Here is a 144,179-nt window from a genome sequence, read left to right as displayed (position 1 = left end):
GTAGCTAAGATCGGTGCTTGGAACATTGCCTCTTTAAGATGTTTGAAGGCCTATGTTGCTTCTGGAGTTCATGAAAATGCATCTTTCTTCAATAATGTTGTTAGAGGTGCTGCTATTTTCCCATAATTCTTAACAAACTTGCGATAATACCCTGTCAACCCGAGAAATCCTCGCAAATGCTTTATGGATGTGGGGATTTTCCATTCCTTAATGGCTTTAATTTTGTTAGGGTCTACCTTAACTCCTTCATGAAATACAATATGACCCAGATATTCCACCTCTTGTACTCCAAAGAAACATTTGCATCTTTTTGCATATAAGTGTTTCTCCTCCAATAGTTGTAGCACCCTATCAACATGTTCAACATGATCCTTCCAAGACTTGTTGTAGATTAGTATATCATCAAAAAATACTAACAAAAATTTTCTAAGGAAGGGTTTGAAAATGGAATTCATCAAATCTTGAAATGTAGAAGGTGCATTGGTAAGGACAAAAGGCATGAACAAAAATTCATAATGACCCTCATGAGTTCTAAATGTTGTTTTCCGAATGTCTTCAGTCTTCACTCTGATTTGATGATATCCTGAACGAAGATCCAACTTGGTGAAGTAAATTGATCCATGCAATTTATCTAGTAATTCATCAATGATAGGAATGGGAAACTTATCTTTAATAGTGAGCTTGTTGAGCTCCCTATAATCCGGACACATGCGTCATGATCCATCCTTCTTGTGCACCAATACTACTGGAGCAGAGAAAGAACTTTGACTAGGTTGAATTATACCAACCTCTAACATTTCTGCAACCATACGTTCAATTTCACTCTTTTGGGCATAGGGATATTTGTACAGCCTGATGTTTGGAGGAACACTTCCTAGAATCATATGAATAGCATGATCATGATCACAAATAGGTGGGAGACCTTTGGGAATCTCAAATACCTTAGAATGATTGTCCAAGACTTTTTGGAGATCTGGAGAAATAGATGATTCCGATGTGGAAACATCTAGCGAACATAATTATGCAATTACAACTCTTTGTTCCTTTTTTAGAATCTTTTTCATACCGTTAGAGCTTATTACCTTTCTCGGTTTCCCTGCAATACCCCTTAATTCAACTTCCTTTCCTTCCGAGTAAAATTTCATGAAAATTTCTTGAAAATTAAAAGCTATTGTACCCAAGGACTGTAGCCATTGGACTCCTAGTACAACATCAGGACCTCCCATTGGAATGGAAAGCATTGGGCTCGTCAATACATATTCTCCCATGGATAGCTTGATATTATGGCACTTTCCAGAGAAATTTATCATTCCTCCATTTGCAACCATCACTTGACACTCTAGTGCTGGATATAGGAAGCAATTCAATTCTTTTGCTACTTTACAATGAATAAAATTATGGGTACTTCCTGAATCAATCAACACTATTACCTTTTTCTTCTTGATTTGTCCTTCTATCTTAATGGTTTGAGGAGTGGTAATTCCAACCAATGCATTACAAGATATGGTCGGATTCATTTCTTCTTTATCTAGGCTTTGTTCCTAGAGTATATCCTATTCTTTTGACCTTTCTTGCTCCTTTTCTTCTTCCTCTTCACAATCTATGTAGAATAATTTCTTCTCAGCACACTTATGACCTTTAGTGTATTTGCTATCACAACTGTAACAAAGCCCTTTTTCTCTTTTTTCTTCCAATTGTTGTGGTGTCAACCTTATAGGTTGTGGAAGGCTAGGGGTAACAACACTTCCATCTTTATAGTTGTGACTGGTATGCTTCCTGGTTGCCATAATTTTGCTTTCCATTTTTCTTGCTACCTTGAATGCCTTCTCTAATGAATCAGGTTCCCAAAGGCGAACATCATGTTGGATATTATCCTTTAAAGTCCCTATGAACACATCAATCCTATTCTCCTCTTGAATATTTTTTACTCTTATGTTCAATTTTTGGAACTCCTCAATGTGCTCCATTATTGAACCCTTTTGTTTGAGACTTATCATTTGGATAAAAAAAGCGTTTCTTTTTGTGTCCTCATAATGTGCTGTCAATTCTTCCGTAAAAATTGCCCAAGTGATAATTTTTTTACAAGAGCAAAGCCATTGATACCATACAAACTGATTTGGTTCCAAATATAAAGTTGCAATATGTACCTTTTGTGTGTTTTGCACATTATTGAGATCAAAAAATTGCTCCATCTATAATATCCATGTTGCCGGGTCCTTGCCATCAAACTTACTCATATCGATTTTTGGAATATGGTGGGTCTTCATCCAACATTAGAGTCTATGGAATCATGATTAACATTTCTTTTATTCTCATCATGAGTTTCTTTTACTACCCTTTCATCATTAGTGACCATTTCTTGTAGCAATTTATTCATATTTATCTTCAATTCTTCCATGGCTATCTTCAAATCTGTCTTCAAATCATCCATCTCAGCTTCCATGCCATTCATCTTAGCTTCCACGCCCTTTATCTTAGATTCCAAGCCATTTATCTTAGCTTCTGTTAGCTTTTTTTAGAGTGACATTTGTTGCACTTGGTCTTGTAAATTTGATATATCATGTAGCATTTCTTCTTCTTCTTCATGAATCATGCTAGCACTTTCAGGTTGCTTACTAGGTGTTTGCATTTTCTTTCCTCGGGGCATCAGTTACCAATAATAATGCTCTACTATGCCTTTTGAATTCTTCAAAATAATTTTTCAAACCAAGCTTAAGAAAAAATTTAAAAAAATCTACACACCTTTTTTCACTTTAAAGGAGCTTGATATTGCCTCTGATGTATCTTTGTAATTTCGAATCATCTAATTCTAAAATTGTGATCTATAGTAGCCCTTTGTGTCCTCTTTCCAATGCAACCAGTCTGATCCAAATTGGATTCTCCAAGGAAGAGTTATGCCAAATCTCTCACAATGACCTGATTATAGACTACTTTAGTAGAGCAAACTTGTACGACATGCCATGTGTCCCTGTTTCAACCTTTGGCTCTGAAAAATATATACAAGAAAGGACAGTCCATCTTCTTTCTATAGCTTGTTGTGAAACTTCAATCCGATGCTCAGAGAGAAAGTTATGACGATTTTCCCTAGGTCACCTGTTTGGACTGTAATTCAGGAGTCTGCAAAAAGACCAAATTACGCAGATCATATCTTCACAAATATAGCGCGAAAAGCTCTGAAATTCGGACCCGAGGTTTAGTACGATTTCTTCTCAAATGGGTTTTTTTTGCTTTTGAAACGTCGCAGAAAAAAATTTATAGCGAAAATGCCACGATGACCTATTTGGAGCAACGAAATCCTAGAATCCAAAGCTCTAATACCAAATGTTATGAAACCAGCTCACAAAAGGATAGAAAAGATAGATCAATGCCTTAGAATTCAGCCTCTTCGAGGGGGAAACCTCCTTTACATTACACAAATGAATGATTCCTTGGATGATGTAAATGACAAAACCTCCTTTCTATATATAGGAGTCTAAGGAGTCACAATATAACCCAGCCGACCTAACAATAATAATATAAAGCCACAAAAATAACAATAGAGGGATTCTATGGGGCACAATAATAAAAATATGGGGACAATAGGGGCGCAAAAATATTAATAAGGGATACAACTACAACACTAATGGGGTAATCACTAGTATTATAGGGACCTAACAACAATTTTTACTTAAAGATGTTAGAAGAACAAGAATTCCATGTACACTGGTATGGGGGAGAAGGAACAAGCATGAAGGCAGAAGTTGTAGCTCTTTGGGGCTTATTATGGTTTATTAAGTTTTTGGATTTCCCATGAGTACACATTTTTGGGGACTCCAAATGTTTAATAGATCATGTAAATGGAAAGCACAATATCCAACAGGTCTCCCTGCAAGGCTGGTTGAGACGAATAAAAAACATAGGGAACTCATTCATCACATCAACATGACACATAACAAAATAGCAAATGATTTGAAGAAGATATGTATATGATGATCAAAATGGGAGAAGATGTGACAAAAGTAGAAAGGCTAAAGTTGCCAGGATAGGACTCCAAACACTGTATAAAAAAGGCAGATCTCCAACACAGATAAGTTCAAAATATGCCTGTTTCATTTTGTTGTTGTTTAAAATTTTGTACAAATTTTGTATCGGATACTCTAAAGAAAACACATGTGGAATGACTATTGTATGGCAGTGATTTTCAAAATATGTAAATGTCTTGAGAAGAAGATTATAGCATCTTTTGGAAATTTTGTGATAAATTTGCAATTATGACAAAGAGAACTTAGCTCCACTATTGTTGCAAATTGAAATTTACAATTCAGTTGTATGTTTGTAGAAAATTTTTCTACCCAAATTTGTCTACCCATGTAGTCATGTTGTGGAAACCACAGGGTTTATAAATACTATTTGTCCTTCATAATTATATATTGTTTTTAACATAATATAAAACAGACGATTTTTTCTTGCTGAAAAATAAGTAGCTCTTAACCCTCTTAAAGCTATTTTACTTGGATTTTTTAATTCAAATAATTTTTCCATACCATGATGTAGATGTATTTTTTTACATGAAATACTCAATTTTATTCAACTTCTCCACATTCTCTTATTAAGATGCAAAGATATAAGTAGCTCTTAACCTTCTCAGAGCTATTTTACTTGGATTTTTGAATTCAAGTAATTTTGCCTTACCATGATGAATTCAAGTAATTTTGATTTTGCCTTACCATGATGATGTGGATATATTTCTTTACATGAAATACTCAATATTACTCAACTTCTCGTTTTCACATGAAACCTCCAAATTACATGTGGCCTCAAGACAAGAAAGGTTATATGCCTTTGGGCGCTACTCCAAAATTATTGCATTTTGGTTTAGTCTCGAGGAATTGGGCATTTCCTCTTCATCAAACCAATTATTTACATTCAATTACAGTATGTTATTTCATGTTCTTTCTTGTGTGGGTTTTCTGAGTTTGGGTTAGTATGCTATTTCACGTTCCTTTGTGTGGTGTTTAGATTGTATAACTCATGAATCTTATCGTTATTTTGGTGTTCCCTTTTTTGAATAGTTTTTTGTGACTATTTTGAGTTAATTGTATTTTTATAATGAGTTTCGAGAGACTTACTTTTTCACTTAAGGTCTAACCATGTAGACAATTTAGAATATCTTAATTTTTCATGAGAATTAGTCATACATGAACATGAAATCCATTCTAACTCTCAATTATAATTTATTATCAAAACAATTGTGTAGTTTAAATGTTGGACCATTGTGTAACCAATCAAGTAGGATCTAGACTTAGTCAATTGAATTAGTATCTGAACTTTTGAGTCGCCATACCTTTTGCTAAATGTATATGTATTATAAATCCCTTAGGTTTTAATGTTAGTTTTGTAAAATCTACACCATTAAGATTTTTTGGAATTTTTGTACTTTTGAAAGCTAGCTCTATTTTAGCTTTTGTTTTAAAATTTTTGAGATAAAATGATGTGCTCTAATTGTGAGCTCAATTAAAGATTAATATTTTACTTAATATACAACATTCCAATTATGGTTTTAAAAATAAAAAAAGTGCATGATCCTTCTTTCATTTAATCATAAGGAAATGAATGTTTGATTATGATATGATTCAACAACTTTATTAGAGCAATATGAGTAGAAATCATACCTTTCCTTTCAATATGTATTGTATATTATTTACTTAACTTAGTATTAATCCTCTATATTAATAATATGTGCTCTAATTGTGAGCTCAATTGAAGAATATTTTACTTAATATACAACATTCCAATTATGGTTTTAAAAATAAAAAAAGTGCATGATCCTTCTTTCATTTAATCATAAGGAAATGAATGTTTGATTATGATATGATTCAACAACTTTATTAGAGCAATATGAGTAGAAATCATACCTTTCCTTTCAATATGTATTGTATATTATTTACTTAACTTAGTATTAATCCTCTATATTAATAATATGTTTTAGATTAAAGAAACATCCAAGTAATTATCAAATTCGATGGCATCAAAGGCTCTTCAAATTATTATTATAAAGTTGTATGAAAATGTCATTATAATTGATTTAAATTTGAATTTTATGATTTTTAATGTGATAATCTATGCAACCCTTTTAGGGTGGGCGCATTATGGGTTACATTGTTACGAGAGTGAATTTTAGGTGATCATACGAAATTATATTCAAGTGGTGTAGGAGCTACATGGATGATAGTACAATAATAGTTTGAGTCTAGCAAAGGGGTTCTTCATGTTTTTAATTCAATGATCTAGCACAAATGCATGAAATCATGTTAGAGGCTCTTAGATTTGTAAAAAATAACTTAATGGTAACAACCCCAATGAAATAATGTTTTTTACCTAATAGATTTTCCTAGCTAACTTGATTAGTTAGGGTGAATTTCCACAACCACCCATGTAAACCTAGCTAACTTGATTAGTTTGGGTGGATTTCCACAACCACCCATGTAAACCTAGATAACTTGATTAGTTTGGGTGGATTTCCACAACCACCCCATGTAAACCTAGCTAGCCTTAAAGAAAGTGGTATCCCCATAGGAAGAAATTATATTCAACAAACCTAAGATCCCTTTTCTCCTTTAGCATTATCATAAGTTTTGTATTAGGCTAGCCTTTCCATAGACCTCAATAAATTCATTCCCATAACCAAAAGCACTATTAGTTGGTATAATTCGCAAGTTTTATCAACACGTTCTTCTAGTAATATGATATCTATGATTCCCCACTTATGACCTGAATTAAGCTAAGGGTGGTCCCACCCACACATAATCCTCCTCCACCTAAAGTTTCCTAGATAATAATTGTGGATAAAGGTATCTAGAATGAATTTTATTGTGAAAACAATAGTGATGGTGCAATTGAGGATATTCCATCAAATATCCTAAATCCCAAGGTTCTGAACCACATGGTCATAAGAGAAATCAATCCTAGTTGGTCATTGGCTAAGACTATGAGTGAATCTCTTTATGAGGTCACATAGCAAGGAGGTGGGAACTAAAGAGCATCCTCCCCACCACTAATCCTACATTCACATGAGAATAACTAGTTTATGACATCAATTACCAAATGCAATAAATGAACCAAGCTACTATTGGTGACTTTTGGTCAAATTAGACTCTTATAACTAATTTCATACTCTTTGGAATCTCAAGGATAATGATGTAGAGATGGAATATGTTATATTTTTGTAATGAAATCATGGAATGTTAAGAGTATAAATGACCTTGTTAGAGAATCCATTTCCATAAACAATTGACTTATCTTAGTGGGACATACATTTTTTGTTTACAATATTTCAAACTTGTAGGGCTTACTCTTCACATCCCCCTACCAATAATTTGTTTAGAGGGTAATATTTCTACTCTTATCATTTTTTGGGGAAAGTTGGTGTTTTTGTATTATTCCTTCCATATTTTATTAGCATTGTTATTAATCAAGATTATTTTCTACTGCAAATAATTTCTTGGATTATTCTCCAATTTGATTAGTTAATTGTTGGTCTTTTCCAACATCTACACTTCCAATTAATTAGATCAAAGTGTAGCATTTGTCTTTCGAATTAGTTGCAAACTTGTTGACACTCTTTGTAATATCTATAGGGATCTCAACATGGTTGAGTATCAGGAAGATAAATAAAGCATGTTTCTAATACACCTACCTATTAGGGAGAAAGAGCTTTGGAGGCATGTGATGTGATATATGATCCTAACTAGTGTTGGTGGAATAATTATGCCAAATTTTTGCTTACATTGATGAATTTCATTAAACAACTCTAGTGAATTTATGAGAGTGTTGACAGGGGTCTTCATTCATAACATAATTTTTATTGACTTGGAATCTATAGACTATATAATCCATCTAATTGGTACAACCACTCCAGTGGACCACCATCTCCTTTCATTTATAATCCCATGAAGAGATGATGACATGTGGATTCCTAGAACTAGATATGTCATGAATGTTTTCATCTCTAGAAAATAGGTTATCTAGCCAATATCCTTAGCATGAGAAACTACATTACCTAGTTATTCTAGTATAGTGATTGGGTAGTATGTCAAAAAGATAATATATCTAGAATGATTTCCTTTCTACATGTGAGTGCAAGGAAAATACTAAGGTGTACCATGACACAACAATGTAAGTCTAAATGGGATAAAGAACTTAACAAAAGTGTCACAATAAGAGCTTAAGATTAGGAAAATAAAACTTGTGTGTCATCATTGTGTCATTTGATTTGGGTGGATATCTCTAGTAGATGGTAGGTGCTTGATAACAATAAAACCCACAATTGAACAATGTTGGGGTCTAACTTATGAAATACTTATTTAAATTCCTTTCGATGGAGGACACCACCAAGTATGCTTCTACAAAAAATACCTCTCTAATCAATATTTTAATATGGAGTATTTTGAAAGAGAGTTTTTGGAGAATTGTAGAATGGTTTTCCAAACTCATAGGATGTACATGATAAAGTGGAATAAAGCTACCAAAAAATGCCATGATATTATACCATTAAAAATTAGAAATGAATAGAGTCGAGTGTGTAAACCAACCTTATTCTCGACTGAGATTCCTTCATCCCTACAATAGATGGTTGATGATAAGACATGTTTCCTTGATGGCATCCCCTATTAATTTTACAAGGTGACCTAAGAATTTAGGGGGTGGAATATGTTTCTTACTTATCAGGAAGCCCTTTGTAAGGATTCACTCATTTAGATATTAATTTATGGATTATTAAATTAATTCGTAATGTAAGGAGCCAACGCTTGTTACCAATTGGAGGCCCAAAACTCTTCTTAACACATCATATAAAATTATAGAACAATTGATTTCTCTACATAGTATGGAATTTCTTCCCAAAATTGTCTATCCTAAGAAAATTTATTTCTTTGAGGGAGGTATATACATGATAAAGTGATAATAATTTAGGAAGGTGTGGAGTGGGCCAAATCAACCAAAATTGATGTAGTATTCATGAATAATAATTTTTGTGAGGTGTATTATTGCATGTAATGACCCTTTATTATTGCAATGCTTCAGGCATTAGATTGGTCTATCCTTTATCCATGGTTTTGAAAAGCTATTTACAAATTCGGCATCCTCGGCATCCTATAGTTTTCTTAACACATGAAAATCAAGGAGAGTAGTGTCTTTTGCTCCATTTGGTACAAATGTCCCTACCATCTTCACTTTATGTTTTGTAATTGAATCTCTTGGCTATCTTACCTAGTCTAAGGTGAATTTGGGGGTGGTTCAAAAGGATTCCTCTCCCAAAATTAGATATTGGGAAATTGGTTAATTGTCACTTAATTGAAAATTATTTATTAACAAGACTAGAGTTCTTGAGTTCATAATAGTTAATTTTAGGCACCTTCCATGTAGTCCCATGGTCAAGCATTCAATAGGATAAATGTATTGATGCAAACAAAGCCCATATTATATGCCTAATTGATTGGCCTCATAAATTGGAGGTGAAACTAGTTAGATTATATATTCAAATTTATGGAAATCCCCTTTTCCTTTCAGGTATATCCTATGGAACTTTGGGTGACGGTTTTACAATATATAGAGAAGAATATACAAAAATGGATTTCTAAGTCTTTATCCATAGTAGCTAGGATTGGATATGCACCAAAATCCCAACAATGGCATGTGTTTACTATTTCTCATGTGGGGTTACCTCAAAAGAAATATATTCAAAATTATAAAATACCTTGAGAAAATTTTATTCAGACAAAGATGACAAAGGGAAGAGGGTTGAAATAGCTAGCTCAAATCTCTACAACACCCCACCAAATTTTGGTGCCTTGGGTATTATTCAAACTAAGATTTAAGCACAAGTAATTTGTGCCAAATGTGAGGTTTAAGATATGACGATATAGTAACTTGGAAGGTTATTCAAGGAATTATATTTTGTAGGGTTCACCATTTGAAATGTGTGCATCAAAATGTATCTCTTTTCAAAACCTTTTCCTTCTTCCTCCCCCAGAAAATATCACTAGTAATATAGTTGTTTAAAGCATTTGTAATACACAGGTGTTGTTAAACCCTTTCTCTCTTCGAAGGGGTCTTCTCTCTAATAGGACTTATATTTCAATGAGGAAATATCTTGGTTGTTACCTATAAATATATTTAATGGGAATCCATTGGTTGAGTCCTCCTGATTCTTCAAATTATGACTATTTGAGCATGACATTCACTATGCTAATGATCTTTTGGAAAGTCCCCTGTAAATTCTAGTTCCCTGGCTCCATGATATAAAAAATAATGTTTCTCTATACATTTCTCATAAACTCATATAAAACAACATTGAAGGGATAATTCCATAACAAAGAGTGTTAGAAAATATCGTTTAGGTGACTTGGGGTTGATAGTGTGATTAGTGTTGGGATGAGGCCCTGAATTTATCCAAGTAGAAATAAACCATGGGATATATGTCAATCAACCCCAAGCCCTTCCTTGAAGGTTAGTTGAAAAAGTTCTAGCCACTAAAATGAAAAACATAAATATGGATATCAATACTTCACAACTTCTATTATCTAGTCTTGAAACCAATAAGATAATTTTGTCTAACATCTCGTTCTGTTACATCTGTCATTCAATAAGGTTGACTTACCTAAGTATGTGAAACTTGCATTATCCATAATGTGGGGAAGCTAGAACCCTTAAAAAAAATTCTTCTCTTATGTTACCAAAGCTAGATGGATCTATGTTGAGTTTTAGCTTAAGAATATAACCTTGATTCCCTTCCATGGCATGTTTCCTTATTAGCTGATTTTCATTCGTATGATATTGAATTATAGACTACATGGGTTCCTATAAAAGTTGATATCCTTGTATAGCTTTGGAATATGACAAATGATGTTTTTACTTCAAGTGTCATTTCACATAAATTTTGATGATATAATGTCATAATAATATTTTTGGACATGTCAATGCATATTAGAGTATAAATTCATAAGTTGTAGGCTAATATGGAATATTTACCATGGTTATTGGTGAATTGGCATGGAACGTCATGCACTAGGTGCATAATGTCACTCTACCATCTTTTCAAGCTATCCTAGTTCTTCCTCATGGCCAATTTGGCTTGTTGCAACAAAATCTAGCACATAGTATAAATCGTCATAATGTGCAACACACAACATAGTTAATGACTATAAAATATAATAATTACTCCCCTGTGTTTAGTGAAGGACACACTCCAACACAAGGGAGACTTCCCTAGTAGGGCCCAGGGATCTTGTAATCTAAGGATATTAAGCTAAGTTCCCCATAAGGATTGTACAATGTAAATTCACTTGATGAAGGTATACTAAATTATGGTTTGGAGTGGTTAAATGAGTAAATTATGTATTTGGGTTCAAGGGAGCAAATGGTCAGTCTTAAGACTATGGGTGGCCTAGAGAGTCTCAAATATGTTTTCTGAGCACATTAAACTAAGATATTATTCAAGCATTCTATAAAATAGGTTTTTAGACAGGAAAATTGTACCAAAACAATAATTGATAATAATGAAAAATTTTGCCATGAAAATAATGATTAACTTATGAGAAAAAAAAGGACAAGTTAGAAAGTAAACCAAGGAAAATGTTACAACATATTTTGATAGTTAATAAGGAATATAAAAACAAATAAAAAATTGATATTAGCCTTAGAAAATAGCTAGAAAAAATTCTTGAAAATGTCAACTTTTCGTCTTTAATTATGTTTTTTTAAACAATGTCTAACCCTAGGAAATGCAATAAAAATTCATTGAATACTTAAAATATAAGTTGTTTCTTTTATTTAACCATAATTTTCCATAAAATAATAAAAAAATATTATTTTAGTATTTTAAAATAATGCCACAACTGAGATAGAATAGTTTATTCTCAATCTAAGGCATATGGAGTCCAGGATACATAAAATTATAGGGATTATTTGGATTTATTCCAAATCCAAACATACTAGGAAAAATAAACCAAATTACCCCAGCGTTTGATATTTAGGTTCTTAATTCTATGAATGATTAAGGGAAATAAAAACCTAGCTCTATTCCTCAAATACTTGGGGGAAGGGTCTAGGTCAAAAAAGAACAATGAGGTAAATACCAAATTAACTAACTTAGTACCAGAACATTAATCCCATAAAATATAATGATAAGATAAACAAAATAAAATCACAAACCTCGATATGCAACATCCAAGATCCACCATAAGCATCCATGAAAAGAAATCACATTACATCACAAATCCACCCAAGAAATTTACTCCACTATGTCTCCATATTACACAAGAAATTGAAATCACTTATCAAGAGGCAGATCCAAGTGTGTCAATGATCCAAAAAGTAAGTCAAACCTCTTTTTATATGAGATAATCTAGCTTGATTTGTCATCAAATTAGGCAAAATCCCCTTAAAAAAATTAAATCCATGATACAAGGTGTATATCTCATCATGTTAACCCCCCTAGGTAGCCCAAAAAATGAAATAACATGAAATTAAACTTCAATTAACCCACATATGTGATTAGTAACCTACAATCATGATGTAATCTCCCAAAATGCATGTATCTCCATGAAATGTAAGGGATGACCCAAGGGGTTTGTGTAATCCCTAAAGTTATGTATTCCCATAAGAAATTGTACATCATGATCAATGAAAACCATAAAGATGAATATCAACCTCTATATATTCCATGTCACAATAAAATGAATTATAAGGGTTATATCATCATTCTAGGGAATGATGTCATTAGGGTGGAAGGTGTGAACACCGCTCGAAGGGATACCAAGTCATCATTATCATCAATCATCATGAAGAGGAGAAAAAACTATCAAGAAGTTACAATTCCAACCTATGGGTGTCCTACCATCTCCTATGCACACCTAAACTACATGCAATGTCCTATACTAGATAACCAATGTCCAAGGTCCTACAGTTATTCAACTATTACAAGTCATCATAAATCTTAGTATATCTCAAAAAGGTCTTGGCGTCCTCTACCAAGGTGCTCTATGTCATCATCAATTTCATTATACATCATCTATGAAGAATTGGAGAAGCATCATACCTTCCCTCATGAGATCCTGGTGCATGTGGATGGGAAACATATAATCGTAAATGGGGAACAAGTGGCCACTATAGAGTGTGTGATCAGTCTACTCAAATTAATATTACATGATAATCCCAACAATCCCTAGTGCTAAAAAAATATAACTTGCACAACTATAACATTTGTTATTTGCTATATTCTATAGATGAAACTATTAGTAGTAGGGTGACACCATCATCTTAGAATAGAAAATTTATCAAGACTAACTATCTATCTATCTATATCTATATATATATATATATATATATATATATATATATATATATATATATATATATATATATATATATATATATATATAATTGTTTGACCTAAATCATTGAAAAGTATACAACAAAATTAGTATGATAAAAGAAAGGAAGAATACAAAATCAATATTCATGAAATACAAACTACTCTAATCTAGTCTAACATAAAAGAATCAATCAAGTATATTCATACAATCATTGAAGTCAAGTTAACAGCATATCAAAACTAATAACTTTACACTTATTCCTAATTATGAAAGAAAACAGGGATATGTATAGTATAAGGTGATCACAAGCTAAATTCATACCCCATGAGGAAGATTGATTTACTTAATAAGATATCCTTCATGGCCATGATATTTAGTATAAAGAGTAACCTCGTCTCCCATAGGATCATGGTCTTCATTATGACTCTCATCAATACTTTCGTCTTTGAATGGATCAACCAAGGTTTATTTTTCTTTCTCTTGGTAACTTTCCTTATCAATTTATTCTTCTTAAAGGATGTATTCACCATCCTCAAAAGGACCCTCTTCATATTCTATAAATGCTTCATATTCTCAGGGAATATCTAGAAGAGCCTCATTTTTAAGAGATTTGGGTATTTCTTGAAGGGTATATTTGTAATTCTGAAATACTAGACCTAATTCTTAAAAAGTACTTCAATAAGTCATGCAATTAAAGATATTATGTTTGGAATGTAGGAACATCTAATGTAATCCAAATATTTTTTGTCCAAAAAACTAATGAACAATATCATATGTGCATCTTCACGTACCATATTAATTTTTAAAATGTAATTTCCAAACATCTAAACATGATTAATAACCAAAGAAGGATCACCATCAAATTTGGACAATTCATGTAGCAACTTGGATTATGGAAATTTAGGTATTGAGGAACATAAAAGGACATCAAAAACAAGGTATAACACATGCAATTCCTAAGAATCCATTTTTTATCCCATTCAATTTCTTGAATAAAATATCATGGAGCCACTAGGGTGATTCTTAAATCCCTTTTAAAGCATGCTTGTTTCACCCTACACACATATTATCTTCAAATTGTATGAGGGAAAGGGACTTTTTTCCTTCAATGAAGCAACTAGATAAGCACATCATAGAAATCTTTGATATGTAGGGTGAAAGCATGAAGATGTGTTACACTTTTGGGCCAAATGTGGCAATGAAATTTCAAGGTTTTCCTCTTTTATCAAATTGCATCCCTCAAATTCATATAAGAAATATGAATTTTGATTAGGATTAAAAGACAATATGTGAATAATTATGTTGTTGTCCTAATGATATTTTTTGCAAAAAAAAAAATAAGTGTCGTATAATCTCTCAATTTTCCATTAAATGCAATATATGTCCTTGCCAATTTTCACAAAACTTAAGTGGTATGTGTGTGTTCACATAGGATAAATTAGTCTAAAATGTGTAATTTAATATATATATATATATATATATATATATATATATATATATATATATATATATATATATATATATATATATATATGAACATGATTTACATGGAGAGAAATATGTTTTTCATATTAAAAAAAAATATTTTTTTATGAAAATTATATTTTTGTTATTTTTTGAAGTTGGAAAAGTAATATTTCAGTTGCATTTTAGAGACACATGTGTTCATGTAATATTTTTTCAAGTCTTTAAATAAATTGTAAAAACAAGAGTACCCTTTTGAAGAGGACTCGTAAATGAAGATAGTGGTAGTTTTTGAATTTTTTTCATTGTGTATATTTTACTTATGTTTTTTTAATTTAGCCTCCTTGGACTCTACCTGTTTAGTGATGGAAATATCCTCTAATGTAATTTTCTTATTTTTATACCAGAGCTTCAAGAATTTCTTCTACACATTAACATTGATAGTACCAACAGATTCCATCCAAGGGTATCCCAAAACAACATCCACATTAGCCATATCTGAAGCATAAAAATCAGAATGCAATACATACTTATCCATAGAAATCTTCAAATATTTATAAACATGAACATCCTCATTATCAACCTGTGTGTTTTCCATGTGGTTTGCTGGAACTTGCAATTTTTTTGCCAAATTAACATTTATATGATTTTGCTTGCAACTAGGATTTACAAACACAATGATCTTATCCTTCTAAATGCATCCATGAAACTGTAATAAGGAGACACCAATAGAAAATAACCCCAATTTTTTCTGATTATCTTGTTTTCTAGCATGAGATCATTTGTCTAACAATAATTTTTCAAATTCTTCATCAAGCAAGTTTAACCACTTCTTTCTGTTAAGTGGTTCCCACCATGTGGCCACCTCCTCTTTAAAATGAGCCACTATGAAAGATTTCAAACCTGTCAGCTATAATGACTTTTGTCTTTCTAGTAATTCTTCAATAGTAGGGCCATCATCTTTTCTTGTAAAAAAATTCTTGCTAAAAGTCGTGAAGACGGTTTTGAAAAAAAATTCACTTGGCGAAAATTTGAAATGGCCATGCAATTGTCCCGCCGTCACAAATATTTCTAAAAAAAAGAGTTGATTTTAAATCAGTGATATCTCCCTCATCCGGACTCTAATTCGACCAATTTGTTTTTTGAAATTGGGTAATTTTTCAAGAGGATCTCAAATCTGCAATTATTTTCTAAAAATTCCCTCACAAAAATGACAAAAATAAACTAGAGATCTGTCGTCCACGAATTTTTGTTAAAAATTTTCTGCAACACAGCTAATTTTTAAATCAACGATATCTCCCTCATCCAGACTCTGATTCGGCTGATTTTTTTTTGAAATTGGGTATTTTTTCATAAAGAATCCAGATATGCAATTTTTTCTTCAAAATTTGCACCATAAGTTACAAATCTGATCTGCAAACTCTTCGCCTCAAAACATTTCTTAAAAAAAAATATCTTCACTTTGCCCAAGAAAGTGCTTTGATACCACTTATAATCAATCTGACCTGAAAATATATGATAAAAAAATTATACCCAGAAATAATAAGAGAGAAATAGATAAACTTCAGATCTTTATTAATATCAAAACCCTTAAGGTAGCGCAACACCATTCAATCACTCCTTAAGGAAGGAGAACACTCCACAAGCTATATGTTTGTTCATACAATATTCCTTGACATCTCTCAATGGGGAGTCTCTAGCCTCTATATATGATTCATACATAAAATACCATGGGTCATTACCGTGGTTCTCTCAATACCATATATCTAATACCACGGGCTTACCTTATAACTATGGCCCATCCCATTATTACATTATTCCCTTGGGTACCTCCCTCTGTACCCCATACTATCCCCCCTAGGTATACTACAAGGTACAAAATGGGGTTGAAGAGAAATATGAAGAAGAGGTGTTGGAACTGTAATTTTTAGGACTTCAAGAGCTCGATCGAATGCTTTAAACACTCGATCGAGCACTTAAATTCAAAATACAAATTCCTCGATCGAGCATTAAATTAACCATCAATCAATTGGCACACATGGTTAACTAGTGGCTTGATCGAGCCACTAAAATCCTAACATGTTAGTGCCCTTACAACCTTTTCTTAATGGTATTAATGGTGAATCTTACAGCTCAAGGGCTCGATCGAGCCATAAATCTCGATTAAGCCATTAACCCTGGTTAGAAAATGGCTCGATCGAGAGTTTATTTAAACACTCAATCGAACAATTTTTAAGTGCCTCAACAGCACAATTGAGCACTTAAAAAATGATCAATTGAGAACTTAAAATTGCTTGATCGAGCATCTGGTTTTTTAGTAAAACACGCCCTCATTTCGCCAAAAAGTGTAACCCAGCTCCATGCTTTGACCCTGTATTAATAAAGGGAGAACATTGAATCATATACTTTGGATGTCAAGAAAAAGGATTGAACTCATGATCAGTAATGGTGCCAAATATGTTACAACAAAATCTAGCTCCTAGTGTAAATCTTCATAGGGTGACCTAGACAATGTGCAACACACAAGAGTGCTACTACAATCACCTCAATGACCACACACATCTCTTATGTGTAGGGAAAAATCAAACAAAAGTGAGGCTATCGTAGTAGGGATTAGGGATCAATTAGACCAAGGATCATAAGCTATATTCTCCCCAAAGGATGCTCTAATGTAAATCCACTAGATAAAGATATAACAAATTAGGGTTTGCAGTGGATGGAAGAGTAAATTTTATATTTGGGTTCAAGGGACTTGTAAATCAACTTAAAGTCTATTGTTGACGTAGATTGTGTCAAATAGGTTTCCCAAGCACATCAAATCAATAAAATACTCAAGATTACTATAAGCTAGGGTTTTAGACTAGTAAATTACAATGAAAAAATAATTTATAACAATAGAAAATTTAGCTTTGAAAATAGTGATTACCTTATGAGAAATAAAGGCCAAATTAAAGACAAAGTTACAACAAAGTTTTATAGTTCATAAGGTATATAACGATAAGTAAATCCTTGACATTAGCTCTAGAAATTGGTTAATTAATACATGAAAATTTTCGAATTTACTTCTTTAATGCACTATTAAAAAATCTCCACCCCTAGGAAATACATGAACAAGTCATTAAATGTTGAAAATATAAAAAAATTCTACATTTAACCCTAATTTACCATAAAATAAAAATAAAAATATTTTTTATATTTTAAAAGATTTTCACAAGTGAGATAGTCTAGTGACTTTTCAATCTAGGGCATATGGAGTCTATGATACAAACGGTTAGGGAATCTTTGGTTTTATACTAAATACAAGTAAATTAGGGTAATTAAACTAACTTACACTAGGGATTGAGATTTAGGATCTCAATTTTGTAGATGATTAACGGAAAGAAAAACTTATATGTATTCCTCAAATACTTGGAGGAAAGGTTTAACTCAACAAGAGATAATGAAACAAATATAAAATAAACTAAATTATCACAATAACATTAATATTGTGGAATATGAAACTAATATAAAGAAAATATACTAATTTAATTCACCATGCAACATCTAATATCCACCATAAGCATCCATGGAGAGAAATGGCATCACATCACAAATACACCCAAGAATTTCATTCAATTAGGCTTGGATACTATCTAAGAAAGAGAAATAAGTAATTAGGATAATTTATAGTCCAAGTGTGACAATTATCCAAGAGGTAAATCGATCCTCTACTTATAGCAGAGCATCTAGGTCAAGTTATCCTCAAACTAGCTTAAAATCTCTAAAAAAATGCTAATTCTATGATACAAGTTTGATATGTCATCAAGCAAACCCTAAAAGATAGCCAAAATAGTGAAATGACATTGAAATAAGCTTCAATTAACCCACATGTGTAAGTGTAAAAGCCTCTGAGGGAGATATCATCTCTCGAATGGCATGACTCACCATGAAAAGGTGCAAGGGATGACCCAAGGAGTTTTTTTTCCCGATAAGTCATGTCTCATAATCAACATGGTGCCTCATCATCAAAAAATACCCTATCAAGACAAATTTCATCTTCTACAAAGTCTACATCATCATGACATGTATCATAAATTTGATGTCATCATGAGCAAACATTATGTTTGTAGGATGAAAGCTATGAAATCCCCTTTAGTAGGATACCAAGTCATCAACATCATGATCATCACCAATAGAATATCAACATCCATTAACAAGGTAGAATGTCAACTTTGGTGCATATAATCATCTCCCAATCATAGCTAACCTCCAAACAATGTCCTAGGCTAGACCACCAATGTCCAAGGTCCTCATGCTAAGGGAATGTCTCATCAATTCTACCAAATAATCCTCAAGGTCAGTGTCCCTCAAAATGTGCCCAATCTCCTCTATGATTATATGTATCATCATAAAACTAGTTTGACTTCATCTATGAATAATTGGAGAAGTATCATATCATCCATTAAGGGATCCTTACTACACTTGGAAAAATGATATAATCCATACTCAAAGAATAAAGTGTGATTAACATCATGGGTAGAAATACCATAGGAGTATCAAGGTGGAACATATTTAATTTCAAAACCATTAATGCATTTGACATAACTTTCATCTTCAGATGTCTAAGTAACTTACAACTGTGCACAGGTTACCATACTTAGGTATGGGATTGTTTTCCCTAAAGGAAAGAAAAATTCTTAGGCCAAACCTTTCAAATAATAGGCGGATGTGATAAGTGTTACGTATTGTGGTTTACTTCATGAAATGTGTCACAATATATTACTTGGTTATGTAAAATTATTTTCCATGAGTTCCTTTGTACCAGGATTGCTTAACTACTTGATTTACCTTCCCCTACCTTTGTTTTCCTAAGCCCCCATATTTACCTTTTTCTTTCCTGATATGGCTTATTTAACACGCTTTATTTATTTATGGTTTAATAATGATAACATAATCCCCTTTTAATGATGAAAAGTTTATCGCTTCATCAAGGTCAACATGTTCTTTGACAATTCCCTTTACTTTGATAGGCATGATATGAATTGATACTCTTAGGGACAAGTGGCTACATAAGAGGGGGAGAGATCATGTTATAAATGGCTTTTGACTACTTTGCACCCCTTGGAAAAGCATTTGCTTTATAATTTTACTATTCTTATAGCTAGATCAACCTTAGGTATTTCCAATCACTTGTTCTCATAATACAAGGCCAATAAGGAACCAATCTTATGAATGGCAACAAAAAATAAAAATGTGGGATAACAAAATGAAGGGAATGACGATAAATGTTAAGTATGGAGAACATGCAATGCTACCATCATCAAAGGAACCTACATGTTCCCCCCATTGATAGTAAAGAAACACCTTAAGGAATGTCACATTGGACTAAAGCCATAAGATAACCACCAAGGTGAAATAAGGGAACAAGTACACAAGTGATAATGATCCATAATCCAATCTCAACATGTAATCCATACTAGATAAATGCATCAGACATAAAACGAAAGCACTTGAATGCAAGAAAGATTAGTGTACCTCAAAATATATGGACCACATTTGTTTGATAAGTAGGCTGGAAAAAATATTGTAGTGACTTGAGAATGGGGGAAATGAATCTAAGTCTAAGTATATGTTGATCATGGTAGTGGCTGTTGGCTAGAAATCTAGATCATAGGAGAAACATTTTCTCGTAAGGTCACCTATGCAAGTGGATGGGTAACATATCCAACTAGGAAGCTAATTCTCACCCTAATGAACCCACCCCACTGAGTGTGTTGATCAATACAAGAGTTGTGAGAGTGCAATGGTAGTTTGCCATCATGCACATTATGTAATCACAAGAATTCCCCAACTCTGGTTCTCACAATTTCAAAGTGGGTGAAGAATTATAATCTGCTTATTAATCACGATCTGATTAATAGCTTCAGCCCACAACATAATTTGGATTTTCTACAACGCACAACTAATTTCTACACATTTCAAATTTAGCCTTTCCAAGAGGCTTGGTGAATATGTTAGCCACATTTTCATTTGTATTACAATATGATAAGTCAATTTCTTTTGATTGCAATTTTTCTCTTACAAAATGATGTTGTGTGTCAATGTGTTTTGTCCTTGCATGATATATAGGATTGTTTGCCAATTTGATAGTTCTTTGATTGTCACATCTCATTACTGTAAGTGCTTGTTGTGTTTCTCCAACATCTTCAAGTATCCTTCTAAGCCATATTGCTTCACAGGTAGCACTGCACAATGGTTTATACTCAGCTTCAATGGATGACAAGGAAACAGTTGGTTGTTTCTTACTGCTCCATGATATTGGTCCTGAGCCGATATTGAGCACCTATTTAGTAGTAGATTTCCTATCATATAGATTTCCAGCCCAGTGAGAATCAAAATAACCTGCCAACTCAACATGAAATTCATCAGTATATATAATACCAAAATTAAGTGTTCCTTTCAGATATCGAAGGACTTTCTTTGCTTCTTTCCAATCGCTTAGACATGAATTGAGTAAGTATGCTGACAGAATATGCTATATCTGGGCTGGTAGTGGTGAGATAGTTCAAACTTCCCATGAGTTGGTGATACAAACTTCCATTCACCTCTTTGGTTCCATCATCACTGCACAATTTGACATTCTGTTCTAAAGGAGTAGATGTTGCCTTGCATTCAATCATATTGAACCTTTTAAGGACTTCCCTTGTATATTTTCTTTGTGTGATTAGTGTCTTACTAGATTCCTTCCAAACTTCAAGACCTAAACAATAATGCAATTCACCAGGATCCTTCATCTCAAATACATGTGACAACTGAATTTTAATTTCTTCAATCAACTTGCATGCATTTCCTGTTATGATAAGATCATCAACATATACATATATTAAAGCAACATTCCCACCTTCATCTTCCTTGATGTACAAGTTAGGATCATTTTTGCTTCTCATAAAAGAAAGAATCAATTTTCACATACCAAGATCTTGGTGCTTGTTTCAAACCATATAAATCTTTCTTTAACCTGCAAACTAGATGCTCCTGTCCCTGTTTTACAAACCCTTTAGGCTGAACCAAATAAACTTCTTCTTTTAACTCACCATTCAAAAATGCATATTTGACATCTAACTGATGCATTTTCCAATTATATTTTGTAGCTAATGCAATCATGATTCTAATTGTGTTCAACTTAGCTACAGGTGCAAAAGTATCTTCATAATCAATTCCCTCCTTTTGTGAATATCATTTTGCAACCAATCTAGCTTTATGCTTATGAATACTTCCATCAACATTAAACTTGGATTTATAAAGCTATTTGCATCCTATAGGAACTTTGTTTTTATGCAATTTTGTTAATCTCCATGTGTCATTCTTCATTATAGAGTTATATTCTTCATTCATTGCATCTCTCCATTCTTCATATTCTTTGGCTTCTTCATAGCTTGAAGGTTCTACAACATTCATAACAAGAGCAATTAATGCATAATCTTTATACCTTATAGGTCCCTGACTTTGATGTGATGACCTTCTTGGAGTTTTACTGCTTTGATCTTTCTTTCTGCTTTGCAGAGTCTCCTCTCCTCTTCTTGGAGTGTCATGACTACTTGATGATCCTTGTTCTTGAACTTGTACCTATTCCTATTCTTGTTCAACACTTGTACCTATTCCTGTTCTTTCATCTTTTGGAATATGAGCAAATGCCTTGCAACCAAAAACTCTTAAATGACTCACTTTTGGTTTGTACCTATAAAATGCTTCAAAAGGTGTTTTAAGCTCTAAACTTTTGGTTGGACTCCTATTTTATAAATAAATAGCAGTATTAATAGCTTCAGCCCAAAAACCATTAGAAATATTTTTACCTTGAAGCATACTACGTGCACATTCAACTAGTGTTCTATTTTTCCTCTCATCAACTCCATTTTGTTGAGGTGTATGTGGCACTATAAATTGTTGCAGAATCCCATTGCTTTTACAATATTGATTAAATTATCTTGATTTGTATTCTCCCCTTTGATCAGATCTCAAAATTTTGATGTTATTACTAGTTTGTTTTTCCACCATACTCTTAAACTCTTTAAAGTACTCAAAAACATCACTCTTCTTTCTTATGAAATAAACCCATGTATACCTATAAGATATATCATCCACAAAAATAAGAAAATACCATGCTCCACCAATAGATATAGTTTACATAGGTCCACATACATCAGTATGAATTAATTCAAGTATTTCCCTTTTCTTTCTTTCTTTATGTATAGGAAATTTCTCCCTATGTTGCTTTCCAAGTACACATGCTTCACATTCAACATGATAATTCTTCAAGACAGGAAGACCTTCAACCATTGTGTTCTTTTGAAGTACCATTAAATCTTTGTGATTTAAATGTCCATACCTTTGATGCCATAACTCTACTATTGATATTGTTGTAGATGCCAATGCTTGATGACTTTTCCTAGTCACATCCAACTTATACAAGCCTCCAACTTTGGTACCTGTGGCAATAACCTTGTACTGATCTTGAATGTCTTTCACTACACACTGTGATTTAACAAATTCCACCTTCAAATCTTGGTCAGCAATAGTAGAAACAAAAATTAAATTCTTTTTGATACCAAGAACATACATCACATTATGGATCTGTCTCTCTTGTCCATTAGGAAAATTCACACCTATTACTCCATAACCTTGAACTTTAAGTGATCTGTTATCTCCTAGATAAACATATGTTCCATCAATGTTTTCATAATATTCATCAAACCACTCCTTATTACAAGACATATGGAGTGATGCACCAAAATCAATGAACCAAGCATTAACATCATCATTTTCCACAAACAATGCAGCATCAAAAACAAACAATTTAAGATTTTTAAATCCATCACTGATTGAGGTGTCTTTATCCACAAAATTTCCATTGTGCCTTCTGTTTCTTTACCTAGACTCATTATATTTCCTTTTATAGCAATCTTTAGAATGATGCCCAAGTTTCCCACAATAATAACAATCATCATTTCCCTTATCATGGATTGGAAATTTACACTGTGTCATACCTTTTTGTTTTGCTTGAAACTTTCCTCCTTTGTTTTTGTCCCATGGCTTGTCTCTATATGGATGATTTTCCTTGGCTACCAATGCCAAATATGAACTACTAGAGCCCAAATTAAAGCTCTTCATCCTCTCCTCCTCTTGTAGAAGAATTCCCATCAATTCATCAAATATAGGAGGCTTCTCTCTCGCTGAAAGACTTGAGACAAAAATTTGATAATCTTACACTAAGCCATTTAATGTGATGGTGACTAAGTCAGTACTAGACACCTTTTCACCAATATCTCCTAAATTATCACTTAAATCTTTAACACAAGATATGAAATTGCATATATTTTCATTTGCTTTTATTTTTAGAGATAAAAGCTTAGTCTTCAAAAACAAGATATGGTTTGTGTTTGTTGTTTCATACAAAACCTTCAGCATATCCCATGTTTCTTTTGATGTCTTGCAATCTCTGACGTGAGGAATAATGTTTTCCTTTACAAACATATGCAACACCACCTTTACTTTCATCTCCCTTCTCTCCCAATCTGGAATAGAAGTTGCAACAATGGGTTTGGGCTCATCCCTACTCACAATGGACCACAAATTATAACCTTCTAAAATAGTCAGCAACTTGAATTTCCAATTCATAATTTCCTCCATCAAGTTTGGTGGATTCATTCAAATAAGTATCACCCAACAAATTTCACATGATGGAAAAAAAAAACTTTCTCCTATAAACAAAATGCCACCAAATCTAAATCCAAGTGCACTCAAATTCACCACATCCAAAGTGATCTCAAAAAATCATCATAAATTTTTCACCATAAAAAAAATAAAACCTCCTTATATTAAACTTCACTTAAAAAACAAACAAAAAAAAATCATTTTTCTTTTTAATAATCTTCCACCACTTAAATTTTTTTTTTCCTTATGAAAACCTTATCACTCCTTAAATCACACAATAATTCTACTCTCCGCTTCCCAATGTCATTTCAAAGCAAGTTATAAAAGCACATATATTCCTTCTCACCCTTTATAAAAACCATGGCACAACACGCTTAATATTATTTTTTCTCATAAACCCACTCGCTCTCATTACATTTTATAACGTCAATCTAAAAAAATATCGTGCTCCATTTTAATAATAAAAAACATATAAAGGATGTTACCACATCAAAGGCTTTGAAATGCAGCGGCTGAACACACTGAAGATGAAAACAGCTACTCAATTTTACAGCGACCACAACTGACAGCCCACCATCACGATTTCACAAAACCATCGCACAACGCACTTAATATTAATCTATTTTTTCTCATAAACCCACTCGCTCTCATTACACTTTATAACATCAATTTAAAAAAATATCGTGCTCCATCTTAATAGTAAAAAACATATAAAGGATGTTACCACATCAAAGGCTTTGAAATGCAGCGGCTGAGCGCACTGAAGATGAAAACAGCTACTCAATTTTACAGCGACTACAACTGACAGCACACCATCACGATTTCACACTGACCAACTTATAACAACCTTACTCATCAGTATCTTTCACACAGCAACCGGCAGCGTCTTTCACACAAGAGCATGATACACTGATTCAGTGGTCTTCTAAAGGCATCTCTCTTCAACGCAGGCACACAACTATCATTGGACAAGCTCACTACTCCACAGAGCCTTCGCACCCTCGCTCTGATACCATGTTAGAGAACATAATCACACTCAAAACTTGTTTCTTTCACTACTAAACACTGCAATTTATAGGCGTCTTCAGCTACAGAGGAGCAATAACTGCGCCGAATGGCTTTATTAGGATCTTCAAAAACTACGTTCCTAGCATTGACTAGAGGAACAAGATCCATATTTCAAACATTTTCAGAGATATCAGTGACTTATAAATATCGTCGCAACAATCCCAGTTGTTGGATCGATGAAGACGTCTCAAATTGAATATTTCAATTATATGCTCTCGTTTGTAGGTAAAACTGGCAGTCTTCAATTACATACTGCCTCTTCTTCAACTAAGCGCTCTTCCATATATTCTTCACTCAACAAAATAAGTCAAAATCGAAAAATCAAAGAATGGATATGCCTTGGAGCTACCATGTAATTGTCATCGGGGTTGGACGAAATCCAAAAGAATCAGAGAACATGTTAATGCAATATTAAATCACAACATAGATCTTCGAGGGTATCTACGTCAGAGAATTTGTTGTCAATCCAGCGAGTTTGGGCCGAGGACATTCTTTTACCCAATCTGGTAGAGTGGGTGTTGTACAATTTTTTTATTTGGCCACATGGGAGGAATCGGAGCAGAGGTCGTAGGTCATGGTTCTGAGCCATAAAATTAGTTGAAAATTGAAAAGAGAATAAGAAGCATCTACAACCAAATTTATTTAGAGCCTCACGACTCCCGCTTCTCTTCCGACGGATCTAGTGCAAGGTCCATGCAACTTGATTGGTGCACCTAGGATCTTCAACAACAGGTCCAAGAAATTTTACAGAAAAAAGTAGAATGTAGAAGAAAACTCATCTCCTAAAAGCGCCAGAGGACCGTTGGTCAACATCTTTGCCGAAGACAAAAGGAAATCTCATTCTTTTTTCATATGAATAGGTGGTAGGGTGTCCCATTCAGGGTTCGAGACCATTGACGTAAAGTAATTTTATTTCTTGTATATGTAACACAGTGTTAGTGGTTGATTCGAATTTAAACAGAAACACAATAAATTACAAATATAACCATAAAAGTTACAATGAGGATCAAAAGTCTTTTTATTATTGAACAATAAGATAAAACCCTAACTTTAGGAGATGTAATACCAAGAGTTTATAGGTCTCGTTGGGGTTAGTTGGGCTGCCAACTTCCGAGGGTCGTAACTTGGTCATATTATCTCCGTTTGATAGAGATGATATCTCTTTGGAAAGATCTCTCCAAGGACTACAACTGAAAATGTGATTTCATTGAAAGCACCCAAATCAATATTGCCAAAAAAACGTCGCTTAGGGCCTACGGAAGTTCACGTTTCGAAAAAATGCCAAAATAGTAAACTCTGCTACAATTAAGGAAAATGAAGAAAAACTGATAGAAAAATGGTGGGGGCCAAGTGGAATAGGTGGATGGCCACCAATATCCACCTGGAATAACCGTCCAACTCGAAAATCAAATTCTCACACAACAAACATGCAGTCCCACTAAATAAAACTGGAATAGGTGGATGGCCACCAATATCCACCTGGAATAACTGTCCAACTCGAAAATCAAATTCTCACACAACAAACATGCAGTCCCACTAAATAAAACTCACACGGATTAATATCTAACATGTGCCTATTCTTTGTACACAAAATCAATCTTCATATGTTTTTTTCATCTCCATGGGCTCTCCCATGAGGGAGTAAAGCCCATATGGGCTTTGATACCAACAAATAAACGGGAAGAAGAGACACGGTGCACAAATTACTCACAAATAAATTTGTATTATTCATCTCAAAATAAAATTACCAACCACATAAATATAGTGCTCATGAAATCCAACACATTCCAAACAAAAGAGAATATTGTTGAGAAAATCTCTCAACAAAACTCCCAATCCTACCTATATACTAATCTAACCATTATTCCAAGTACTAAATCATGACCTTATTTTCAATTATTGTTATTTGTAAAAATAATTAATATATAAGTGAAACATATGTACATTTAAAAAAACATGAAGGTATTCTTAACTATGGAGATTTACCTCTAACTTTACCATGGAAATTCTTAATGTATAAATAAGGTTTGTTACAATACCATGGGTTATTAATACCACATGCCAAAAAAATTGCAAGTCACTTCATACAATGGCTTATCAATATCTCATGGCCAAAAAAACATAAGTCACTTCATTTCATGGTTTATCAATAGTGCATGGGCAAAAACCCATATGACACTTGTTCATATGACCTTTTTTTTCAATTAAACAATTTAATTAAAAAAATAAAAAGACATGACTAATTTGAAGATAAATAGAAAACATTGATTTTTATATACTAGAATATGATTAAATACCTACCATCCACGTAATAATTATTGATAAGTAAATTAAAATTCTAGAAGCCTTATTTCAAAATACACATCCAAAGTATAAGTTATCATAACCGAGTGGTCAAACCAGCAATGAACACACACAATCATCACTGGATGTTATCCAGTCATCACTATTATTCAATGAAAACCACTAGTTAAAAAGCATACTTTCTCTCTTAGCCAAACAATTTTTTTTTAAAGCATACTTCAAACCTAAAACTTATTCTCTATTGTTTTCGTGATAATGTCATTATTAATTTTAACGAGGTAAAATAAATAATCCATATTGAATGGAATTACACAGGCTCGTTACCATTATTAATTAGAATATATGAAACAATTTTGCCATCGCTGCCGAGTATTGGCCACTTTAGAGAGATTATTCATATCACTGCAAAAGACATGTTTAGAATAAAAGTAAGATTGATTATCATGTTTTATGTATTTATAAAGTTAGAAATTTACGTGAAATAATTAGTTTGCATTTATAAAGTTAGAAATCTCTTTTGAAATGTTTACGCACATTATTTTGAATGTAGTTTTATTAAATTTAATAATCAATGATATAAGCTCAACCAAGATCAAATTTCGATATCTCAGTTTCAGAAATATTTCAGACTCTGGAATAAACATGTCATTAACCCAAATGATTGGCATTTAAATAAAAAGGAAAGACTAAAGTTTAATCCTGGTAAACGTAACAGCAGTTTAGTCTTGGTAAAGTGGCGAAGGTTTAAAGCATCATATATAGAGACCAATCACAATAACATTCTAGAAAAATCTCTCCCTCCATAATATGTTCAATATATAAGGTGCAAAAAAAATACAAGGTAAAAGACAGATGCAGAGTAACAAACTTTATTAAGCCTCCTTGCTTGGTTAAATTAAAGCTGCAACTTGCTTTCCAACTTTTCCATTCAGGAAGCCTTCCTCCAATCTTCTTCAGGATACCACTTCTATATTCTAAGACTATTGAGCTTCAATATACTTGAAGCTTTGAAGCTTTTTTCTATGTAGATGGAAATCAACCCCCAAGTAGGACGTTTGGATCATCCCAGAGCTTTTCATCGCAACAGCGGTCACACACTGACGCAGAGTCTTGAAAGCACGAGCCGAGAAGCTGTAATGATGTAGACTTCCATATTCTGGAAGGCACCCACCAATTTCTGCGACACTCTTAACCAAATGAGACGGTCTGAACATTCTTCAAGAGTTTCCATGGCGAGATTCTTCCCCACTCCTCCCGTTCCAACAATCGCGAGATTCTTTCCCACTCCTCCCTTTGTTGGTGTTGGCAAAAGGGTTAATTGTTTGATCGTGTTGTTATTTATTAGATTTTGGAATATTTTTTGAATCTGCAATTGAAGTGAGTATAGTTATACATTCTTGAAATCAACATTACCTTACAAAATAAAATATTTAACCAATCTTCTCAACAACAATAACAAAAGATCAATTATTTGATCTTGTTGTTATCTATTATATTTTGGAATGTTTCTTAAATTTACAATTGAAATAAAAATCATTATTCATTCTTCAAATCAACATCATCTTACAAAATAAAATATTTAACCAATTACAACACTCAAAACCTCTCTTTTTTTGTCCATAGTCTTCTAAATATGCAGGAAATATTAGCTCAAGCAATCCTCATTGCTTTTATACCCCAAATTTCCCCTGATCCTCGGGAAAAATTGAGGTTGCCAGCCATTATTGTGGGGAGTTTTATCGGCTGCAAAGTAGCTTGGGATTGAGAGACTGCAGGTATATGGTGATGCCAAGAGCATAATTGATTAATTGATTGGGTGAAGGAGCATATTTTGTTTAACTTACTTATTTTATCTAATTAAATTAATCACATAAAAGAATTGGTAAGGTTTTTCCAGTTCATCCCATTTAAACATCTGTATGAGAACAGAATATAACCGCAGACCTTCTGTCCAAAAAAAATATAAAAATGGTACTCGAGATTTTTTATGTAATTTTTGATAATCATATCAAAATAAAAAATGCCAGTATGATTTTTATATAAAGAAAATCTGCATTTTTGTTATGAAATCATACTAAACCAAGGATAGCAGTGTCACTTTTTTGTTACAAAACTCCGAGTTTTCTTTTCAGATAAAAAAGGCAGTTGAATTCTGTTATTTTGAAGAATAGAGAAAAGCCCAAAAAGACAGTAATACAAGCTTTTCCAGAAGTGCATGGTTTTTATGAAATCATACTAAGCCAAGGATAGCAGTGTCACTTTTTTGTTACAGAACTCTGAGTTTTCTTTTTAGATAAATAAAGCGAGTTCAATTCTGTTTTTGGAAGAACAGAGAAAAGCCCAAAAAGACAGTAATAGAAGCTGTTGCAGAAGCGCATGGAGATCAGGCACACAGGGCTGTATAAATTAAGGACAATAGATAGGATATAAAAAGTCTGAGATTCTACCACGTAAGTGTCCTAAATAGGCATAAATACTTGCACACGGACCTGGGAAGAAGACGGAGGCAAGATACCTGAGATTCGAAATCAACGCTGCAGGCTGCTTCTCGATCCTTTAATCTTCAGCGAACAAGCATGAACCTAATATATATTTTGCAAAAGCTTCTACCATGTAAGTTCCTCTTTCATGTGTTCCTGCGTTTCCCACTCTTCACTAGAATGGAATGCCTGCTGCTCAGACACTCACAAGACTGTTATGCCGACAGATCATTGATCACTTTACCTGCTGCTGGGGCACTCACAAGCTTCTTACGCCCATAGATCATGAATCACTTTACCTTTCGCTTTAAATGGAAAAACAGAACCTTTCAACTTTATTCTGTAGAGGCCTTATCCTTTGAACGTAAATTGGATCCCAATTTCTTCACTTTGCTTTCCGAAAAATATTCGGAAGAAAAAGAAAAGAGAATATATTTTAAATGCATTAATTATAATTTTTATTTTTGAGCTCGGTTTTTTAATATTTATTAATATATATAATATTTATTTTTAAAGTTATGGATAAGCCAGACACCAAATTGGTGTATGACACTTCTTTGTTTGTGGGACAAGGGACTCACCTCCGCGCAGCGATTTTGATTGTTAAGTATACAAAGGCATACATACTCTACTCCCTTTGATTTTAAACTTGTGACCTCTTAAGAAAAAATACATGCTGTTAACCATTAAACTCACTCAAGCTGTAGATTTTACATTAAATTTTAGCATTTTCTAAAAATGAGTACATTGTTTTTTAAATGAAACAAAAACATTTTTCTATCACTGTTGATATTTCAACTCTATATTTTTTTGCTGATTTAAATAATGGGAGAACTCATCATGCTGTCTTACCCATAGCAGAAGAAGTTATTATAATACCACATCACAATATAGAGCAGAAATGACACACAAGTCAACTCTGTATTCTATATTTTTGCACATTTAAATAATGAGAAAACTCACCATGCTATTTACCAATAGCTCAAGAAGTTATAATAATACCACATCACAATTTAGAGGGGAAATGACACACAAGTCTAGTGTGATAATCAAATTCAACTAAAAATATCCTAAATATTTATATACGTTAAAATGAATATAATTTCAAAGAAGAAACAACCATGGTTATACACGTTAAAATGAATATAATTTCAAAGAAGAAACAACCATGGTTATACGATATTTTAGATCAACTACTTCAAGCAATCATGTTGAAATACATTTTTATGTATTATGCAATATTATAAATCAACTTCAAATAATTTTAGATATCTTGTTAATATATAGAGTGTAATTTAATCACGAAGAAAAATCACACACAATAATGATAAAATTTAACTTAAAATATTTTAAGTATTAATCATCAATTTTGACTAATTTTATGTAGATTAAAATCAATATAATTTCAAAGAAGAAAAATAAATAATCATATTTATTCATGATATTTTAGAGTAACTAATCATTCATGATATTTTAGATTAGTTATTAAAGACTAGCTCAGTGAATGACTTTGTAATATATAAATATTATAATAAATCAACTCAATTTTATATTCATATATTTATATATGATGATGTGGTGGTTAATGTCTACTAAAACTAAATTTTGGTTTATCTAACTTAAAAAAATTTATAACAATTATTAAAAATATATATATATATATATATATATTTACTTATTGCTGTGAACTTTTTTAAAAAAATTTCAAAATTCATATTATTTATAATAATAACAATTTTTTTATTATATATAGTTTTCTTAATAATAATTAAAGATTCATTCAAAATTTTTGTTGTTTAAATTTCTTAATTGATAAATTCAAATCTATATTACTACAGATCTTATATAATTTATAATGTTATTTGATGTCATTTGTAGGATTTTTAAAATTGAAATTTAATACAAAATTGTATTTTATAAAATGATTGAATACAATATTTTTAAGCGCTATAATTTTATATTATTATTTTATTAATAATAAATAATAGTGTTTAACAACAAATAGTTATTTAAATAACTTTTGTGTTTAAAATCAGGAATTCACGGGCTGGCTTCCTAACCACCTTCCCTTCATGAATCTATGGTTCTTAGGCACTAGCGCTCTTGTTCGGGACGAGCTGAATGAACCCGGCCATCCAGAGCGGTTGGACATTGCTATTACATAAGTATAAAATATATATTTTATTTTAGTAGGATTTTATAAAAAAGGGAATTGTCTTTAGTGTTATAAATTTATTAAAGTTCAATTTATCAAATGGTATTTGAGTATCTAAGTACTGGTTTAAATTTTCTTAATATATATTTTATTTAAATTTAAATTTATTTGGCTATATTCATTGTAAATTCAAAGTATTTTTTTTTTCTTTCTAAGATATTAATTTTATTGGAATGTTTTAATGAGATTTATTTTAATTTTCGAGGTGTCAAGTGACATCATATATTTTTCTTGTAAATTTTAATGTTTTGTATTAATTAAGGAATGTGAAATACATAGATAGATTGATGCTAGTAGAGAGAGTTCCAACTGAGGACCTTGACCCCTATGAGATATATCAACTTGAAACTAAGGGAATGCATAATGAAATTAATAAAATAATTTCCACTTAGGCTTACATACTTTCGGACTATGTATCATTGATAACCAAACAAAGGCTCCACACATAAGAAAATTATACATGTGGCATTTGTATTCATATTTAGTTACCCACCTACAAAACCACAGGAAAACAACCTCTAGGGTGAAACTAGAAGACTCCATGTTTTTTGAAGAGAACTTTGATGTCAACTCGCCAAAATCAAATATCATCCCCAAATTCCTATGCTGCAAGAGTCCAGGGAATGCACAAGACCCACCAAAATGATAATCACCACGAACTGGAAGAAACCACAACGACAACAAAATCCAGGACTGCGACTCTATATGTCATAGTAATCCCAAAGGAGAACTTCCCACACAGGGCTAGATTGGAACATGATATCAGATATTGAGGGAGTAGACCAAACCGTCTCCCCCTCCACCCACCTTCACTAGCAAAAATTAGATGAAGATACATTTGTAGGAGCATGTCGACTTGAGCTAGGTGGTTAACCAAGGTCTCCTTCATCTGATTCACAAGGAATATGGCTCTCTACATGCCTTATGCAGGCATCAATCCCATCAACGCAAAAGCATAGATTCATCAACATCCTTTTGACATCTTCAAAAGATTCAAATATGTTGTACTTTTCAATTTGTTTGTCTCTGAGAACTAAGCCCAACAATGTCTTCATTTTCCAATGAGGAGCTACTAAGTTTAGGTGTTTTTTCTTTCTTCCTCTTAAGTGTCAAGGATTTAGAACCCACCCATCTAGGTCTTCAAGAAATTCCAAATTAGAGAACAACTTCCTCTCTTCTCCCTCTTTTGTTTCTAACTCCCTTATCTCCGGACGCACTTCTGGTGGAACTGCGTTTAAATAAGGAACCACCAACTTGTGAGCAAACAACCACACTTCCATCTAACAAATCTGAGAAGCACACCCTCCACCTCTTCTTCTTCTTTACCTCTACCTCAATGGCATCTTGGAATCATTGGGGGGTTGATTTAATTCTCTTTGGGGATTATCCATTACTAAAAAAGCAGTACCCTTTCCCTCTCGACCAAATCAAGGCATCAACACACTAGTTCATCACAATAACCCCAGATAAAATGACTAAATTTAGATAGAAAGTCAACTCAGCAAGCAAGGGCCAACACAAATTCAACAATCGGTTTAAATTCCTCCACCATTTGACCAAAAAAAACCACCACATGACACATAAACAACTACAACCCAGCAACTAGAGACTCAAGACGCAATACCAAAGCCTGATGCAACAAGTCGAGAGCATAAACCACAACGAGACTCGCCTACAAACACCCATGACACAACTAAAACAACACAAACCCAAACACTTTAAGACCAAAGACAGAAGAAAAGGGAGACTCGCACTCCAGAATCACTTGACAATCCAGGGCTAAAAAATACATGGAATTAGAAGCAAAAGCCTAGAGAATTCTAGAAAAATAACTAACCCAACCTGAGAAAAAATCAAAACAAAGGGAGAGAACTTACATGCCCAATTCTTTAACCCACAAAGATAAGAAAACCACTCTGTCAACTGGCAGAAAACTTGAACCTAGAATGCCACACTTACATGCCAACAAGAGGCCAACCCCAAAGTACTACTTCTCCTTAAGTAAATCACTAGAAAATTCCGCACCAAGAAGGCTCCCTTACTCCTATGATTAGACAATATGCTCCACTAAACCTTGGCTCTCATATTCACCTCACAAGCTAAATCACCAACTCTACACGCCATGGCCCAAGACCCACTCCAAAGTTTTAACTGCGTGCTCATGCATGCGAGTCTAACGTGTGTATTACCCCATGGTAATGGGAACTACAACCCATATCCCGTCTTTTCTACATTAATACGCCCATGGAGGGAAGTGAGATCATATCTTTTAGTATAAAAAAATATTTCCTCAAATTTTATCAAAACAATATCCTCACTAATAAAATTACTCCCATCTCTTTACATATTGAAATGTTTTAACATATAAAAACCAAAATTGAAACTTTTTCCTTTATTAATATATATTTTTAATATCATATTTTTAGTTATGTGTAAATTTTTTTTAGGAATATTGCAATATTTTCTTTTAGTGAACATAGGATTTTTTTACATAATTTCAGCATTTCTAAATTTATATTGAATATGGAAGAAATTGCATATCCTCTTATATTAAAATGTAGAAATATACCTAATAGTTAAAAAATACTAATTACAAATATTAAATCATTATGAAAATGTAAATTTAAAAAATCCATCCATAATCAAAGTTATTAATCTTGTTCTATTAAATATATTGATTATATCTTCTATACGGTTAATTTCAAATTCTTATATATAGGGTCATTTCTTTTGAAGGGCTTCTAAGTCTACTTATAAGGTTTGCACTATGGTAATTGAATTGAAGTTGTATATGATAAAATTTGAAATGATATTAATGTTAATAGAGATGGATATTGTAATATTTTATTTTGGTTAATATTTTATATGTTCTTAAATTTTATATTTTAATTTAGTTTTGAATATAGAAAGAATTATACTATGGTATATTAATATCATTTGTTCAAAAAACTATAATTTATGTTGATATGATATTTTTAAAAATTAATCAATTTAGTTGAAAAATAAAAAAAAACATAAAATAAATCTTAATCTTTAATAAAAATTAAATCTCTACCATTATCTTAACCTTTAATGAAAATTAAATCTCTACCATAAATGATTAAATTAAAATCTTAAAAATTTAATTCCAAAATAAATATAAATAAACCTATAAACATAATTATATCTTTAATTAATATAAACCTTATTTATTTTTTACTTTCATTCAATTTTATTATGTATTTTCAATATAATGAAAATAAAACTTATTCACATTCGCATTGTCACTCTCCTCACACCATGTCAACGAAACTCTGCTCTTATAACAAAAATTCAGATTACATTTAATGAAACTTTCTCTTATAAAAAAATTTAGGTATTCACATCTAAACGAGCTAGAATTGAGGGGAAAACATCAATTGAATATTTACATCTCTTCTCATTACAATGTTCTTCACTTGTTAATGGTTTCCCCAATTATATAACTCACATTCTTTTTATTCCATAGGACGTCATTAAGGAGGTGACAATTGAAGTTGACGTCAAGTTTGTAAAGAATCTTTGGATGATAATATTTATTTTTGGCCAAAGAGATGTTGTACGTAGAGTTTTCGGTTTTTCACATTTTGGGTTGTTCATCCCTTCGTCCCTTGCTTCCATTCCACAGTTCTTTCCGGTTGAAGTTTATTTTTAGAATTTGCATGATAATAAATTTTGAAAATACTTAAATAACAATTTATTAATGAATTTTGATTTAAAAATAATGGTTAAAAACAAATTTAACCATGCAATATGTGAATTTTAAAACTATAACTAAACATAATTTATTAAATCTAATAAAAATGCAAAAATAATAATTTAAAATTTAATAAATAGAAAAACCACTATCATCACATCGAAATAATAATTTATTAAATCTAGAAAAATTATTAAAATAATAATTTAAAATTTCATAAATAGAAAAACCAAATTAATAATTTAGAAATCATTACCGGTATGGAATTTGCCCTAACACTGTTTTTGTTTGGTTAAGACCTTGTTTTCCTTGGACGTAAGGAAAAGGTTAACTGCCTATCTCGCAGGAGTGAAAGTCACCCAAGACCGAGAGGAGAGGATGTGGCAGGAGTGAAAGTTTACCTCCTTATAGACCACCAGCGGGTTATTCTAGGTGGCATGGTTTTCCTTGATTAACAGTGATGAGTCAGCGTGCATTCCCGGTTAATAGAGAAAAATAATTATCAACACAACTAGTTTGACAACTCAATTATAATAGATTTTCCCACATGTAAAAAAAATTAAAAATCATCAAATCATATGAAAAATTATATTAAAAAAGAGCCATCACATTGATATACACTTAAAAATACATACACACTAAAAATATACTAGTACTACTATTATTCTAAATTTCATTCAAAATTAATAGTTCTCTTACCTCACGTAAAATTTTGTGCTAACGTTCATAATTAGCACATCCCAACCATCGTTGCAAGTTCATTGCTTAAAAAACTACACCACCTATTCTAATTGATTTAATAAGCATGTAAATAATAAAACATAGGGTGGATTTTAGCTTTTTTCTCTTTTTTTTGCCTAACTATATTCCTTGAAATAATACATTTTGCTTGTAATTTTCTTTTTGGTTGTACCAGAGAATTCCTAACCGTTGGATTTGGTGAAGTGCATTGATCTTTATTTTGGATGCTCATGATAAAAGAGAGTTTTTGTTTCATTTTGTGGACTCTTGATCCTTTCAAAGAACCCTTAAAATCTCAAGTTTCCGGGTAGTCCATTAACATTACATATAGAAAAGAGATGGCTGATAATGATAGAGTCGTGTAATTCTAATGGGTGCCAAGTTTTCTTAAAAAATCATTGGATCCAATTTATAGAAAGCCACCTAATCCATATACAAGAAGCGAGTTGCATGGTTCTATAAGTCTAAACATTTTAAAATCAAAATTAAGGGATTAGTGCATCTAAAACCCGATAGAACCAATGCACCATATCTTAGAAGGTTAGGGACTGGAGCACTCTAAGGAGCTACATATATATAAAACTCAAAGAGGTAGAGAGATGAATACCAAAAAAGATTTATTGAGAAGTTATCAATAGATTGTAGAATAAATGATGTGGAGAGACAACATTATCTGGATTGCATAATTATAGTATTTTTCAACCATATGGATGCTTTTCGAGTGGAAAAAGTGGAGGAATGAACTCATAGGACCATCTGTACTTGAGGGTCCCACTTTGGGAAATCAAGGTCTAAAACCTTCCAGAAGTAATTTGAGGCATCAAAAGGAAATTTTTGGTGGTAATACTTTTCCACTTAGACAAACACCCCTAACACTATTCTACATAGATATATTTCCAAATATGCAAGAATTTCTTCAAATTTTGAAGTCTGTATGCAAAAGTTATGCCACTCAAAAGTTGACCCCCCTGTTTTGACCCCCATGATTTGAGAGGATGTCATGTTAGGCCCCATTATTCATGGAAAAAGGGCTAGTAACGTGATCATGATGAATAAGACTCTATAAGGGTTGAAATTGTAACTCTAGTTAAGAGTTGATGGAATCAAACTTAACCCCTAACAGGCTATCGAACTGTGTTATAACCAAAACACTAGGAGGAAAAAAGGGTTCCATTCTGTTCGAGTGCATTTTGTTGCATATATAAGAAAAGTAGCTGCGAGTGGATAGGGAGCGAGAGAAAATATAGGGTTTGGCACTATAGCAGTGCATAAGCCACATGCCTCACTTCTTTATACTTGCATCATTTCCATTCAATGAAAGTGAGAGTAGAGAAACCTCACCTTCCAATTTGGTTTTCTCCTAAATGAGTTTACTGGGTCATACATTTTGTTAGTATGGTTGTGAGTGATTATATTTTTGTTTTCTCTCCTATTTTCTGTATTTTCTAAATACGTGCATAAAAAAGTATTTTAATAAATCCAAAATTGTAACGAAAATAACTCTCATAATACATATTTCATATTTTCAATATAAATTTATCAAATCTATTGTGACTAATTGTTTAGTGGAATATCCACAAGAGTTTACGGATCATATTGAAATCAGAGGAGGTTTCCTTAGATATATTGTGGGAAGTTGCAAGCTCGGATCCAGGTAAGCTAAGCTAAAAGTCATAAAACCCCATCGATGGTCAACAAATTTGTTAATAATCCACAAGATCCCACAAAGCAAAGGTTTTCATCAATAAAAGCATAGGTCGCAAATATAGATCGTAATTTGAGCCTCCTTATGGAGGCGATGACCAAAAACTTATATTGTTTGAAGAAGATGGAGGTTTTAATGTGGAGGTCAAATCATAGGGGAAATCGAAAAATGAAGAAGAACTCGAGAGATAAACTAAGAAAGAACCCAAAAAGAAAAAACCTAGTTCTATTACCATGAATCATTCATAATCCCTATTCAAAATAGAAGCAATGGTCGACATCAAGACATATTAAGGTGAGATCATATTACTAATGATAAATCATTGGTTGCAACAATTCGAAGTCTATTTTAGTATTTATCATATAGAGGAAGCATTAGCGGAATTTTGAGGTCTAAAATGGGCCTCCTAAGGAAATTATGAAATAATAGTGGAAATTATAAAATAATAGTGGAAATAAGAAAATAATATTAGATTACATCATCAAATTTTAAAGGGAAAAAAGAAAAAACTGCTTTTTTCAACTTATCTCCCTATGGGTTTACTCAAATTTCGAGTGGAAACACTTGTTGGATGAAAAATTTGATTCCTCATCCAAGGAGTACCCATGTTGCATACTTTTGATGGAACCTACTACACGAAATATGATAAATACATGAAAAACTTTATTTCAATCACGTTTTTTCATGTATTTCTCATTTTTCATGTAGCAAGGTCCATCAAAAGTATGCAACATGGGTACTCCTCAGATGAGGGCTTAAATTTTGCATCCAATGAGTACTCCCACTTGAAATTTGAGTAAAACCTTAGGGGCGATAAGTTGAAAATACGAGTTGAAAAATTAGCTTTATTATTTTATTATTATTTTATCTTTTTACTTTTTTACTCCACCCCCCCATGATTGACATCATCATATTAAATCCTATTGGTCCTTATAAAGTTTGTTTTGGTTGTACATTCTTCTTAAGGGGCCATGATTATGAATATGATATTTCCCTAATGAATATGATATTTCATTTGCTTAATTGAAATTAAAGGGCCATGATTTGACTCACTGGAAAATCCACATGAAGAACCTATGGTTAGAGGGAGATCCTCCACTAACTAAGTGGAGGATTTCAAAACTTTCATACAGTCACAATTTTACCTTATTGGGTATGAGGAGGACCAATAGATCCAATGGCATCACTTCAAGGAGAAGAATATGTAGAGTGTATGGGGGTACACCATAAAATTTAAAAATATTGCCATAATGTTGGGTATTTCCCCAAAGAACCGAGAAATACTCCTCAAATGTTTGGGGGGTCTACATAGCCATCTCTAAAATCAAGTGATGTTTCTCAAATCTAGATATGTGGATGAGGTTTGCGTACAATAACAATACCTATATAACATAAGCCAGAAGAAATGGAAATCCAATCTATTGAAGTCGAAGGAGCACTAAGATACTTCTAAGGGGGGAAGAAGAAGCAGAAAGGGGGAAAAGATAAAAAAAGAAATAACCACAACACACTTGTGAAAATATCCCAACAACCATTATAGCATTCATGGTCATACATATGATAAGTGTTGGAAGTTGCATCTACAACTCAACTCAAAGAATAGAAAGAAATATGATAAGAAGAAAAATCTCGAGGCCATTGATTTGAGTAACCAAGTGGAAAGCATCTCATATGTGGATGAGAAGATTGTTTGCACATCAGTGCAAAAGGGGGTGAATCTAAAAAGCCTTCAACAATAGGAAGAGAACAAAATGTCTAGACTCTTTCATATGGAGATATAGGTCAAGAAGATAAAAATTGATGCTCTATTTGACTCTGGATCACAAGTGAATATCAATGTAGCATTGTTGGTCAAAAAAATATGATTGGATGTTCATAATCATTTAGACCCATATCCACTAAGATGGGTGAATAAGGATGCAAAAATAATGGTAACCAAATAATGCAAAATCATATTTACTATCAATGTTGATTTTATTAACAAAGTAGAACTAGATGTAGTTTTCCTTAATATATGTGGAGTGGTTTTTGGAAGTCCCGATCCAACCAATATCTCCTCATCAAAGTCAAAAAATCCTTCACCATAAACATGCACAAGGGATAGTCCAAAGTTTTTCTTGTAAGTTCCAACCAAGCCAAGAAACAGATTAGTTATAACAAGAAGTATGTTTTACTATCTTTAAGAGAAAATCAGTCTGTAGAAGTGAGAGAAAATTCATCCTTGGAGGGGTGTGCTAAGGAAAAAAAACAACAATTTAAAGAGTTGTTGCAGGTATATAAGGCTATGTTTTAGGATCCTAAAGGGTTATCTCCTAAGATGGAAGTAGAACACAAGATCTAATTATTTCTAGACTATTTGTTTCCAAGCATTGGGTTGTACAGGAAGTCTATCACTGAAACAAGTGAGATGAAGGAATAATGGAAACAAGTAAGAGAACAAGGTGTTATTCAAGCAAGTACCTCATTATGTGGGTCACCCATCATCATTGTGCCAAATAAGGATAATAATTGGCGGATGTGTATTTATTATAGGGCGTTAAAAAAATTATGCTCAAGAACATGTACCCCCTACCTAGGATAGATGATCTACTTAATTAGTTGCAAGAAGTGAATTACTTCACCAATCTAGAAATTAATTTATGATATCACTTGGTTTGGGTAAGAAAATAAGATACCTAGAACACCACCTTCAAAATCAGGCAAACTTTATATATGGGTGGTTAGTCATGCCATTTATCCTATGCAATGAACCTACTACATTTATGAGGTTAATGAATGATATATTGTGCCCTTTTATAGATTCATTTTTTATTATCTATTTATATCACATAATGGTATATAATGCTACCTAGGAGGAGCACATATCATATTTTATGTAAGTGCTAGATATGTTGTAGAAGCACCAATTTCTAGAAAATATCAATAAGTGTGAGATTGCATAGCAATGTTTGGTGTATCTGGGATATTTGATAGGCTAGGGATAGTTGAAGACAAATACTACTAAGTGGAGGTGTTATATGGAATTTGCATCTACGGATAAACACATTTTCCCTAGGTGGGTGACTACACCTAGAACAACAAAAGGAAAGTAGTTTAACCTTTTCTTATAGAGGTAGATGAGATGGAGGAGCTTACTTGTAGTATTTCGCTTCCTAGATCTCTTTTGAATCGCTCCCGTCGCTCCCACTTGAACTAAATCCGCAGAAAAGGTACCTGTATCAAGAGAAACATAAACAAGAAACGATCAAAGCATACATGATCTATATACTATAAAACAATGGAATCGAAGACATTGAAACATATAATCATCACAGATATGAACAATCATATGAGAAAAGGAATAAGCTCTTTATTAATGTAGAAGGAAGAGTATTTCGCAATACAATTCGATCCTGTGCCACTCCTCCATATGCATTCCTACCCTTGACACATCAAAAGCACACTACTCCAGCAACATAACGTTGCTCAACATGAACTCAATTCTCAAACCAACAAAATTTCCTTACAAACTTCAGATTCTAACCCCTTGATCACTATGATGAGTGCTAAATTTATAGGAAATGGAGGTGGTTTTTTCATAAATGAGGGTATTGAATGGCCTTCCAAACTTGGAGTTAGTTTCCATGGAGCAAGGGATGAGAGGATAGGAGGTTAATGGATCCTTAGCCTATCTAATTTCGAGCTCATAGGAGGAGATAAGAGATGGGATCCTTCTAGAATCATCTAGAATCAAGGAATATTCCCAAAACCCTCCACAAATTTCACTCAAACTCGGCCAGCACAGGTCAGAGAGGGGCTAGGTGCACTACAGTGTAGGCCATAGTGGGCCTGCCTCCTCTGCAACGCACTGTCTTAAGGCTTAGGCTACACTGGTGTTCCTAGGAGGCATTTCAAAAAGGCTTTAGGCTAGGAAAATTTCATAGAAGGAAGCATTCAATGAGTTGACTTGTCTAGGGCATGTAACAACTGAATTAGGGTTTGATAAGCGCTAAAAGTACTAATCTGAATGTCGAGAGTGATGTGCCCAAATAGACCTGTAACAGTTTCCCCCTAAATCATGAATTCGAAAATGATAATGTCGAGTGATATGCTTTATAATGTGACAGAGAGGAACTGAAGCGGACGGTGACCTGCATCGATTACAATACATTACATCATGATATTTGGATTTTTTCATTAATTGCTGAGGGAAGGCATACCCATACTCAACATATAAACTTTCATTACATGTACATAGATAGTCGTCTACAGATATAGACCCATGATGGGATGACCGTCAGCACAAAACCATTGTACAGATGATTTAGTACTCTCCTGAAATCGCAACCCAGATGGATGAAACTAGATCCGGGGTCTTCTATCTCATCCAATCGTTTGCTCAAGTACAAGTCTAACCATGTGAATAGGTGATCTGAAGTCGAACATGGGAAGGCACCGTCTGATTACCAACCAATGATGTAAGCCGTTAACATATGTGAGAGAGATCACCAATAATGATAATGATTCTCAAGGTACTGCAGTACATTCTGCATGGTGTGAATAAATGTTTTGATGTCGAACACCATACAAAGTCTTTCGGTCGAAGGCTAGTGATGTCAACCTATTGCCGGAAGCAAGAAACTTACCATTGATGTATGCAAGCCTCAAGGTACTAGAAGGGTGTTTCTAAGTCAACTTCTTGGATAATGTGTTAATGTCGACAAGAAGTGACTCGTCGTAGGAGGGCCTTGATGTATCCCCCATTAACAACACGAAACGAGTATAATGATTTTGGAGACGGAATGTGTCTGATGACACAAGGTTCAGGAATGGCGATCATGAAAATGAAGGTTTATGAGTATTGCAAAGGATGAGTTTTACTGAGTGACTTCTCTTGAACATGTCGACGACACTAAATGAATTGGTAGCATTAGCCCAAAACCAAAGTGATGGATGGTGTGATATACCATAGGTATGATAACTATCAAGTAGATAACCCAACCCTAATAGCCACAGTAATGAAGTGAAAGTGTCATGCTCAAGAGCGACTTGCTACCATAAAGTGATTTACCCCTTTTCCCATTTTCCCTAGTCATTGCTGACCAGTACCTCTTTATCTTTTAACAAGATTGAGAAGGATAACATATGCTTCTAGTATAATTCCACCCTTTGGGTGAATCCATCACTATGTGATGTTTTAACGAGCCTAGCGAAAGTGAAACTTGGTCTTGTCATGATGGAAGATTTTGTCACTATTTGATGTGAAATACGAAACTAGAGATTCTGTGTTCGATCCCCAGTGCAGTCACTAATTTGTTATATGGAATTTGCATCTACAGATAAACACATTTTCCCTAGGTGGGTGACTACACCTAAAACAACAAAAGAAAGTAGTTTGACCTTTTCTTATAGAAGATAAATGAGATGGGGGAACTTACTTGTAGTCTTTCACTTCCTAGATCTCTTTTCAATGGCTCTCATCTCTCCCACTTGAACTAAATCTGCTCAAAAGGTACCTGTATCAAGAAAAACAGAAACAAGAAACAATCAAAGCATACATGATCTATCTACTATAAAACAATGGAATCGAAGACATTGAAACACATAATCATTACAGATATGAACAATCATATGAGAAAAGGAATAAGCTCTTTATTAATGTAGAAGGAAGAGTATCCCCCAATATAGTTCGATCCTGTGCCACTCCTCCAGCTTCAGTCCAACCTTATCACATCAAAAGCACACTACTCCAACAGCATAACATTGCTCAACATGATTTCAATTCTCAAACCAATAGAATTTCATTACAAACTTTATATTCTAGCCCCTTGATCACTATGACGTGTGCTCAAATTATAGGAAATGGAGGTGGTTTTTTCATAAATGAGGGTATTGAATGGCCTTCCAAACTTGGAGTTAGTTTTGCATAGAGCAAGGGATGAGAGGATAGGAGGTTAATGGATCCTTAGCGTATCCAATTTTGAGCTCATAGGAGGAGATAAGAGATGGGATCCTTCTAGAATCATCTAGAATCAAGGAATATTCCCAGAAACCTATGAAAATTTCACTCAATCTTGCCCAGCGCAGGTCAAAGAGGGTCTAGGTGGACTGCAGTGTAGGCCACAATGGGCCTGCCTACTCTGCAATGCATTGTCTCAAGGCTTAGGCTGCGCTGGTGTCCCAAGGAGGCATTTCAAGAAGGCTTCACGCCAGCAAACCTTCATAGAAGGAAGAATTCAATGAGTTGACTTGTCTAGGGCATGTAACAACTGAATTAGGGTTTGATGAGCCCTAAAAGCACTGATCTGAATGTCAGGGGTGATGTGCCCAAATATACTTGTAACAGGAGGCCATCATGAAATAGTAGGTGCCTACTAACAATTTTGAGGTTACAAATTTCATTGGGGCCACATAGTACCTAAAGAAATTAGCCTTCTTTTCAGTAATAGCAACGCCACTCAATGCCATAACAAGTGGAAAGAGTTTCTAGTGGGAAAAGGGTCAGCAAAAGGCATTTAAGGAGTTAAAGAAGAATATCAATAAAAAATCAGTTCTTGTCATTACTAAACTTGCAACAACCATTCAAAGTGGATGCATATGCAAGTGGATATGTTATGGGAGCAGTATTGACATAGGGAGGAAGACTTGTATGCTAACATAATGAAGTATTTAATGAGGTAGTTCTCAAGTACCGTACATACAACAAGGATCTCTATGACCTGGTGCAAGCTATGAAAAGGTGCAAACATTATCTAATGGGAAATGAGATAATAATCCACAAAGATCACCAACCACTACAGTAGCTACATGCCTGAAGTAAGATATGACATACCAACAATTAAAAGTGAATGGGTTTTCTACAACATTTTCATTTAGTGATCAAGTACAAGAAATCCAACATAGAAATTGGGTCGCGTGATTTCAAAGTCACCCACATCAGAGATCACATGTTTGGAAACATTTTTGCAAATAAAGCCTTTCACCCCTAATACTAAATAATTTTCAGTTCTATAAAAACATTTTAAACTCATATCAGACTTTTTCACATTTTTGAGGAAAAAATATCATATATTCCATTACTATGGTAAAAACTACTTTGCTATGTTGTCCGTGGTAACAAGCTAAGGGTAGTAGAAAAAAACATTATATTTCATTTCTATTTTGTAATATAAAGCTATAAAACACATACCTCAAATGAATATTAACCCATCAAAACGGAGTTAGAAATTAGTATATTTGAATATCCGTTCTTCAGTTATGAAGATTTTATTATAATATTTATTTAAAAACAAATGTTATACGCATGCATACACTTTACCACGTGTTAGACTTTTAAGAAATAATTGAATATCAAAACAGGGCCACAACAATTATCGCATCAACTTCTAATGAAACTCGTAGTATTCTTTGTTTACATTAGCATGTCACAAATAACACATACAACACATTCAATATTCCAACACCAACACTAGATCCATTTCATAAGAGCACTACCATGATCAATAGAGAATTCACTATGCCACCTCAACGCAAAATTTAATCTTCAAGAAATTGAACTTTACATATGAACTAAAGATTATTGTTTATCCAAAATTATACGAGTATAATAATGATTTTAAAAATTAATTTTGAACATAGGAAGATTCAATTTCTATCGTTAAAAATTCAATAAAAATACAAAGCATTATTATTTTTATATTAGAGAAAATGAATCTTAATGAAATTGACTTTGGATGAAAAAGAAAAGAAAAAATTCCAAAATAATTATCAAAAATTAATTTTAATGTATAAACGTAATGAGTAATGAGTATGCGATGACTAGTTTAAATATAGTTAAATTAAAGTAAAATATTATGAAATTTCGGTAAACTAGGAATCTATATAAATTCATGTAAAAACTAGAAGAAAAAAATAATAAAATTAGAAAAAAAACGTACAATGACATGTTAATACAATATAAAATAAAATACCATAAATATAGAAAATCTTAAATAAAAAACATTAAACTAAATAATTTAATAATGAAATATAAAACTTAATATTATAAACATAATAAATATTAAATAAAGTAACATGAAGTTTGACATTTTAATTGTCTTAGGAGCTTCTTCATCAATCATATTATATTGACCTTGCATATATATAATTGTATTACTTTTTTTATCACATGGTGTAATTGTCAAAATTGGAGAAAATATTTTCCCCTAATTTGTGTCATCCTAACTTATTTTATCTGTTGAAATGAAAATATTCAATCCTAAATAGTAAAGTCCATGTGAATGGTCAATTATAACTAGTAAAGTCATTTATATTTTCTAATAAAGTCAACTTTTTGTTATATAAGATTTTGTTTTATTAAACCACTTTGTCTTGTCATGAAAGTATAGTTGTGTCGAAGAATAAATTTCTAAATGCGTAGTTGTTTATGGAATGTGTTTATATGTTAATAGATGGTTGAGATTTCTGTTTTTTGATTATAAAATTGTGTTGAGAATATATTCATGATGCATTTGATGACATGATGGTACCATCCCTGCAACTTTATGAATGTTATTTGTATTTTTTAGCATTTTTATTATCAAATAAAAATAGCACATTAAGATTTATTTCAAATAGAATGTAGTTTTTATTATTTTATTATGGTGAGTACACTTTATAATTTCATAGTGTATTGATTGTATTTTATATTGTAGTGAATTTACATAACAATAATAGTAAAAAATAAATAATATTTTATAAATTTAGGTAAAATGTAAATTTAAAAAAATAAATTTTTATCAAATTTTTGCTTCACAATGAATGTGAATTCGGAATTGGAATTTGAATTTAGAGACGTGCTTGGTATGTTAAGTCGTGCTTGGTCTGTGAATTTGAAATTCAGAAGTGTTTGAGGTGGTTTTGCTGGAAAATCATCATATTAATATTGACATTAATTTGATATTTGTATGTCACAGACAGAGTGATTTTGAAATTCAAGGGCTGGTTCACATGGAAAATTATGTTGCAAATAATGACACTTAGAGAAAAATTGTGGAAATTTGCAAAGCGGGAAAAGACAGAATGTATCACGTGTTAGTAGAATGCAAGAAAGATGTAGGCATATTCGTAGATTTAACGCGAGCTCCGTTAGAGATCTTGAATTCATATGTTTCTTGTTTCCATCAAGCCATTCACTGCACATTCTATGTATGTAACCACACACTTTTCATTTGGCTAGTTTTGAGATAAGAAAGATGCAAGCATATTCGTAGATATAACAGGAGCTCCATTGGAGATCTTGAATTCATATATTTGTTGTTTCCATCAAGCCATTCACTACACATTCTATGTATGTAACCACACACTTTTCATTTGGCTGGTTTTGAGATGTAACCACACAATTTTCATTTGGCCGATTTTGAGATAATAGTTTCCATGACAGATTCATCGCAAATGAAGTGATTCGATTAAAAATTAGATTAAAACACCACATCGTATTTTATTTTCTCTTTTTCGCATGTGTGGTCATTTGAAAATGTGGGGGTCGACGAATTGGAGGACATGATTTGTTAAACCATGACCGGTGATTGGAGTGCCTAAATTCATTTTGACATTAGTGTTGGTGAACTTTTTCCAATGCTTTCACTATGGTCACACTATGAGTGGTACTTAAAGTTAAGTGGGGAGATATTTTTATAGCGTAAATATCATTAAAGCGATTTTGACTAATTTTTATTGAGAGAATTTAGTATAATTAAAATAATAAAGTATTTGTTTTGTAAATAAATTAATAACACAAATTCTAAAACATTTGATAGATGTGAAAGTTATTTACTCTAATAACAATAATAATAATAATAAAATTTAACAACAACCACCACTTTTAAAAATATTAGCTAGCTATGTTTATACACACTGTCATGTCCATTAAAATACAATCATCACTAATAATTAACCACTAAATTACGTGAAAATAAAAACATATATAGAATTAACTGATTTTCCTATAACAAGTTTTTTTCAAATAATAATGTTATTGTAACACAAAAATATAAATAAAAACTAATTTTAATGATAAATATAAATATATTCTCAAAATTTATGAAAAATCCAAAGTGTCTGAATTAGAGGGTAAATACACAGAACTTTAATGCAGAGCTAGGTGACAGGGGTGTTGGGATTGAGTGTCGCAGTAAAAATATTCTTCCATCGAAATTCACGTGATACGGTAACATCTGATAAGGATGACTTGTCATGTGGATAAAGATTTCACAAATGGGCATTTGAAATATGCATGTAATATGTTCGACTATCACGATGTTGTCAAAAAGCCACGTCATCATTGAACCAAATTTTATAGTGAAGATAAATTAGTGGAGGTTATAGATTAGGTTGTACAATATAACTTTTTTGGTAAAAAGGGGATTGTATAGTAAAAATTGATGATGGGAGTACATCTTCCATAATTACAAAATAAGAGATGAACCAATAGTGTTTTAGATAAATCAATTTAAAATTTATTTAAAAATAATAAATTTTACTTGATAATGTTTAACTTTGCATAAGTTTCAATTTTTTTTGGTCAAAATGAAACTAATATATGGTCAATACAAAACTGAACACAATATATCATGCCTATGACAAGTATAATAAGGTAGTATAGCTAGTTTTTCCTGCCACCTAGTTTAATTATTGATTATTGAATGGTATGAATTAAGTCTGAGAGTTGAACAAGCTCAACATTATAGATGGAATAAAGTCTCAGTTTAATTAATATGGAAAAAAATGCTACATGTCAAAGCGTGTTAAACCATTCATAAATGCATGAGTTCATTTTAAAATTTACAAAGCATAATAAGAATTTTTATTTCAAGTGCTTGAAGGAGAGCATAATTTAACAAATTATAATACTTTGACTAAACAAAATTCAATGCTTAAAGCAAGAATCTATTTTTTTTTCATAAATTTCAAAGTATAGTAAAAATTTGCATTCGAGGTGTTTGAAAGAAAACTAGATAACATATGCAAATAAGCGGGAATGTAATATGTTGTAAAGACAATGAGAAACATAATTTAACAAATGAGAATACTTTGACAAAACATAATTTAGCATTATCCATTTAATCGATTTGATAAGTGACATTTATTGTGAATGGGTAGAGCAATTAATTTTCCAGATTAACAAAAAAGTGAAACTGCAACATAAGAGGAAATAAGAAAGACAACACAATATTAAAATATTTCTTTTCGATAAGGGGGAAACTGAATATGAAAAGATACTTCAAAAACATATTATATGAACAAGAAAATTGCACACGGCATTATAAGACATTTATAAAATTTAAATAATAAAAATATGGTATCACTATTAACAAAAAGAAGGGCACTTGTCCTCTAACCAGTGCATGCAAACATGAAGCACAACCAGAGGAGAACAACGATGGCCGTTGGTTCTAACCCAAACTTGTTTTAGGATAAAAATTAGTTCTAAGACCTGCATTAAGTCACAGAAATCACTGAGAAGATTTAATTAGTGAGTCGACACTGCTGATAATTAAATATGTTCTAGGTAGAGTCGGCATAGTCAGAAATGTTAAGAGTCGAGAGTGCATAGAGAAACCGTCAAGAGGGAAGTCTAATCGGCTTCTATTCGACATCTGTAGGAGTCGGGTGTGAGAAAATAAGAGGACCAGGGCCCAAGCCTGACCTCAAGTGAGGCTTGGCCTCTCGATTTCTCCATTGGAACTTACACTCCATTGGAATTTGCAATGTAGAAATTTACCACAACATGGAAATTTTTTTAATATAAAATATCAAAATGTATCAATAAATAGCAATTTATGATATCACTGCGCAACATATATATATAAGTTTTTGGTCAATCCAGACATGGTTGTTGTAACAATCATCCCTCAAATTTTTATTTTGCAATAATTGATTTGTAGGTAGAGCCAAGTGATGAGCAACAACTTGGATTGCCAAAACACACTATTGTTTAGACTATTTTGATGTGAATGCAGTTATTCTAATTTAGGATGAACTAACTAATATCATTCAATGTAATACATTGTTCGACATCCCATTATGATGTGAAATTGTAAATCTAAATTCATTCCCCATTTCTTGTTTCCTGTGCATTTCTAATTATGGGTGACACAAAAGTCCATAGTTAGTTTAAAACCTTGAATTTATTAATCTAAGTGATAAAAATACCTAGTTTTACAAATGAGTTGATCCAACAACTCAACATGACCTTATTATTTCCCTTAAGGAATGGAACTAGACTTGTCATGGTAGCAACAGTAGGGATGAAAAATCTTAGTAATTTAAATCGTTCGGGGCATTAATACAGTCCAACTAGACTTTCTCTAACTAGACATTGTAAAGCACCTACTGGTCTTTAGTTTTATTTATAATCTTACTTAATAACGTACTGCAATTGATTATGAAAAACCATGTCATTTTGCTAGTTACTAGAATTTATTGTGCATGAGATCATATAAATATTCATTAAACAAATATGTGATAAGGACTCATAAATGAATTTATTAAAGAGCCCCTTCAAGCAAGTTCAACTAGGACTTCATAATAAATATGCCTCCAAAAATCTATATCAGAAAGGTTCAGAGGAGGAGTTTATTTCACATGTTGAATCAAATAAACAAAGGATTATTTCCTCAACTAGTTAGTGACTAGGGTTGGTAGATTGATGCACGTATTTCATTGAATTCCCGCCATTTGTTTCATTAGTTCATACACTCAACCTAAAAATGGACTGGCAACTGTTTGACACACTTAGTCCTCAAAGATACTTAATAGAGACTTTTTGTTGATTTTGATTTTCACAGGCTTGTTAAAAGGTGCAAATCCTATGAAAGGAAACCCTTCACATATTTTGTTCTCAAAAGGAAATGTACATGTATTACGGATGCAAAATAAACCATGCCAATCATTTGACATCAAGAGTAAGTTCATTGTGTTATTTTCATTTATTATATAGAAATAAAAGCTCATCTACTTATTGCAGTTCTTAACGTAAATATGAAATACACAAGCAACTTCAAAATATGATACATGTTGTTGTATTATGAGTATTAACTGGTTATGAGGATAGGAATTTATTACTCAATCATCATACATTTATGATAATTCCATAACTGTAATTGGGAACTTGTTGTTAGCTCAATAGATTCTTCCTAACCATAGGACAAAAGTTGCAATCTACAACATGCCTTGTATTAAAATAAATGACTATGCCTAACACCATAACAACAACCCATTTTTACAGTTAAATGCATGTATCAACTTGTTGTTATGAAGATGTATTCTAATTATTATTGAAGCAAAGGCTACGATATTTAAGTGACATGACATAAAACTCAACGTGGAGCTAAATGGCTTCATCATGGCATCATCATCCTTAACAGTATACTCAAACCATGAATAATGATAACTCAAACAAAAGATTTCTCAGATAAGGGAATGAGTTCATGAATCCTTGTAGATAACAACCACTCAAGATGATTAGAAAAAATAATGAATAAAAGATTTTGATCAGTTTAGTTTTGAATTTGTGTTTTTGTAGCCTATTAGAGATAATACCATAGTTTGGAGACCCCAGTGACCAAGCTTCAGGTTTGTTAGGAAGAGCACTAATGAAAGAACGTTCTATAGAAAAGATAGCTTAAACAGTTTAAAACTTGGATATATATGTGGTATTTATGTCAAGGGTATGGCTTCAAGTAAATCCGATGAAACAACATAATACTACTACTTGGATTGTAACTACTACTTGGATGAGTGACTATCTTACATGAAATGCAGATCCCAAAACTAATGTGAGATACAAGAATCTTGGTTAATTTTAGTTAAATACCTATCTAAGTTTAAACCCTTCAATCCTTTCTATATTGATCCTAATTTCATAGTAATTGGCAGAGAGAAGATAAGTTGAAACACACTAAGGTGTAATTAACGATACCTCTCCTAAAAATATAACATACTTGGTGCCTTCGGCGCTGCAAAGAGTTGTGGCTCTGACAATTGCAAGGCCACCGTTTTAAGTACTATTAAAATCAGGCTTCTCAAGCAAATATGGATGGGTACTGATATGTCTATCGACCAAGCTTATGCTTGGAAGTAAATTTTAATTATGTAGAACTAACTTAATATGCAAATGCACGAGATGATTAGAATATGAGATGAAGTTAGATTCAAGGATTGGAAGTGTGTATGCTACAATCTATCAAAGCCCTTAATCACCAAAATGAAATGTTCACTTCACTAGACAAAGACTGAAAGATAAACCTCTTAAAATATCACAATTAAACCACAAGCTTACTTCAAATATTTTTAATACAATTAAAGGGAATAAAAGCTTCTTCACAATTTAATATCCATGGCAATTGTATAGACACTCAGTTTAGGAAACAAAATATATGCAATTTATCACAATTCCATGACAGAGTACTTTAATAATTACTCGAAATATTCGCAAAATATTTAACATGCAAAAAATATTAAATAATTCAAATAATTAGATCACGCTTAGAGATAATTCAACAACGAACAATCTCAATAGATGTCAAGCATAAGAAAATGCTCAAAAGCTTACCAATTAAATTTCAAAAATTTAAATATCATGCAGAACCATGAAATTCAAATGCTAGGATATTTAAACAATTCGAGAGTAAAAATGATTTTTCTTAAGTGACCCAAATCCATAAAAATTTATCGCTTTACTATAGTCAATCTTTAGAGAAAAAATTATTTAAACGTGTTTGACTATAGAGAAATTTAAAAATTTTAATACCACAAAATTTTCCCCTTTAAATTTTAAAGTCTCAAACCCCTAACAGAAAAAACCCCAAGAAGGAACTTTAGATTAAAAATTTAATTATTCCTTAGGCAAATTTAATGTTCTAACTTTGATGAAACAAATTCAATATGGAAAATGATTAATTAAGTTTTTTAATGTGCCAAAAGTAAAAAATCAAAAGGGTCAATAAATTAAATTTGTAATGGGCCAAAGGCCACATAAAAATTTAAACTTTTAATGCATAAAAATTCTCTTTTGATTTAATTTCTTTAGAAAAATAAAATTCACATTAATAAAAAGTGGAAATGAAGAATTTTTAAAATTTTTGTTTTTATCTCAAGCAAAGCCAAAAAGTAATTAAAAAAATTAAAATCTAGTTTTTTTAAGTTTTCCTATTTTGAAAAGCAACTCCTAAAAAAAAATATGAATTATGCTTTATGAACACCCAAACTTAACCAAAAAATTAAAACATAAAAACAAACAAGGGAAATTGAATGGAAAAATAAAAGAGAGAGAGTTTTTGCAGGGTTGGACGGACGGTGACAAGAAAGGAAGGAGAAGATGCAGGCTTTGACGACAGAGAGAGATGAAGCAACTATCCTGGATACAAAGGAATGGCGAGGAGAATGGTAACACATGGGTTTTCAAGTTGAAGAAAAGGGAGGAATAACAATGAAGGAGCTAGGAGGGTCGCAGATGAGCGAGTTTGTTTTGCATGCGGTAGAGGATGGATGTGCGTGTAGGCGGAGAGGGGATGAAGCTGCGGGGAATAGGAAAACAAGCAGCTTTGCAGGTCTTCCAGGAAGAAGAGAGGCGTTTGGCAGTGGAAAAAGAAGAAAGCAAAGGTCGAGGACGTAGCAATCGTGGAGAGGAATAGAAACCCATAACGCAGGCCAAAAAAAAATCGAAAATTTTTCTAGAGAGGACAAAACATAGCAACAGTAGGACAAAACAAAAGAAAAATTTCAAATTTTTCTAGAGAGGAGAAAAACACAATAGAAAAGGGTAGCCCAAAAATGTTTAAATTTTTTTCCATAAATTTATAATTTTAAAATGATATATTCCTACCTCAAATCCTCTTAGAAAAACTCATGAAATGCCCAAATCTAAATTTTGAAACCCTCGGATTGTAAAAAACTTTGAACAATGTCCTTGCGAAAATGGTATTAAGGCCAGATCTTACCCCCCACATTCTAGATCTGGCTTCAAATAAAACATTTCCTTCAGACCTGCACCTACAAAAACGAAATCCAAAACGCCTAGAACCCAAATATACAAAAAGAAATAAAACCCCAGAAATCTAAGTTAGAAAAAAAAAATCCAGATATAAAAAATGTTTACAGATCTATGCACAAAGATTGTAGATCTATCATATCCGAGGAGCATGAGTCAAACTCTGCTCCTAAATCTGATAATCTAAGCCTCTCAATAGCCAGATCTATCAATTTTTCCACAAATATTTTTTAAAAAATTGAAATTTTAGAGAGGTACTAGCCGAGAAAACACCCTTAAGAAAAGAAGAAGAAGAAGAAGAAGAAGAAGTAATCTTAAGATAAGTCTCAGAGTTTATATGAAGTAGGTTCTTCAGAAAATATACATTGAGATTTGGTTGTTCCAACCAAGAACTATCCCCAAACGCTCAACAAAAACCTGAAAGATCTCCTACAAACACTAGATCAACCATCAAACGAAGTAGAGAAATAGAACAACAATGAAATTCTGAAGAAATAAAGATACCTGCTACTTCGATAAAAATTAAGATTGTTACCCTAGATCCAACAAAATGAATAAGATACCTGCATTCGGATTATCCTAAAAGAGCTATTGAATGACAGTTTTCATATAACATTAAGAAAAAATTAAAACAATGTTACCATAAATTCATGAAAATGAACACCACAGCATGTTGAAACCGCAAAGACTTTTGCATTAATTCAAAAAGTATACAAGAGAGCTTGAGAGATTAGTACACGATTTAAAGATCGGATGAAAAGAAAGATTGACATTGACCTCTAACTTATAGGCAAAATCTCCAACGACTAGTTGGCTTGATCCATATAAAATTAATCTCAACCATTCATAAAGATTTAATTAATCTTTAATCATCACTATTGAAATTATTTATTTTTTGAGGAAAAATTGAATTTATCATTTAATTTATTCTTAATTAACCCAAAATTAATTATTTTTAGCTAATTTCCTCAAAAATTTGACTTTGACTTAACCACCAACGCCCAAGGGTCCAAAATTTCTTGATTTCCTTAACATTCCCTTGGTCGGGGACCTCCAAAAACAAACTTCTTGAAACCCACGAATTTCACCAATGGAGAAATTAATTTCACATAGGACACAAAATTCATTAATTTTTTGGCTTAGGATTTAATTTAATTTTTCTAGAAAACTTAATTAGTTGACTGATGAGAGGATTAATAATTTTTCCAACCCTCTAATATCTAGTCATGGTGTCTAATTATGAGGAACCATGCACTAAATATTTTATATATGAAAAATTTATAATTCAATACATGAAGGGGGGACACCCGTTCATTATACACCCTCAACATTTACCCATTTCTGTGACACAAAATATGATCTAGAGACCAAGTAATATATAATAAAATAATCTAGTCAATTAGCTAGGATTATTCTCAAATTAATTTTACAAAGACTCGATAAAAAACACTAGGACTTAATATCTTGATGACAAAATACACCCTAGCTTTGGGATGAGGTTGGAGGGAAAAACTTTGTCAATCATTTGTGTCTATTGACATAGATGAGTCAGTTAGACAAAAAACCTCCTAAGGTATAAATCGTCATCAAAATACTATGCTTACTAGGTTGTTACATACATAATGGTCTTACTAAGTTCATTTACATTATAACCATGCATAATGGGTTTACATCTTTAAAAAAATTGTCGATTGATGATGCAATCTGAAAGGCGTGAACACTCGATCATGATAGATTAATTTTGTGAAAAAAGGGTTGTACTACTCTGGTGTCATCGACGTAAGGTGGTCAACATCTGGCTCTACTTGGGGACACTTTGCTTCATCGAAGGAATTGGAGAATCCAAAATTTGCATCCATGTAACACACAAAATTACATAAGTAGTTTCCATCCAAATATCATCATATAACATTAAGCACATGAAATAAAATATCATCAATAATTTTATTAACATGAAAAGTAAATCTAATCCTAAAAGAGAAATGAAATGCTAAAATGACAAGTTGTAGGATTAGAAATACAATACAAAGGATGCCCCATGGCATCAGATGTCATCTTTGAAGAATAGATTGAGCATTTGTCCATTTGCAAGTAATTCAAGTGGTTCATCATCCAATCTTCTCAAGTGGAATGAATTTGGCCCAACAATGTCTCGGATAATGTACGGTCCTAGCCACAAACAGTCAAACTTCTCATGTTTTCCTAGTTTTTCATTCTTTTGATCCCAAAGAAGTACCATATCTCCAACTTGCAAATATCTAGATTGAGATGATTTATCAAATCTTTTCTTAATGTTAGACTGACTTATACACATACTATCAAAAGCTTTCCTACGAGTTTTATCCAACTCCACAATCTCATCAATTCTATTTTGAACAACATCTTTATCAGTGAGAAAATGTTGAAGGAGTTGATAAGCTGGAAATTTAAGGTGAATAGATAAAGTTACATCCAAGCCATAAACTAATTCAAAGAGACTTTTACCAGTAGCTTTATTTTTAGTAATCTTATCTGCCCATAAAGCATATTTGATTTTACTGTCCCAAGATCGCTTATTATCTCCTTCTATATTCTTGATAATGGTTATAATATTACTTGATTCAGCAAGGCCATTACCCCGAGGATAGTAATTAAATGAATGAGATAAGGCAATGCCATACTTGAAACAAAGAGATGAAAAATATGAAGAATTAAAAGCCTTGGCATTATCAGTAGTAATCTTGGTAGGGACACCAAATCTTGTAATGATATTATTTTCAATGAAGTCCATAATGACCTTTTCAGTGGCATTCTTAGTAGTTATGGATTCTACCAGTTTAGTGAAATAATTAGTAGCAGTCAAAATCCATTAGTATCCATTGCTAGAATTTTCATGAAATTCACAATGAAGTCCAGAACCAAATGCTGAAAAGGTGCCTCCACAACCACAGGTTGTAAGGGCAGGAGTTACACAGCATTCTGTCACTGTCCTTGTACTCCCCATTCCTTGATCCTGGAGGACCTCTACAGTGAACCCTTCATGCTTTCCCATCATGAATAAACTCCCATTATGTCCCTCTTCATGACCAGAACAATTCCCCTTTGCATCATTTTCCCAAAATCTTCTATTTTTCCCAGTTTATAAGACCCACACTAATGACCTGTGTCCTCCTCGCATCGATATGCAGGGATTACAACTGTCCCTAGCGTCGATAAGATCGACTGAGCCTTTTCCCACTTGCGCCAATCCTCTTTCGAATTTTTTTTTAAATATGGAGCCGAAGCTTCCAGCTCTAGAAGCTTCGTAACGGAAGTCTGGTAAATGGTTAGGCTGGATGGAGCCGAGGAGGTCAAATTGGGCTCCTTTCCCCTGAACTACCTCAAGAGATAAGACCTTATCCCATGAGAAGAGGAACCATCTCCCATCCATTCAGGCTATATAAATGTCCACTTTTCCCAAGAACAAGCTAGTGTTAGTGTGTGTGCGCTAGTGCTAATTAAGTTTTTCTTGGAGTAATCAGCAAGTTATCCATACTTTGTAGCTATCTATTTTGTGTTTAAGGGAGAATTGTGAGTTGGTTTGGTGTGAAGCCTAAAGGGAAAAGCCTTGAGAGTATCATTGTTGGGGCCATCCATGGAATGTTAGCAAAAGTGTGTCGGAACCCATATTTGTCAGAGGAGAACAACAATATCAAGACGTTAGTTGTAATCTCTTCTTGATTTAACAAAGATGCAAATATCGATTGATTTCCTACATAAGATGTCATTTCACATGTTTATGGCTTAATGTTTGTTGACTTTTTAAGTAGCTCAAATACAGTTTGTATATTATCAAAGTTGTTGTTTGTTGTTGTCTACTTGCTTCAGGTGTTTGCAGGAAGAAACAGAAGATAGCTGGAGCAAGCAAACAGGGTTGTCATCAAATGGATAACGTACTAAGAGGTAGGTCGTCTTAATTGGTTCTAACCTAAGGAAATCTTCCATAGAATGTCTTGTTTGTGGCTAGACCTGCTCTCGGGATAGAAGAATTGTTTGTGTCTGCACTTAGAATTTTACCTACACCACAAATTGGCGACTCCACCAGGGAGCCTATCCTTCTTTTTGCTTGTTTTTAATTCCATGGTTTTGTGTGAACTTTTGTAGTATCACTGCTTCCCTTTAGTTCTATTTTCTCTTCCTTGTTTACTGCTCTGGGTTTGAAATTTACAGTATCAAGTCTAGTCTCAAGCCTTGAATTTTTTTTATTTTTTCCTTGTATCCTCAGCCAACGCGCTTATTTCACTGACAGTGGCGTCGAACGACGTGATATACTCAAGAACGGTCGTACCGACCCCCTTCTGGCGCTTGTTGTTAGTTAGGCAGTCACGCTGATGCCTGTAGGTGAAGATTAGGGCTTACCCCAGATCTCGACCAGTGTGTCTTGATCTCTTGATTTCTGCCTTGTAACTTGTTTAGATTGTTTTCTCCCTTATTGGAAAGCTGCATTTTGACTTGGTTTATTTACTTGTTGATTTGCCTTCTCTTTACTTAATTTCTTGAGTCTGTGGATGGTTTGTAGCCCTAGGGAATCTAGTTTGTCATCCATTTAGTTGATTGTGAACTCAGTGAGTCAAGTTGTTGGTGAATTTACTCCTTGCATTTCGTTTATAGTCCTCTTACTGCTTTGGTCTCCATCACACAAGTTTGAAAAGTTTTGTTTGCTTGTTTAAACATCTCGTTTTTAGCATAGCTCACATTGCTTGTCTTGTTTTGGTAGAGTCATTGCTTCATTAGTTTGAAAGAGATTCTGTTTTGTGCCTTTTCATTTGCTTAAGGATTTATTGTCTCAAAAAAATTTTCATTGAAATATTTGATGAAAGTTTCGTTTTGTCGTTTCATGAAAAGCATATAAATCTAGTTTGCTGCATAGATATGTTACATTAGTTAGCGTTATTGAAGACTAGGGTTGCATTTGCATTTGAAAAGAAAAAAGAATTCTCTTTACTTTTGAAAGGATTGTTTGGAAACTAGGAATTCGGAAGATTTTTTTCATTAGTTTATTTTGAAAAAGTAAAGTAGTGAAAAGATCATTTTTGCTTTCAGTTTCTTGGTTGTTTGCATTTGATTGTGTTTTCTACACTCTCTACTGTAGATGATTCATCGAATTGAAAGAGCGTTGTCTCAATTAGCTGCATATGGGACTTTTCAAGTCACATCGCTAAGGCCTAAAAACTGAGACATAATTCAAGATAGACTTTAAAATGAACTAAATTAACCTAAGGCACACTTGAAACCTAACGACCACATCTAGAAGGTCTAGTTTAGAGGTGTGTTCCGTCGTCTTTAGACCTAGCAGCGATTGTCAGCTTTGGCACTAGACAACGCTAGTACGGACTTGTGCTCCCCGTACCATCGAGTATATAAAGGGAGACCCCACTAGGCTGCAATCCTTTATCCATAGGAAGTCGAGTCTGCTACCATGTAAACGTGATACACAAAACATAGCATTCGGGGAAATTGCATGCTTGTACTTCTCGATTCACCAGGAGGTATTTTGCACTTCACGGTTACCTAGTAATCCTTTTTACTTGGATCATATAGAGAAGTCATTTGATATTTTTGACTCATTAAACTTACAAGATCATCTGAGCATTTATCCTTTCAAGCTCCTTTCCAATCGAAAGTAATAGAGTCATCTTTTCTTCTTTATCGACTCTTAAAACATGAAAGAGCACTAGTTTATTGATGTGTCTTTAAAAATTGTTGCCCACGATCTTATAACATCATGTTAGTCTCTTCAAGACCAAATCATGAGTGTTCCTTAAAGTACATTTTAAATCCTTGAACCTTACTCTCGTTTCCTAATACTTGAGACAAAGGCATCGTGGTTGAACCAACTGGTTCGCCTTGTTCCTCTTCCTCTCCTCCGTCTGAAAGATTGTCAGAGGAGCCATTTACTAAATTACCATAGTCACTTGAGGACCAAGTTGTTGATCTCAGAATTGTTCTGAGCATTCAGCCTTTGTCATCTCATCCTCCACCTCCTTCGGATACTGGGTCACTGTCTAATATTCGCCCGGAATCCCTAGACAATATTATCTAAACTCCTGAGAATTTGCCGACTACTGAAAGTCATCTTGGACTGGTTGTATATCCTCTGAATCCTTTGTTCGACCCTATTGAGAGATCAGAGCAGAGTCCCTTCAATCCGTACAATCAACCAGGTATTCCTTTGGAGTTATCCCCTCGAACATCTTCGGTCATTCGTCGTTGCTTGTCTCTACCCATGGAGCCCAAAGGTGATGCTCCAGTCTCCTCTCAGGACCACTCAGAGGTTTCCACTCCACATACTGTCGAAGAGGAAGAACATCAATTTCATCCTGAATTTTTCCCTTACACGGGAAGCATTCCTATCAATATTTATAGGGATTTACCCCTAATTATGTGACTTTAGCAAAATTGGTCTTGGCCACACCTAGTGCCTCCTCACTTTATCATAACCCTGTTTGGGCATCTAGCGCTATGCCTACCACCAGTCCATTCATTCAGAACCCGACCTCCCAATAGACGATGATTTTTGCAGTTAACTCAGTCTCGATGAAACCCACTGTTCTAAACCCTATTGTCTCTTCTGTCCAAGTCAAACGTTTAGTTCAACAGATGGCCTCGAGTCATGTTGCTATCAGTTCTTCAACCCCTCTAGTAAGTGGACAAGATATACCACTACCTGGGGGGCAGAATCTAAATGTTTCTATGGTGTCAGCCACAACCAATGTGAGTAGCTCACAACCTCACATGGTTGGGATGAACCAACCTTCTTCTAGTGCTCTTCAAAACCCTGCTGGTCTTGCTGGATCAAGAAATGTCCATTACCAACAGGTCCAAAATCCCACTAGTCCGTTTGGGTCAGGAAATTTCTAGTATCAACAGCCTTACAAAACTTAGGTTCAGTACCAAACTCCTTATGTTCCATATCGTTCCTAAAGAATGGTCAATCTACCCTACGTCATGTAGCCTGGATAGTATGTTCATCCTGGTCCGTCCTCCTTTCCTGGTGGCTATGGCCAGATACAGTTTGGAAATTTTCAAGGTCTCAGTCCGGGAATGATTCACGTACCTGTACAGCAGCAAGGACAACCTTTGTAGCAACAAGGGAAACCTTTGTTTTAGCAAGGGCCATCCATGCAACAGTAGGGGAAGATGATGCCGCAACAAGAACAACTACAACAACCTCAGGGGTAACCCTCGTAATAGTTGCAGCAAACCATGCAGCTGGAAATGTAGTATGCTCAGCAAACTTCCCATCCTATGTCTTCGCAAGGCCAGCCTCTGCAATTGCATGGACAACCTTTACAGCCGTAAGGTCATCCCTGTCAACAGCCGGGCCATCACGGGTAGCAGCAACCCTCATATAAATATCAACAGTGTCAACCCTTGCAAGGACAAGGTCAGGGTCAAGTCCTACAGCAACAACCCAAAATCATAATGTCCAAGGGAAACAGGTTCAGAATCCTTTTGTCCAAGGGAAGCAAGTCCAAAATCCCTATGTCCAAGGGCAGCAAGTGCAGAATCCTTATGTCCAAGGGCAGCAGGTCCAAAATCCTCTTGTTCAGGGGCAGCAGGTTCAAAACCCGTATGTCCAGGGACAACAGGTGCAATATCCATATGTCCAAGGTCAACATGCTCAACAGCCTTTTAACCTGTATGTTGCTTATCAGCAACCTATGGTTGAACAGTTTCAAGGCTTTCAAGGTCAAAATCCTCCCTACGGGCAAGGTAACCTATAGTGGGGGAAAAATCAAATGCCGTATGGACAGAACCCTCCACTATGGGGCCAAAATCCTTACCAGCAGGGATGGGCTCCTCCAGTTGGACCCGCTTATCGACCTTGAATGCCTTTCAACACTCAATTGTCGTTCATGGCTATAGTAGAGTTGCCAGATGTGTCTCAGCTTACGAATGATCCAATTCTTCATTTGTCATATTGGCCTTCGGTTCCGTCCAAGATCCCGATTGATTGTCCAAAGTTCGATGGAAAAGAAAAAGAATATCCCCAAGCCCATGTGATGACATATCACCTCTGGTGCTCTTCGAATTCTTATGTTGATTATTCTATTCATCTTCGTCTTTTCCAATGAAGTCTTACAAGCATTGCAGCCAAGTGGTACATTGAGCTCCCTCGAAGTACTTATCATGACTTCAACTCTTTAGCCATGGCTTTCCTCACGCATTTTTAGTTGTCGGTTCGCTATGAAACTGGCACCTATTTGCTCACATTGCTCAAGAAAAATACTGTGACACACATCTCTGATCACATCCATGAATGGAGACATAGGCGTTGCCTGATCAAGTTCGAGGTTCCTAATGAGTTACTGACGGAATGGTTTACCAAGTCATTCGTCACTCCAATTGCTCGCGATATAGCTATGGGTGGGTGTGTTACAGAGGAGCAAGCCATTGCTCATGCCCAGTACCTGGATCTTATTTACTCCCAGTTTGACACTTTGTATGAGTTATTACCCGATGCTCTAAGGCCATCATATGATCCGACAACATCAAATTCACAGGCTACACATCCTATCGATGGAGTCATTGGTTCAGTGTCTCAAGCCCCTGCAAAATCTTCTTCCAAATAGAAGTCAGTCTCAAACACTGCTTCCAATAGTCCCTCCCAAAATTCACCTCGCCCTGGTAAAACCTCAGAGATCCACACTGTTTTGTCTACCACAGCGGATAAATCCTCAAAACATAAGAAGAAAGGAAGAGGAAAAGGTAAATTCGATGCCCCAAAACAGGGTCTTCCTAAGGCGTCTGCTGGTGATGCTTCACAACGGAAGCCTAAGTATCTGTGCCCCATTTGTGAGGAGGATCACTATACTAAGGATTGTCCCCGAAGATCCGAAGTTAGTCGCTTTCTCAAAGGGACCCCACCTGTCCTAAAAGAGCCATTTACGTCTTAGGAAACTCAAATGGTAGACCAACCTCAATCGTCTGCTTCCTCAGGTTCACAAGTGTTCATGATGAGTACGCCAATTAATGTGGCTACTAGATCAAAATATTATCAAACTCCTTCTCCGACAACCGAGAAAGAGAAAGATACCACCCCTTCTTCTTCTGCATCACCGAGTTCTAGTCCTCTCCATATCAAGTGACCTAACCCTGATTTTGCTATTCTTCCACCTTCTCAAGTTGTGCTAAGGAAGTCCTCGTATAATCCCAATACTCGAGTTGCTCAACCTTATGATATTGTTGAGGATTTGGCTCAGGCGCCATCAACTATGGTTTCTCTCAAGGGACTTCAAAATTGTCCATCCCAACATAAGTCATTATTGTCAGCTATTGGGGGTATTGATCCTACTGATTCTAATTTGATATGTTTTGATCTAGAGAACCACGTTCCACGTTTTCCTCATCAGATTGCCTTTCTCATTCAGGTAATCATTAATGAGAAAACCATTCATAGGACCGTCATCGATGAAGGTGCCTCTACCTACATCATGTCAGTCACTTGTTGGAAGGAAATTGGTTCTCCTACTCTGAGAAAATCCCCTAACACTTTTGACGGGTGTGATTCGCGACCATTCGGTGTCTTACCCAACCTTGTCATTACTTTGGAAGGTAAGACAGTACATGTTGAGGTAGAGATTGTTGATGCTAATCTCAATTATAATTTGCTACTTGGATGAAGTTGGACCAATGCCATGCATGTTGTAGCCTCCTCCTTATTCCACATGACCAACTGTCCTTCTTTGCCTCTTCCTCTTTAGATGGAAATGTTCCATATGTCAAGCACACCGGTGCTCCTTATGAGAGTGTGGGGGTAGGACTTTTTAAAGATTCTTCTTTGATGGGAATTTTTCCGCTCCAACCTCCTCATGTTGCCTCTGTCAACATGATCTTGATCAAATTTGATCCTTGGTTCATACCTTCACTAGATCTTGTTGATACTTGGGGCGAGGTTATGCCACTTAGTCCTGCCGAAATCAATTATGTGGAAATTTTTTCAGCCTCAAGTTTCGTATCCTCTGTTTTTCCTATTTCGAGGACATCTCTCGATGAGTATTCTCAATCCCTGTGGCTTGGTGCTTCGAAATCTCCTAATCCCTTAGCCGAGACTTTTCCTTTTTATGAGAGTATCATGGAAGTAATGTCTCTGGAGGAACCCCCTTGGAAGGATACTCATCATCGTTCATCGTTCCTGCCTAGCCCGGTGATCATGTCTATGTGTCTTGAGAAGTTCTCTTCTCCGCTGCCTATTGACATGTCAATTCCTCCTAACATTATCAAGATCTTTCAAATGAGGGCAACTTTATCGCTTTATGAATCCAGGTTTTTTCTCCCTCCCCGAGTTTTTACTGATTTCCATTTATTTCAATGGGGATGTCATCTAACTTGTAACCCTCCCTCACCCAGGGGGCATGGCAGAAAACCCTTATATGAGTTCTACTCTATTATTTGGCCGAGTCAATGCTTACTCGTCATGTCAACAGTAAAACTCCGGTGTTCGTCTGTGTTGATTGATTACTCAAGTCCGAGCATGGACTCTCTCACAAAGTACTATGCTTAGGTTATCTTGCATGGTTACTTATGTACATTAGTGTGTGATTCATTTTTTTGCAGTGTAGTTTGGTGTGTTAGTTTTCAAGTAGTTTTCATGCTCAATATGTTTTCTCCTTCTTTGCAGATGTTTGTGACTCCTTAGATTGGTTTCGCTGATGGTGCTTGCCGTAGTACCCAAAATTTATCCTCCGCGACAAGGGCCATTTATGACCCCCGTGGTGAGTTGATTGATCTCCAAGGTATTTGTTTAGGTCGAACAACCAATAACATTGATTAGTACAACACAGTTGTCAAATTGTTGTCGGAAGCCATCGCTCTTGATATTCGGGAGTTGGTTGTCAACTTAGATTCACAGCTTGTCTTCCTTCAACTCAATGGGCAATATTCTGTCAGAAAACCTCAGATATTGAGAATGTATCTATGTATTCGTCTACTGGAGATAAATTTTGATTATATTACATATCATCACATTCCTAGACATATGAATACATTGACAGATGCATTAGCTAATTATGTGTTGGATAAACATTTGCAAAACATGTGAAAAGCAAGAACAAATCATTTGTACCATAGTAAGTAAGAAAATATAATATACATATGTGTGTGTGTGTGTGTGTCTACAATGTTTGATACATCCGAAACCCCAAAAAATAATATGTGTGTCCAAAATACATCGGTGGCTCACAGGCCTCAAAAATATGGAATTCTATGCAAGATCTATGCACAAAACAACATGATGCTCATGATAGCATGTAACTACTCGGACTACGGGAGTTAGTAGTTGGCAGATCTGATTTACCACCCCCACCGTATGCCTCTGGTACTAGCATGGGACATCACCCATCCGAGCGTACTCCGGGATCCCATGTGTCAAACCCTCGAGATTCCACACAATCTCCTCCTCGTTGTCGCTCCCCTCCTGATAAGGAGCAACATCAAACTGCTGAGCGATGCGCCTGGAAATCGGGGACATCCTGGTAGGTTGTTCTGGGCCAACATCTACATTCATAAAATCGAAGTGTCATGAACACATATATTTTAAAAAATAGTAAAAACATCAAAAACTAGAAAAAAATGTTTGTTTTTACCTCCATCATCAAAACCCTCTTCTTCTGGGAGTGGCATATCCGGATCACCGTGGAAGTTGGTACCACTGTAAGGCCAATCCTTCACTACATTCAGCTTTCGTCGTAGCTATGAGAAGAAGGTGTGCTTGTAGAACATCTGTTGGCCCCCCATAACCCTGGGCATCAACTCGCTCCAACGGATCATCCGTGGGTCTCGTGGCATCGACAGGTCCACCTCGGTCAGCTGGTATTGGAACAGAGAAACCCGCTCCAAGAAGAAGGTCACTAACACAGACACAAAGCAAAACTGCTTCAGGTTTCCCACCTTAGCTTTTGATAGTTGGCACTTCATGTTGACTTTGTAGATTCCACCCAATTAAAAATAGTGGGCACTATGCACTCGATCGCATACAAGTTCACTTTGATTTGTCAGTCTCCAAGACCAAATCATGAGTATTCCTTAAAGTACATATCTCACACATGACTCTTCATTGAGAATATATGGAGGTTAATTACATTTAAACATGAAATGAACTCGAATCTACGCATTAACCACAATAAAGTTGTTTACCTTTAATTAATCATGTTAATGCTTGAAATACATGGATCAATACTTTAATTGCAAGGAGTAACACTAATTTTGTGCCACGACGCAGAGTCGCTTATGTTATAAAACGTAAGACCTTTACTTTTTTCGTCAATCCCTGAATTTAGTGCTCTAGTAGTTGATTCATACAGATGATATAGACAAGATGTTGACATGTAACTTTTGTAACCGGAAAAGTAGTCGCATTAATGCTTCTGTTATATGACATAAAGATCCTTGTCCCGTGGGAATTCGCGTTGAGAAACTAATCACTAAGACTGACGTGACTACTATTCTCCACCTAGCACTTCAGGTTTTATACGGCCATGTGTCACTTATTTTTTCTATTTTTGCTAAATAAACATCCATAAATCACGTATTGCAACTACCATGTTTCCCTGTTTTGGATGACATGTCATCACTTTGCACGCTATGCTTGCCAAAATAACTATTTCCAACTCAGGTTAATTAAAAGATACAAAATTTCAACTTTTATTTCATGTTATTTGACACACATATTTTTTGATTTCATGATAATGTTTTGGTGAAATATCACATAAGCTCAATCAAATTCTTGTTCTGGCGAAATATCACATAAGCTCAATAAAACTCTTACAGTGCACATTAACACACATTAAAAAATTAATTACGGTCTAATCCTACAATTAACAAAGAATCCCCTGGCGGTAAATTTAAGTCTTTTCATCATTAATGGTTGAATCAACACGTAATTATGAGATTAGTCATGTAAGGCCTCCGAGCTGCGGAGCGCCGGGCGCATCATGCACGAAGGCGAGTCAGGCGCGCGGACGGGCACGTGGGCGCGCGGGCGGGCAAAGTGCGACGGAGCTGCGGTTAGCTGCGACAAAGGTGCGAAATAATGTGACGTTGGAATGCGACGTTACATGTGCGACACTTAAATGCGGCTAAGTGTTGGACAACTTATACTCGACTTGGAAGGAGGTTGTGTAGGGCGTGGCCGACTTGTTGATAAAAGCTTTGTGGGTGTGCTGTGGGGTCGGCCAAGGGGCTGACACCCCCATGTGAAACCCACGTATGAAGCATATAAAAACGTGAGTGTGAGAGCTCATTCCAACGATCATTCGCTCATAAGACCTTCGCATAAGAGGACAAGGAAGTGCGCAGTTTTAGTGAAGGAATGCACATCTCTCATGCGCATTAGCCTTGGAGATTGCGCAGGTTTGTCTTAGTTGATGGTTGGCAAGTGTGCCATGTGTTGAGTGGATTTTCGTGTACAGTTTTGTGCAGGACTTGGCTAAGGGATCTTGGGTGGCTCGGGTGAGCACCTCCCTTCGTGCAAGGGTGCACAAGATGTTGTAAAAAGGCAGGTGGCCTGTCTATTGTAAAAATTGGTTAAGTGTGAGACTTGGTTCGGCCAAGACACACTGTTGTATTGTAATCTGATATTCTTAATAAAATTGTTGGGCAAACTGTTCAGGAGTTGCCCCTCCCTTTATACTTGTTTGCAATTGTTGATGTTCTCAGTTAATTACATATGGATAATGAATGAGTATGGGCTTCATTAAAGTATAAAGGATAATGCTTTTACTTGGTTGCGAAACACAAACTAAGTATGTTAATGTTGGAGTAGGCGTAGTCCACGAATGTTAGTATTGTTAAAAAGAAAGCGTTCGGTGGTGCCGCACCTCGCTACAAGCGGTTGGAAGACTACCACAGGTGTAGGGGCATGACATATGGTATCGGAGCTCGGTTTGGAGCTGGTGAAGCAAGTGTGGGTACACTTGGAAATTTGACAGTTGATATTTAAGCAGGGTTGCTCGTGACAGTGGACAACAAGGCATGGCAAGTTTGGGTGAAGGTGGGAAGAAGCTCTTGCTTGCCTTGGACAAGTTGAAGAGGTTGAAGGAAGAGAGGCCCCGAATCCGTGAAGAACTTGAAGTCTTGGAAAAAGATGTTGAAGACAAGCTTCTTCAACTCGGTTGGACAAAGGAGCAAGATGAAGTTGCAGATTGTGCCAACAAGGAAGAGGAAGCTGTGATAGTTGAAGATGTTGCAAACATGAACATGATGAAGGACGAACTTGAGGCTGATCAAGTCGAACCAGGATCGTGTAGTTTGTCAACATGTATGGATGAGGTCACTCACATGGAGGAACCTCATGATGATGAAGTAAGTGATGATACTTGTGTTTCATTTGGGCATTTGGGAGATGGACCATGTGCAGAAAAGGGCAAAGCCAGTTTGCCAATGCTAGGGAGGATCTCACCATGGATGGCTAGGATGGAACCTTGTATGGAGAAGCAAGGATTGTCGATTGTTGCAGGACTTGTTGGGGCTACTTGTGACCTTATGGTAGAAGGTACAAAGGCCCTTGACAAGGGTGGAACTTGATGATCGTTGTGGATGATTGGGTCATGCTTTAGCCACATGGCTAAGTGCCCGGCATGACTCATGGACAGATTGAAGGGCACACTCTTGGGTGGACTTCTCATGGCCGAGACCAAGAGGTAGTCTTGGTGGACACTTTGGTGGAGGAGCTGTGATGGAAGGGACTCGTGATGATGATGCTTGGGTGGAATTCTCATGGCCGAGACCAAGAGATAGTCTTGGTGGACACTTTGGTGGAGGAGCTATGGTGGAGGGACTCATGACATGATGATATGGTTGGGTGACCGAGTTCACTAAACCGAAGATAGCAGCTTGGATGAGGATGACTGATTGTTGTGGTAGGTCTACTTGGTTGGACTACATGGACAACATAGTCATGGACATCAGGTTGGAGGCATGGAGCATGGCAGTCTTATGCAGGGACATTATGTGGGAGCACTTGTAGAGGTGTCATGGACATCCAATGAGGAGTGCCAAGACAAGGATGTTGTGCAGATGGATTTGCTAGTGTGACATGGAGACTTGTTACTTATGAGTTGATGGAGAGGTTGTACACTCTTGTGCAACAAGACCATGGACTTGGATGGATTTGTGAGCTGATTATGGAGCATTCCTACTACATGGAGATGTTGGTTGGAGATGACTCATGGAGCTCATGATGACATGAGATTGTTGTGACTTTTAGGGACTTCATGTATGGTGGACTTGGAGGATCTAATGCATTGAGGAGCTGAGGTCAGGAGACTTTGATGCAGTATGGGATGCATACTTTCAAAGTACATGTATGGGCATGGCTTGGAAGAGTGACTTAATGTGGAGGATCGTTATGAGACACTTTGAGGTGATGGAGTTACAACGATGATGATGATGCTTTGGTGGTACACTTGAGCATGGGTTGAGTTGAGACTCAACTACTTTCTACACATGGGAGCTGATTTGATCGAGGATCATGGGCAGCACATGGATAGATGAGACAAGTGCATACTTGTTTCTATGGAGACTTGAGGATGGCACATTGCAGATGATGAAGAGGCTTCATGGACCTGAATGGGGCACATCGAGAGTTGGTTTGATGAGGTGATCTCTTCACATGGAAGAGAGACACATATGGACAACATGTTGCAGATGAGATGGATGGAGTTCCATGGACCTGAGCATGGATTATGGAGATACATACTTTGGTATGGTGAGCTTGGTGGTGGTGGTCACTAGGCCAGGACATAGTGGAGAAAGAGTCTCTACATATGTTGCAAGGATGTTTGCCTTGTGTAGAAAGGTCGACATCGTGGATGGATGATGATCTTGGTGGAGAGCTACCGGGATGGTATGTTGTCAAGGACGACAACGATTTCAGGTGGAGGAGGATGTAAGGCCTCCGAGCTGCGGAGCGCCGAGTGCATCATGCACGAAGGCGAGTCGGGCGCGCGGACGGGCACATGGGCGCGTGGGCGGGCAGAGTGCGACGGAGCTGCGGTTAGCTGCGACAAAGGTGCGGAAATAATGCGACGTTGGAATGCGACGTTACATGTGCGACACTTAAATGCGGCTAAGTGTTGGACAACTTATACTCGACTTGGAAGGACGTTGCGTAGGGCGTGGCCGACTTGTTGATAAAAGCTTTGTGGGTGTGCTGTGGGGTCGGCCAAGGGGCTGACACCCCCATGTGAAGCCCACGTATGAAGCATATAAAAACAAGAGTGTGAGAGCTCATTCCAACGATCATTCGCTCATAAGACCTTCGCATAAGAGGACAAGGAAGTGCGCAGTTTTAGTGAAGGAATGCGCATCTCTCATGCGCATTAGCCTTGGAGATTGCGCAGGTTTGTCTTAGTTGATGGTTGGCAAGTGTGCCATGTGTTGAGTGGATTTTCGTGTACAGTTTTGTGCAGGACTTGGCTAAGGGATCTTGGGTGGCTCGGGTGAGCACCTCCCTTCGTGCAAGGGTGCACAAGATGTTGTAAAAAGGCAGGTGGCCTGTCTATTGTAAAAATTGGTTAAGTGTGAGACTTGGTTCGGCCAAGACACACTATTGTATTGTAATCTGATATTCTTAATAAAATTGTTGGGCAGACTGTTCGGGAGTTGCCCCTCCCTTTATACTTGTTTGCAATTGTTGATGCTCTCGGTTAATTGCATATGGATAATGAATGAGTATGGGCTTCATTAAAGTATAAAGGATAATGCTTTTACTTGGTTGCGAAACACAAACTAAGTATGTTAATGTTGGAGTAGGCGTAGTCCACGAATGTTAGTATTGTTAAAAAGAAAGCGTTCGGTGGTGCCGCACCTCACTACAAGCGGTTAGAAGACTACCGCAGGTGTAGGGGCGTGACAAGTCGAGTGCTTAATAAAATTTAAGCTAAATCATTGTGTAACCCATCGTAAATAAAAAATAAAGAAGGGGCAGAGAGCTCCGCAGCCAATATCTGTCGTAACAAATTGAAAAAACGAGAAGTTCCACCCATACAAGAATCCGTGAGATAAAAGCTATGTTATCATGCAACTATCCCATTTTTTTCTGATATAAATCTCATATCACTTACTTTATAAATCTCATATCACTTACTTTTCAATTCCCTATAGCCATTATTTTCCTCTGGAAACTTTTCAATTCCCTGTAGCCTTCATTTTTCTTTGGAAATAGCTTTAGAAATGTGTCTTCTCATGTTCCAATAAATTTTTGAAATATAAGCAAACCCACGCTAAATTACTAAAAATTGATTTAAAATTACTACTTTCTTAATTTGTTGATCATTTTTCATGATTAAGGAATTTCTTGGCATGTACCCTAAGTTTTTCAAATATAAACAAATCTTGTATGAATTATTTTAATTTTTTTTTTTTTCCAAATAAAATTTAATCGTATTATTATATTATATATATATAATTGAAACCATAAAAAATATACTGAAATTTGTATAGTTAATTTAGAAGATATATGATAAACGAAATCTAAAATACATTCATTATAATATTTTTATATATGTTTTTCTACTATTTGCTTAATATAGTAAAATTATATATATATAGTTTCATTACGTGACATAAATTTTGAGATTTATAAAATTGATAATTTTGAGATTACGTAACATTACTGCATTGTTTTATAATAATGCAATGATTTTAATATTTGTAAAATAGATATAATGAATATTAATATATTAATTTCAGTATTATATATATATATATGTTAATTGTTTTTAATGATTAATGTTTATGTAATTTTTGATAAAGCATTTCTCTTATAAGGATTCAATTATAATCTTTATCTTTTTACAATAATTTATGTTATCATGTTTTTTATAACGAGGAAATAAATAGCGTTAGATAACATAAATAACATTAAATAATGTAGAGAGAAATTATAATAAATAATTGATTAATAAAAAGAAGATTGAAAAAAAAATGAAATAATTAACCATAAATTGTAGGATCACAAATCTAATTATAACAAATGACAATAAACAAAAGACAAGAATATAAAAATTTAAACTAAAAAAAAGAAGAAGCATATAACAAATTAGTAAATGATGGTCAACAAGAACATATAAACAAAAACAAAAACAAATCAATAAAGAATGGTTAGCCAACAATAATAAAGAAAAAAAAGGTAATTGAAGACAACAAGCAATGAACATATCATATCCACAAATTCAATAGAAGAAAATGGCATAGAGAACATAAAAAAATGACAAAAGATATAAAAGGTGAAATTCTATTTACAATGGCTTTCCATATCACTAAAAAATTTAATCCACCAAATATAGAACAACTATGTGGACAAGAAAAACATATTAACAATGGAAATGAAATGGAAAGTTAGCTGACGTAATGCTAGTGATTAAACCTATCATTCATATTGGTAAAGATCCTCTCAGATAAACACAATTACAATTTCAAATAGAAAACATTAAAAAATGATACTGAAACAAGACAATAATACAAAAGTTTTAAATAAACATAACCACAATTTCAAATAGAAAACATAAAAAAAAATGATATTCAAACAAGACAATAATACAAAAGTTGAAATTATATTTACAACGGATTTCCATTTCCTTGAAAATTTATCCAACAAATATAACTTATTATAACTTAGTTGTCAAACCAACAGTGAGGACACCCATCTCTAGCTACTAACCATGAATGAATGCAAGCTGACTCATCACCCTTATTCAAGGAAAACCACCCCACGTGGATTTTACTCCTGTTATGCCAGTCTTGGGGGTTAACCTATTTCCTTATATCCAAAGAAAACTAGCTCTTAACCAAACAGAAGCAATTTTAAAGCATACTCTAGACCAAAAATAAAATCACCTTCTTAACAATATTCTTTAAATTATCAATAATATTTAATATTTTTTTCTAAAACAAAAATTATTTAAATACACAAATACATATTAATGATTATTTTAAATTTCAAATTAATACAAACACATTATCATAAATTTATTTATAATAAAAATTCAATTTGTCTTTATAAAAATAAAATTTTAAGCCTAACATTATCATATACAAAACAATGACAGATTTATACGATAAAATATATGCAAATACTATTCCTCATATATAATATCCAAAAGAGACAAAATGAGAGTAACAAAGTGTGTGCTTTGTGACAGATTACAATTAAATTTCCAGCTCTCTGTTCCGAAGGCTCTCTTTCCATCTTTTGCAAGTCTATCACTTCGATAGATCAGCGTATGTGTTGCTTGGAGTTTATTCCTCAGTTACCAACGTTACAATCTCCTCTTTCTGCACCTCCACCTATAATGTTCATACTTCCCACATCACCGCCATTAATTATGTGCAGGTGCAAGGCTTCAAGTTCTTCATGCACTCTTTGTTTCACTGGTATCAAAGTTGCACGCAACTTATAAGCTCCTGCACGTCCACCCATGATTGCCCATATAATGCACCTCACAGCCAATAATAATTATATGTCAATTCTATGTTGTTGCAAGGCTTCAAATTCTCCATTCACCCAGAAGAGTACACTTGCCACTGTATGTTCTCTTTCTATGTGCGGGGAAATCAAATCGGATGTGCACAGATTTGACCATCTGGAATCGTTCATCTGATTCCCTGTCACATTACAACGCACTCTTGAAAACGCGACCTGGGAAACGTTGCAGTCCGTCGTAAGCGAAAACCATTCATCGGGCGGGGTGTAAACACCCCGACGAGTGTGATCAACTATCGACGCAGTCCACCGCGCTGCACTAGAGTTATCCCTCTTTTTACAATTTAAGACCACGAGATTCTTCCCCACTCCTCCCATTCCAGTTAAAGCGGCTACCACTCCAACGCCGCGCTGCCCTGCAATGTCCAGGCAAACGCAATAATGACATGAATGCCATCTTACCTGCACACAATCTGAGCACCAGGCGAGGAAAATCATTGAATTGAGTACATGAATACGAGCACCATTGAAGGTCGACGAGGAAGAGAAGGGGGGGCCAGAGAGCGTGGAAGGCAATCGATATTTAACAAAGTTTCTACCAGGTTTCCTTGCCTGCCTGTTGATCCTCACCTTTGGGTCTTCTGACCTCTCTGGCTCTGCTGTTATTTACTGTCATGTTCTGCGCACAGAGGAGACTTTAGCCATTGTGATGCGCGCTGAAAGAAGACGAATAACTTTATCTTTAAATGGAATAACTTTATCTTTAGCTTTCGATTGGTAGATGATGTATATATCAATTCAGCATCTAATGTTTGTAACACCTTTTTGAGAAAATAATTATATCATTGCATTGTTTAGTGCACTGTGCATCTGAAGTAAATTAAAAGTAGTTCTATTCGAGAAATTGAAGATAAAGTGAGCTCTTATTCTTGATTTATCCATGCCCCAGTACAGCTATTGTTTTTGACGAAACGAAGAGTTGCATGTGTTTACTCATCTGTAAAGGTAATATACATCATTGTAGTAATCCATGTAATTCGCTGCAAGCGAAGTATCTTAGTCAAAATATAATAAGAGTGAGCGTGCGATGGAAGGAGTGATTTTTTACTACACTTTTATTGTAAATATTGTTAATTTAGGTTGGTTGTTTATTATACCTGCTTTCATCTTTGTATATATGGTTAATTAGTTAACAAATATGAAGAGATTTGTTAAAAACAAAAATTTCAAATGTGAAATTTGAAATTTCCTAAAGTTGTTATCATCGTAAATGTGAAATTTGGTTTCACAGTAAGTTTTTTTTATATGGTTATCATCTTATTGATATAGGAAAATGCTTAGTTTATATATATATATGGTGATTTAAACCAAAGAAGTTTAATAACATTATTTTCATTAAAATGGTAATTTCTCTAATTACATTTATAAGTATTAGTTACATGGATAATGTATTTAGTTTGAAATAATATTTTTTAGTATTTTAATTTAATTATCAATAATTATTAGGCAAATTTAAAGTCCATAAAATATTGTAAATTAAATGTTAAAATTTATTTTGAAAATAATTATGTTCTTTTGCCTTTTTAATTATTGAAAATTTTTTATTTTTTTATTTTTTTATAAAAACAAATATGATTTATGGTTTTTTCAACCTGTAATATTAGTAAGTCATGAAATTGATCATGGTATTTTAATAATTATAATAAATTCACTTAATAATAATTTTTATAAATCCTTAATGTATTATTGTATTGTTCCTGGAAAAAAAATGTAATGAATAAATAGAAAGGATAACATAAAAACACTTTTACTATTATTTATTTAAAGTATTATTCTTTATTTTAATGATTTTTTTTTTTAATTGTAATATAATTTTATATAGATTTTTCATGAAAAGCATGATAAAAGTAAAATTGCAAGTAAATTTTGATGAGTGTTCAACCATGATTTAATTATATTAATTATGATTTTATTAACTGACATTAAATATGACAAAAAGATCCACATGCAAAATATAACTAATAACATTTTAAAAACCACATAACATGAAACAAAAAAATATAAATAAAATATTTATTATACAAAAACCCATTGAGAAATTAAAGATTTCCTCCCCATCAATAAAAGATACATATTGAGATTGGACATTACAAAAATGAGAATAGTCAGTAAGTTGTAACATCCATTCCCACATGCTTGAAGAAAGATTTGAATTGCAGCCATGAACGATAATCAATCACGACTTGCTGGAGCATAAAACACAAGCTAACACCTTCTCTTAAGACGCAAAAATTTAAGTAGCTCTTAACCTTCTAAGAGCTATTTTACTTGGATTTTTTAATCCAAGTAATTTTGTCTTACCATGATGATGTGGATATATTTTTTTACATAAAATAGTCAATATTATTCTAACTTCTCCACTTTCCCTTATTAAGGTGCAAAGATATAAGTAGCTCTTAACCTTCTAAGAGCTATTTTACTTGGATTTTTGAATTCAAGTAATTTTGCCTTACCATGATGATGTCGATATATTTCTTTACATGAAATACTCAATATTATTCAACTTCTCGTCGTTTTCACGTGAAACCTCCAAATTACATGTGGCCTCAAGACAAGAAAGGTTATATGACTTTCGGTGCTACTCCAAAATAATTGCATTTTGTTATAGTCTTGAGGAATTGGGCATTTCCTCTTCATCAAACCAATTATTTACATTCAATTACAGTTTGGATAAGGAATGAGTCTAACTAGTATGCTATTTTATGTTCTTCCTTCTGTGGATTTTCTGACTTTGGGTTAGCATGCTATTTCATGTTCTTCCTTGTGTGGATTTTCTGACTTTGGGTTAGTATGCTATTTCATGTTACTCAAACTTTTTAGTGCTTGAATGGTATAACTTATGACTCCTATCATTATTTTGGTGTTCTCTATTTATTGTTTTTTTAATAGTTTTTTGTGATTATTTTGAATTAATTGTACTCTTATAATGAGCATGGAGTGACTTACTTTTGCATTTAAGGTCTAACCGTGTAGACACTTTAGAACATGTAAATTTTTCATGAGAATTAGTTTGTTACATATTTTTTATGGATTAAAAAGAATTGTAGGATAAAAAGATTTACAGAAATCAAAGCTTGACTATAATGTAAATACATACATAAACAGGAAATCCATTTTACCTCTCAATTATAATTTATTAGAAAAAAAAATGCGTAATCTAAATGTTGGACCATTGTGTAACCAATCATGTAGGATCTAGGATCTAGACTTAGTCAGTTGAATTAATAGATAAATTTTTGAGTCACCATACCTTTTTCTAAATGTATATGTATTATAAAGCGCTTAGTTTTTCATGTTAGTTTTGTAGAATCTACACTATTAGGATTTTCTGGGATTTTTGTATTTCGATATACAATGTATAGATATAAGTCGAAAGCCAATTCTATTTTAGCTTTTGTTTGAAAAATTTTAAGATGCCATGATGTACTCTAATTGTGAGCTGAGTTGAAGCTTTTACTTAAAATACAATATTTCAATTGTGATTTTAAAAAGGGAAAAAATGCATAATCTTTCGTATAGCTATAAGTTGAAAGCCAATTCTATTTTAGCTTTTGATTTAAAAATTTTGAGATACCATGATGTAATCTAATTGTGAGTTGAGTTGGAGCTTTTACTTAATATACAATATTCCAATTGTTGTTTTAAAAAGAAAAAAAATACATAATCCTTCTTTCACTTAATGGTAAGGAAATGAATGTTTGATTATGATATGATTCAACAATTTTATTAGAGAAATAGGAATAGAAATCATACTTTTCTTATATATTATTTACTTAATTTAGTATTAATCCTCTATATTTATAATATGTTTTACATTAAAGAAACATCTAAGTAATTATCAAATTCGATGGCATCAAAGGTTCTGCAAATTATTATTATAAAGTTGTATGAAAAGGTCATTATAATTGATTTAAATTTGAATTTTATGATTTTTAATATGATAATCTATGAAAACCCTTTTAGGGTGGGTGAATTATGGGTTACATTGTTACGAGAGTGAATTTTAGGTGATCATACAAAATTATATTCGAGTGGTGTAGGAGCTACATGGATGATAGTACAATAATATTTTGATTCTAACAAAGGGGTTCTTCATTTTTTTAATTCAATGATGTAGCACAAATGCATGAAATCATGTTAGAGGCTCCTAGATTTGTAAAAAATACCTTAATGGTAACAACCCCAATGAAATAATGATTTTTTATCTAATAGATTTTCCTAGCCAACTTGATTAGTTTGGGTGGATTTCCACAACCACCCCATGTAAACCTAGTTAACATTAAAGAAAGTGGTATCACCATGGGAGGAAATTATATTCAACAAAACTAAGATCCTTCTTCTAATTTAGCATTATCATAATGTTTGCATTAGGTTAGCTTTTCCATAGACCTCAATAAATTCATTCCCATAACCAAAAGCACTATTAGTTGGTATAATACAAAAATTTTATAAACATGTTCTTCTAGTAATATAATATCTATGATTCCCCACTTATGACCCAAATTAAGCTAAGGGTGGTCGCACCCACACATAATCCTCTTCCACCTAAAGTTTCCTAGATAAAAAAATGTGGATAAAGGTGTCTAGAACGAATTTTGTTGTAAAAACAATAGTGATGGGGCAATTGAGAATATTCCATTGAATATCCTAAATCCCAAGGTTCTGAACCACATGGCCATAGTTGAAATAAATCCTAGTTGGTCATTGGCTAAGATTATGAGTGAATCTCTTTATGGGGTCACATAGCAAGGAGGTGGGAACTAAAGAACATCCTCTCCACCACTAATCCTACACTCACATGAGAATAAGTGGTTTATGACATCAATTACCAAATGAACTAAATGAACCTAGACACTATTGGTGATTTATGGTCAAATTAGACTCTTATAACTAATTTCATGCTCTTTGAAATCTCAAGGATAATGATGTAAAGATGGAATATTTTATATGTTTGTAATGAAATCATGGAATGTTAAGAGTATAAATGACCTTGTTAGAGAATCCATTGCCATCAACAATTGACTTATCTTAGTGGGACATACATTTTTTGTTTACAATATGTCAAAATTGTAGGGCTTACTCTTCACATCCCCCTACCAATAATTTTTTTAGAGGCTAATATTTATAGTCTTATCATTTATTGGGGAAAGTTGGTGTTGTTATATTATTCCTTCCATATTTTATTAGAATTGTTATTAATCAAGTTTATTTTCCACTGAAAATAATTTCTTGGATTATGCTCAAATTTGAATTGTTAATTGTTGGGCTTTTCCAACATCTACACTTCAAATTAATTAGATCAAAGTGTATCATTTTTCTTTCGAATTGGTTGCAAACTTGTTGACACTCTTTGGAATATCTATGGGGATCTCAACATGGTTGAGTATCAGGAAGATACATAAAGCATGTTTATAGTCCACCTACCTACTAGGGAGAAAGAGCTTCCTAGTCATGCGAGAAAGAGCTTCCTAGTCATGCGATGTGATATATGACCCTAACTAGTGTTGGTGGAATGATTATGCCAAATTTTTTCTTACATTGATGAATTTCATGAAACAACTCTAGTGAATTTATGAGAGTGTTTACAGGGGTCTTCATTCATAACATAATTTTTATTGACTTGGAAACTATATACTATATAGTCCATGTAATTGGTAAAACCACTCCAATGGACCATCATCTACTTTCATTTAAAATCCCATCAAGATATGATCACTTGTGGATTCCTAGAACTAGATATGTCATGAATGTTTCCATCTCTAGAAAATAGGCTATCTAACCAATATCCTTAGCATGTGAAAGTACATTACCTAGTTGTTGTAGTATAATCATTGGGTAGTATGTCAAGAAGAAAATATATATAGAATGATTTCCTTTCTACATATGAGTGCAAGGAAAATACTAAGGTGTACCATGACACAACAATGTAAGTCTCGATGGGATAAAGAACGTAACAAAAGTGTAACAATAAGAACATAATATTAGGAAAATAAACTTTTTTAGCATCATTGTGTCATTTTCTTTGGGTGGATATCTCTAGTAGATGATACGTGCTCAATAACAAGAAAAACCACACTTGAACAATGTTTGGGTCTAACTTATGAAATACTTATTTAAATTCCTTTCGATGGAGGACACCACCAAGTATGTTTCTACAAAAAAATACCTCTCTAATCATATTTTAATTTGGAGGATTTTGAAAGAGATCTTTTGGAGACTCGTAGAATGGTTTTCCAAACTCACAGGATGTACATGATAAAGTGGAATAAAGCTACCAAATTCCCTGATTTTATACCATCAAAAATTAGAAAGTAATAGAGTCAAGTGTGTAAAACCTTATTCCTGAATGAGATTCCTTCATCCCTACATGAGATGGTTGATGATAATACATGTTTCCTTGACGACTTCCCCTAGTAATTTTACAAGGTGACATAAGAATTTAGGGGGTTGAATATATTTCTTACTTATCATGAAGCACTTTGTAAGGATTCATTGGTTTAGATATTAATTTAGGGATTATTAAATTAATTCCTAATGTAAGGAGCCAATGCTTGTTACCAATTGAAGGCCCATCACTCTTCTTAACACGTTATGAAATTATAGAAAAAATGATCCCTTCTACATAGTATGAACATGCTTCCCAAAATTGTCTACCCTACGCAAATTGATTTCTTTGAGGGAGGTATATACATGATAATGTGATAATAATTTAGGATGGTGTGGAGTGGGAAAAATCAACCAAAATTGATGTCTTATTCATGAATACTAATTTTGAGGAAGTTTATGATTGCATGTAATGACCCTTTATTACTGCAATGCTTCAGGCATCAGATTGGTCTAACCTTTATCCATGGTTTTGAAAATCTATTTACAAATTCTCCATCCTATAGTTTGTTTAAAACATGCAAATCAAGAAGAGTAGTGTATTTAGGTCCATTAGGTATAAATTCTCATACCCTCTTCGCTTTATGTTTTGGAATTGAATATCTTGGCTATCTTACCTAGTCTAAGGTGAATTTGGGGGTGGTTTAAAATGACTCCTCTCCCAAAATTAGATATTGGGAAATTGGTTAATTGTCACTTAATGGAAAATTCTTTATTAACAAGACTAGAGGTCTTGATTTCATAATAGTGAATTTTAGGCACCTTATATGTAGTCCCACGGTCAAGCATTCAATAGGATAAATATATTGATGCAAACAAAGCCCATAGTATATGCCTAATTAATTGATCTCATAGATTGGAAGTGGAACTAGTTAGATTATATATTAAAATTTATGGAAATGCCCTTTTCCTTCTAGGCATATTGTATGGACGTTTGGGTGATGCTTTTACAATATATAGAGAAGAATATACAAAACTGGATTTCTAAGGCTTTATCCCTAGTAGCTAAGATTGGAAATGCACCAAAATCCAAACAATGGCATCTGTTTACTATTTCTCATTTTGGGTTGCCTCAAAAGAAATATATGCACAATTATAAAATGCCTTGAGAAAAATTGATTCAAATAAAGATGACAAAGGGAAGAGGGTTGAGATAGCTAACTCAAATCTCTACAACACTCCACCAAATTTTGGTACCTTGGGTATTATTCAAACTAAGATTTAAGCACAAGTAATTTGTGCCAAATGTGAGGTTTAATATATGACAATATAGTAACTTGGAAGGTTCTTCAAGGAATTATATTTTATAGGGTTCAACATTTGAAATGTGTGCATAGAAACGTATCTCTTTTCAAAACCTTTTTCCTTGTTCCTACCCAAGTTAATATCTCTATTAATATCATTTTTTAAAGCATTTGTAATACACGAGTGTTGTTAAACCCTTTCTCTCTTGGAAGGGGTCTTCTCTCTAATAGGACCTATATTTCAATGAGGAAATATCTTGGTGGTTACCTATAAATATATTTAATGGGAATCCCTTGGTTGAGTCCTTTTGGTTCTTCAAGTTATGACTATTTGAGCATGTCATTCACTCTACTAATGATCTTTTAGAAAGTCCCCTGTAAATTCTAGTTCCCTGGCCCCATGATCAAGAATAATGTTTCTCTATACATTTGTCATAAACTCATACAAAACCACATTGAAGGGATAATTCCATAACAAAGAGTGATAGAAAATACCCTTTAGGTGCATTGGGGTTGATAGTGTGATTGGCATTGGGATGAGGCCCTGAATTTATCCAAGTAGAAATAAACCAAGGGATATATGTCACTCGACCCGAAGCCCTTTCTTGAAGGTTATTTGAAAATTTTCTAGCCACTGAAATGAAAAACATAAATATGGATATCAATACTTCACAACTTCTATTATATAGTCTTGAAACCTAAAAGATATTCTTGTCTAACATCTAGTTATGGTACATCTATCATTGCATAAGCTTGACTTACTTAGGTATGTCAAACTTGAATTCTCAATAGTGTGGGAAAGCTAAAACCATTAATTTTTTTTCTTCTCTTATATTACCAAATCTAGATGGACCTATGTTGAGTTTTAGCCTAAGATTATAACCTAGATTCCCTTCCATGGAATGTTTCCTTATTAGTTGAATTTCATTCGTATGATATTGAATTCTAGAATACATGGGTTCCTATAAAAGTTTATATCCTTATATAGCTTTGGAATATGACAAATGATGTTTTTTCTCGAAGTGTAATTTCACTTAAATTTTGATGATATAATGGCATAATAATTTTTTTGGACATGTCAATGCATATTAGAGTATAAAGGCATAAGTTGTAGGTTAATATGGAACCTTTACCATGGTTGTTGGCGAATTGGCATGGAGCCTCATGCACTAGGTCCATAGTGTCACTCTACCATTTTTTCAAGCTATCCCAGTTCTTCCTCATGGCAAATTTGTCTTTTTGCAACAAAATCTAGCACATAGTATAAAGTGTCATAATATGCAACACACAACATCGTTAGTGACTATCAAATATAGCAATTACTCCCTTGTGTTTAGTGAAGGACCCACTCCAACACAAGGAAGACTTCCCTAGTAGGGCCTAGGGATCTTGTAATCTAAGGATATTAAGCTAAGTTCCCCATAAGGATTGTACAATGTAAATTCACTTGATGAAAGCATACTAAATTATGGTTTGAAGTGGTTAATTGAGTAAATTATGTATTTGGGTTCAAGGGAGCTAACGATCAGTCTTAAGACTATGTGTGACCTAGAGAGTCTCAAATATGTTTTCTAAACACATTAAACTAAGATAATATTCAAGGATTCTATAAAATAGGTTTTTAGATGAGAAAATTGTACCAAAACAATAATTGATAATAGTGGAAAAAATTTCCATGAAAATAATGATTAACTTATGAGAAAAAAAGGACAAATTAGAAAGTAAACTAAGGAAATTTTTACAACATATTTTGATAGTTAATAAGGAATATAACAACAAATAAAAAATTGATATTAGCCTTATAAAATAGCTAAAAAAATGGTTGAAAACTTCAAATTTTCTTCTTTAATTATGCTTTTTCAAACAATGTTTAACCCTAGGAAATGTAATAACAAGTCATTGAATGTTTAAAATATAAGTTGTTTCTTTGATTTAACCATAATTTGGCATAAAATAAACAAAAATATTATTTTAATATTTTAAAAGAATGCCACCACTGAGATAAAATAGTGTATTCTCAATCTAAGGCATATGGAGTCTAGGATACATAAAATTATAGGGATTATTTGGAGTTATTCCAAATCCAAACATAGTAGGAAGAATAAACCAAATTACCTTAGGGTTTGATATTTAGGTTCTTAATTCTATGAATTATTAAGGGAAATAAAAACCTACCTCTATTCCTCAAATACTTCGAGGAAGGGTCTAGGTCAAAAAAGAACAATGAGGTAAATACCAAATGAACTAACTTAGTACCAGAACAGTAATCCCATAAAATATAATGCTAATATAAACAAAATAAAATCACATACTTCACTATGCAACATCCAAGATCCACCATAAGCATCCATGAAAAGAGATCACATCACATCAAAAATCCACCGAAGAAATTTACTCCACTATGTCTCCATAGTACTTAAGAAATTGAAATCACTAATCAAGAGGCGGATCCAAGTGTTTCAATGATGCAACAAGTAAATCAACCCTCATTTTATATGAGAGAATCTAGCTTGATTTATCCTCAAATTAGGCAAAAACCCCTAAAAATATTAAATCCATGATACAAGGTGTATATCTCATCATGTTGAACCCCATAGGTAGCCCAAATAATGAAATAACATTAAAATAAACCTCATTAACCCACATATGTGATTAATAGCCTACAAGCATGATGTAATCTCCCAAAATGCATGTATTGCCATGAAATGTAAGGGATGACCCAAGGGGTTTGAGTAATCCCATAAGTTATGTATCCCCATAAGAAATGGTACATAATCATCAATGAAAACCATAAAGACCACTATCAACCTCTATATATTCCATGTCACCATCAAATGAATTATAAGGGTTATGTCATCATTCTAGGGAATGATGTCATTATGGTGGAAGGTGTGAACACCATTTGGAGGGATACCAAGTCATCATTATCATCAATCATCATGAAGAGAAGAGAAAAAATTATCAAGAAGGTACAATTCCAACCTGTGGGTGTCCTACCATCTCCTAGCCACACCTAAACTACATGCAATGTCCTAGAGTAGATAACCAATGTCCAAGGTCCTAGAGTTATTCAACTATTCTAGGTCATCATAAAGCTTAATATATCTCAAAAAGTTATTGACGTCCTCTATCAAGGTGTTATGTGTCATCATCAATTTGATTAGACATCATCTACGAATAATTTGAGAAGCATCATATCATCCCTCATGGGATCCTGATGCATGTGGATGGGCAACATCTAGTCATAAATGGGGAACAAGAGCCCACTATACAGTGCGTTATCCATCTACTCAAATGAATATTACATGATAATCCCAACAATCCCTTGTGCTTAAAAAAAATATAACTTGCACAACTCTAACATTTTGTATTTTCTCTATTCTATAGATGAAACTATTAGTAGTAGGGTGACACCATCACCTTAGAATAGAAAATTTATGAAGTCTATATATATATATATATATATATATATATATATATATATATATATATATATATATATATATATAATTGTTTGACCTAAATCATTGAAAAATATGCAACAAAATTAGTATGATAAAAGAAAAGAAGGATACACAATCAATATTCATGAAATACAAGCTACTCTAATCTAGTCTAACATAAAAGAATCAATCAAATATATTCATACAACCATTAAATTCAAGTTAACACCTTATCAAAACCAAGAACTCTACACTTATCCCTAATTATGAAACAAAACAAGGATATCTCTAGTATAAGGTGATCACAAGCTAAATTCATACCTCATGAGGAATAATGATTTCTTTAATAATATATCCTTCATGGGCGTGATATTTAGTATAACGAGTTGCCTCATCTCCCATAGGATCATGGTCCTCATTATGACTGTCATCAATACTTTCTCCCATAGGATCATGGTCCTCATTATAACTATCATCAATACTTTCCTGTTTGAATGGATCAACCAAGGTTTCCTTTTCTTGCTATTGGTAACTTTCCTTATCAATTTATTCTTCTTCAAGGATGTATTCACCATCCTTAAAAGAAACCTCTTCATATTCTATAAATGCTTCATCGTCTTGGGGAATATCTAGAAGAGCCTCATTTTTAAGAGATTTGGGTATTTCTTGAAGGTTATATTTGTACTTTTGAAATACTAGACCTAATTTTTAAGAAATACTTCAATAAGTCATGCAATTAAAGATATGTTTGGAATGTAGAACATTTAATGTAATCCAAAAGGAATTGTTCAAAAAACTAATGAACAATATCATATGTGCATCTTCACGTACCATATTAATTTTTAAAATGTAATTTAGAAATATCTAAACATGATTAATAGCCAAAGAAGGATCACCATCAAATTTGGACAACGTACCATATTAATTTTTAAAATGTAATTTGGAAATATCTAAACATGATTAATAGCCAAAGAAGGATCACCATCAAATTTGGACAACTCATGTAGCAACTTGGATTATGGAAATTTAGGTATTGCAGAACATAAAGGACATCCAAAACAAGGTATAATACATGCAAGTCCTAAGAATCCATTTTCTATCCCATTCAATTTCTTGAATAAAATATAAGAATCCATTTTCTATTCCAATAAATTTCTTGAATAAAATATCGTGGAGCCACTAGGGTGATTCTTAAATTCCTTTTAAAGCATGCTTGTTTCACCCTGCATGCATATTATCTTTTAAAGATGTATGAGGGAAAATGACTTTGTTTCTTCAATGAAGCAACTAGATAATTACAGTATAGAAATTTTTGATATCTAGGGTGAAAACATGAAGATGCGTTACTCTTTTTGGCCAAATGTGGCAATGAAATTTCAAGGTTTTCCTCTTTTATCGAACTGCATCCCTCAAAATTCATATAAGAATTATGAATTTTGATTCGGAGTAAAAATAAAATATGTGAAGAATTATGTTGTTGTCCTAATGATATTTTTTGTAAAAAAAATTAGTGTCATATAATCTCTCAATTTTCCATTAAATGCAATATATGTCCTTGCAAATTTTCACAAAACTTAAGAGGTATGTGTGTGTTCATGTAACATAACTTAGTATAAAATGTGTGTGTGTATATATATATATATATATATATATATATATAAGCATGATCTACATGGAGAAAACTACATTTTTCATATTAATTTTTTTTTTTTATGAAAATTATATTTTTTATTATTTTCCGAAGTTGGCAAAGTAATATTTCAATTTCATTTTAGAGACACGTGTCTTCACGTAATATTTTTTTTAACTCTTCAAATAAATTGTAAAAGTAAGAGTACCCTTTTTAAGAGGACTCGTAAACGAAGATAGTGGTATTTTTTGAATTTTTTTCATTGTGTATATTTTACTTATTTAATTTTAATTTAACCCCTTTGAAATTTTCCAAACAAATTTCAAGTTTTATGTTTAAAATAAATTAGATGAAAAATATCATATGAATTCGAAAGTGTCAAATTAATATGTTATTGGATAGAGGATACTTTCATGAATCCAATGTGATCAACCTCACCACTTAAGGACAATTTCTTCCCTAAATCCTATAGGGTATAAAATGGGGTTCCAGAGAAATTTGCAGAAGAGGTGTTGAAACTATAATTTTTAGGACATCAAGCGTTCGATCGAATGCTTTAAATGCTCGATCGAGCACTTAAATTCAAAATTCAAATTCTTCGATCAAGCGTTAAATTAACCATCGATTGAGTGACATACCTGGTTAACTAGTGGCTCAATCGAGCCATTAAAAATCTAACCTGTCAGCACCCTTACAGCCTTTTATTAATGGTATTAATGGTGAATGTTACAGCTCAAGGGCTTGATCGACCCATAAATCTTGATCAATCCATTAACTTTGGTTATAAATTGGCTTGATCGAGAGTTTATTTAAACACTTAATCGAACAATTTTTAAGTGCCTCAGCAGTGTGATCGATCACTTAAAAAATGATCAATTGACCACTTAAAATTTCTCGATCGAGCGCTTAAAAAATGATTAATTGAGCACTTAAAATTGATTGATTGACCATATGTTTTCAGCAAAACACACACTCATTTCACCAAAAAGTGTAACCCAGCTCCATGCTTTGACCCTGTATTAGTCAAGGGAGAACATTGAATCATATAATTTGGATGTCAAGAAAAAGGATCGAATTCATCATTAGTAATGGTGCCAAATATGTTACAACAAAATCTACCTCCTAGTGTAAAGCTTCATAGGGTAACCTAGACAATGTGCAACACACAAGAGTGCTACTACAATCACCTCAATGAGCACACGCATCTCTTTTCTATAGGGAAAAATCCAACAAAATGGAGGCTATCGTAGTAGGGATTAGGGATCAATTAGCCCAAGCATCTTAAGCTAAATTCTCCCCAAAGGATTCTCTAATGTAAATCAACGAGATAAAGATATAACAAATTAGGGTTCGAGGTGGATGGAAGAGTAAGTTTTAGATTTGGGTTCAAGGGACTTGTGCATCAGTGTAAAGTCTATTTTTGACATAAAGTGTGACAAATAGGTTTCCCATGCACATCAAATCAATAAAATACTCAAGGCAACTATAAGCTAGGGTTTTAGACTAGTAAATTACAACCAAACAATAGTTTATAACAATAGAAAATTTAGCTTTGAAAATAGTGATTAACATATGAGAAATAAATGCTAAATTAAAGAGTAAATTAAAGACAAAGTTACAACAAAGGTTTATAGTTAATAAGGTATATAACAACAAGTAAATCCTTGACATTAGCTCTATAAATTGGCTAATTAATACATGAAAATTTTCAAATTTCCTTCTTTAATGCACTATTAAACAATCTCCACCCATAGGGAATACATCAACAAGTCATTAAATGTTGAAAATATAAAAAATTTCTACATTTAACCCTAATTTACCATAAAATAAAAAGAATAATATTTTTTTATATTTTAAAACATTTTCACAAGTGAGATATGCTAGTGCCTTTTCAATCTAGGGCATATGGAGTCTATGATACAAGCAATTAGGAATTCTTTCGAGTTATCCTGAATACAAACAAACTAGGGTAATTAAACTAACTTACACTAGAGATTGAGATTTAGGTTCTCAATTTTGTAGATGATTAAGGGAAATAAAGACTTATATGTATTCCTCAAATATTTGGAGGAAAGGTTTAACTCAACAAGCCATAATGAAACAAATATCAAATAAACTAAATTAGCACAATAACATTAATATTGTGGAATACAATACTAATATAAAGAAAATATACTAATTTAATTCACCATGCAACATCTAATATCCACCATAAGCATCCATGGAGAGAAATGGCATCACATCACAAATACACCCAAGAAATTCATTCAACTAGGCCTGGATATTATCTAAGAAAGAGAAATAAATAATTAGGATAATTTATAGTTCAAGTGTGATAATTATCCAAGAGGTAAATCTATCCTCTACTTATAGGATAACATCTAGGTCAATTTATCCTCAAACTAGCTTAAAATCTATAAAAAAAAATGCTAATTCTATGATACAAGTTTGATAGGTCATCAAGCCAACCCTAAAAGATAGCCTAAATAATGAAACAACATGGAAATAAGCTTCAATTAACCCACATATGTAAGTGTAAAAGCCTCTAAGGGAGCTATCATCTCCTAAAATGCATGACTCACCATGAAAAGGTGCAAGGGATGACTCAAGGGGTTTGTCTTATCCGATAAGTCATGTCTCGTAATCAACATGGTGCCTCATCATCATAGAACACCCTATCAAGACAAATTTCATCCTCTACAAAGTCTACATCATCATGACATGTATCATAAATTTGATTTCATCATGCGAAGACATTATGTTTGTAGGATGAAAGCTATTAAATCCCCTTTAGTAGGATACCAAGTCATCAGCATCATAATCATCGCCAATAGAATATCAACATCCATTAAGAAGGTAGAATCTCAACTTGGGTGTATCTACTCATTTCCCAAGCATAGCTAACCTCCAAACAATGTCCTATGCTATATCACCAATGTCCAAGGTCCTCATGCTAAAGGAATGTCTCATCAATTTCACCAAATAGTCCTCAAGGTCAATGTTCCTCAAAATGTGCCCAATGTCCTCTATTAAGGTGATTATACATATCATCATCAAACTGGTTTGATATCATCTATGAATAATTGAAGAAGTATCACATCTTCCCTCAAGGGATCCTTACTACACTTGTAAGAATGATCTAATCCATACTCAAATAATAAAGTATGATCAACATCATGGGTAGAAGAACCGTAGGAGTATCAAGGTGGACCATATTTAATGTCAAAACCATTAATACATTTCACATAACTTTCATCTTCAAATGTCTAAGTAACTTAGAATTGTGCACAAGTTATCATACTTGTGTATAGGAGTGTTATCACGTGATCCTATTAAGTGTTTCCTTCCCTTAATGGAAGAACAATTCCTAGGCCAACCCTTTAAAATAATAGGTGGATGTGATAAGTGTTACGACTTGTGGTTTACTTCATGAAATGTGTCATAATCGTTTACTTGGTTATGTTAAAAAAGTTTCCATGAGTTCCTTTGTACAAGGATTTCTTAGCTACTTGATTTACCTTCCCCTACCTTTGTTTTTCTAAGCCCCCATACTTACCTTTTTCTTTCTTGATATGGCTTGTTTAACATGCTTTATTGATTTATGGTGTAAAAATGATGACATAATCCCCTCTTAATGATGAAAATTTTATCGCTTCATCAAGGTCAACATGTTCTTTAACAATTTTCTTTACTTTTTCTTTACTTTGATAGTCATGATATGTATTGATACTCTTGGGGACAAGTGGCTACATAAGAGAGGGAGAGATCATGTTATAAATGGATTTTGACTACTTTGCATCCCTTGGAAAAGATTTTTCTTTATGATTTTCCTATTCTTATAGCTAGATCAACGTTAGGTATTTCCAATCGTTTGTTCTCATATTACAAAGGCAATAAGGAACCAATATGAGTTACTGACAACAAAAAATCAAAATGTGGGATAACAAAATGAAGGAAATGATGATAAATGTTAAGTGTGAAGAGCATCCATTGCTACCATCATCAAAGGAACCTACTTGTGCCCCCCATAGATAGTAAAGAAACACCTTAAGGAAGGTCACATTGGACTAAAGCCATAAGATAACCACCAAGGTGAAATAAGGGAACAAGTACACAAGTGATAACGATCCATAATCCAATCTCAACATGTAATCCACACTAGATAAATGCATCAAACATCAAACGAAAGCACTTGAATGCAAGAATGATTAATGTACCTCAAAATATATGGCCCGCATTTATTTGATAAGTAGGTTGGACAAAATATTGTAGTGACTTGAGAATGGGGGAAATAAATCTAAGTCTAAGTATATGTTGATCATGGTTGTGGTTGTTGGCTAGAAAGCTACACCATAGGAGAAACATTTTATCCTAAGGTTACCCATGCAAGTGGATGGGTAACATATCCAACTAGGAAGTTCATTCCCACGCTAATGAGCCCACCACAATGAGTGTGTTGATCAATATAAGAGTTCTGAGAATGCAATGGTAGTCTACCATCATGCACATTATGTAATGACAAGAATTCCCCAACTCTAGTTCTCACAATTTTAAAGCGGGTGAAGAATTATAATTTGCGGATTCATAAATGACATGGTTAATGCAACATGTTTATGTCAATCCTCTAAGATTTTGTTCTAGTATCACCTCATAGAATCATAACTAACTTCATGCCACAATTGATAGAGTTATATCTTGTTGTTTATGTGGCCAATTAAATGAATTGTGATACACTTTTAGATACTATGTTGTAGAATATCTATTTATTCATAGATTGGATTTATTCTATGTTAAATTTATTTATAAGTAGTACAACTATATAAATTAAATAATTGGTAAGGGTAGACATGAATCAATGGATACTATGAATAAAAAAAATTACATACATCTAGAGTTGCTAAAAAATTAATCTAACTAAACAAAGAAATTGAAAGAGCATATATGGTGCACAAATTACTCACAAATCAATTTGTATTATTCATCTCAAAACCAAATTACAAGCCACATAAATAGTGCTCATGAGATCCAACAAATTCCAAACAAGGAGAATATTGTTGAGAAAATATCTCAACAAAATTCCAACAACCAACAACCCAATCCTACCTATATACTAATGTAAGCATTATTCCAATTCCCCCATTTAATGGGTACATTTAATCATTACAAATATTAATATAAAAATAACAAATTACAATTGACATGTCAATTTGTCTTACCTGTCTTCCTCGACACTTATCCAAAGTCTATGGAGAATGCTCTTTTCACCACGACAATATTCGAGATTCCCATTCAGCTCATTTAACACATAATCGTCTCTAACCATCTTTGCTGAAATTTGTATAATTGACACTTCTCGATCTCCCAAAGGACTCTCGATACTAGATTGTATCTAGCATTCAATTATGTAACTTACCTTTCTACACACATGGATCTTATAACATAACTATAACTAAGGCTCTTGAAGCCCCAATCACAACAAGATCCATCAACATGTAACAGAGTCATACACTCAAATTAGCAATAAGTTCTCTCGATGCCTAAAAACGTTAAAAACCACTAATTTAAATTATATTCCTTTATTCATTAATTAGTTTTAACACAATACCATTGTTGAAACACAAATAAATTTATAATATTTAAATTCTAACTGAGGTTTAGATGAATGCCAGTTTATATGCATCCAAATAAATATTCTACCATCACTATTACATTTTACCAGCATTATGGCAAGGGTGATACTTCAAAAACGCAGATTAAAGCCACCGGCAGAAACGTTGAGAGAGGAAGTGGGCAGCACAAAGCACGATTGTTCCCTTGACAATCTCGAAACCTAACCATCCTACCGAGCACGGTGCCAACGAAACATTTACTTGGGATCTTCAGAAACTACGTTCCTAGCATTGACGAGACGCACAAGATCCATATTTCAAACATTGTCAGACATATCATTGACTTATAAATATCGCAACAATCCCAGTTGGATCGATGCAGACGTCTCAAATTGAACTCTCGTTTATAGGTAAAACTGGCAGTCCTCAATTACATACGGCCTCCTCTTCAACTACGCGCTCTTCCAAATATTCTTCACTCGACAAAATAAGGCAAAATCGAAAAATCAAAGAATGGATAGGCCTTGGAGCTACCATGTAACATGTGCCTATTCTATGTGCACATAATCAATCTTCATATATTTTTTTTTTTCATCCGCTGGGCTCTCCCTCACGGGAGTCAAGCACATATTGGCTGTGATACCAATAAATAAATGGGAATAAATAAATGGGAAGAGTAGATATGATGTGCAAATTATTCATAAATCAATTTGTAGTATTCATGTTAAAATAAAATTACAAGTCATATAAATATAATTATCATGAGATTTAATACATTCTAAACAAAAATATAGTGGTTATGAGATCCAACACATTCCAAACAAAAGAAAATATTATTGAGAAAATTTCTCAACAAAACTCTCAATCCTACCTATATACTAATGTAACCATTATTCCAAATAGTAAATCATAACTTTATTTTAAATTATTATTAATTGTAAAAATAATTAATATATAAGTGAAACATATGTACATTTAAAAAACTATGAAAGAATATTTTGAACCATGGAGATTTACCTCCAGTTTACCATGGAGATTCTTAATGTATAAATATGATTTGTTACAATACCATTGCTTATTAATACCACATGCCAAAAAAAACCATAAGTCACTTTATACAACGACTTATCAATATCACATGGCCAAAAAAACATAAGTGAGTTCATTCCATGGTTTATTAATAGTGCATGGGCAAAAAACCATATAACTACTTTGAAGATAAATGGAAAACATTGATTTTTGTATACTAGAATATGATTAAATACCTACCATCCACCTAATAATTATTGATAAGTAAATTAAAATTCTGGAAGCCTTATTTCAAAATAATTATCTAAAGTAGATGTTATCATAACCTAGTGGTCAAACCAGCAATGAACACAAACAACCATCACTGGGTGTTATCCACTCATCACTGTTATTCAAAAAAACCACTAGTTAAAAGACATATTTTCTCTCTTACCCAAACAAAAACAGTTTTGAAACATATTCAGACCTAAAACTTACTCTCTATTGTTTTCTTAATAATATTATTATTAATTTTAACAAGGTAAAATAAATAATCCATATTGAATGGAGTTACACGGGCTAGTTACCGATATTAATTAGAATTATATGAAACAATTTTGCCATCGCTACCGAGTATGGCCAACTGTGGAGAGATTATTCATATCACTGGAAAAGATATGTTTAGAATAAAAGTAAGATTGATTATCATGTTTTATGTATTTATAAAGTTAGAAATCTCTTTTGAGGAGTAAAATCACTTTTCAATTTTAAAAAAATAGAAATTAATAATCAATAATATAAAACCCTGTCAAAATCAAATTTCGATTTCAGAGTTTCAGAAATATTTCAGACTCTGGAATAAACATGCCATTGACCCAATTGTTTGGCATTTAAATAAAAAGGAAAGACTAAAGTTTAATCGTCGTAAACGTAACAGCAGTTTAGTCTTGGTAAAGTGACGAAGGCTTAAAACATCATGTATACAAACCCATCACAATAATGAGAGAACTCACCATGCTATTTACCAATAGCTCAAAAAGTTATAATAATACCACATCACAATTTAGAGGGAAAATGACACACGAGTCTAGTGTGATAATCAAATTCAACCAAAAATATCCTAAATATTTATATACGTTAAAATAATATAATTTCAAAGAAGAAACAGCCATGGTTATGCGATATTTTAGATCAACTACTTCAAACAATCAGGTTGAAATACATTCTCATGTATTGTGCAATATTATAAATCAATTTAAAATAATTTTAGATATCTTGTTAATATATTGAGTTTACTTTAATCATGAAGAAAAATCACACACAATAATGATAAAATTTAACTTAAAATATTGGAAATACTAATAATCAATTTTGACCAATTTTATGTAGATTAAAATTAATATAATTTCAAAAACGAAAAATCAATAATAATACTCATTCATGATATTTTAGACTAATTTATTAAAGACTAACTTCAGTCAATGACTTTGTAATATCTATATATATACTTACTCGATAATTGCTGTGAATTTTTTAAAATACAAAATTCATGTTATTTATAATAATAACAATTTTTTATTATATATAGTTTTTTTAATAATAATTAAAGATTTCATTCAAAAATTTTGTTGTTTAAATTTCTTATTTGATAAATTCAAATTTATATTTATACAGATCTTATATAGTTTATAATGTTATTTTATGTTATTTGTAGGATTTTTAAAATTGAAATTTAATATAAAATTGTACTTTATAAAATGATTGAATACAATATTTTTAAGCACTATAATTTTATATTATTATTTTATTAATAATAAATAATATGGTTTAACAACCAATAATATTATTTAAATAGCTTTGGTTTAAAATTTTCATATAAAATGATTTTTTTCAAAAAAAAAAAATGTTCTATTATTAACATTGCTATTACATAAATAAAAAATATATATTTTATTTTAGTAGCCATTTTATAAGAAAAAAGAATTGTCTTAAGTGTTATAAATCTATTAAAGTTCAATTTATCACACTATGTGAGGATCAAGTATTGGCGTAAATTTTCTTAATATATATTTTATTTAAATTTAAACTTATCTTGCTACATTTATTGTAAATTCAAAGTGTTTTTTCTTTTTTTGGTTCTTTCTAAAATATTAATTTAATTGGAATGTTTTAATGAGATTTATTTTAATTTTCGATTTATCATGTGTTCAAGTGAGATCATATATTTTCGTTGTAAATTTCAATGCTTTGTATTAATCAAGGAAGCTGAAATACATAGATAGGTTGATGCTAGTAGAGAGAGGAGAGAGTTCCAACTGAAGACCTTGACCCCTGCTAGATATATCAACTTGAAACTAAGTGAATGCATAATGAAATTAATAAAATAATTCCCACTTAGGCTTACATACTTTCGGATCAAACATCATTGATAACCAAGCAAAGGCTCCACACATAAGAAAATTATACATGTGGCGTTTGTATTCATATTTAGTTACCCACCTACAAAACCATAGGAAAACAACCTCCAAGGTGAAACTACAAGACTCCATGTTTTGTGAAGAGCACTTTAATGTCAACTCACCAAAATCAAATATTATCCACATATTCCTATGCTGCAAGAGTCCAGGGAATGCACAAGACCCACCAAAATGATAATCACCATGAACTGGAAGAAACCACAACCACAACAAAATTCAGGACCGTGACTCTATATGTCATAGTAATCCCAAAGGAGAACTTCCCACACAAGGCTAGATTGGAACATGATATCAAAGATTGAGGGAGTAGACCAAACCGTCTCCTCCTCCACCCACCTTCACTAGCAACCATCAGATGAAGATACATTTTTCGAGGCATGTCGACTTGAGCTAGGTGGTTAACCAAGGTCTCTTTCTTCTGATTCACAAGGAATATGGCTCTCCACATGCCTTATGTGGGCCTGAATCCTATCAACGCAAAAGCATAGATTCATCAACATCCTTTTTACATCTTCCAAAGATTCAAATATGTTTCACTTTTCAATTTGTTTGTCTCTGAGAACTAAGACGAACAATGTCTTCATTTTCCAATGAGGAGCTACTAATATTAGGTGTTGTTTCTTTATGCCTCTTAAGTGTCAAGGATTTGGAACCCACCCATCTAGGTCTTCAAGAAATTCCAAATTAGATAACAACTTCCTCTCTTCTCCCACTTTTATTTCTAACTCCCTTATCTCCGAAACACTTCTGGTGGAACTGCGTTTAAATAAGGAACCACCAAATTGTGAGCAAGCAACATCACTCCCATCTAACCAATCTGAGAAGCACACCCTCCACCTCTTCTTCTTATTTACCTCTACCTCAGTGGCATCTTGGAATCATTGGGGGGTTGATTTAATTCTCTTTGGGGATTACCCATTACTAAAAAAGGAGTACCCTTTCCCTCTCGACCAAGTCAAGGCATCAACGCACTAGTTCATCACAATAACCCTAGATAAAATGACTAACTTTAGATAGCAAGCCAACTCAGCAAGCAAGGGCTAACACAAATTCAACAATCGGTTAAATTCCTCCACCATTTGACCAAAAAAAAACCACCCCATGACACCTAAACAACTACAACCCAGCAACTAGAGACTCAAGACGCAATACCAAAGCCTGATGCAACAAGTCGAGAGCATAAACCACAACAAGACTCGCCTACAAACACCCATGACACAACTAAAAGAGCACAAACCCAAACACTCTAAGGCCAAAGATAGAAGAAAAGGGAGACTCACACTCCAGAATCACTTGACAATCCACGGCTAAAAAATACATGGAATTAGAAGCAAACGCCTAGAGAATTCTAGAAAAATAACTAACCCAACCTGAGAAAAAATCGAAACAAAGGGAGAGAACTTACAAGCCCAATTATTTAACCCACAAAGATAAGAAAACCACTATGTCAACTGGTTACATGCCAACAAGAGGCCAACCCCAAAGTACTACTTCTCCTTAAGTAAATGACTAGAAAATTCTGCACCAAGAAGGCTCCCTTACTCCTATGATTGGACAATATGCTCCACTAAACCTCGGCTCTCACATTCACCTCACAAGCTAAATCACCAACTATATATGCCATGGCCCAAGACCCACTCTAGTGTTTTAACTGTATGCTCATGCATGCGAGTCTAATGTGTGTACCTCCTGCGTTAATTGGAAGATTGATTACCCCAAGGTAGTGGGAACTACAACCCATATCCTGTCTTTTCTACATTAACATGCCTATTGGGGAAGTGAGATCATATCTTTTAATATAAAAAATATTTCCTCAAATTTTATCGAAACAATTTCCTACTAATAAAATTTCTCCCATCTCTTTACATATTGAAATGTTTTAACATATAATAACCAAAATTGAAACTTTTTCTTTTTTTAATATATATTTTTAATATCATATTTTTAATTATATGTAAATTTTTTTTTTTAATAGATATTGCAATATTTTCTTTTAGCGAACATAGAATTTTTTTGCATAATTTCAGCATTTCTAAATTTATATTGAATACAGAAGAAATTGCATAACCTCTTATATTAAAATGTAAAAAATATACCTAATAGTTAAAAAATACTAATTACAAATATTAAATCGTCATGAAAATGTAAATTTAAAAAATCCATCCATAATCAAAGTTATTAATCTCGTTCTATTAAATATATTGATTATATCTTCTATAATGAATATGGTTAATTTCAAATTCTTGTATATAGGGTCATTTCTTTTGAAGGGCTTCTAAGTCTACTTATAAGGTTTGCACTATGGTAGTTGAATTGAAGTTGTATATGATAAAATTTGAGATGACATTAATGTTAATAGAGATGGATATTGCAATATTTTATTTTGGTTAATATTTTGATTGTTCTTAAATTTTATATTTTAATTTAGTTTTGAATATAGAAAAAATTATACTATGGTATATTAATATCATTTGTTTAAAATACTATAATTTATGTTGATATGATATTTTTTAAAAATTAATCAATTTAAATAAATCTTAACCTTTAATAAAAATTAAATCTCTATCATCATATTAACCTTTAATGAAAAATAAATCTTTATCACTTTTGATGATTAAATTAAAATCCTAAAAATTTAATTTCAAAATAACTATAAATACACCTATAAACATAATTATATCTTTAGTTAATATAAACCTTATATTTTTTACTTCCACTTAATTTTATTATGTATTTTCAATATAACGAAAATAAAACTTATTCACATTCACATTGTCACTCACCTCACACGATGTCAACGAAACTCTGCTCTTATAACAAAAATTCAGATTACATTCAATGAAACTTTCCCTTATAAAAAAGTTTAGGTATTCACATCTAACAAAAATTTAGGTGTTCACATCTAAAAGAGCTAGAATTCAGGGGAAAATATCAATTGAATATTTACATCTCTTCTCATTAGAATGTTTTTTTATTTTGGAGTGTTTGAGTCATTAATATGTTATGAATTAATTTCGGGCTAATTATTGTATTAACCTGTTTACTATTGGGCATATTATAATTAGATTTGTTTTTCCATAATTTCATTTATAATTATTTCTATTATAACCTTAGAATTGACATAGTTAACTTTAATATTAAATATGGATAAATTATGATATACCAATAATATTAGTTATAGTAATAAACATGGACTTTATCAACCCTGAATTATGGTATTTATCCTGTAGTAATAACATATTTACCTAGGGTCTTAGTTATCTTTAATATTTTATTGGAATTAATAAATATTGAACTAATATTGATTATTTGACCATTAAGTTTATAGGATAAACTATAATATACCAATAATATTAGTTATTCTATTATTAATAAACTTGGCTTTAACAACCCTATATTATGGTATTTACCTATTGTGACTAAATTCTAGGAATAATATTGATTTAACAATTTGTTTAGAATTATAAATTATTTAGTAGATATAGATTATTTAATATACATACATTATTGTTTATAACTTATTATCTTAATGGACCATTTTATTTAAATAATGAATATGATATACTCTAAAAAACAAAATAATGAAGATATAACTTACCAAGGACCATTGAATTATTATCACACAACTATCTAGGTAACTATTTTCTAAAAATAATTGATTACCTTTTACTTGTATTTAAATTATATTGGATTAATATTAAATATAGATTATTTAATATATATAATTTATTAATGACCATTATAATTAAAATATTAATATTATACTATGAATTCTCTTAATATTTGAGATAATAATAATAATATATCTATTTTTTAATTAACAAATGAATTCTTTTATTTACCTTTTTCGAGAAATATTAATTAACTATTTTAGTGGTTTGACCAGGATCATTAGGTCAAAATTAGCCGTTAGCATTATAGCTGTTGGAGTCTCTGCACACTCTATTTAATCAAGCTAAGCCGGATTGGTTCTTCAACTTGTCCTGACGATGAACCACACTGGTTGGTTCGAAACGCGTCGACAAAAGATTGGTTATGTGATTTTGCCGAAAATTATCTAAACAATGTTCTTCACTTGTTAATGGTATCCCCAATTATATAACTCACATTCTTTTTATTCCATAGGACGTCGTTAAGGAGGTGACAATTGAAGTTGGTAAAGAATCTTTGGATGATAATATTTATTTTTTGCCAAAAAGATGTTGTACGTAGAGTTTTCGGTTTTTCACATTTTGGGTTGTTCATCCCTTCGTCATTTGCTATCCCTTGCTTCCATTCCGCAGTTCTTTCCGGTTGAAGTTTATTTTTAGAATTTGCATGATAATAAATTTTGAAAATTCTTAAATAACAATTTATTAATGAATTTTGATTTTAAAATATTTGATAAAAACAAATTTAACCATGCAATTTGTGAATTTTAAAACTATGCTAAAATAATAATTTAAAATTTAATAAATAGAAAAACCACAATCATCACATTTAGATAATAATTTATTAAATTTAAAAAAATTATTAAAATAATAATTTAAAATTTCATAAATAGAAAAAACCAAACTAATAGTTTAGAAATTATTATGGGTATGGAGTATGCCCTAACACTGTTTTTGTTTGGCTAAGAGCTTGTTTTCCTTCGACGTAAGGAAAAGGTTAACTGCCCAAGACTCGCCCAAGACCGAGAGGCATCTGGTAGGAGTGAAAGCCTGCTCCCTTATAGACCATCAGCGGGAAAGTCGCCCAAGACCGAGAGGCATCTGGCAGAAGTGAAAACCTGCCCCCTTATAGACCACCAGTGGGTTATTCCAGGTGGCATGGTTTTCCTTGATTAACAGGAGTGAAAGCCTGCCCCCTTATAGACCACCAGTGGGAAAGTCGCCCAAGACTGAGAGGCATCTGGAAGAAGTGAAAGCCTGCCCCCTTATAGACCACCAGCAGGTTATTCCAGGTGGCATGGTTTTCCTTGATTAACAGTGATGAGTCAGCTTGCATTCCCGATTAACAGCCAAAATGGTTGTCTTCAATGCTAGTTTGACAACTAAATTATGATAGACTTTCCCACGTGTAAAAAAATTAAAAATCGTCACATCCAAATAATATATATGAAAAATTATATTAAGAAAAAGCCATCACATTGATATACATTAAAAATACATACACACTAAAAATATACAAGTACTACTATTATTCTAAATTTCATTCAAAATTAATAGTTCTCTTACCTGACGTAAAATTCTGTGCTAACATTATAATTAGCACATCCCAACCATCCTGCAAGTTCATTGCTTAAAAAACTACACCTTCTATTCTAATTGATTTAATAAGAATGTAAATAATTAAACATATGGTGGATTTTAGCTTCTTTTTTTCCTAACCGTTGGATTTAGTGAAGTGCATTGATCTTTATTTTCATGAACCATGGATGCTAATGATAAAGGAGAGTTTTTGTTTCATTTTGTGGACTCTTCATCCTTTCAAAGAACCATTAAAATCTCAAGTTTCCGGGTAGTCCATTAACATTACACATAGAAAAGAGATGGTTGATAATGATAGAGTTGTGTAATTCAAATGGGTGAAGTTTTCTTAAAAAATCATTGGATCCAACCCATAGAAAGCCACTTAATCCACATACAAGAAGCGAGTTGCATGGTTCTATAAGTCTAAACATTTTAAAATCAAAATTAAGGTATTAGTGCATCTAAAATCAGATAGAACCAATGTGCCATATCCTATCCTAAAAGGTTAGGGACTGAACCACTCTAAGGAGCTACTTATATATAAAACTCAAAGAGGTAGAGAGATGAATGCCAAAAAAAGAGTTATTGAGAAGTTATCAATAGATCATAGAGTAAATGGTGTGGAGAGACAACATTATCTGGATTGCATAATTATAGTATTTTTCAACCATATGGATGTTTTTCGAGTGGAAAAAATGGAGGAATCAACTCATAGGACCATCTGTATTTGAGGGTCCCACTTTGGGAAATCAGGGTCTAAAACCTTCCAGAAGTAATTTGAGGCAACAAAAGGGAATTTTTGGGGGTAATACTTTTCCACTTAAGAAAAACACCCCTAACACTATTCTACATATATATATTTCCAAATATGCAAGAATTTCTTCAAATTTTGAAGTCTGTATGCAAAAGTTATGCCACTCGAAAGTTGAACTTCCTATTTTGACCCTATGATTTGAGAGGATATCATGTTAGGCCCCATTATTCATGTTAAAAGGGCTAGTAACATGATCATGATGAATAAGACTCTATAAGGGTTGAAATTGTAACTCTAGTTAAGAGTTGATGGAATCAAACTTAACCCCTAACAGGTTATCGAACTGTGTTATAACCAAAACACTATGAGGAAAAAGGGGTTTCATTCTGTTCAAGCACATTTTGTTGCATATATGAGAAAAGTAGCTGTGAGTGGATAGGGAGAGAGAAAATATAAGGTTTGGCACTATAGCAGTGCATAGGCCACATGCCTCACTTCTTTATACTTGCATCATTTCCATTCAAAGAAAGTGAGAGTAGAGAAACCTCACCTTCCAATTTGGTTTTCTCCTAAATGAGTTTACCAGGTCATACCTTGTGTTAGTATGGTTGTGAGTGATTATAATTTTGTTTTCTCTCCTATTTTATATATTTTCTAAATACATGCATAAAAAAGTATTTTAATAAATCCAAAATTGTAAGGAAAATAACTCTCATAATATAGATTTCACATTTTCAATATAAGTGTATCAAATCTATTGTGACTAATTGTTTAGTGGAATATCCACAAGAGTTTACAGATCATATTGAAATCATAGGAGGTTTCCTTGGATATATTGTGGGAAGTTGCAAGCTCGGATCTAGATAAGCTAAGCCAAAAGTCATAAAACCCCATCGATGGTCGACAAATTTGTTAATAATCCACAAGATCCCACAAAGCAAAGGTTTTCATCAATAAAAGCATAGGTTGCGAATATAAATCGTAATTTGAGCCTCCTTATGGAGGCCATGACCAAAAACTTATATAGTTTGAAGAAGATGGAGGTTTTAATGTGGAGGTCAAATGATAGCGGAAATCCAAAAATGAAGAAGAACTCTAGAGATAAACTAAGAAAGAACCAAAAAAGGAAAACCTAGTTCTATTACCATGAATCATTCACAATCCCTATTCAAAATAACAGCAAAGGTCGACATCAAGACATATTAAGGTGAGATCATATTACTAATGCTAAATCATTGGTTGCAACAATTCAAAGTTTATTTTAGTATTTATCATATAGAGGAAGCATTAGGGGAATTTTAGGTCTAAAATGGGCCTCCTAATGAAATTATGAAATAATAGTGGAAATTATAAAATAATATTGGAAATAATAAAATAATATTAGATTATATCATCAAATTTTAGAGGGAAAAAAGAAAAAACTACTTTTTTCAACTTATCTCCCTATGAGTTTACTCAAATTTTGAGTGGAAATATTTGTTGGATGAAAAATTTGATTCCTCATCCAAGGAGTACCCATGTTGCATACTTTTGATGGACCCTACTACACGGCAAATGATAAATACATGAAAAACATTATTGCAATCACGTTTTTTCATGGATTTCTCATTTTTCGTGTAGCAGGGTCCATCGAAAGTATGCAACATGGGTACTCCTCAAATGAGGACTTAAATTTTGCATCCAATGAATACTCCCACTCGAAATTTGAGTAAAACCTTAGAGTGATAAGTTGAAAATACGAGTTGAAAAAATAGTTTATTATTTTATTATTTTTTTATCTTTTTACTCCAAAAATGGTGAATCACCCCCCATTATTGACATCACCATATTAAATCCTATTGGTTCTTATAAAGTTTATTTTGGCTGCACATTTTTCTTAGGGGTGCCATTTTAGACCTCACATTCCCCTGATGAATATGATATTTCATTTGCTTAGTTGAAATTAAAGGGCCATGATTTGACTTAGTGGAAAAGCCACATGAAGAACCTAAGGTTAAAGGGAGATCCTCCAATGACTAAGTGGAGGATTTCAAAACTCTCATAAAGTCACAATTTTACCCTATTGGGTATGAGGAGGACCAATAGATCCAATGGCCTCACTTCAAGGAGAAGAATATGCAGAGTGTATGGGGGTACACCATAAAATTTAAAAATATTGCCATAATGTTGGGTATTTCCCCAAAGAACCGAGAAATACTCTTCAAATGTTTGGGGGGTCTACATATCCATCTCCAAAATCAAGTGATGTTGTTCAAACCTAGATAGGTGGATGAGGTTTGCATACAAGAACAATACCTAGATAACATAAGCCAGAAGAAATGGAAATCCAGTCTATTGAAGTAGAAGGAGAACTAGGATGCTTCTAAGGGGGGAAGAAGAAGTAGAAAGGGGGAAAAGATAAAAAGGAAATAACCACAACGCACTTGTGAAAAGATCCCAACAACAACTACAACCATTATAACATTCATTGTCGTACATAGGATAAGTGTTGGAAGTTGCATCTACAACTCAACTCAAAGAATAGAAAGAATGATAAGAAGAAAAATCTCAAGGCCACTGATTTGAGTAACCAAGTGGAAAGAATTTCATATGTGGATGAGAAGATTGTTTGCACATCAATGCAGAAGGGGGTGAATCTAAAAAGCCTTCAACAATAGGAAGAGAACAAAATGACTAGACTCTTTCATATGAAGATATAGGTCAAGAAGATAAAAATTGATGCTCTATTTGACTCTAGATCACAAGTGAATCTCAATGTAGCATTGCTGGTCAAAAAATTATGATTGGATGTTCACAATAATTTAGACCCATATCCACTAATATGGGTAAATAAGGATGCAAAAATAATGGTAACAAAATAATGCAAAATCATATTTACTATCAATGTTGATTTTATTAACAAAGTAGAACTAGTTGTAGTTCTCCTTAATATATGTGGAGTGGTTTTTGGAAGTCCCTGTATGTACTTGAAGGATGCAATTTTCATGCAAAGATCCAACCAATACATCCTCATCGAAGTCAAAAAATCCTTCACCATAAACATGCACAAGGGAGAGTCCAAAGCTTTTCTTGTAAGTTCCAACCAAGCCAAGGAACGAATTAGTTATAACAAGAAGTATGTTTTACTATCTTTAAGAGAAACTCAGTGTGTAGAAGTGAGAGAAAATTCATCCCTGGAGGGGTGTGCTAAGGAAAAGAAACAACAATTAAAGAGTTGTTGCAGGTATATAGGGTTATGTTTTAGGATCCTAAAGGGATATCACCTAAGATGGAAGTAGAACACAAGATCTAACTATTTCTAGACTATTTGTTTCCAAACATTGGGTTGTACAGGAAGTCTATCACTGAAACAAGTGAGATGAAGGAACAATGGAAACAAGTATGAGAACAAGGTGTTATTCAAGCAAGTACCTCATCATGTGGGTCACCCATCATCATTGTGCCAAATAAGAATAATAATTCGTAGATGTGTATTTATTATAGGGCATTAAAAAAATTATGCTCAAGAACATGTACCCTCTACCTAGGATAGATGATCTACTTAATTAGCTGCAAGAAGTGAATTACTTCACCAATATAGAATTTAATTCAGGATATCACTTGGTTCGGGCAAGAAAATAAGATACTTAGAAGACCACCTTCAAAATCAGGCAAACTTTATAAATGGGTGGTTAGTCATGCCATTTATCCTATGCAATGTACCTACTACATTTATGAGGTTAATGAATGATATATTGTGCCCTTTTATAGATTCATTTGTTATTATCTATTTAGATCACATAAAGGTATATAATGCTACTTGGGAGGAGCACATATCACATTTTACGTAAGTGCTAGATACGTTATAGGAGCACCAATTTCTAGAAAATATCAATAAGTGTGAGACTACATAGCAATGTTTGGTGTATCTGGGATATTTGATAGGCTAGGGATAGTTGAAGACAAATATTACTAAGATGTACGTGTTATATGGAATTTGTATCTAGGGATAAACACATTTTCCCTAGGTGGGTGACTACACCTAGAACAACAGAAAGAAAGTAGTTTAACATTTTCTTATAGAAGATAGATGAGATGGAGGAGCTTAATTGTAGTATTTCGCTTCCTAGATATCTTTTGAATCACTCCCGTCGCTCCCACTTGAACTAAATCTGCTCAAAAGGTACCTGTATCAAGAGAAACATAAACAAGAAACGATCAAAGCATACATGATCTATCTACTATAAAACAATGGAATCGAAGACATTGAAACACATAATCATCACAGATATGAACAATCATATGAGAAAAGGAATAAGCTCTTTATTAATGTAGAAGGGAGAGTATCACCCAATACAGTTCGATCCTGTGCCACTCCTCCATCTTCATTCCAACCCTCGCCACATCAAAAGCACACTACTCCAGTAGCATAACATTGCTCAACATGAACTCAATTCTCAAACCAACAGAATTTCCTTATAAACTTCAGATTCTAACCACTTGATCACTATAATGAGTGCTCAATTTATAGGAAATGGAGGAGGTTTTGTCATAAATGACGGTATTGAATAGCCTTCCAAACTTGGAGTTAGTTTCCATGGAGAAAAGGATGAGAGGATAGGAGGTTAATGGATCCTTAGCCTATCTAATTTCGAGCTCATAGGAGGAGATAAGAGATGGGATCCTTCTAGAATCATCTAGAATCAAGGAATATTCCCAGAACCCTATGCAAATTTCACTCAAACTCGCCCAACAGAGGTCAAATAGGGCCTAGGTGCACTGCAGTGCAAGCACAGTGGGCCTGCCTACTCTGCAGCACACTCTCTCAAGGCTTAGGCTGCACTGCTGTCCCAAGGAGGCATTTCAAAAAGGCTCCAGGCTAGGAAACTTTCATAGAAGGAAGCATTCAATGAGTTGACTTGTCTAGGGCATGTAACAACTGAATTAGGGTTTGATGAGCCATAAAAGTACTGATCTGAATGTCGGGAGCGGTGTACCCAAATAGACTTGTAACAATTGCCCCCTAAATCATGAAGTTGAAAATGATAATGTCGAGTGATATGCTTTACGATGTGACGAACAGGAACTGAAGTGGATGGTGACCTACATCAATTACAATACATTACATCATGATATTTTGGATTTTTTCTTTAATTGCTGAGGGAAGGCATACCCATACTCATCATATAAACTTTCATTACATGTACATAGATAGTCGTCTACAGATATAAACCCATGATGGGTTGACCATCAACGTAAAGCCATTGTACATATGATTTAGTACTCTGCTGAAATCATAGCCTGGATGGATGAAACTAGATCCGGGGTCTTTTATCTCGTCTAATCGTTTGCCCAAGTATGAGTCTAACCATGTGAATAGGTGATCTGAAGTCAAACATGGGAAGACACCGTCTGATTACTAGCCATTGATGTAAGCCATTAACAGAAGCGAGAGAGAACACTGATAATGATAATGATTCTCAAGGTGCTGCAGTACATTCTGCATGGTGTGAATAAATGTTTTGATGTCGAACACCATACAAAATCTTTCGGTCAAAGGCCAATGATGTCAACCTATCGCTGGAAGCGAGAAACTTACCATTGATGTATGCAAGCCTCAAGGTACTAGAAGGGTGTTTCTAAGTCAACTTCTTGGATAATGTGTTGACGTCAACAAGAAGTGACTCATTGCAGGAAGGCCTTGATGTATCCCCCATCAATGACACGAAACGAGTGTAATGATTTTGGAGATAGAATGTGTGTGACAACACAAGGTTCAGGAATGGTGGTCATGAAAATGAAGGTTTATGAGTATTGCAAAGGATGAGATTTACTGAGTGACTTCTCTTGAACATATCAGCGACACTGAATGAATTGGAAGTATTAAACCAAAACCAAAGTGATGGATGGTGTGATAAACCATAGGTATGATAACTATCAAGCAGATAACCCAACCCAAATAGTCATAGAGATGAAGTGAAAGTGTCATGTTCAAGAGAGACTTGCTACCATAAAGTGATTTACCCCTTTTCCCATTTTCCCCAGTCATTGCTAACCAATACCTCTTTATTTTTTAACAAGCTTGAAGAGGATAACATATTCTTCTAATATAATTCCACCCTTCGGTGAATCCATCACTATGCTATGTTTTAACAAGCCTAGCGAAGGTGAAACTCGGTCTTGTCATGATGGACGAGTTTGTCGCTAATTGATGTGAAACGCGAAACCAAAGATTCTGGGTTCGATCCCCAGTAGAGTCGCCAATTTGTTATATGGAATTTGCTTCTACAAATAAACACATTTTCCCTAGGTGGGTGACTACACCTAGAACAACAAAAAGAAAGTAGTTTAACCTTTTCTTATAGAAGATAGATGAGATGGAGGAACTTACTTGTAGTCTTTCGCTTCCTAGATCTCTTTTGAATCGCTCCCATCGCTCCCACTTGAACTAAATCTGCTCAAAAGGTACCTATATCAAGAGAAATAGAAACAAGAAACGATCAAAGCATACATGATCTATCTACTATAAAACAATGGAATCGAAGACATTGAAACACATAATCATCACAGATATGAACAATCATATGAGAAAAGGAATAAGCTCTTTATTAATGTAGAAGGAAGAGTATCACCCAATATTGTTCGATCCTGTGCCACTCCTCCAACTTCAGTCCAACCTTATCACATCAAAAACACACTACTCCAACAGCATAAAATTGCTCAACATGAACTCAATTCTCAAACCAACATAATTTCCTTACAAACTTTATATTCTAGCCCCTTGATCACTATGATGAGTGCTCAATTTATAGGAAATGGAGGTGGTTTTGTCATAAATGAGGGTATTGAATGACCTTCCAAACTTGGAGTTAGTTTCCATAGAGCAATGGATGAGAGGATATGAGGTTAATGGATCCTTAGCCTATCCAATTTTGAGCTCATAGGAGGAGATAATAGATGGGATCCTTCTAGAATCATCTAGAATCAAGGAATATTCCCAAAACCCTATGAAATTTTCACTCAGTCTCACCCAGCGCGGGTCAAAGAGGGCCTAGGTGCACTGCAGTGAAGGCCACAATGGGCCTGCCTACTCTGCAATGCACTATCTCAAGGCTTAGGTTGTGCTGGTGTCCCAAGGAGGCATTTCAAGAAGGCTTCAGGCCAGGAAACTTTCATAGAAGGAAGCATTCAATGAATTGACTTGTCTAGGGCATGTAACAACTGAATTAGGGTTTGATGAGCCCTAAAAGTATTGATCTGAATGTCAGGAGTGATGTGCCTAAATAGACATATAACAAGAGGCCATCATGAAATAGTAGGTGCCTACTAACATTTCTGGGGTTACAAATTTCATTGGGGCCACATAGTACCTGAAGGACTTAGCCTTCTTTTCGGTAGTAGCAACACCACTCAATGCCATAACAAGTGGAAAGAGTTTCCTGTGGGAAAACGGTTAGCAAAAGGCGTTTAAGAAGTTAAAGAAGAATATCAATAAAAAATCAGTTCTTGTCATTACTAAACTTGCAACAACTATTCAAAGTGGATGCATATGCAAGTGGATATGTTATGGGAGCAGTGTTGACATAGGGAGGAAGACTTGTATCCTAACATAATGAAGTATTTAATGAGGTAGTTCTCAAGTACCCTACATACAACAAGGATCTCTATGCCCTGGTGCAAGCCATGAAAAAGTGCAAACATTATCTAATGGGAAATGAGATAATAATCCACAAAGATCACCAACCACTACAGTGGCTACATGTCTGAAGTAAGATATGACACGCCAACAATTAAAAGTGAATAAGTTTTCTACGACATTTTCATTTAGTAATCAAGTACAAGAAAAATAACATAAAAAAATTGGCTCGCATGATTTCAAGACCACCCACTTCAGAGATCACATATTTGGAAACTCTTTTGCACATAAAACCTTTTACCCATAATACTAAATAATTTTTATTTCTATAAAAACATTTTAAACTCCTATGAGACCTTTTCACATTTTTGAGGAAAAAAATCATCTATTCCATTACTATTGTAAAAACTACTTTTCCATGTTCCCAGTGGTAACAAGCTAAGGGCAATAGAAAAAACATTATATTTCAATTCTATCTGGTAATATAAAGCTATAAAACACATACCTAAAATGAATATTAACCCATCAAAACGAAGTTAGAAAATAGTATATTTGAATATCATAGTATATTTGAATATCCGTTGTTCAGTGATAAAGATTTTATTATAATATTTATTTAAAAACAAATGTTATACACATGTATACACTTTAACACGTGTTAGACTTTTAACAAATAATTGAATATCAAAACAGCGCCACAACAATTGTCGCATCAACTTCTAGTGAAACTCGTAGTATTCTTTGTTTACATTACCATGTCACAAATAACACATACAACACATTCAATATTCAACACCAACGCTAGATCCATTTCATAACAACACTACCATGATCAATAGGGAATTCACTATGCCACCTCAACGTAAAATTTAATCTTCAAGAAATTGAACTTTACATATGAACTAAAGATTATTGTTTATCCAAAATTATATGAGTATAATAATGATCTTAAAAATTAATTTTGAACATAGGAAGATTCAATTTCTATAGTTAAAAATTCAATAAAAATAGAAAGCATTATTATTTTTTTATTAGAGAAAATGAACCCTAAAGAAATTGACTTTTGATGGAAAAAGAAAAAAAAATTAATTCCAAAATAATTATCAAAAACTAATTTTAATGTATAAACGTAATGAGTAACGAGTACATGTCGGCTAGTTTAAATATAGTTAAATTAAAGTAAAATATTATGAAATTCTGGTAAAATAAGAACCTATATAAATACATGCGAAAATTAGAAGAAAAAAATAATAAAATTAGAAAAACACTTACAATGACATGTTAATACAATATAAAACAAAATACCATAAAAATAAAAATTCTTAAATAAAATAACATTAAACTAAATAATTTAATAATGCAATATAAAACTTAATATTATAAACATAATAAATATTAAATAAAGTAACATGAAGTTTGACATTTTAATTGTTTTAGAAGCTTCTTCATCAATCATATTATATTGACCTCGCATATATCTAATTGTATTACTTTTGTTATCACATGGTGTAATTGTTAAAATTGGAGAAAATATTTTCCCCTAATTTGTGTCATCCTAACTTATTTTATCTGTTGCACTTGTCAAAATTGGAGAAAATAGTTTCCCCAAATTTGTGTCATCCTAACTTATTTTATTTGTTGTAGTGTAAATATTCAATCATAAATAGTAAAGTCCATGTGAATGGTCAATTATAACTAGTAAAGTCATTTATATTTTTTAATAAAGTCAACTTTTTCTATATATAAGATTTTGTTTTATTAAACCACTTTGTCTTGTCATGAAAGTATAGTTGCCTCGAAGAATAAATTTCTAAATGGGTAGTTGTTTATGGAATGTGTTTATATGTTAATAGATGGTTGAGATTTCTGTTCCGTGCGACGATGATGGTGGGTTGATTATAAAATTGTGTTGAGAATATATTCATGATGCATTTGATGACATGATGGTACCATCCCTGCGACTTTATGAATGTTATTTGTATTTTTTAACATTTTTATTATCAAATAAAAATAGCACATTAAGATTTATTTCAAATAGAATGTAGTTTTTATTATTTTATTATGGTGAGTACACTTTATAATTTCATAGTGTATTGAGTGTTGTATTTTATATTTTAGTGAATTTACATAACAATAATAGTAAAAAATAAATAATATTTTATAAATTTAGGTAAAATGTAAATTTAAAAACATTTAAAAAAATCAATTTTCATCAAATTTTTGCTTCACAATGAATGTGAATTTGGAATTGGAATTTGAATTTAGAGATGTGCTTGGGATGTGAATTTGAAATTCAAGTCGTGCTTGGTCTGTGAATTTGAAATTCCACAAGTGTTTGAGGTGCTTTTGCTGGAAAATTATCATATTAATATTGATATTTGTATGTCACAGTCAGACTGATTTAGAAATTTGAGGGCTAGTTCACTTGGAAAATTATGTTGCAAATAATGACACTTAGAGAAAAATTGTGGAAATTTGCAAAGCGGGAAAAGACAGAATGTATCATGTGTGAATGGAGTGCAAGAAAGATGCAGGGATATTCGTAGATTTAACACAAGCTCCATTGGAGATCTTGAATTCATATATTTCTTGTTTCCATCAAGTCATTCACTGCAAATTCTATGTATGTAACCACACACTTTTCATTTGGTTGGTTTTGAGATGTAACCACACAATTTTCATTTGGCCAATTTTGAGATAATAGTTTCCATGACATATTCATCGCAAATGAAGTGATTCAATTAAAAATTAGATTACAAAACTGCATCATATTTTATTTTCTCTGTGTCGCAGGTGTGGTCACTTGAAAATGTGGGGGTCGATGAATTGGAGGACATGATTTGTTAAACCATGACCGGTGATTGCAGTGCCTAAATTCATTTTGACATTAGTGTTGGTGAACTTTTTTTTGATGCTTTTACTGTGGTCACACTATTAGTGGTACTTAAAGTTAAGTGGGGAGATATTTTTATAATGTCAATATCATTAAAGGGATTTTGACTAATTTTTATTGAGAGATTTTAGAGTCTTTAAAATAATAAAGTATTTGTTTTGTAAATAAATTAATAACACAAATTCTAAAACATTTGATAGATGTGAAAGTTATTTACTCTAATAATAATAATAATAATAAAATTTAACAACAACCACCACTTTCAGAAATAGTAGCTAGCTATGTTTATAGACACTAACGTGTCCATTAAAATACCATCATCACAAATAATTAACCACTAAATTATGTGAAAATAAAAACATATCTATAATCAACTGATTTTCCTATAACTAGTTTTTTCTTTTTTCTTTTTTTAAATAGTAATGTTATTGTAACCCAAAAATATAAATAAAAACTAATTTTAATGATAACTATAAATATATTCTCGAAATTTATGAAAAATCCAAAGTGTCTGAACTAGAGGGTAAATACCCAGAACTTTAACGCAGAGCTTGGTGACAGGGGTGTTGGGATTGAGTGTCACAGTCAAAATATTCTTCCATCGAAATTCACGTGATACGGTAACATGTGATAAGGGTGACTTGTCATGTGGATAAAGATTTCGCAAATGGGCGTTTGAAATATGCATGTAATCTGTTCGACTATCACAATGTTGTCAAAAAGCCACATCATCATTGAACCAAATTTTACAGTGAAGATAAATTAGTGGAGGTTATAGATTAGGTTGTACAATATAACTTTTTTGGTTAAAAAAGGGTTGTATAGTAAATTGATGATGGGAGTACATCTTTCATAATTACAAAATAAGAGGTGAACCAATAGTGTTTTAGATAAATCAATTTAAATGTTATTTAAAAATAATAATTTTTAGTTGATAATGTTTAACTTTGAATAAGTTTCAAATTTTTTTGGTCAAAATGAAACTAATATATTGTCAATACAAAACTGAACACAATATATCATGCCTACAATAGGTATAATAATGTAGTATAGCTAGTTTTCCCTGCCACCTATTTAATTATTGAACATTGAATGGTATGAATTAACTTTGACAGTTGAACAAGTTCAACATTGTAGATGGAATAAAGTCTAGGTTTAATTAATACGGAAGAAAATGCTACATGTCAAAGCATGTTAAACCATTCATAAATGCATGAGTTCATTTTAAAATTTACAAACCATCATAGAAATTTGCATTTCAAGTGCTTGAAGGAGAGCATAATTTAACAAATTATAATACTTTGACTAAACAAAATTCAGTGCTTAAAGCAAGAATCTATTTTTTTGCATAAATTTCAAAGTATAGTAAAAATTTGCATTGGAGGTGTTTGAAAGAAAACTAGATAACATATGCAAATAAGCGGGAATGTAATATGTTGTAAAGAAAATGAGAAACATAATTTAACAAATGAAAATACTTTGACAAAACATAATTTAGCGTTATCTATTTAATGGATTTGATAAGTGACATTTCTTGTGAATGAGTAGAGCAATTAATTTTCCAGATGAACAAAAAGTGAAACTGAAGCATAAGAGGAAATAAGTAAAACAACACAATATTAAAATATTTCCTTTTGATAAGGGGGAAATTGAATATGAAAAGATACTTCAAACACATATTATATTAACAAGAAAATTGCACACGATGTTATAAGACATTTATACAATTTAAATAATAAAAATTTGATTGCAATAATATCACTATTAACAAAAAGAAGGGCACTTGTTATCTAACCAGTACACGTAAACATGAAGCACAACCAGAGGAGAACAACGATGGTTGTTGGTTCTAACCCAAACTTCTTTGAGGATAAAAATTAGTTCTAAGACCTGCATTAAGTCATAGAAATCACTGAGAAGATTTAAATAGTGAGTCGACACTGCTGATAATTAAATAGGTTCTAGGTAGAGTCCGCATAGTTAGAAATGTTAAGATTCGAGAGTGTATAGAGAAATCGTCAAGAGGGAAGTCTAATTGGCTTCTATTCGACATCTATAGGAGTCGGGTGTGAGAAAATAAGGCAAAGAGGACCAAGGCCCAAGCCTGGCCTCAAATGAGGCCTAACCTCCAGATTTCTCCATTGGGACTTACGCTCCATTGTAATCTGCAATGTAGATATTTACCACAACATGGAAATTTATTTAATATAAAATATTAAAATGCATCAATAAATAGCAATTTATGATATCACTGCGCAACACACACACATACATACATACATACATACATACATACATACATACATACATACATACATACATACATACATACATACATACATATATATATATATATATATATATATATATATATATATATATATATATATATATATATATATATATATTAGTTTTTGGTCAATCCAGACGTGGTCGTTGTAACAATCATCCCTCAAATATTTATTTTGTAATAATTGATTTGTAGGTAGAGCCAAGTGATGAGCAACAACTTGGATTGCCAAAACACACTATTGTTTAGACTATTCTGATGTGAATGCAGTTATTCTGATTTAGAATGAACTAACTAATATCATTCAATGTAATACATTGTTCGACATCCCATTATGATGTGAAATTGTAAATCTAAATTCATTCCCCATTTCTTGTTTCCTGCGCATTTCTCATTGTGGGTGACACGAAAGTCCATAGTTAGTTTAAAACCTTGAATTTGTTAATCTAAGTGATAAAAATACCCAGTTTTACAAATGAGTTGATCCAACAACTCAACATGACCTTATTATTTCCCTTAAGGAATGGAGCTAGACTTTTCATGGTAGCAATAGTAGGGATGGAAAGTCTTAGTTCTTTAAATGCTTCAAGGCATTAATACAATCCAACTATACTTTCTCTAACTAGTCATTGTAAAGCACTTACTGTTCTTTAGTTTTCTTTATAATCTTACTTAATAACGTACTGCAATTAATTATGAAAAAACATGTCATTTTGCTAGCTACTAGAATTTATATGCATGAGATCATATAAATATTCATTAAACAAATATGTGATAAAGACTCATTATTAAAGAGACCCTTCTAGCAAGTTCAACTAGGACTTCATAAGAAATATACCTCCAAAAATCTATATCAGAAAGGTTCAAAGAGGAGGAGTTTATTTCACATGTTGAATCAAATAAGCAAAGGATTATTTCCTCAACTAGTTAGTAACTAGGGTTGGCAGATTGATGCACATATTTCATTGAATTCTTGCCATTTGTTTCATTAGTTCATACACTTAACCTACAAATGGACTGAAAACTGTTTGACACACTCAGTCCTCAAAGATACTTAACAGAGAATTTTTGTTGATTCTGATTTTTACAGGCTTGTTAAAAGGTGTGAATCCTATGAAAGGAAATCCTTCACCTATTTTGTTCTCAAAAGGAAATATACATGTATTACGATGCGAAATAAACCATGCCAATCGTTCGACATCAAGAGTAAGTTCATTGTGTTATGTTCATTTATTATATAGCAATAAAAGCTCATCTACTTATTGCAGTTCTTAACGTAAATATGAAATACATAAGCAACTTCAAAATATGATACATGTTTTTGTATTATGAGTATTAACTAGTTATGAGGATAGGCATTCATTACTCAATCATCATACATTTATGATAATTCCATAATTGTAATTGGGAACTTGTTGTTAACTCAATACATTCTTCCTAACCATAGGACATAGGTTGCAATCTACAACATGCCTTGTATTAAAATAAATGACTACACCTAACACCATAACAACAACCCTTTTTTACAGTTAAATGCATGTACCAACTTGTTATGAAGATGTATTATACTTATTATTGAAGCAAAGGCTACGAGATTTAAGTGACATGACATAAAACTCAACTTGGAGCTAAATGGGTTCATCATGGCATCATCATCCTTAACAATATACTCATACCATGAATAATTATAACTCAAACAAAAGATTTCTCAGATAAGGGAATGAGTTCATGAATCCTTGTAGATAACAACCACTGAAGATGATTAGAAAAATTAATGAATAAAATATTTTGATCAGTTTAGTTTTGAATTTGTGTTTTTGTAGCCTATTAGAGATGATACCATAGTTTGGAGACCCTAGTGACCAAGCTTCAGGTTTGTTAGGAAGAGAACTGATGAAATAACATTCTATAGAAAAGATAGCTTAAACATTTTAAAACTTGGATATATATGTGGTATTTATGTCAAGGGTATGGCTTCAAGTAAAGCCGATGAAACAACATAATGCTACTACTTGGATTTGTAACTAGTACTTAGATGAGTGACTATCTTACATGAAATGTAGATCCCAAAACTAATGTGAGATGCAAGAATCTTGGTTAATTTTAGTTAAATACCTATCTAAGTTTAAACCCTTCAATCCTTTCTATATTGATATTAATTTCGTAGTAATTGGTAGAGAGAAGATAAGGTGAAACACACTAAGGTGTAATTAACGATACCTCTCCTAAAAATATAACATACCTAGTGCCTCCGGCGCTGTAATGAGTTGTGACTCTGACGACTGCAAGGCCATTGTTTTAAGCACTATTAAAATTAGGCTTCTCAAGCAAATATGGATGGGTACCTATCTCTCTATCGACCAAGCTTATGCTTGGAAGTTAGATTCAAGGATTGGAAGCACTTATGCTACAATCTATCAAAGCCCTTAATCACCAAAATGAAATGTTCACTTCACTAGACAAAGACTGAAAGATAAATCTCTTAAAATATCACAATTAAACCATAAGCTTACTTCAAATATTTTTAATACAATTAAAGAGAACAAAAGCTTCTTCACAATTTAATATCAGTGACAACTGTATAAACGCTCAGTTTAGGAAACAAAAGATATGCAATTTATCACAATTCCATGACAGAGTACTTTAATAATTACTCGAAATATTCGCTAAATATTTAACATGCAAAAAATATTAAATAATTCAAGTAATTAGATCATGCTTAAAGATAATACAACGACGAACAATCTCAATAGATGTCAAGCATAAGAAAATGCTCAAAACCTTAGCAACTAAATTTTGAAAATTTAAAAATCATGCAGAACCAGGAAATTCAAATGCTAAGAAATTTAAACAATTCCAGAGTAAAAATGATTTTTCTTAAGTGACCCAAATCCATAAAACTTTATCACTTTACTATAGTCAATCTTTAGAGAAAAAATTATTTAAACGTGTTTGACTGTAGAGAAATTTAAAAATTTTAATACCACAAAATTTTCCCCTTTAAAATTTAAAGTTTCAAACCCCTAACAGAAAAAACCCCAAGAAGGAACTTTAGATTAAAAATTTAATTATTCCTTAGGCAAATTTAATGTGCTAACTTTGATGAAACAAATTCAATATGGAAAATGATTAATTAAGTTTTTTAATGTGCCAAAAGTAAAAAAATCAAAAGGGTTAATAAACTAAATTTTCAATGAGCCAAAGGCCACATAAAAATTTAAAATTTTAATGAATAAAAAATATCCTTTGATTTAATTTCTTTAGAAAAATAAATGTCACATTAATTAAAAATGGAAATGAAGAATTTTTTAAATTTTTGTTTTTATCTCAAGCAAAGCCAAAAAGTCATTAAAAAAAATTAAAATCTATTTTTTTTAAGTTTTCCTTTTTTGAAAAGGAACTCCTAAGAAAAAAATATGAATTATTCTTTATGAACACCCAAACTTAACCAAAAAATTAAAACATAAAAACAAACAAGGAAAATTGAATGGAAAAGGAAAGGAAGGATAAGACAGACGACGACAGGAAAGGAAGGATAAGACGCAGGCTTCGACGATAGATGGAGATGAAGCAGCTATCCTGGATACAAAGGAATTGCGAGGAGAATGGTAACGCGCGAGTTTGTAGGTCGAATCAGAGGGAGGAATAACCGTGAAGGAGCTAGGAGGGTCGCAGATGAGTGAGTTTGTTTTGCAAGCGGCAGAGGATGGCAGTGCGTGTAGGCAGAGAGGGGATGGAGCTGCGGGGAATAGGAAAACAAGTAGCATTGCAAGTCTGCGAGGAAGAAGAGGGGCGTTTGGCAGTGGAAAAAGAAGAAAGTAAAGGTAGAGGACATAGCAATCATGGAGAGGAATAGAAACCAATAACGTAGGCCAAAAAAAAATCAAAAAATTTTCTAGAGAGGAGAAAAACGCAGTAGAAAAGGGTAGCCCAAATACATTTAAATTTTTTTCTAGAAGCTTATATTTTTAAAGTGATATATTCCTACCTAAAATCCTCTCAGGAAAACTCATGAAATCCCTAGATCTAAATTTTGAAACCATTGGATTATAAAAACCTATGAATAATATCCTTGCAAAAATGGTACTGAGGCTAGATCTTACCCTCCACGTTCTATACCTGGCTTCAAATAAAAAAATTCCTTCAGACCTGCACCTACAAAAACGAAAACCAAAACACCTAGAACCCAGATATACAAAAAGAAATAAAACACCAGAAATCTATGTTAGAAAAAAAAAAAATCCACATATGAAAAAAGTTTACAGATCTATGCACAAAGATTGTAGATCTATCATATCGGAGGAGCATGAGTCCAACTTCGCTCTGAGATCATATAATATAAGGCTCTCAATAACCAGATCTATCAATATTTCCACAAATATTTTTAGAAAAAATGAAATTTCAGAGAGGTACTAGCCGAGAAAACACCCTGTAGGAAAAAAAAAAAAAATCATCTTAAGATATGTCTCGGAGTTTATATGAAGTAGGCTCTTCAGAAAATATATGTTGAGAATTGGTTGTTCCAACCAAAAACTATCCCCAAACGCTCAACAAAAACTTGAAAGATCTCCTACAAACACTAGATCAACCATCGAACGAAGTAGAGAAATAGAACAACAATGAAATTCTGAAGAAATAGAGATACCTACTACTTCGATCAAAATTAAGATTTTTACCTTAGCTCCAACAAACTGAATAAGATACCTGCATTCAGATTATCCTAAAAGAGCTATTGAATGATAGTTTTCATATAACATTAAGCATAAATTAAAATAATGTTACCATAAATTCATGAAGATGAACACCACAACACGTTGAAACCACAAAGACTTTTGCATTATTTCAAAAAGTATACAAGAGAGCTTGAGAGATTAGTACATGATTTAAAGATCGGATGAAAAGAAAGATTGACATTGACCTCTAATTTATAGGCAAAATCTCCAACGGCTAGTTGGCTTGATCCCTGTAAAATTAATCTCAACTATTCATAAAGATTTAATTAATCTTTAATCATCACTCTTGAAATTATTTAATTTTTGAGGAAAAATTGAATTTATCATTTAATTGATTCTTAATTAACTCAAAATTAATTATTTTGAGCTAATTTCCTCAAAAATTTGACTTTGACTTAACCACCAAGGCCCAAGGGTCCAAAATTTCTTGATTTCCTTAATATTCCCTTGGTCGGGGACCTCCTAAAAAAAAATTCTATAAAACCCACGAATTTTCACCAATGGAGAAATTAATTTTACATAGGACACAAAATTAATTAATTTTTTGGCTTAGGATTTAATTTAATTTTGCCAGAAAACTTAATTAATTGACTGATTAGAGGATTAATAATTTTTCCAACCCTCTAATATTTAGCCATGGTGTCTAATTATGAGAGACCATGCACTAAATATTTTATATATGAAAATTTTACAATTCAATACATGAAGGGGGAACACCCGTTCATTATAGACCCTCAACATTTACCCATTTCTGTGACACAAAATATGATCTAGTAGACCAAGTAATATGTAATAAAATAATCTAGCCAATTAGCTAGGATTATTCCCAAACTACTTTTACAAAGACTCGATAAAAAACACTAGGACTTAATTAATATCTTGAAGACAAAATAAACCCTAGCTTTAGGGTGAGGTTGGAGGGAAAATCTTTGTCAATCATTTGTGTCTATTGACACAAATGAGTCAGTGAGACAAAAAACATCCTAAGGTAGAAATCGTCATCAAAATACTATGCTTACCTAGGTTGTTACATACATAATGGTCTTACTAAGATAATTTACATTATAACCATGCATAATGGGTTTAAATCTTTAACAAAAATATCGATTGATGATGAAATCTGAAAGGCACGAACACTCGAACATGATAGATCCATTTTGCGAAAAAAGCATTGTACTGCTATGGGGTCATTAACATAAAGTGGTCAACATCTGGCTCTGCTTGGGGACACTTTGCTTCATCGAAGGAATGTGAGAATCCAAAATTTACATCCATGTAACACACAAAATTACATAAGTAGTTTCAATCCAAATATCATCATATAACATTAAGCACAGGAAATAAAAGCTAATCAATAATTTTATTAAAATGAAAAGTAAATCTAATCCTAAAAGAGAAATGAAATGCTGAAATGACAAGTTGTAGGGTTAGAAATACAATACAAAGGATGCCCCATGGCATCAGATGTCATCTTTGAAAAATAGATTTAACATTTTTCCATTTTTAGGTAATTCAAATGGTTCACCATCCAATCTTCTCAAGTGGAATGAATTTGGCCTAGCAATGTCTCAGATAATGTATGGTCCTAGCCACAAATGGTCAAACTTCTTATGTTTTCCTAGTTTTTCATTCTTGTGATCCCAAAGAAGTACCATATCTCCAACTTGAAAATATCTAGATCGAGATGATTTATCAAATCTTTTCTTAATGTTAGACTGACTTATACACATACTATCAAAAGCTTTCCTACGAGTTTTATCCAACTCCACAATTTGATCAATTCTATTTTGAACAACATCTTTATCAATGGGAAAATGTTGAAGGAGTTGATAAGCTGGAAATTTAAAGCACATATATAAAGTTACATCCAAGCCATAAACTAATTCAAAGAAACTTTTACTAGTAGCTTTATTTTTAGTAATCTTATCTGCGCATAAAACCTACTTGATTTTACTATCCCAATATCGCTTATTATCTCCTTCTATATTCTTGATAATGGTTATAAGATTTTTATTACTTGATTTAGCAAGGCCATTACCCTGAGGATAGTAATTAGATGAATGAGATAAGAAAGTGCCATACTTGAAACAAAGAGATGAAAAATATGAAGAATTAAAAGCCTTGGCATTATCAATAGTGGTCTTGGTAGGGAGACCAAATATTGTAATGATATTATTTTCAATGAAGTCCATAATGACCTTTTCAGTGGCATTCTCAACATTGATGGATTCTACCCATTTAGTGAAATAATCAGTAGCAGTCAAAATCCATGAGTAGCCATTGCTAGAATTTTCATGAAATTCACAATGAAGTCCAGAACCAAATGCTGGAATGGTGCCTCCACAACCACAGGTTGTAAGGGCAGGTGTTACACAACATATTGTCACTATCCCTATACTCCCCGTTCCTTGATCTTGGAGGATCTCTATAATGAACTCTTCATGCTTTCCCATCATGAAGAAACTCCCATTGTGTCCCTCTTCATGAGCAGAACAATTCCACTTTGCATCATTTTCCCAAAATCTTCTATTTTTCCCAGTTTACAAGACCGGCGCTAATGACCCATGTCCTCCTCGTGCTGATATGCATGGATTACAACTGCCCCTAGTGTCTATTAGATCGACCAAGCCTTTTCCCAATCGCGCTGATCCTCTTTTGGATTTTTTTTAAATATGGAGCCGAGGAGGTCAGATTGGGCTCCTTTCCCCTATTAAGATGGAACTACCTCAAGAGATAAGACCTTCTCGCATGAGAAGAGGAACCATCTCCCATCCATTCAAGCTATATAAACCTCCATTTTTCCCATGAACAAGCTAGTGTTAGTGTGTGTGTGCTAGTGCTAATTAAGTTTTGCTTGGAGTAATAAGCAAGTTATCCATACTTTGTAGCTCTCTAGTTTGTGTTTAAGGGAGAATTGTGAGTTGGTTTGGTGTGAAGCCTAAAGGGAAGAGCCTTGAGATTATCATTGTTGGGGCCATCCATGGAATGTTAGCAGAAGTGTGTGGGAACCTGGATTTGTCAAAGGAGAATAACAACGTCAAGATGTCGGTTGTAATCTCTTCTTGATTTAATAAAGATGCAACTATTGATTGATTTCCTACATAAGATGTCATTTCACATGTTTATGGCTTAATGTTTGTTGACTTGTTAAGTAGGTTGAATAAAGTTTGTATATTATCATGATTGTTGTATGTTGTTGTCTACTTGTTTTAGGTGTTCGCAAGAACAAATAGAAGATAGTTGGAGCAAGGAAACAGGGTCGTCATCAAACGGATAACATACTAAGAGGTAGGCCCTCTTAAATTGTTCTCACATAAGGGAATATTCCATAGAATGTCTTGTTTGTGGGTAGACCCTCTCTCGGGCTAGAGGAATTGTTTTCGTCTACACTTAGAATTTTACCTACACCACAAATTGACGACTCCTCCAGGGAGCCAATCCTTCTTTTTGCTTATTTGTAATTCCATGGTTTTGTGTGAACTTTTCTAGTATCACTGTTTCCCTTTAGTTCTATTTTCTCTTCCTTGTTTACTACTTTTGGGTTTGAAATTTACAGTAGCAAGTATGGTCTCAGCCTTTGAAATGTTTTATTTTTTCCTTGTATCCTTAGCCAATGTGCTTATTCCACTAAGAGTCGCGCAAAACGATGTGATATACTCAATAACGGTCTAGTTGACCCCCTTCTAATGCTTGTTGTCAGTTAGGCAGTCGCACCGGTGCTTGTAGGTGAATATTAGGGCTTGCCCCAGATCTCGACCAATGTGTCTTGATCTCTTGATTTCTACCTTGTAACTTGTTTAGATTGTTTTCTTCCTAACTGTAAAGCTGCATTTTGACTTGGTTTATTTTCTTGTTGATTTTCCTTCTTTTTACTTGATTTCTTGAGTTTGTGGATGGTTTGTAGCCCTAGGGCATCTAGGTTGTCATCCATTCAGTTGATTATGAACTCAGTGAGTCAAGCTATTGGTGAATTTACTCCTTGCATTTCGTTTATAGTCCTCTTACTTCTTTGGTCTCCATCACACAAGTTTGAAAAGTTTTGTTTGCTTGTTTAAACATCTCTTTTCCAGCACAACTCACATTGCTTGTCTTGTTTTTGGTAGAGTCATTGCTTCATTAGTTTGAAAGAGATTCTCTTTTGTGCCTTTTCATTTGCTTGAGGATTGATTGTCTCAAAAACTTTTTCATTGAAATATTTGATGAAAGTTTCATTTTGTCATTTCATGAAAAGCATATAATTCTAGTTTTCTGCATCAATATGTTACATTAGTTAGCATCATTGAAGACTAGGGTTGCATTTGCATTTGAAAAGGAAAAAGAATTCTCTTTACTTTTGAAAGGACTGTTTGGAGTGCACTTGTTAGGAAACTAGGAATTGGAAAGAGTTTTTTCATTAGTTTATTTTCAAAAAGTAAAGTAGTGAAAATATCATTTTTGCTTTCAGTTGCTTGGTTGTTTTCATTTGATTTTGTTTTCTACCCTCTCTAGTGTAGACAATTCATCAAATTGAAAGAGTGTTGTATCATTTAGCTGCATATAGGACTTTTCGAGTCACACCACTAAGGCCTGAAAACTGAGACATAATTCAAGATAAACTTTAAAATGAACTCAATTAACCTAAGGTGCATTTGAAACCTAACGATCAAATCTATAAGGTCTAGGCTAGAGACATGTTCCGGCATCTTTAGACCTAGCAGATGTTGTTAGCTTTGGCCCTAGACAATGCTAGTACGAACTTGTGCTCCTAGTACCGTTGAGTATATAAAGGGAGACCCCACTAGGCTGCAATCCTTTATCCACAGAAAGTCGAGTCTACTACCTTGTAAACATGATACACCGAACATAGCATTCGGGGAGATTGCATGCCCGTACTTCTCAATTCGCCACGAGTTATTCTGCAGTTCATGATTACCTGGTAATCCTTTTTACCTGGATCATCTAGAGTAGTCATTTGATATTTTTGACTCATTAAACTTAAAAGATCATCTAAGTGTTTATCCTTTCGAGCTCGTTTCCAATCGAAAGTAATAGAGTCATCTTTTCTTCTTTCTCAACTCTTAAAACATGAAAGAGCACCAGTTTATTGATGTGTCTTTAAAAATTGTTGCCCACGATCTTATAACATCATGTTAGTCTCTTCAAGACCAAATTGTGAGTATTCCTTAAAGTACATTTTAAAGCCTTGAACTTTACTCTCTTTTCCTAATACTTGAGACAAAGGCATTGTGGCTGAACCATCTGGTTCACCTAGTTCCTCTTCCTCTCCTTCGTTTGAAAGATTGTCAGAGGAGCCATTTCCTAAATTACCACAGTCACTTGAGGACCAAGGTGTTGAACTCAGAATTGTTCTAAGCATTCAGCCTTTGTCATCTCGTCCTCCACCTCCTTCAGATACTGGGTCACTGTTTGATATTGTCTCGGAATCCCTGGACAATCTTGTCCAGACTCCTGAGAATTCATCAACTACAGAAAGTCAGCCTGGACTGGTTGTATATCCTTTGAATCCTTTGTTCGACCCTATTGTGATATCACAACAGTGTCCCTACAATCCATACGATCAACTGGGTATTCCTTTGGAGTTATCCCCTCAAACATCTTCGGTTGTTCGTTGTCGCTTGTTTCCACCCATGGATCCCGAAGGCGACGCTCCAGTCTCCTCTTAGGATCACTCGGAGGTTTCCACTACACACATTGTCGAAGAGGAAGAACATTAGTTTCCTCCTAAAGGTTTCCCTTACACGGGAAGCATTCCTATCAGTATTTATATGGATTTACCCCCTAATTATGTGACTTTAGTACAATTGGTCTTAAGCACACCTAGTGCCTTGTCACTTTATCATAACCTTGTTTGGGCATCTAGCGCTATGGTTACCATTGGTCTGTTAATTCAGAACCCGACCTCCCAATAGACGATGATTTCTGTAGTTACCTCAGTCCTGGTGCAACCCACCATTCTGAACCCTCTTGTCTCATCCATCCAAGTCACCCGTCCAGTTCAACAGGCGGTCTCGAGTCATGTTGCTATTAGTTCTTCGACCCCTCCAGTAAGTGGACAAGTTGTACCACCGCCTAGGGGGTAGAATCTAAATGTTTCTATGGTTTCAAGAACAACCAATGTGAGTAGCTCATAGCCTCACATGATTGGGATGAATCAACCTTCTTCTGGTGCTCTTCAAAACCTTGTTGGTCTTGCTAGATCAAGCAATGTCCAGTACCAACAGGTCCAAAATCTCATTGGTCTATCTGGGTCAGGCAATTTCCAGTATCAGCAGCCTTACGAAACTCAGGTTCAGTACCAAACTCCTTATGTTCCATATGGTTCCCAAGGAATGGTCAATCTGCCCTACGTCCTACAGCCTGGACAGTATGTTCAGCCTGGTCCATCCTCCTTTCTTGGTGGCTATGGCCAAATACAATTCGGAAATTTTCAAGGTCTCAATCTGGGAATGATTCACGTACCCTTGCAGCAGCAAGGATAACCTTTGCAACAACAAGGGCAACTTTTATTTTAGCAAGGGCCATCCATGCAATAGTAGGGGTAGATGATGCCGCAGCAAGGACAACTGCAACAACTGCAGGGGCAACCCTCTCAACAGTTGCAACAAACCATGCATCCGCAAATGCAGTATGCTCAACAAACTTCCCAACCTATGTCTTCGCAAGGCTAACCTCTGCAACCGTAGGGACAACCTTTATAGCCTCAAGGTCATCCCTTGCATCAGCTGGGCCAACTTGGGCAGTAGCAACCCTCATATACATATCAATAGGGTCAACCCTTGCAAGGACAAGGTCAGGGTCAAGTCTTGCAGCAGCAGGCCCAAAATCCTAATGTCCAAGGGAAACAGGTTCAGAATCCTTTTTTCCAAGGGCAGTAGGTCCAAAATCCCTATGTCCAAGGGCAGCAAGTGCAGAATCCTTATGTCCAAGGGCAGCAGGTCCAAAATCCTCTTGTTCAGGGGTAGCAGGTTCAAAACCCGTATGTCCAGGGACAATAGGTGTAGTATCCATATGTCCAAGGTCAACAGGCTCAACAACCTTTTAACCCATATGTTGCTTATCAGCAACCTATGGCTGGACAGTTTCAAGGCTTTCAAGGTCAAAATCCTCCCTACGGGAAAGGTAACCTACAGTGGGGGAAAAATAAAATGTCGTATGGACAGAACCCTCCACTATGGGGCCAAAATCCTTACTAGCAGGGATGGGCTCCTCCGGTTGGACCCATTTATCTACCTCCAATGCCTTTAAATACTCAATTGTTGTACATGGATACACTAGAGTTGCCAGATGTGTCTTGGCTTACGAATGATCCAATTCTTCATTCGCCATACTGGCCTCCGGTTCCGTCTAAGATCTTGAGTGATTGTACAAAGTTCGATGGAAAAGCAAAAGAAGATCCCCAAGCCCATGTTGTAGGTTTTAACCCCGTACAGAAATTACTTGCATACGAATTCTAAAACATAGAAAATAAACAATGCGAGAGCATAACCATGGGTAGGTCCGCCCAACCAAACATAGGGTCCAAAACCAAAATTTTCTGGGGCACTGCCCCGAACCCCATAGAGTGGGGTTACCTGCAACCCTCAAACCCCCTGTGACTCCCCCCGCTACGCAATCGACGCAATGAAAGGGGGGCTTCGTCCCCTTTCTAACCCCCCAGTTAACTATGTGGGCTAGTCATGGAAAGAATATAACACAACCCAACACATGTGATGACATATCACCTCTGGTGCTATTTGAATTCTTACATTGATGATTCTATTCATCTCCATATTTTGCAACAAACTCTTTTAGGCACTGCAACCAAGTGGTACATCGAGCTCCCTTGAAGTACTTATCATGACTTCAACTCTTTATCCATGGCTTTCCTCACACATTTTTAGTTGCCAGTTCGCTATGAAACTGGCACCTATTTGCTCACATCACTCAAGAAAAATATTGTGACACACATCTCTGATCACATCCATGAATGGAGACGTAGGCGTCACCTGATCAAGTTTGAGATTGCTAATCAGTTACTGACCAAATGGTTTACCAAGTCATTCATCACTCCAATTGCTCACGATATAGCTATGGGTGGGTGCATTACAGAGGAGCAAGCCATTGCTCATGCCCAATACCTGGATCTTGTTTACTCCTAGTCTGGCACTTTGTATGAGTTATTACTCGATGCTCCGAGGCCATCATTTTATCCAACAACATCAAAGTCACAGGGTTTACCTCCTCTTGATGGAGTCATTGGTTTAGTGTCTTAAGTCCCTGCAAAATCTTCTTCCAAACAAAAGTCATTCTCAAACATTGCTTCCAATAGTCCCTCCCAAAATTCACCTAGCCCTAGTAAAACTTCAAAGGTCCACATTGTTTAGTATACCATAGCGAACAAATCCTTGAAAGGTAAGAAGAAAGGAAAAGGCAAAGGTAAAGTCGATGCCCCAAAATAGGGTCCTCCCAAGTCATCTGCTGGTAATGCTTCACAACGGAGGCCTAAGTATCTATGCCTCATTTGTGAGGAGGATCACTATACTAAGGATTGTCCCCGAAGATCCAAACTTAGTCGCTTGCTCAAAGGGACCCCACCTATCCTGAAATAGATGTTTACATCTCAGCAAACTCAAATGGTAGATCAGACTCAATCGTTTGCTTCCTCAGGTTCACAAGTGTTCATGATGAGTACGCCAATTAATGTGGCTACTAGATCAACAGATTATCAAGCTCCTTCTCCAATAACTGAGAAAGAGAAAGAGGCCACCCCTTCTTCTTCTACCCTGCCGAGTTCTGGTCCTCTCCATATCAAGTGACCTAACCCTGATTCCGCTATTCGTCCACCTTCTCAAGGTGTGCTAAGGAAGTCCTCGTATAATCCCAACACTCGAGCCACTCAACATTATAATATTGTTGAGGATTTGGCTCAAGCGCCATCAGCTATGTCTACTCTCGAGGTACTTCAAAGTTGTCCGTCCTAGCGGAAGTCATTACTATCAGCTATTGGGGGTATTGATCCTACTGATTCTAATTTGATATGTTTTGATCTAGAGAACCACGTTCCATGTTTGCCTCATCAGATTGCCTTTCTCATTCAGGTAATCATTAATGAGAAAACCATTCATAGGACCATCATCGATGAAGGTGCCTCTACCTACATCATGTTAGTCACTTGTTGGAAGGCGATTGGTTCTCAGACTCTGAACCAATCCCCTAACACTTTGGAAGCTTTCAACGGGCATGATTCACAACCATTTGGTGTCTTACCCATCCTTGCCATTACTTTGGAAGGCAAGATAGTACATGTCAATGCAAAGATCGTTTATGCCAATCTCAATTATAATTTTCTACTTGGACGAAGTTGGACCCATGTCATGCATGCTGTAGCCTCCTCCTTGTTCCACATGACTCGTTTTCCCCATCAAGGGAAGATAGTCATAGTTGACCAACTATCCTTCTTTGCCTCTTCCTCTTCAGATGGCAATGTTTCGTATGTCAAGCACATCGGTGCTCCTTATGAGAGTGTGGGGGCAGGACTTTTTAAAGATTCTGCTTTGATGGGAATTTTTCTACTCCCACCTCCTCATGTTGCCTCTGTCAACATGATCTCAGTCAAATTTGATCCTTGGTTCATACGTTCACTGGATCTTGTTGATAGCTGGGGTGAGGTTATGCCACTTAGTCATGCCGAAATCAATTATGTGGAATTTTTTTCAGCCTCAAGTTCCATATCCTCTGTTTTTCCTGTTTTGAGGGCATCTCTCGATGCGTATTCTCAATCCCCGTGGCTTGGTGCTTCGGAATCTTTTGATCCCTTAGCTGAAACTTTTCTTTTTGATTAGAGTATCATGGAAGTAATGTCTCCAGAGGAACCCCCTTGGAACGATACTCATCATCGTTCCTCATTCCTGCCTAGCCCGACGATCATGTCTATGTGTCTTGAGAAGTTCTCTTCTCCACTGCCTATTGACGTGTCAATTCCTCCTGACATTGTCAAGATATTTCAACTAAGGGAACCTTTATCTCTTTATGAATCCAAGTTTTTTCTCCCTCCCTGAGTTTTTACCAATTTCCCATTATTGCAATGGGGTTGTTATCTGACTCGTAACCCTCCCTTGCCCAGGGGGCATGGGGGAAAACCCTTATATAAGTTCTACTCTATTATTTGCCCGAGTTAATGCTTACTTGTCATGTCAATAGTAAAACTCTAGTGTTCACTTGTGTTGATTGATTACTCAAGTCTGAGCATGGGCTCTCTCACAAAGTACTATGCTTAGGTTATCTTGCATGGTCAATTATGTACATTAGTGTGTCATTCATTTTTGTGTAGTGTGTTTTGGTGTGTTGGTTTTCAAGCAGTTTTCATGCTCAATATATTTTTGCCTACTTTGCAGACGTTTGTGACTCCTCACATTGGTTTCGCTCATGGTGCTTGCCATAGTACCCGGAATTTATCCTCTGCGGCATGGGCCATCTATGACCCCCGTGGTGAGTTGATTAATCTCCAAGGTATTTGTTTAGGTCGAGAAACCAATAACATTACTTAGTACAACGAAGTTGTCGAATTTTTGTCGGAAACCATCGCTCTGGACATTTGAGAATTGGTTGTCAACCTAGATTCACAGCTTGTCGTCCTTCAACTCAATGGGCAATAGTTCGTTAGAAATCCTCAGATATTGAGAATGTATCTACGTATTCGTCTACTGGAGAGAAATTTTGATTATAGTACATATCATCATATTCCTATACATATGGATACATTAATAGATGCATTAGCTAATTATGTGTTAGATAGACATTTGTGAAACATGTGAAAAGCAAGAACAAATCATTTGTACCATAGTAAGCAAGAAAATACAACATATATATATATATATATATATATATATATATATATATATATATATATATATATATATATATATATATATATATATATATATATATACATATACATATATATATATATATATATATATAGTGTTTGATACATCCAAAACCCCAAAAAATAATATGTGTGTCCAAAATACATCGGTGGCTCGCAGGCCTTATACATCCATGGCTCGCAGGCCTCAAAAATATGGAATGCTATGCTAGACCTATGCACTAAACAACATGATGCTCATGATAGCATGTAACTGCTCGGACTACGCGAGTCAGCAGTCAGCGGATCTGATCTGACACCCCCACCGTATGCCTCTCGTACTGGTGTGGGACATCACCCATCCAAGCGTACTTCGAGATCCCATGGGTCAAACCCTCGAGATTCCACGCAGTCTCCTCCTTGTTGTCTCTCCCCTCCTGATAAGAAGCAACATCAAACTGCTGAGCGATGTGCCTGGCAATCGAGGACATCCCGGTAGGGCATTCTGGTCCAACATTTTCATTCATAAAATCGAAGTGTCATGAACACATATATTTCAAAAAATAGTAAAAACTAAAAAAAAATTGTTTGTTTTTACCTCCATCGCCAAAACCCTCTCCTTTTGGGAGTGGGATATCTGGATCATCACGGAATTCAGTACCACTGTAAGGCCAATCCTCCACTAGATTCAGCTGCCGTCGTAGCCATGAGAAGAGGATGGGCTTGTAGGACATCTGTTGGCCACCTGTATCCCTAGGCATAAACTCTCTCCAACGGACCATCTGTGGGTCTCGTGGCATTAGAGGATCCACCTGAGTCAGGTGGTATTGGAATAGAGGAACATGCTCCAAGAAGAAGGTCACTAGCATAGACCCAAAGCAAAACTGCTTCAGGTTTCCTACCTTAGCTTTTGACAACTGGCGCTTCATGTTGACTTTCATAGATTCCGCCCAGTTGAAAATAGTGGGCATTGTGTACTCGATAGCATACAGGAACTTTGATTTGTTAGTCTCATGTGGCACTTGGGACCTAGCCACTTTGTTGATGGTCAATAGTAACACTCTCAATACAATATCCTGAACAGTCGCGGTCTCGATCTTGCCACTCTTGGATTTGAGGGCTTCTAGGCACTATTCGGCAAGCACCTTGGAAATGGTTGCCCCAATTGGCCTCGACCCATATAGGTTGACTGGTTCCCCTCTCCGGGACAATCCTGTGACGAAATAAATATCTGAAGTCTCCAACTCTAGCTCCTAGTCACCAATGATAAAACTTTCCCGATTTATGTCCCAGACACTAATGAGGTACGTAGCAGCTCAGGTTGAGCCCGCATCCCTGGTTTGAGAAAGAACTTGAGGATCCCATAGTTCCTCAAAGTCTCCAAGCAACTTGGGTTAGCGATGGCTTGGGTATCGATATCCTCATGCACTCTTTCTTTCCAATCCACCATTTTCAATGCTTTTCTTCCTGCAACAACCATTCAATCAAGTCAATGATCATTTTTGATAGAGAAATTTGGATTTAAATGGTGAATTAAAGAGAAAATATCAGTTTTTCTTTGTTCAAAGTGTCAGCACACCTGTTTTAAAAACAATGGCACTGACAATGCAGTTGGTAGTTTTAGCAACCCTCGATCGACGCGATTCCGTGCCTAGAAATCGCACCGATCGAGGGTGATTTCTTTTTTTGCTAAAGCCTTCCTCACAAATCCAAAAAATGGATAAAAATAAGAAAAAGTAGTATGAAAATGGAGCTTAAGGTCTTTCCTCTTACCTGCAACTAACGACTCGGTGAATGACCTCTCGGATCTCCTGCAATCTGCTCCGAAAAAATTAGGGCAAAAGTGGGTTAAAAACCCTTCACACAAAGGTAAAATTGTAAACGGTAAAAAATAATTACTTTTCCCTCCTTTTATTCATTTTTTCATGAACTATTAGGATTTCTAAGTATTTTTTACCTATTTTTCCTCAGGAATTGGATAATGACTTTATCTTTTGTGCAGCGACAGGTCACAGATTTTCGATGATGGTACTGAGCCACATTTCAGGTCTTTTCTCGACTTGTAAAACTCAAATGAAAAGATTGCCAACTCGTAAAATAGAACAAAATGGGGGTCTGCTTTCAAGCTCTTTTCCGACCCTTTAAACACGAAAAGATTGTCAAGCTCTTATCGTTTTGAACTCGTTAACGGATGCGAAACGTCGTGCACCCAGTATACCTTTACTCCTTTTTCGAGCTTGGATGCACTATTTATGAAAAAGGTACTCCTTCACTGAAATGGTCAAGCGGTTCTCTCGAGTATCGTTTTCTACCTTTTCGGGTTCGAGAGACACAAATGTACAAAAAGGGACCATCTGGAGTTTTCTTTTCCGTGTCTTTTTCAAACTCTCTAAACATGAAAAAGATACCGAGTTACACCTTTGTTGGACTCATTAAAATATTAAACGACATTGGATTCATCACCGTGACGAACATGAGATTTTCCTTCCTAGGGCTCATTAATCTTACTAGGTCGGATTTGTCTGAAGGATGAACTTACAGTGTAAGCATATGCTATCCCTTTAGGCTTGCGATAAAAAATAATTGGGGTACCTGCCAAAAATGGTGGGGGAAAAATTGGAAATTCGATCAGTCATGTCGGCAACTCACTCTTGAACATGACACTTTCTATTTTGTGTCAGTTTGGGATATCATCCGTTTCATCGTTGACCTTCCTGGGTGGGGTCACTCATTTTTGCCTTCCATTTGATCTCTGCCATGTCATCATGACCACTGATCCTATGGGTCCAAAATCTGCCAAACTCCAGAATCGTGTCGCTGATATGTTCAAGAGTTAGTCCCTCTGCAGTTACACTTACTCCTGATTCTCTATATCATCCAAAATCATTTGCATCCCTTTGTCTCATGTCGATGATGTGGGATACATCATGGCCCTCCTTTGACACAGTCACTTCCTATCGACTTCAACTCATTATCCAGGAAGTTGGTCAAGAGACTCCCTTCTAGTACCTTGGAGCTTGCATGCCCTAATGGCAAGTTCTTCGCACTCGACGATAAGTTCACATTACTGGCTTTTGATTGGGTGATTTCACGGGTGTTCGACTTCAGTTCCTTTATTCACATTCTGTGAATTGTGCTACTAGTACCTTGAGAACCATTGTCATTATTGGTGGTTTCTCTCGCACTTGTTAACAGTTTACATCATTGACTGGTAATCAAGCGATTTTATAGCATGTTCGATGTCAACACATCTATTCACATGTTAGAATTTGTACTTTGATCGAGTTGTGTTGGAGCACAAGACCCTGGGCTCAGATTACAAAAGTCTAGGTTGCAAGGTGATGTGACATGATCATGTTGATATACATGTCTCTTTCAGATGGATGTCTGCGACTACACCATGAGTTTTCATATATGATCCTTCTCATTATTGGATGGTTGCAACCATCCCTTGGTTTCATTATGATGCTTTCCGCTAGATGGATGCACCTATACCTTGGATCCATTTACATGCTTATTCTCTCATTGGCTACATCCATACCACAATTCATGTGTCGTTTGACGGAGCTTTTAGTAATGTATATGTATCTGTACTTGCTTGCAGGTTTTCCTACGACAAACTCTGGTGCCCTGCACTGAGTTATAAATCATTTCACTCCTCACTCTAGTTCGGACTTCATGCTTTAGGGGGCATATGTTACACATCATTTTGTCACTGTCCCTGTACTCCCCGTTCCTTGATCCTGGAGGACCTCTACAATGAACCCTTCATGCTTTCCCATCATGAAGAAACTCCCATTATGTCCCTCTTCATGAGCAGAACCATTCCCCTTTGCATCATTTTCCCAAAATCTTTTGTTTTTCCCAGTTTACAAGACTAGTGCTAATTACTTGTGTCCTCCTCACACTGATATGCAAGAATTAGAACTATCCCTAGAGATAATTGGATCGACTAAGCCTTTTCCCAATTGCGTTGATCCTCTTTTGGAAATTTTTTGAAATATGGAGCCAAAGCTTCCAGCACTAGAAGCATCATAATGTAAGTCTGGTAAATGGTTAGGCCAAATGGAGCCGAGGAGGTCAGATTGGGCTCCTTTCCCCTATTAGGATGGAACTACCTCAAGAGATAAGACCTTCTCCCATGAGAAGAGGAACCATCTCCCATCCATTCAAGCTATATAAACCTCCACTTTTCCCAAGCACAAGCTAGTGTTAGTGTGTGTGTGCTAGTGCTAATTAAGTTTTTCTTGGAGTAATCAACAAGTTATCCATACTTTGTAGCTCTCTAGTTTGTGTTTAAGGGAGAATTGTGAGTTGGTTTGGTGTGAAGCCTAAAGGGAAGAGCCTTGAGATTATCATTGTTGGGGCCATCCATGGAATGTTAGCAGAAGTGTGTGGGAACCCAGATTTGTCAGAGGAGAACAACAATGTCAAGACACCTATTGTAATCTCTTCTTGATTTAATAAAGATGAAACTATCGATTGATTTCCTACATAAGATGTCATTTCACATGTTTATGGCTTAATGTTTCTTGACTTGTTAAGTAGGTTGAATACAATTTGTATATTATCACGGTTGTTGTCTGTTGTTGTCTACTTGTTTCAGGTGTTCGCAAGAAGAAATGGAAGATAGTTGGAGCAAGGAAATATGGTCGTCATCAAATGGATAGCGTACTAAGAGGTAGGCCCTCTTAATTGGTTCTAACCTAAGGAAATCTTCCATAGAATGTCTTGTTTGTGGCTAGACCCGCTCTTGGGCTAGAGGAATTGTCTCGTCCGCACTTAGAATTTTACCTACACCACAACAGGGCAGCAAGTTTCAGTTTCCTAGTGAAAAGTTGGTAGGCTTGACAACTTCTAACAAACTTGTGCACATCAGAAAAAATCAAAGGCCAATAATAACCATCTCTCAGAATTTTGTGGGTGGTAGTTTTAACAGCATAATGACCACCACAAAATCTTGAATGAAACTCAAAAATTAACTTCTTGGACTCAATTTCATCAACACACCTAAGTACTATGCCCTCACGATCTCTCCATCCAAGGCCATCCTTCATGAGGCAATACTTAGTGGCTTTTAATCTAAGAGCCCTTCTCTTATGAGAAACTAAATAGTTAGGACATGTAAGATTTAACAAGTAATAAATAATATCCTTGTACCATTCATGCTCTCCTAATATTTGTAGCTCAGGCGAAGATGAATCATTAAGACAAATCAAACCAAGAGCTTTCTCATTACCTTCCGTCACAATTTCAGCCAAGCCTTAACCTTTGAATAACTTGGTGGGTGTAATATCTAAGTCGTATTCTTGGATTTTAGTAACCCACCTAGCACGAGTCTCTAAGAAATCAGTTTGAGTTAATATGTCTTTAACCACAGAATGTGGGACAAAAGCAATGATTTTGGAATAACCCACATAAGTTCTGAAATGCTTAAGAGATTTAACTAAGGCATATGCTTGCTTTTCCATGGTAGTGTAGTTTAATTCATAATATTGAAGTGCTCTACTCATGCAATCAATAGGCTGCTAATGACCATCCTTATTTTTCTGTAATAAGACACCAGCAATGTCTTTAGAAGCAAAAGAGAAAATCATGAAATCCTTTGAATAATCTGGACTAAATAAAACAAGAGATTTGGCAATAGCACCCTTTATTTCTTGAAAAGCCTTTTCACCATCTTCTTTCCATAAACAATTTACATCCTTCTTCAGAAGACTTTGAATAAGCATAGCTACTTTTGCGTAATTTGGAATAAATCTTCTAAGAAAATTTGTTTTTCCTAGAAAAGACTGAAGGGATTTCAGATTATGAGGGAGAGGAATATTTTGGATTGCCTCAACTCTTTCAGGATCAATCTTGATTCCATATTTAGAAATGATTTGACTAAGTAATCTCCCTTCAATTACTCAAAAAACAGACTTAGCCGGATTTAAGGAAATCCCATACCCTCTACATTTATCAAAAACTTGCCTAAGATAGCATATATGACTAATACCATCCTTAGAAAAAATAGTAAGATCATCTTGATAAATTTCGATAATTTTCCCAATTAAACCCTTAAATGCATAATCCATAGCACTTTGAAAAGTAGCCCCAACATTGATTAATCCAAAAGACACTCTAATATATTCAAAAGTACCCCATGGTGTGGTGCCTGTAGTTTTGTGACGATCCTCTTTCTTAACCCATACTTGATTATATCCAGAAAATCCATCTAGCAATGACATCATTCAAGAACTAGTTAATCTTTGCAACATAGTCTCCATGTTTGGCAAAGGTTAATTATCCTTCTTATATGCTAGATTAAGTTTTATGAAATCAACAGGAAGTCTAATTGTACCATTATTTTTCCTAACAATCACCTGGTTGGAACACCATGTTGAATGCCTAGTTTGAGCAATAATTCCTGCTGCAAGCATCTTTGAAAACTCTTTTTGAACTAAAGGGGCTAACTTAGGATTTATTTGCCTAAGATTTTGATGAAAGGGTTTATCATTTTCATCTTTCAAATGGATAGTGTCCTCCATGACATCTTCCCTATAACCTTTTAATTCATCATAAGAAAATAATAAAACGTCATGATATTGACGAAGTAAATTGGTTAACTTTTTCCTTTCTTCGTCATTAGTACCCTTACCAATTTTGACAATCTTGGGATCACTAGAGGTGCCAATGTTTAATTCAATGAATTCACCTGGATCCATTTTATTTTCCTCTTTCATCTTTGTGGCATCATGCCAATCAAAGTGTTTCTATAAAGAAACAACATTCCTAGGAGTAGGATTTATAATATCTTCCTCATCATCAGATCCATCCTCCTTAGAATCTATCAGAAAATTTTCAAACTCATCCAAATTATCAAGAAAACAAATTAGTTATTTCTCATCATCAAAAACTTGTCAATGCTCTGAATTATCTGGAACAGAAGGTCTAAAAAAAACTTCCATTTTATCTTATCCTTGATCAAATCATCAAGTAACTACAAAGTAGAAACAGCTATAGCAAGCTTATCTGCCAAACTATTATTCTCTCTTGGAAAAGCTTCAAGGTCAAGGGCATCAAAGTATTCCATAGTATCCCATACAACATTTCAATAATTCCTTAACCTTTTATTTTTACATGTAAATTTATTTTTAATATGCATGATAACTACGTCAGAATATCCCTTGATACTAAGCAACTTATCTCTTAAATCCTTTTCCAACTCAAGACCCAACAACAAAACTTCATATTCAACAATGTTGTTGGTTGCTTCAAATTCCAATCTATAGGAAAATTTGAAAACATGACCAAGGGGAGACTTTAATACTATTCCAACACCTTTACCATGCCTAGATGATGCACCGCCAAAATACATGTACCACACACTTTATCCTTTAGATCCCCAATCTTTTCATCAACCTTATCATTGAGAAGAACTATGGAATTAGACAGAATAACATAATTCTCAATGTCATATTGTTCTTTAATTATCTCATTATGGGGTCTCTTAGGATCTTCAACATGGAATCTTCTTTTGGGCTCTCTGTTAAGTCTCACAAACCTGTCACATGTAGGAGAAGGAATCGTAGCATATGACCAACTCATCTGAATACTTCCTCCTAGATCAGGGGCCCATTTTCTAGATAATAGCATACCTCAAGCATTAGGCACATGAACAACAAAAATGTCCATAACAATCATAATCTGAGGGTAAATCGATAAATGAACTTGTAAATCCTTGATTAACCCATGAACTTCAATCTTCTTAGAATCCATGGCACATATATTGTAGTAAGGCCTAGAAACTCTTAAATTAAGTTGTTCCATGACCCTCTTGGTCATGACACAAGATGATGCACTAGAATCTAGCATACAATTATTTAATTTATATCCATTAACCATCAAAGTAATGAAGAATGGTTGATGATCCTTGTTATTTGAATCCAAACTTTACAAATATATAGGCGCATCCTGATAGACAGTCTCAGGCACCTTCTGCTGAGAAACATTCACTTGAGGAGCTTCAATAAATTTTAATAACTTAGCTCTTTGGGAACGAATCTTCAAAATCTCAGTGATAGGAACCGCGATTTTTTCATTATTAAACCAACTTCCCAAAGCAACATCCAATCCAGAGTTTGAAGCAAGGCTAAAACTTTGAGCGGGAATTTGATTTCCAATTTGATCCTTATCCCTTCCTTGATAACTTAAACCCTTATCTTTAGCAATTTCTAAGACTTTATATGGAGAAGGATTTTCACCAAATAATTTAATCATCATGCCCTTTTCATGATCAAAATTATTTATACTAAAGGATGATGTGGAAGGGCTAACATCTTGATTGTTTTCCTTAATCTCCATCCAATCTTCCATAGACAAAGACACTTCTTTAACAACAACATTTATTTGATTATTTGACCCAAACATTCCACTATCCATAATTATTTTAACCGTGGGGCAAGTAGCCTCCTCATGAAGAGCATCACAAGCCCTACAATAAGGCGGAGCTTCATCGACCAGATTAGTAGATTCAAGCGGATTAGGCGGTCTTTGCTCACTAGATTGGCCTTTTTTCTGCCAAGTATTATTACTTTGTTTATTATTATTATTCCTAGGCTATAAATTCAGCGTTTGAGCCATTTCCATTTTGAACCAACCTAGACTGCAAAGTACTTATTTCCTTAGCATAGTTAGAGATTATTTTTTTTTCTTAAGCTCCATGCTTTCAATTTTTTGTAGTAATATTTTAATAGGGTTGTCATCAGATTCTTTAACCTCTTTTCCTTTAGGTTCTTTCAATTTTGTTGAAGCCCTATCAAAACCTGAGATTTAGACTTCCTCGATGCCTTCTTATCTTTTTCAAGCTCCACTCTAAAGTATGAGAAACTTTATAATCATGATTCTTAGCTTGTCTCAATTCATAAGATGTATCAGTATTAAAAGCATCGATGTAAAAATCCAAAAGATATTTATCAAGAGGTTTATAATCTTGAGGTAATTCCTTAATAATATCATTAAATCTCTTATTAAATTCTTCTACGGTGTCATTTTCTCTCTTTTTTATAACAGTGATAGCTTTTATGAGAAGCCTCTCTTCTCTCTTATCTCCATACTTTTTCCTTAAAGGCATTAATAATCGATTGCAAAGAATCAAATGTATTATCAGGCTTTTCTATAAACTAGTCCAAAGCATCTCCCTCCAAGGTAAGAACAAAAAGGCTCATTTTTACATCTTCATGATTATAATCAACAACCCTGGCATACTTACCTAGCTAAGAACCCAAATCTTTCAGATGAGCATTAACATTAATTGCATTATTTCCCTGAAAAGAAGGCAATTTATCCATCCCATTGTCTAGAAGATCATTGGGATAACCTTGAATGTTAGAAAATTTACAAGGGGCGAACATGTCCATGATGTCATGCTCAACCGGGTTAGGAAAAATAAAATGGAGATCAAAGAGAACTTCTTGTCCGAGATTAACAAGAAGGGTACAAGAAGAGAGCTTGTGTAATCTTACTATGAGAGCCCTTTCGGAATCAAGAGTAGGATTAACCAAGCTACTTGGATGTCTTCTAGTACACACTCTTTTAGAAGATGAAGGAAGTGGATTTGCCACTCAGACAAAAATCTAACTCCAAATAACCCAAATGCAAAGAAGAAATTCAATAAAAGGAACCAAGAACAAGAAAAACATAGTTACCGATCAAACAAGAAAGTGAATTGGTACCCATTTTTTTGAGGTAGCAAAAAATCACCCAATTTTGAAAAGTGGTGATGGAAGAATACACTTCTTTTTTTTGAGCATATTTTTGGCACTTTAAATTTTCTTATGTATCATGTATGAAATTTTTTTTCGATGTTAATGATTTTCATGCTGATTTTGAAAAGTGTTGATGCAGCATGAACACATTTTTTTTAGAGGGCTTATTTTTGACACTTTAACTTTTTTTATGTATCAAGTGTGAACATTTGTTTTTTTTGTTAGTGAATTTCATCTTAATTTTGAAAAGTGTTGATGAGCATCAACACTTTTTGTTTAGAGGGCTTAGTATTTACACTTTAAATTTTTTAATGAATTAAGTGTGGATGATTTTTTTTAAATGGTGGTGATTTTCACACAACAAAATCCTTGTGTGAATTTAAATAAGGATAACCTCTTTATCATGAGTATTAATTATAAAATATTAATATTGTAATAATTTTAATAATATAATTTAATTTAATTTAACGTTTAAAATAGTTCATTTATTTAAAAATTATTATGAACACCTCACTTTAATTTGTCTGAAATGACCTTAACCATATGAATGTAACGTGATGCATTTGACGACATAAATACCATGCAAATGACTCCCGTTAATTTGAACCCATAAAATTATCCCCTAAAGAATTTGATAGAGAATACAAGTGATGAATTAAGAAAACATTTTTGTTATATTAGGCCCAAAGCCCATCCCCCTCACTCCCTTACCCCCTCCCCTCCCCTCCCCTCCCCACTCGGGCACCCAACTAGCGGCCAAGAGGCCGCAGACTAGGGGCCCAGGCGAGGAGTTGAGGGGAGTAAGGGGGAGAGGGGGAGGGCCGACGGTGGGGAGTGGAGGGGGGTGAGGGACGGGAGAGGAGAGGAGGGCGGGGATGTGGAATTTTGTAATTGTTTTTTTATTTATTTAAAAAAAAAAAATTATATTGCCTTTTTTAATTTTTTTTTTAAATTGTTTTATTTTAAATTTTTTCAATCGTTTATTTTTTTATTTCATTTTTAAATTTTAATTTAAGTTTTTTTTTTTTTTTATGTTTGTTTCGATTTTTATTTTTTTTTAAATTTAAATATTTTTTATTTCAAGTTTTAAATTGAAATATTTTTTATTTTAATTTTTTTTTTTAATTTAAAGATTTTAATTTTTTTTAAATTTTAAATTTAAATTTAATTTTTTAATTGTTTTCAAGTTTTTGTTTCTATTTTTAATTTTTTTTAAACTTAAAAATGGTTTTGTTTTTTTTCTTTTTCTTTTTTTTTTAATTTAAAATTTTCATTTTTACAAGTTAGTTTTGATTTTTTTTTTTTTACATTTTTATGCTTTTTTAATTATAGATTTGAGGCTTCTGTGATCTTCATTTTGTGTGGTTTTTTTTATTGTTTTTTCTTTATCTTTTTTTATATATTTTATGAAATTTAAATTTAAAATTTTCGTGAATCGTCCGATTGCCACCCCTGGCCAGTTGCGCCTCGAGGTTGCCAGGGAAATTTTGTATTTTTTTAAGTTTTTAATTTTTTTTAATGTTGTATTTTATTTTTATATTTTTTTTTTACTTTTTTAATTTTTATTTTTAATTTTTTTATTTAGTTTTTATTTTAATTTACTCTTTTTTTTTTTAAATGGAATAATTTTTTTTTTACATTTTTTTTATATATTTTTTATATTTGATTTTTTTGTCATGTATCTTATGTTTTATTACTTTTATTTTTTAATTTTCTTTTCAATATTTGAATTTTTGTTTTCTTATGTATCTTTCATATATATATATATATATATATATATATATAGATATTGTAGGGTATGTGTCGATGCTTGTCTGGTAACCTGATCCCATTATGTGCAGTTTGATAGTTGATTTTTAATTTTTTTGGCAATGTATCAAGTTGTCTTATGCTAAGATTTCAAAATCGCTATGCATTTAGCATTAAAAAAAAATACTCTTGGTATAATAATTCTTTCATTTAGGTGTTTATTTTTAAAGATTTTTTAGTCATAAATTTTTTCCATAATATCATGCTTAAAATATTTTGAAAATTTAAGATTGTTTTGTAGTCATAATTTTGGTTTTAATTCCATGGTTGAAAAATTGTCAAGATTTTTAGTGTTTTTCTAAGTCGTGTTATTTTATCTTTAATGTTATGGTTGAAAACAATTATAAATATTTTTTCTTAGCACCATGCTTAAAAATTATTGAAATTTTAACGTTTTTCAAAAAAGTGATATTTTAAATTTAATGTCATGCTTAAAAATCATTGGAATTTTAAGGGTTTTCAAAAACGTGATATTTTATCGTTAATGTCATGCTTGAAAATAATTGGAAATTTAAAGTTTTTCAGAGTCATGATATTTTGTTTTTAATGTCACTACTAAAAAGTGTTGAAAATTTACCCTGTAGAAAAAAACGTTATTCCAGCATCAACACTTTTCGATTTCAAGGTGTTTTTTGCACCAAACAAAATGGTTTTTGTTTTTTTTTACTATTATTTTTAAAAAATATTGAAAATTTACTCTGAAATAAATAATAATAATAATAATAATAATAATAATACAATTATTTCGGCATCAACACTTTTTGATTTCAATGTGTTTTTTCATGCTTTTTTGGGATTTTTGGGTTCGAATACCCATTTTGAGGTAATAGTTCTCGTTTGATCGGTAACTATGTTACAAGATATCATAGTGAGAGATGCAAGGATAAGAAAACTTAATGAGGTGAATTTCAAATGTCGTAAAGCCAAATTCCAATAAATTGGCCCTCGACAATGATGTCAAAAACTTTTGTTGCACAGAATGTCTAGGCACCGCAACAACAGATCAACTCGACAGTATTCACCCTGATCCCAAATCTCTCTGCTTAAGTTGTCTCCCTATAACAGGCTAAAGGGGGTATACACTATGGAAATGGAATGAAGGAGAACCAGTTGGGAACCAACCAATTCGGGAGAGGCAGTGAAGCGACCAACTACTTAATTAAGATTTAACAAGACCTATAAGATTTGATTAGATTCAAATGACTGATACCAGTGCCTTATGGAGTTAACAATATTGTTAGGAAATTTAGGACCAAGTAATTGATTTGCAACTGTTGCTTGGATGAGTGATTATATTATATGAAATGTAGATCCTAAAACTAATGTGAGATGCAGGACTCTTGGTTAATTTTAGTTAAATGCCTATGTAAGTTTAAACCCTTCAATCCTTTCTATATTGACCATGATTTCATAGGAATTGGCACAGAAAAGATAAGGTGAATCACACTAAGGTGTGATTAACGATACCTCTCCTAAAAATATAACATACCCAGTGCCTCCAGCGCTGTAGAGAGTTATGGCTCTGATGAACGCAAGGTCACCGTTTTAAGTATTATTAAAACCAGGCTTCTCAAGCAAAGATGGATGGGTATTGATCTCTCTATTGACCAAGTTTATGCTTGGAAATAAATTTTAATTATGAATAATTAACTTAATATGCAAATGCATGATATGATTAGAATATGATACAATCTATCAAAGCCCTTAATCAACAAAATGAAATGTTCAATTCACTAGACAAAGACTGAAAGATAAACCTCTTAAAATATCACAATTAAACCACAATCTTACTTCAAAATTTTTTAATACAATTAAAGAGAACAAAGTGTTCTTCACAATTTAATATCAATGCCAATTGTATAGATGCTCAGTTTAGGAAACAAAAAATATGCAATTTATCACAATTTCATGACATAGTACTTTAATAATTACTCGAAATATTCGAAAAATATTTAACATGCAAAAAACATTAAAAAATTCAAGTAATTAGATAACGCTTACAACTAATTCAACAACAAACAATCTCAATAGATGTCAAGCATAAGAAAATGTTCAAAACCTCATTATGCAAAATACTCTAGCAATTAAATTTCGAAAATTTAAATATCATGAAGAACCATGAAATTCAAATGCTAAGCAATTTAAACAATTCCAGAGGAAAATTGTTTTTTCTTAAGTGACCGCAATCTAGAAAAAATTATCACTTTACTATAGTCAATC

This window comes from Pinus tabuliformis, chromosome 8 (assembly GCF_031772625.1).
Source record: "Pinus tabuliformis cultivar Carrire ecotype Pingquan chromosome 8, CPIR1, whole genome shotgun sequence".
NCBI classification, from domain to species: Eukaryota; Viridiplantae; Streptophyta; class Pinopsida; order Pinales; family Pinaceae; genus Pinus; species Pinus tabuliformis.
This window is presented reverse-complemented; position numbering follows the sequence as displayed.